The sequence below is a fragment of the Microcaecilia unicolor genome, chromosome 6, assembly GCF_901765095.1.
Source record: "Microcaecilia unicolor chromosome 6, aMicUni1.1, whole genome shotgun sequence".
NCBI lineage: Eukaryota > Metazoa > Chordata > Amphibia > Gymnophiona > Siphonopidae > Microcaecilia > Microcaecilia unicolor.
In genome coordinates, this window is record NC_044036.1 from 304,594,054 (window position 1) to 304,738,232 (window position 144,179).

The following is a 144,179-nucleotide window of genomic DNA, read 5'->3' on the forward strand; positions in this document are numbered from 1 at the left end:
TTATTTATGTATCTGCACAGTTATAAAATTACAGTCTACATGAAAATAAGAACAGAAAGGGAAATCTTAATCACTTCTACTAACCATTGAATTGTTTGAAAATTGTTACAGCTTCTTTAGTATAAACTATAGAATACCCCAAAACAGCTTTCACATGCATCCACAGAAATCAAACAAAATAAAACATGGAAAAGAAAATAAGATGATACCTTTTTTATTGGACATAACTTAATACATTTCTTGATTAGCTTTCGAAGGTTGCCCTTCTTCGTCAGATCGGAAATAAGCAAATGTGCTAGCTGACAGTGTATATAAGTGAAAACATTCAAGCATTACTATGACAGTAAAATAGATACCATTGGAGATTCTACATGGAATCTTGCACTATTGGAGATTCTACATGGAATGTTGCTACTATTGAGATTCTGTTGCTACTATTGGAGATTCTACATGGAATGTTGCTATTCCACTAGCAACATTCCATGTAGAAGGCTGCACAGGCTTCTGTTTCTGTGAGTCTGACGTCCTGCACGTACGTGCAGGACGTCAGACTCACAGAAGCAGAAGCCTGCGCGGCCACATTGGTGATCTACAAGGGCTGACTTCTACATGGAATGTTGCTAGTGGAATAGCAACATTCCATGTAGAATCTATAGAAATCAAACAAAATAAAACATGGAAAAGAAAATAAGATGATACCTTTTTTATTGGACATAACTTAATACATTTCTTGATTAGCTTTCGAAGGTTGCCCTTCTTCCTCAGATCGGAAATAAGCAAATGTGCTAGCTGACAGTGTATATAAGTGAAAACTTTCAAGCATTACTAGGACAGTCTGACAGGGTGGGAGGGTAGGGGTGGGTAGGAGGTATGCATGGGGACATCCTCCCACCCTGTCAGACTGTCATAGTAATGCTTGAATGTTTTCACTTATATACACTGTCAGCTAGCACATTTGCTTATTTCCGATCTGAGGAAGAAGGGCGACCTTCGAAAGCTAATCAAGAAATGTATTAAGTTATGTCCAATAAAAAAGGTATCATCTTATTTTCTTTTCCATGTTTTATTTTGTTTGATTTCTATTGATAACCTTAAGAGTGGACTAACACGGCTACCACACTCCTCTACTTAACATGCATCCACACAAACCATTTCTGATTTAGAGTTACCAAGTACATTTCTTGAATCCATGTACTGAGAAAACAAATCTCCGGCAGGTGTTTAAAACCAAGAGGTAAACTAGAGAAAAATACAAAAAGAATACATGGGTTGAAAACATTTCTGTTTTTCATAAAATTGACTGCTAAGGTTCTCTTTCTAAAGCATAATTTATACGCCTAGAAAAAAAAAATTGGTTTCAAGACAGCTTATCCAGCTTTTTCCCACCTCTTTTAAATGTCCATTTTAAATTAATTATAGGTTTTGACTGTTCCATACCAAGTAAATTAGAAACAGCAAATGGAGTTTGTCATGGCAACTTTTCAAAATAAATCTGCAGTTTTCTGAAAAGGAGACTGAGCCCCCTCAGAAGTCCTGATTTGATTTAGCAAATCTGAAAGGCAAAAACATATACATTTGGGCTTTGGGGAGATGGTTTGGGGTTTTCAACTTTAAAAGCAAAAATCATGTGCTAACATCTTATGGTTTGTTTCAGTCTGAGGAGTCCTTTTACAAAGGCACGCTGAAAAATGGCTTGCGGTAGTGTAGGCACGGGTTTTGGGTATGCACCGATCCATTTTTTAGTGCGCCTATATAAAAGGCCTTTTTAACATTTTTGCCGAGAATTGGACGTGCGGCAAAATGAAAATGGCCGTGCATCTATTTTGGGTCTGAGACCTTAACACCAGCCATTGACCTAGCAGTAAAGACTCATGCGGTAACTGGGCGGTAATGACCTACGCACGCCAAATACCACTTGGTATGCGTCCGTTACGTGCGCCCAAAAATAAAAAATATTTTTCAGATGCGCGTATCGCATGTGCACCAAAAATAAAATTACCTAAAGAGCCACACAGTAGTTGGGCAGTAACTCCATTTTGGCACGCATTGGGCGTGCATAGATGCTTACGCGGCTTAGTAAAAAGACCCCTGACTCTGGTCTCTGGGCAAATTTGGCTGAGCAGTGCTTAACATGTGGAAATTAAAACGGATCTGCTCCTCTGGACAGGTGCTGTGCCCCTCACAAAAAATAAAGGGGTCAACATTTAAAATAATTTAACTGGCCGAAATGACTCATAGCTGGTTGAATTCCTTGCTCAGAGCTAAACACTGATATTCTGCAGCACTTTACCGGTTAGTGCCATGGAATATCACCATAGACAGCTAAACTTAAAGCCAGCCAGGGCCACCGAGAGGGGGGGCAGGGGGGACAAAATTCCCTGGGCCTGGGCCTCCAAGGGGGACCTGGCGCCGCAGTCCCCTCCACCCGCCCCCCCTCCATCCACCACCGGGCCAGGCCCCCTTGAATTCAAATCATAGCGCCTCACCTCGACCTCGCTCCATGTGAAAGAAGTACAGCGGCGGCAGTCTGCAGATCGCCTCCCTTCGGACCTTCCCTCCCTGTGTCCCGTCCTCGTCTGACGTAACTTGCGTGAGGGTAGGACACAGGGAGGGAAGGCCCGAAGGGAGGCGATCTGCAGACTGCCGCTGCTGCGCTTCTTTCACATGGAGCGAGGTTGAGGTGAAGCAGTATGATTTGAATTCAGGGGGGCCTGGCCCGGTGGTGGACGGAGGGGGGCGGGTGGAGGGGAGGCAGCTTTGCCCTGGGCCCGGCCCAGTCTCTCAGCAGCCCTGAAGCCAGCCATTTTGTGGGTGGTCCAGGTTAAGTGATGATATTCAGCATTTAACCGCCTACATTTAGCAGTTAAATTGTACTGTATAAAAATGAGTCCTATCTTTGAGGCCCTTTTACAAAAGTGTGGCAAGCCTACCATGGGCTTGCTGCTCGCCAATTCGGCACTACTGCTGGGCTACCACAAGAACCCGGCAGTAGTTCCTGCCCCCACTGTACGCCATTTCCAGCACTTGAAAATTTTAAAAATATTTTAGTGCTGAGCTGCCCGGTTCCTGCCAGGTTAGCACAGGAACCCTTACTGCCTCCTAAATAGGTGGTGCAAAGGGCTCCCTTAGGAAAGGGCCACACGGCTAGTGTTCAACTCACCGCATTGCAATTTTCATTTTTTGTTAAAAGCCTTTTACCTGCTGTGGTAAAAGGGGGCCTTGGTGTGCTGCAAATCCATGCACCAATGGCAGGGCCCCTTTTACCTCTGCTTGGTAAAAGGTAGGGTTACCATATGTCCGGATTTACCCGGGCATGTCCTCTTTTTGAGGACATGTCCGGGCAAGCGGGCGGGTTTTGCCAATCTGCCCATTTGTCCGGGACGTCCCGCCCGCCAGCTTGCCCATTTGTCCAGAAATCCGGACAAACGAGCAGATTGCTAGCCTCCCCTCCCCTTACTTACTATTGCCCTGGTGGTCTAGTGACCTCTTCCGCCTTCGGGGCAGGAAAGAGCCCCCTCTTTCCTGCCCGGAGCACTGCCCTGCATGCTTCCTTCCTGTTGCAGATCTCAGTGCCGATTCAAAATGGCCGACGAGAGTTGAAGTGACCTCGTGAGACTTCAACTCTCGGTGGCCATTTTGAATCGGCGCTGAGACCTGCAACTGGCAGGATGTATGCAGGGCAGTGCTCTGGGCAGGAAAGAGGGGGCTCTTTCCTGCCCCGAAGAGGTCACTAGACCACCAAGGCAGTAGTAAGGTAAGGGGAGGGGGGGGGGGGTGACAGGGTGTGTGAAAGGGGACGGGGTATGTGTCCTCCTTTTTGGGGGACAAATATGGTAACCCTAGCAAAAGGGGCCCTTTATATGGTACCGCTTAGGTGGTTAAGTGATGAATATCGAACCTAACCACATAAAAGATAGACTCATAAATCCAGGTTCCCGGACATGGCCCAGCATTGAATATCCAGGAATAACACCAGTGGAGGCTGTAAAAACACTCACCTCAGCCAGCTGAATATAGACCCCCCCAAAAAAACAATTGACACATACTTCTAACGATTTATATTGGCAAATTCAAAGCAAGGTAATCAAATCTGAAAGACTTCTAATAGACTTTAAAACAATTCGGAGAATTTTCAATAGCTAAGTCTTGATGTAGCAAAATAAATAAATAGTTTTAATAGTTTTAAAGAAGTTTTTGCACCAAATAAACTGCAGCTTGCAGAAGCCCAGGACTTATTGCTCTTTCATGCCTTTCATGAGGGACTAGCATTAATTCTAGAAACAGAAATGTTTTGCACTAGGTAAAGGGCTATGATGATGTCACAATAAGATAAACTTTATTAGTAAGCTAGTTCCAGTCTGTTTCTGTGTTGGATGCACTCAAATCTGACCATTACATTAAAGCAATGACCACACTAGTAAAGGACTCGAGCTCACTAAAGTCACTAAAGTAGATGTAGTTTGAAACATGCCTGATTGTACCAATAGCACATACCAAGCCTTGAATTTAACCCTTTAATCTCAAATATGTAAGGCACTACAGCAGGGGCGTAGCTACGGGTGGGCCCGGGTGGGCCCAAGCCCACCCAATTTCAGCCCAGGCCTGCCCACCCAGCGCACACACAACTGCAGCAGCAGCCTGGCTGCCTAGCGTGACGGCAGAGAGACAGCACCCGACCCGCGGTGCTCTGGCAGCTGATCTCAGGCTCCGTCCGATTCCGTCCTCAGGCCCACCCACCACCCAAGCGCAGACACACACACCGCATGCAGCAGCTGAGCCTAGCGCCCTAGCGTACATCATGGGCACCCGCGCTCAGGGCAGGCTCAGAAGACATCATCAGCCCACGCCCCCCCCCTACCTTCGGGCTTAGAGAGAGGCAGTGCATCGGTGGCGTCATTGTTGTTGGTCGCACTGCATTCGCATGATCGCGGTAGCGGTATGACCTGTCCCGGACGTGGCTGTGCGCAGCGGCGTGCCTCAGCCTCGCTTTCGCTCGGCTCCGCTCGCTCGACGTGACGTGGCATCTGAGGGAGGGCAGGGTAAGGCTAAAGCTGCACATGGCCACATGCACGTACGAAAGGTTCAGCCTGGCCCTGCCCTCCCTGGCCTGGAAATGTGGAAATTGGATTTGGGAAAGGAAAGAAACAGAAGAAAGGTCTGGTCGAAGTCGAGTTCCTGTCTCCCGGCCCCAGGTAACTTACTGCTAAGCAGCAGCTGTCAGCCCAGCCCAGCAGCAGGTAATAAAATGCTTTTTGGGTTTTTTTGCATCTTATTTTTAACATTATCATGGTAATTTGTTTTTAAAATTAAGCTAGCTGGAGCCTGGTGGGCACTATTAAAATTTATTGTTGTGGAATTTCTGGGTGGGGTAAACACTTCACTGCCTAGGGCAAAAAATGTATATATTTAATGATTAAAATATACCTTTTTTTGCCCTGCAGTGAAGAGCCCATCCCCACCCAGAAGCCTACCTATATATATATATATATATATATATATATATATATATATATATATATATATATATATATTTGTGCCCGCCCATATTAGCTCGGCCCAGTCAAAATGTCAGGTCTGGCTACGCCACTGAACTACAGTGTAGTTGAAGCATGTTAAAATCTATGAGGTCCTTTTACTAAGCTGCGGTAAAAAGTGACCTGCGGTAGTGTAGGCGTGTGTATTGGGCATGCACCAGGCCAGTTTTTACCACATCTACAAAAAAATGGCTTTTTTTAATGGGACGGGAAAAGGCCCTGCGGTAAAAATGAAACCAGTGCGTGCCCAAAACCGGCCTGAGCCCTTAATGCCACCCATTGATCATGCGGTAAAGATTCACACGCTACACACGCGGTGACTGATCAGCACAAGCCAAATGCCGATTGCCAGTGATGCTGGATTGTGGGCAGTGGGAGGAGGTCAGGATTTGCCGTGGCACCCCTGAGAGTTCGCTGTGGCACACCAAGGTGTCATGGCGCACAGTTTGGGAACCACTTTCTAAGCAATGTAGAACAGGGTCAATTAATCTTTTTCTGCTGTCAGCTGTTATGTTACTTTTCTCATGGCAATATCGTCCTCCTGGTGAAGAGCAAGTCCAAAAAAAACAGGAAGAACCTCCACGGAAAATCAAAACAAAGCAGCAAAAATAGAAGCTGACAAATGTACAAACCAATAGAGAGATTTAGTCAGAATATTCATATCAAGGACCCGACACGGTCCGTGTTTCAGCGCCAAAGCGCCTGCCTCAGGGGTCACAAACAACTTTCTACAGAAAACACAAAACAAATTTAAAAAATTAAAAAATGATAATAAATTTTTAAAACATAATATAAAGGAATGTCAAATAATATATCTGCTTTTATAAATATATGTTCAAACACAATGAACATTCATCATAGTATTGCACATCTGTAAATGTATAGCAATACATTATCTTCCTCCTTCCATTCAATCACAACATGTCCCCAGTTACAGCTGAAGTTCATGAGCTTACATTGACAGTTGTTAATTCATATTTAATTCCCTCTCACTGTCTTGTTTAACCCAGCTCTTGCAGCAACAGTCCTCTGACTGAGATACATAAACCACAACTCTCTCAAGAGCAGGTGTTCTCGACCCAGTCTTCCGGACACACCCAGATAGTCAGGCATTCAGAATATCCACAATATACATGAGATAAATTCGCATGCAACTCTGTCTCATGCATGTTCATTGCGGATATCCTGAAAACGTGACTGGATAGGTATGTCCCGAGGATGGGGTTGAGATTTGCTCCTGAGCCTGGTGCAAGCGTGTTATGGAGTCAGCCAATAGGTGTCACTCTAGCAATGATCAGGACAGAATGACTGAATACAGCTGTATGTCACATCTCAGTATGAAATGCGTTGCAAAATCCAGTATGGGAAAATTACCAGATCTTCTTCCCCCTTCCCCTACAACTAAACTTTTGGATCAATATTTAACTTCACAGTCAGCATTTCTTTTAAATGTGAGCCACGTTTAATAATATTCCTGGATACTCAGCACCAGCCACTATCCAGACGTTGATCCCGAATATCCAGATAGAATGCCAGCTACTGGAGCAGCTAAACGCTGTGCTAAGTTATTCAGACAGCTATCTGGATTTTGGTGCTGCATGCTGCTGTAATTTGAATAGTTTCATGCTCCGACCTTGTTCTGATCATGCACCGTCCTGATGCTATCTGGATAACAGTCAAGCGGTCTGCGAATCCTGGATAAGGAGTCCTTTTACTATGTCACTGTAAAAGGTGGCCTGCGATAGTGCAAATGAGTCTTTTAGGTGCGCACTATGCCCGTTTTTACCGCATCTGGGAAAAAGGACTTTTTTCAATGGGTCGGGAAAAGGGCCTGGGGTAAAATTGAAACCAGTACACACCTACTTACAGCCTAAGCCCTTAATGCTGCCCATTGATCTAGCAGTAAGGGCTCACGTGCTACACATGTGGTGACCAGTCGGTGCACGCCAACTGCCAATTAACGCCGGAAACACCGCGTGCGGTAGAAAATAAAAAATAATTTGCCTAAGTATTATGGGCATTTTCAACATAATGATGATCCCATTGGCAAAACTTCTATCAAATCATAACCTTAACACATATATATACGCCGACGATGTAACAATATACATCCCTTTCAAACAAGACATCAAAGAAATATCCAATGAAATCAACCAAAGTCTACACATCATGAACACCTGGGCAGATGCATTTCGATTGAAACTAAATGCAGAAAAAACTCAATGTCTAATACTCACCTCCCAATACAACACGAATGAATTTACTGCTTTAAACACAACAAAACTAAACCTTCCAATCTCAGAAACTTTAAAAATCCTTGGAGTCACTATTGATCGCCATCTAACACTCGAAACCCATGCAAACAATACAACCAAAAAGATGTTCTACTGCATGTGGAAACTGAAAAGAATAAGACCATTCTTCCCAAGATCCGTCTTTCGCAACCTAGTGCAATCCCTCGTACTCAGCCATCTGGATTACTGCAATTCACTATACGCAGGTTGTAAAGAGCAAATACTGAGGAAACTTCAAACAGCCCAGAACACAGCAGCCAGACTCATCTTCGGAAAACCAAAATATGAAAGTGCAAAACCCTTACGAGAGAAGCTACACTGGCTCCCACTTAAGGAATGCATTACTTTTAAAGTATGCACATTAGTCCACAAAATTATTCATGGTGAAGCCCCAGCCTACATGTATGACTTAATAGACCTATCTCCCAGAAACGCTAAAAGATCATCTCGAACTTTCCTTAACCTCCACTTCCCTAATTGCAAAGGCTTAAAATACAAGGCGCTGCACGCATCAACCTTTTCTTACATAAGCACATAATTCTGGAATACACTACCACGCAACTTGAAAGCGATCCACGAACTAACCAACTTCCGCAAACTATTGAAGACTCAACTCTTTGATAAAATTTACTGTAAGGATCAAAACACATGAAGCCCACACTCACTGTTCAGAAATACACCAATACATTCTCTTCTGAATTCTCATCCCCCATAATTTTTATCACATTTATACCTTTACTCACAGAAAAATGTGATACCGAATGTTCTCTTGCTAATGTTCTATTACCCTATCAGTTTCCTGTTGTCTCTTTCCACTATTCCATTGTCCTTTTCCTTTGTCCTACTCCCTAACGATAATTTGACTCTGTCTTCACATAACTCTCACAATGTAATCCATAACTGAGTTGTAACAAATTGTACTTCCATCATTTACAATGTATTGTAAGCCACACTGAGCCCGCAAATAGGTGGGAAAATGTGGGATACAAATGCAATAAATAAATAAAATCCAACATTTTCACCAGGGATGCATGCTAGCTTGGTGGTAGTCTCGTTTTGGTGTACACTGCACGTGCCTAGAGCCTATCACGTCTCTGTAAAAGGCCCCTAAGTGTTTTAAAATATTGGACTCCTTGAAAATAAGGAATACAAATTATATATATATATATATATACAGTGGTGGAAATAAGTATTTGATCCCTTGCTGATTTTGTAAGTTTGCCCACTGACAAAGACATGAGCAGCCCATAATTGAAGGGTAGGTTATTGGTAACAGTGAGAGATAGCACATCACAAATTAAATCCGGAAAATCACATTGTGGAAAGTATATGAATTTATTTGCATTCTGCAGAGGGAAATAAGTATTTGATCCCCCACCAACCAGTAAGAGATCTGGCCCCTACAGACCAGGTAGATGCTCCAAATCAACTCGTTACCTGCATGACAGACAGCTGTCGGCAATGGTCACCTGTATGAAAGACACCTGTCCACAGACTCAGTGAATCAGTCAGACTCTAACCTCTACAAAATGGCCAAGAGCAAGGAGCTGTCTAAGGATGTCAGGGACAAGATCATACACCTGCACAAGGCTGGAATGGGCTACAAAACCATCAGTAAGACGCTGGGCGAGAAGGAGACAACTGTTGGTGCCATAGTAAGAAAATGGAAGAAGTACAAAATGACTGTCAATCGACAAAGATCTGGGGCTCCACGCAAAATCTCACCTCGTGGGGTATCCTTGATCATGAGGAAGGTTAGAAATCAGCCTACAACTACAAGGGGGGAACTTGTCAATGATCTCAAGGCAGCTGGGACCACTGTCACCACGAAAACCATTGGTAACACATTACGACATAACGGATTGCAATCCTGCAGTGCCCGCAAGGTCCCCCTGCTCCGGAAGGCACATGTGACGGCCCGTCTGAAGTTTGCCAGTGAACACCTGGATGATGCCGAGAGTGATTGGGAGAAGGTGCTGTGGTCAGATGAGACAAAAATTGAGCTCTTTGGCATGAACTCAACTCGCCGTGTTTGGAGGAAGAGAAATGCTGCCTATGACCCAAAGAACACCGTCCCCACTGTCAAGCATGGAGGTGGAAATGTTATGTTTTGGGGGTGTTTCTCTGCTAAGGGCACAGGACTACTTCACCGCATCAATGGGAGAATGGATGGGGCCATGTACCGTACAATTCTGAGTGACAACCTCCTTCCCTCCGCCAGGGCCTTAAAAATGGGTCGTGGCTGGGTCTTCCAGCACGACAATGACCCAAAACATACAGCCAAGGCAACAAAGGAGTGGCTCAGGAAGAAGCACATTAGGGTCATGGAGTGGCCTAGCCAGTCACCAGACCTTAATCCCATTGAAAACTTATGGAGGGAGCTGAAGCTGCGAGTTGCCAAGCGACAGCCCAGAACTCTTAATGATTTAGAGATGATCTGCAAAGAGGAGTGGACCAAAATTCCTCCTGACATGTGTGCAAACCTCATCATCAACTACAGAAGACGTCTGACCGCTGTGCTTGCCAACAAGGGTTTTGCCACCAAGTATTAGGTCTTGTTTGCCAGAGGGATTAAATACTTATTTCCCTCTGCAGAATGCAAATAAATTCATATACTTTCCACAATGTGATTTTCCGGATTTAATTTGTGATGTGCTATCTCTCACTGTTACCAATAACCTACCCTTCAATTATGGGCTGCTCATGTCTTTGTCAGTGGGCAAACTTACAAAATCAGCAAGGGATCAAATACTTATTTCCACCACTGTATATATATAATTGGCCAGATTCAGTCAATGGCACCCATAATTAGGCATCGTTATGATCCAGGCTAAGACAGTATTCTGTAAAGGGTGTTTTGTGCAGAGGTCCCTTTACAGAATAGAACCTTGGTATATTTATTGCACCTAACTTTGGGGTTGAGCACTTCCACCTGCCAAAAGTAACGCAGTAGATGACGGCACAGAAAGACCTGCACAGTTCATCCAGTCTGCTCAGCAAATAACTCATATGTGCTACTTTTTGTGTATACCTGACCTTGATTAGTATCTGCCATTTTCACGGCACAGACCGTAGAAGTCTGCCCAGCACCATGGAGGGCGAGCCCAGGAACAACAGACTCACGGAGAAGGGAGAAGCAATTGGCAATCAGATGTTCTATCCCATGCAGCACCTTCGCATACAGGTGAGAGGCGCTGCACGGGACGGTAATGCGGAGGGGGGGTCCGGTGGAGGGTGGGAGCGGCGGCGACGATCCCAGGGGTTGGGGCACCGGGGCGGAGGCGGAGGATGGCGGGAGGTGGAGCCCTGGAGCAATGGACAGGAAACACAGGAAGGGAGGGGGACCGGGGATGAGAAAATTTGGAGATTTGTTTTTATTAAAACCGGCTGAAGCAGGGAACAGCGGCGATCTTGGGGGGAGGGCAAGGGCGCCCATACAGGACGCTCCTGACGAGCGCCTTTGCCCCCTCCCGATCTATTTGGATTTTTTTAATGTTTTGGTTAGTGCAGGGGGAAGTGGGGAGCCACATGTTTGTGTTGTGGTTTTTTTTGGACGTTTGTGGCATGCGCAGAGCAGCCAGCATAACGCTTGGCTGCTCTGCGCATGATTTAGGGGCCAATTACGATGGGGATTACGATTCAGTGATAGATTGTACTTCTGGATACCACAACGAACATGTTTGACCTGTTTTTTTGGTGCATGCTTCGGTTTTTCAAAATCGTTAAGGACTTTAACGATTTAGATTTTGTTACGTTTGTTTGATGCATCTGGGCCTAAGTGCTTTCTCTGCTGAATGCTCCAAAGATAATTAGTGGATTATTTAACCCCTGACAACAGAAACTTATGATTAGAACCATTCAGATTTATTTATTGGGATTTATTAACCGCCTTTATGAAGAAATTCACCCAAGGTGGTATACAGCAGATACAGTGTTACATAAAACTTACAATTTTGTTAACAGCATAACAATAGTAAAATAATCAAGAATAAACATAAATACAATAAATGAGGTAATCTTGGAAACAGTAAATTGAAACCTAATAATAGAACTACCATGAAACAGTATAAAAAATATACACATTTAACAGCACTGGAATTCTAATACCAGATATTTAATAGTGGTAGCATAATACTAATGATAAACCCAGTAAGCATGCATTAGAACATTCAACTAACACAGATATGATGCTAAAAATTTTCTACAATATGGCTTACCATGGAGCTGAGGGACCAAGAGCAGATATATGATGGGAACAAGATGTGTTGTAAGAGTCAGTTGGGATAATTTGATGGTTAGTTAAACTCAAGACAAGTTCTTTGTATGGTTAAGCAAGGAAGTGATCTAAGTTACAGTGTGTGTAGCAAGCTAGTCCAGGTGCAGAATGAGTGTATAGTCAGACACCTTTGAATTAAATGCTTGGGAGAAGAGCCAGGCTTTCAAACTGCAAGTCATTCTGAAGAGAGCTGTAGAAGGGAGAATTACTTTAAGTGTTGATGGAAACCTAACCTTAAAATTTGCATTTTTGGTGACACTGGGGCCCTTTTACTAAGCCACATAAGCATCTATGCATGCCCAATGCGTTCCAGTTTGGAGTTACCACCCGGCTACCATGTGGCTCTTGCGGTAATTTCATTTTTGATGCGTGTCCGAAAAATAATTTTTATTTTTTGGTGTGCATCCACTATGCGCTTCAAGTGGCATTGGGTACATGTAGGTCATTACTGCCCGGTTAACGTGTGAGACCTTACTGCTCAGTCAATGGCTGGCGGTAAGGTCTCAGACCCAAAATGGATGCGGGCCAATTTTTATTTTGCCGCATGTCCATTTTCAGCAAAAAAAAGAGAGTATTTTTTGCAGGCACACTGAAAATGGGTTTGCGTGCGCCCAAAACATGCACCTACACTACCGCAGGCTATTTTTCAGTGCACCTTAGTAAAAGGACCCCACTCTTCCCTCTAAGTTGAGTGGGGGTCCTCCACCTTCAGTCTTGTCAGTAGACGGTGCTGTGTCACTTTCACAATGGCAATAGCGGGGGACAGGCAAGTTCTGCAGGACTCCTGTTAACTGCCTGTCCCTTTTGAAAACACAATGTGGAAGCACCAACCCCTACTGGTAGCTATGTAGTTGGAGGGTTCATGCTTAGCTTAGAGGGAACAATGGAACAGAGTAGAGGGAGCAGCAGTAACCCTAGTGGGTAAAATATTTGAGTAATGACTGCAGATACTCTACAGGCTGCAGAGATCCCTTTTCTTTTCCTGCGGGGAAGGAACATTTTCTGGCTTTTGCTGCTGTTATTAAACATTCACTTCTCCCTTACTGGGGCACAGAAAAGCAAAAGCAGACTAAAAGGGACCATTGGAGGTTTACAGTCTCTCCAGACTTCATTGCACCTTCAGATTCACTTCAAAGTGCCCAAGAAAAACTTGCAAATCTTTCAAATGCAGATCTGTTCTGCAGTAGAACAAAACCTTCAGCGTCAGGGGATGCCTGCTCCGTGCTGCCCTCATTCCACATACAAATTGCAACGGGTGCTACAAATTATCAAAGCAAATTTCCCGCAAACCACCAGAAATAGCTGCTAAAAATGAACCATCGTTAAAGATAGGCAGCCCCTGGCGTATTTATTTTTTTCAAATTATGGTAACTTAATGGAAGTGAGCAAGCACGATGGAAGCTGTTGATCACAAGAAGAATCCAAACTTCAGGTCCTTGTTGTTTTGAGAAGGAAACAGGATTTATAGAGACAAGTTTACAAGTACAGTAAGCCTTTAATGGCTGATTTTTTTTAAAGCACTGGTTTGAAAGGAGATCCCTTCTAGTTCTCTTTGGAAACTTTCGATGGGACCTTGAGTACCATTGAAACTGCAATCACGGCTTTCAAGGCTTACTACCCCCCGTCTTTTTACAATCGGTTTTTTAGTTTCAAAAGTGGGTTTAATTGAGCTAAGCTCAAGAAGGCATTGTAAAGATATTGGCTCTAAAGTGGGGGCAGGGACCAATGCAAGATAAAGGCTGCAATGGGTAAAGCTGCGTGATGACGTAGGTCTTCTTAATTGCCTTAATGACCTTTTTGTTGGTTTTATGATATCAATAAAAACTTCTTAATTGATACTGGCCTTCCTCTATTTTATGTTTTTTTTTTTTTTTAAATTTGGACGTAAAACTCGCATCTTTTTCAGTAGAAGCTCAAGATGAGTTATATTCAAGTACAGGTTATCCCCGGAGGGTTTATAGTCTAATGTTCGTACATGAGGCTACAGTGGCTGACAGCAGCAGAACTTGAATCCGACCCGGATTCACTAGTTGTCAATTCAGTACTCTGACCACTAGGCTACTATTTTACAGTAGGTAAGAAGAATTTTCATCTGTCCTCTGCCCTCTAGATAGAGGTTTTGTCTGCCAAAAATCAGAGGTAAGTGATTGGGATCAATGAGTAAAAGTGACAATCGAACTTCAAAAAGTTTTCCTGGGCAACTTTTTTTTTTCCTGCCAAACTTCTGCGAACTTTTATTGTTATTTATTTATTTATTTATTAGGATCATTGCAGAGAACAACAACAAAGTTAAGAGTTTTTGTATACTAAAATGCACTCGAGCATCAAAGGTTACTTTTAAATTAGTTGTTGAGAAATAGTTTACGAAATTAAACCTTAGTGTGAAAATAGTTTTTGTAGCTATAATCAAGTGCACAAAATCCAAATCAATATAAACATTTTTTTTAAGAAAAATCATGGAAGCTATTTTTATTCGAATAAATACTCATGCTCTTTTCCGTAATAGAATATTTGTTAAAGCATTGTGTTAATAACAATATTGAAAATTTGATGCTTTGGAAGGAAAATTCATAGTTGTGAGAAGAAAAAAAATTAGAGACCAGATATAGGTACAGAATTATTTTTTAAAATTCATAACCTTAATACTTTTTTCCTTCTGTTAATATGAAAATACGTCATATCATCACAGTAACTACTAGAGTGACGAAAGATGTTTATATAAAAAAAATCAGTGAAGAGACAAAAATGCAGTTTTTAGTTCTTTCATTCCACGTTGGTGATAAATATAACACAGATTTAAGTAACTTAAAAGGAAGGAACCCCCTAACTATCTTTAAAGTGTGCAGTCTTATTGATGCACCTGTTCTTCTAGGTACTGGGCGGTTCTTCGAGTTCTCTTGCATGGTTTTTTTTTCACGTTCTGATTTCCTATTTTATTTTAAACCCCCTCAAACTGCTTGCGGTTCCCGAACTTATTTATTTATTTTTCTAATGTATTTATTTGTTTGTTTGTTTGACATTTATAGTCCACATTATCCCAAACAAGTTCGAGTTCAATGTGGCTTACAATAAACAGTATAGGATACATAACAAAGAATAATGAATAAGAAAGTAATTTGTTGTAAGAATCCAACTTCTGTATGTTCTCCTTGTGCTTCAGCATACAATCTGCATTTCCCTTTTAAGTAACATACTGAGGCATGGATTTTTCCAATAAGAAGTTATGTTTGAGACATAAGTGCATGTTAATTTACCCCCAACCTTGGAAGTTTCTGGTTTAATATCGCCTTCCCACATGCCATGCAAGCATGTTATTAATAACCTGCAAATGTCGTATTTATAATAATTCTTCTTCCTTGTTTCACCTTGGGAGTCTCAGTATCCTTTGGCACTGATATACACTTAACCTAGAACAATACTATATAATTTATATTTGTGATATTAACGTTTCCTGTGCGACTTCACTTTTATATTTCTCTTTAAAGAGAAGTAGGGGAAGTTGATTTTCTTTAGGAGTCCATGTTTTATGTTGACTGCTACTGTTCCATTTCATATCTCAACTTTCTTAACGGAAACGTCTTTTTTATTTATGATTCTAATGAGCTAAGTCCAAAGGGCGCCTTAGATTGTCTTATTGTTGTAGTGTCATAAAAAAAAAAAGAAGAAGACAGAAAAGGGTGGATAACAGGCAAATAGGACTAAAGCATCTCTCCAAACTTTGCTACAAAGTGGAAGGAAAATACTCAATGATCTACTTCAGAAAAAAAGTTTCATAGAAAGAGAGTATATGAGAAACAAAACAAGTAGAAAATGGAACAATGGCAGTGTTAATCTTCTATATTGACGGGAAAAGATCATCTTTCATGAGTTTACTGAAAGATTTTGGCTTCCCCTTACAAGGAGAAAGTAGATCCTTACTAAACAAAGTTTAATAATCCTGTTAAAAAGTGGTACATGTAAGATTTAACCGACGTCCGAATTCAACTTGTAGCTTCCAATAAAAATTAACTCTGCAGAAAAGACAGACTAAATTTAAAATATGCTCAGCTTTTCGTTCTGAAGGGATTTTTTTTGTTTAACATTATCCAGAACAAATCAGTATGGTTTATTTTAATAGATGCAATGTTAACACTATAGATTTCCCAATTGACCGTATTTTAAATGCTCACACTTTCAGAAACGTATAAATCTAAGGCAGGTCATAACTTACAAAACAGGGCGATGCGGGTTGCATTTTAAAAGAAAATCTCAAGCTCATGATGATGAAGACTAGAGAAAAAAAAAGCACATTCTGCTAAATTAATATATATATTTTTTTTCGAAACGTTTTTGGCTGGCTTAATTTACAACATAGTCACTTTTCACTCTGGGAGCTCCTCTTAGCCCGTTATCTCTAGGGATGTCGTTCTCTTAAGTTGAACGCCCGGCGGAGCTCAGGTTCAATGGAAGTGGCACTGCAGGAAGTTGGTGAATGGGACCGGCCACACGCGGCACCACCGCAGCTCCTCCGGCTGCAGCAACCACACAGCCAGCCCCAGCTCAGACTGCAGCAGCTTCCCGCAGCTGCAAGAGCTCTTTAACGGCTCATTAGCCAATGAGAAACACTAATGACCTCCAGCAGCTAGAACCTCCCGCCCCTGCCGCCTATTGGTCCCCTTTGATCAACAAATGGCTAATTATCATAGAGGGGCCTTTCTCCTACGTATCTCTCTGCCTGTCACTTATTCGACTGTGCCTGCCTCCTGTTAGGAGCTGGCTGGAAGCGAGAGGCTCGGGACAGACAGCATCTCTGCCGGTTGTTTGGCATCCAGGGGGAGGCTTTTGAGGAAGGAAAATATTTTCTCCCCTTGCGTGCCTGGTTAGCAGAAAGTTTCTTTGCTCTGCTCGCAAGAATGGACACAGACCGGGGATCGGTAGTATTATGCTCATTTATCCGGGTAATTTCCTAGTGGGGGATGTTTGCTCGCTCTCTGGGGGAGTCTGGAGATACTGGCTATTTTATTCAAGGGGGAGGTAGAGGGAGGCTGCAGAACTTTGCCCCCCTCATCATGTACTGAGTGAATCATGGTTCTGCAAGAAGCCACATGGAACATAACGTGATCTGCTACTGCGTGGATGTCAGCCCCTTCCACCCGGTGAGACGGAAGCTGCTGCTCGTCTTCATCATGCTCTTCCTCTGGCTCTACCTTTTCTACTGCTGCGCCGGCTCGTGTGCCGCCGCCGTCCCCAGCGCGGTCCTGCTGGGCTCCCCCAGCCTCGCGGACAGCCAGCCGGGAGCCGAGAAGCCGCGGCAGAGCGGAGCGGGGCTGCTGTCCAAGCTGCTGCTACTCCGGGCTGTGCAGCCGGGCACAGCGCCCCGATCCGCCTCCCCGGAGCCGCCGGAGGCCGAGGAGTCTGAGCCGGCGGCGGCGCTGGAGCCCAGCCCGATCTCCAGCTTCTTCAACGGTTCGGGCAGTAAGAAGCTGCCCCAAGCCATCATCATCGGGGTGAAGAAGGGAGGTACCCGGGCGCTGCTGGAGTTTCTCCGGGTGCATCCGGACATCAGGGCGGTGGGCGCAGAGCCGCATTTCTTCGACAGGAACTACGAGAAGGGCTTCGACTGGTACAGGTACGAACTGCTGGTTGATTTGATTTATTAAAAGGGAAGAGCGCCCAGCAGCTCTTCGAGATGCCGTTTCTTTGGCAATAAAAATAAAAACGCACCGATTAATACCTCTTAGTTCATTTGTCTTCTTTTTGTCTTGGTGCTTGAGCGGTCAAATGCCTAGCTCTTCTTTCAAAATATATTAATACTTGACGGGGATCGTGGCTTTGTTTTGACGTGAATGATTCATTTTTTTTCTCTCTGAGAGTGATGTTTTTGCTGCCATGAGAATCCTAATTGTATCCACTGAACGTTTGATTTTTTTTTTTTTTTTTTTGTATTTTCCTTTCTTCACCCACATTGTCAAAGTCTGGTGCCCTTATGCACCATTATTTAGATTTATAGGCAATAATTTATTTGATTCAACTTAATCATGTATGTTTCTTTTTTTGGGGGGGTAGGGGGAAGGGGCATTGGGCAGAACGTAGGTTATATTGGTACTGAAATTACTAACACTTCAGATGTGTCCTACAAAATCCTACGTTTAAGAATGGGTTTTTTGGGATCCCTAAAGACTTTCTGGCAGCTGGGTATATTTTACACCTCCGATAAATTCGCGGGGGACAACTTTTGCTCTTTGATGATCCATATTAAATCAAACAATTTATTTAAGGTTAGGATATATAAACTAATATTTTTAATACGTGAATAATGAAAGTTATAAGGGTCTCTGGTAACACTGTCCACACAACTTTTAAATGTAAACAAAAATTATAATCGTACAGTATAACTTCTCTTATTTTAGGTTCCCCTTATGGGAACCTTTAGAGAGATGCACAACAGTATAGAAAAATCATACCAGGCAGAATATTTCTAGGGTTTATTGACTGGCATGTGTATTGCGTTAACTGGGACAGTTTCATTCCTCAATACATTTTTATAATTAATTCTTAAAATATTCAGATCCAAGGTTCAGGTTTGCGGAGGGGAGCTCTCTCCCTCTCGGGGTAGTTTGAGGCTTTCTTTAGTGGCTGATTTTTTTTTTTCCCAAACAGAGCCTTATCGATAAGGCTTATCATCAAATCCGTATAAAAAGTCAGGCGAAAGACGGATGTGTTAGTGGAGGAGCAGTGATCTCTGCCGAGGAAAAGCGAATACTGCATCTCCTGCTCCACGGCAGCTTCAAGTAGAAATCGACTTGTTTTGAATTAACTCTGTGGCTGAAATTAATACTTCGAACGCATTTATCTTTAAAGTGTCAACGTCATAAGACCGATCCTTTGAAAAGAGGTAGCCAGTGGTTTAGGTCAAATTAATTACACTAGTGGCCTCAGTGCAGAGAAAGAGAAAAAAAATAAATAGCAAAACCCTATTAAACTCGAATTGCTAATCCCAGGGTTCAGAGAGAGAGATTTCAGCAAGAGCAAGTTCCTTGAATTGCTAGACAGAAAGGTCCATCTCAAGCAGCAGAATGAGTTTGGTTTGAGTATTTGTAGATTTCGGAAAGGAAAGCTGAAATATTAACTCCCCCCCCCCCCAAAAAAAAAAAGAAGAAGACACTTAGCACGCTCCCTTTACCGCTTGTATTGCTATAGTGTTCAAAAACATGCGACCTGTTTTCCTGCTGATACAGAAATGCAATCTGTCTGGTTAATACTTTACTAGCCAGCTTTAGTATTGCACAGCTTTATTTTTAAAGATAAAACTTGCTCTTACATTTTCTAGCCTCCCGTTACCCCATTTTTAATGGGTAAACATTAGGAACGCTGGTTTTGCCTTATCTGTTGGATCGTTTCCTTTGTCAAGAATATCTTAAGTGTCTCATCAATTTTATTTTTTCTTTAAACGCTGCTGCCAGTTGGTAGGTTCTAAAAGTATTTTTTTTTAAATTATCAACACACAAAAAAGGGAACCAGGGGGTGGAAATAGAAGATTCTGTAATCACGGGGTATCCAAAGTTGTTCCACCTTTTTTTTCTTATTGTAAATTTAAAAAAAAAAAAAAAAGAAAAAAAATTACTGAAAGGTGCAGAAATATCGATTTTTGCCTCTGACCAAAAGAACCTGCTCACAAACACTTTTTTGTTACAGGGGGAAAACAAGTGTTTGGGAGATTGAGATAAAAAAAAAATAGAAAAGGGGAGGGGGGGGGGGAGGAAATATGTGAACATAAACTTTTTGGACACTGAAACAGTTGTGAAAAGGTTGAGGGTTTGGAAAGGAGAGCCTGCAGAAAAAGTTTCAAATTGGTGAATGATTGCTTGTCAGATTATTCTGGCAACTTTTTGGTAAACGTCTTAAATGCCTAGATCACTTTTTCAAAAAAAAAATATATATTCAACTTTTCCTCAATGGACTTTACCGTTGCCTTCCAGAAACTGACCCAGCAATTAGCCACAGTTTTCCGAAGCAGTGCATAATGTATTACAATGTGTTGTGTGATTCATTAGGGACTATGATTAATTCAATTAAGTAGTCTATTTTTGAGTTTGCTGTAGTTCAGTAGTAATTGCACTAAAACAAACTGAAGATAGCTCTTGTCCAATTTCTATTTTTTATTTTGTAGTTTAGTCCAGACTAAAAGTACATAATGAGAATTTGTGCTGATTTTTGATAACAAAATAGTTTACAGCGTTAGAACCTGAGAAAACATAGGTTTTAACAGTGGAGGCAGTGGTGTCTAAGAAACTGGGATATTACTTTTTATTATTAAACAGCCTTTTTAATAAAACTATATATCTGAGATATCTGCTCGAGCTATTTCTCTTTTCATGATTGCTCTGCAGTATATCAGGCTTGTAACTGGTCTGTACAGTTCTCACTGTATGCCAAAACTATATTTACACTTTGTATAATTAATCATAAAGCAAACTAAAAAAATAATAATTTACCATTTGGAAAAATGGTATACAACAATAAACCCCCTTTAAGACAGAAAAATATGCCCTTCTTCTGAAATAGAAAATTGACCTGCTACGTGTGTGCATGATTTTTAAGTGGCTTGAAATTTTGGGGGCAATAAATATTTAATGCCTTCTATTAATATGTTGCATAGCAGGATTGTGTGTGTTAGCGGTTCTCCACTGTTCTCATTTTGCTTAGTAAGGGCCACATATGTGTTAACCTTGGAAATAATGACTATAGGTTTCAAGTAAGCTGCAGGAAAGAGTAAAGCCAGTCCTATACCCCTCCCAAATCTACATAGGGAGCAAGGCTGTCAGAGTGATGGGAAGCATTAACTGCCATGCTAATCTCTGCTGAAAGAGCAGCCTAAGAACAAAAATGTTGTTGGAGTAAGGTAATTGTATGGAAAAAAAATGTAAACTTTTTATTAAAACTCGGTTCCAAACATCTCAGCTTAATTTATCCTCTACTTCCATCCTTACTGCCTGCCTGTAGGCCACAAGGATGCAATTTAAAAACCAAAACATGAGAACTCTGCTAATTATACCTATTTACATAAAACTTCCGAACTCTCAGCTCTACTTGGAAGAGAGAATGTTCCTTATCCTGTGTTTTTATTCAAAGTTCAGTGTTGGCACTGTTCACTATTGTTTTTAGAGCACTGACTTACACAAATCCACATATTTAGTTACAGAGGCCTCAAGGTTTGTAACAGTTATTAAATTGAAGGGGTTTTTTTCACTGCCCATAGTTCTTCTACATCTGTGATAGAGCACCAGATTTTATATAGAAAATATTTCATACCTACTACTCCTAAAGGGTCATGGTTTTATTTATAACGAGTTAAGATAACAGCAAGGTCACAACATAAAACTTAGTGTCTGTTGTGACTGAAGTGTAAGATGCAAGAAACGACTTTCTCTTATTTATCCTGGTACAGTGTTGTGCATACTATATTCTATAAAATGACTCATAATTGTATAGATGGAAAATTCTAGATTACTTCACTGTACACATCAGCTTCTGTGGTCAGCTGAAGGATAATGAGGGTAGGGAAAATGAGAGCACTGGGTGTAGAACGTAACTAATGGAAATGGAAGAACTTGTCATTGAAAAAAATATTACTTTAAAATGTACTTTTATCTGTGAATGATCTATACCTTTTTTTTGTAACTACCATTAGGGCTTATTCTCTCCCCCCCCCCCTTCCAAAAAGTGAAGCAAGGGGCTTTTCTGTGTATGGGGAAAAGGGGCAATTTTTGTTTGAACGTTTTGCTGTGACACCGCCTTTAGGTGAAGTTCTACAACTATTGACATTGCATTCTGTAGCAATTTCTTCTACAGCTGCAGGGAGGAATTGTTAGGTTTTCTTGTGGGCATTAAGTGTCTCCTGGATCAGTTTCTGCACAATTTGTGGAGCTGGTGGTGATATACTGGCCACTCTTCATATTTGTCTGCTCACCATTTTGATTATGCCACGTTTTCAAAACTTGTATAAACTGAATCAAGGCGAAAACCCTTACTCATATGAATAATGGTTCTATACTGCCCCACACCACCTTCCAGGGAAACAGCAACACTGGAACGGTTGAGTAGCTCATGGTTTTATTAAGTTAGTTTAGTTTGATAGAATAGTTTTGCCACTGGGAAGATCCAGAGACAAAGCAGTTAAATTCTTGACGCTGAGCGCAATTAGAGTTTGTAATAGAATAAGAGCCTCTTAGTATTGACCCCTTTCTGTTGGGTTATGCAGACTCTAATGTCTGTGTGTGTTTGGTTTTTTTTTTTCCCCTCCCCACAAAAAAAAAGTTGACTGATGGCTCGAGATTAATACAGGAAAAGAAACAGACCCCATCTGCTATGGATTCTTGCAAGATTATGACACCAAAAGTTCTATTCAGTTTCCGGATGATCTGATTCCGTATCAGTTCTGCAGTTTCACCTAAGTTAACATATCACATGTGCCATAAAATGTGTCTTATTGTTCTTTTAAGTTGATATGATTTAAAAGGTTTTGCATGCCACTGTTCAGTCAAGAAATGTTCAGTACAAAGGCGTTGCCTCAATTTTTTTTTCTTTTTATTTTCATGCTCCATAACAAACCTTAGCTACAATTTTTCTGTCACTTCTGCAAACAAATCTTACTGAACACCGATGTTTTTCTAAAGTTGTCTTTTCAACAAGTAGATGTTGGGACACGTCTACTGTTTTTAATATCTGCTGATACTCATCTGTTGTAGCTTGTCCATCTGTTCATGGTCTGGCTGAGGTTATAGTGGGGGAAAAACATTTTAGATTGCAAGTGGAGTCCAAGGTATTGAGGATTGGTGATACCTAATGGTCAGATTTCAGGTGCCTGTGTACCAGGCATGGAGAGAACTGTGGCTGCTGATCAAAGAATTGTCATTATAGTGTTTATTACATGAGAAAAGATTAAAACAGATATAGGGAACATGAGTAATTATATATCATGGTGGCAGTTCTATAAATTGGAGCCTCAGTTTAGATCCTGAATGCCATGTGCTGAGTACGAATTCTATAACAGCATCTTGGCGCTAAGAGTCTACTAGTGTAAGTTTGCAGTGACATACCTATGTATAGGCGTGCCCTCTTATGCCATGTACACCAAGTGACATACCATGCTCCACCCATGTGTATGTCCTCCTTGCAGTTAGGCTTATAGAAGAGTACCTAGTGCACATAAAGGCATATTTTCAAAGCACTTAGCCTTCCAAACTTCCATAGAAACCTATGGAACTTTAAAAGGCTAAGTGCTTTGAAAATATGCTAAATAGTGGCCCTTTTATTAAGCCATGTGGCAAGTTACCACCTGGCTACCGTATATGGCTCTTGCGGTAATTTCATTTTTGGCGCATGTCTGATACACGCGACCAAAAAATAATTTATTGTTTCGGACATGCGTATCAAACACACGCCAAGTGGCATTTGATGCGCGTAGGTCATACCACCCGGTTACCACGTGAGACTTTACTGCTAGGGCAATGGCTGGCGGTAAGGTCACAGACCCAAAATGGACGTGTGGCAATTTTGATTTTGCCACATGTCCATTTTTGGCAAAAAATGTTTTTAAAAAGGCCTTTTTTTACTGGCGCTCTGAAAAATGGATCGGTGTACACCCAAAACCCGTGCCTACACTGGCCATTTTTAGCGCACCTTATTAAAAGGACCCCATAGGTGCCTAACTGTCGATTCATGGTGCCTCTGGCATGCGTTAAGTGGTGTAACTCTAGACACCATTTGTCTTCTATATTTACGTTTCGTTATTTCCTGTGTTACCTTTCCCTTAATATCTCCAGGATAGAAGCCTGCAAGAAAACTACTGAGACAAAAAATGAAAAAAGAAAAACCCTAAATACTGTTTAACATCCATTATCTTCCACACCTACCCTAGCTGTGATCAAGTGCATAAACCCTTTTCCTTAAGTTAGTCACCCTCATCTATAACTCCTGTTACCCTGTCTGATCTATTTGTTAATATGTTCCACTTCAGTTTTTACTCTTTGCTGCCTATTAAGATGTTTTAACATGCACTGTGTTGACATTCTAAGTAGCCTGCTATAATGTGTAATGAAATTGCCTGTGTCCCAGTTATATTTGCCGTACACTGCCTTGAGTGAATGTCTTCAAAAGGGTGGTAAAGCCAAATAAAAGCATAATTGCCCCCACTAGAAGGTACCCACAAGTATGAACAGTTCACTGTGTGTGGATAGTTAAGTGAAAACATTAGGAATACACCTCCAGTTTAGTAAAATATTTTCAAAGCACTTAGCCTTCCAAAGTTCCATAGGTTTCTATGGAACTTTGGAAGGCTAAGTGCTTTGAAAATATGCCTCCTTTTAAGGGGTCCTTTTACAAAAGCTCACTAGCATTTTCGGCATGCGCTAAAAATAAGCATGTTCTAAACACTTGAGACACCCATATATTCCTATGGGCATCTCTAGCATTTAGCATGTGCTAATCATTAGCGCAAGCTAAAAACGCTAGCACACCTTTGTAAAAGACCCCTTCAGGGCATGAAATGTGCCAGTGAATTTTGAAAAATGAAGTTCCAAGGATTCTTGGATCTGGCAGTATAGAATATATTTATGTATGTGTCTTTATCCAGGGGTGTGTGCACAAATTCATTTTATCCAGAGATGTGTCCTTGTTAGAATCTTTGAAAATTTGGTATGTGTAGGGGGGCATTTTCAATATGACGTCTAAGTCAGACTTTGCATATGTTGCACTAAGCATCCCAAATGCAAATAGGAAATATAGCCATTTTCAAAACTGCAAAACATCTTTTTTTTTTTCTTCCTTCCTAAAAATACCGTTTGTAACAAGGTTTTGTGCTCTATGCATTTATTTTTTTCAGGCCATTTTTGGAAAAAAAATGTACAAGTGAAAAATATAGAAAATCAAACCATTGGGATGTAGGAGGGGCCAACATATTTTTAGCAGACTGGTCCTCCAGACATCCTAGGAGAGCAATGGGGCACCCTAGGGGGCACTAATGTGGACTTCATATAAAGGCTCCCAGGTTCACATCTACTACTACTACTACTACTATTTAGCATTTCTATAGCGCTACAAGGCATACGCAGCGCTGCACAAACATAGAAGAAAGACAGTCCCTGCTCAAAGAGCTTACAATCTAATAGACAAAAAATAAATAAAGTAAGCAAATCAAATCAATTAATGTGAATGTCTGCTGAGCCTTCCAAAACCCACTACTCCCCACTGTACACCACTACAATAGCCCTTATGGGTTAAGGGGGGTACCTATATGTGGGCACAGTGAGTTTCTGGTGAGTTTTGGAGGGCTCACAGTTTCTACCACCAATGTTACAGGTTGGGGAGGTATGGGCTTGGCTCAGCCTGTCTTCGTTGTACTGCAGCCACCACTATACTATTCCAGGGACCTGCTTGCTGGTCTAATGGACCTGGTTATAACATCTGAGGCTGTTGTAGAGGCTTTTGAGTACTATTTTTATTCATCTTTTTTGGGGTGGGAGGAGAGTCAGTGACCACTAGGGGGAGCATGTGGGTCATCCCTGATTCCCTCCAGTGGTCATCTGGTCATTTAGGGCACCTTTTTGTGTCTTTTATTTGTTATAAAAACAGGTATAGACCAAAATGGTGAAGTTTTCACCCTAGACATTTTCATTTTGTTCCATTATAAGTGTAAGGCATGTCCCCTTGTGATTTGGACACACTGCAGACAAAATGCATAGATAAATGTCTGCAAACTAGCTTTTAAAAATACCGATTTGGGTGTTTTGAGAAGAAATCTGTCCAAATGGTGCTTTATGACACTTTTTTTTTGGATGTTTTTCTTTTTCGAAAATGAGCCCCATAAGGCACCAAATAGTGAAACAGTTGCAGGTGAAACACCACAAATAGCCATCTCAGTTTATATTTATTAGATAGAGGAGTGTGGTAGCCGTATTAGTCCACTCTTAAGGGCAACCTTCGAAAGCTAATCAAAAAATGTATTAAGTTATGTCCAATAAAAAAGGTATCATCTTATTTTCCTTTCCTTGTTTTATTTTGTTTGATTTCTATTGATATTTATTAGATGAAATCGTCTTTTTTTTTTTACAACGTAAATCGAGGCAGTGTACAAATAAAAGTTAAGAATGTTTGTTGTATGTAATTCCCATCATAAAAACCAAGTATACTGTGAAGACGGTCAAGGGTAGGGAAAGAAGTGGGGTGAGGAGGGGTCAATTGAAGGAACACATCAAAAATCATAACAACGGGAATCATGTCATTGACTGCAATCTGTCTCCCTGAGCAGGTGGAAGGAAATGTTCCAAGTATTTACGTTAAAGTCCTGTCAAAGTAGGCAAAAAATATTAAATGAAGACATGGTCGTAAATAGTGTCACTGAGTTAGTCTAGGTTTTTTTTTTTCCCATTAAAAGGAACTCCTCCAACTTTAATTTGTATAAACAAGAAGGACTCTCCCTTGTTGTAAAAAACAAAACAAAACTGAATTGTCCTTGCAGATGTCATAGTACTTTGTTTCACAATGGGTGCAACCGAGAAGAGGCACCAGAGGAGGACTCCAGGATTTCTACCCTCTTTTACGGAATTAAGTGATTTAAGTCTTCCTTGCAAATTTGCCTGCACAGTCTGCTCACTGTCCTTCATGATGAAGCACTAGTTGTAAAGTTTTAGTACTATATGCAAATCGTGTTTGTTTCCTATTTTGTAGTCTTACTTCTAATACCGAGATGAATGTCAGTATTTACCTTCTTAATGTTCTCCAGGTGTTGTAATTCTGACATAAAATCCCACTACCAAAAACATTATTACCATGTCTTTCAGTTTCATAGTCCTGTAACAGGGTAAATGTGTTCAGTCTTGTGTAGACGTACAGTAGGTGTTGGTTGAGTCTGCCCTTGCTGTGTATGAATGTTTGATCTGTATTAGTTTCTCTCGGACTCTTTTCGTGTTCAGGCCTCGAGTGTCTCCTGTGCCTCTCTTGCGCTTACACTGATCTGCTAGTTTTATAATTTACCACATTGTATGTGTGACCCGTTCACTGTAAATGAGTGATTAAACCCTGAATAGATTTCCACTTTCACTATTTTCCGTGCAGAGAATTTCTGTTGTCCATTGATGATTTTGTAGAACAGACCTTTTTCCTCCCTCTACTTTTAATGGCCTATAGAATAAGAACTCAGATTGCAAAGTTTTCTGTATTTTTTTTTCTATTTAGAAAACGTTTGCAAACCTTCAGTAAATGTAATCCCGAATGAGAGCGACACAGATGGTAACAGTTGCAGGAACTTGTCCATCTCGTTCAACTGGGGCCTTTTTTTTTTTGTTTGTTTCAATGTTAAACCACATTTTAGACTGTGTTCGTGAAGTGACAGTAACTAAGGAACACACTCCCCCATGGGCAGAATTTTAAGATTAGTGTTCTGTCAGTGTGATGGGAGTACCTAGATTTTGCTGAAATGTTATTGCACGTACTACACAAAGCATATTTCAAGCATAAGATTATAGCTTTGTTTATAATTATACCTTGCATCTCAGTTGACTATTTTACCATGTTACAACAGCAGTTTAATTTCCAAGCTACACCCACAATTGTCTGCAGATCATTTTTTTTAAATATCTTTTTCCAAGATGGATCCATCTTCAAATTAATAGAACTTTATATAATATGCATGTTTGCAATGTAATATTTATGAGTTAAGAAAACCCTGCGTCATTAAGAACCAGGGTCACACTCTAAAACTGGAGAAAAGTTAAAGGAGCAGTTTTCATAAAATAGAAGAATACTATCCACGTTAATAGGATGTTAGTGTTTTTTAAAATTTCTGTTTTATTTCTATACTGTGTCTAAATCCCCCCACCCCTGGCAAAAAAAAAAGTTTGAATTGCATTGTAAGTAGTTTGGGGGGTGATTCTTAGGAACTGACAAGACCAAATATTAAGTATGAAATTAAACCTCACATTTAAGCAAGCATCCAGTGTGTATGCTTTAAGGGCCCTTTTTACTAAGCCACGCTTGTGATTCCCGGTGCAGCAATTCCTATGGGCTTCCTCTCATTTGCCATGCAGGAATCGCTAGCGCGACTTTGTGTGGCATTTGGTTCAAGAAATTGTTAAGATCACTCACAGTCCTTTTTGTGATGTCATAGATAGTTCTTGTGACATCAGCCACATATGATTGGTCAAAGGTGGTTTGTGGCATTCCATGTTAAAAACTGCTTTAAAGTGGTAAGAAAAAGCAGCCTCAGCAGTGGAATAGCCAGGGGGGGCGGGGCGCCAGGGGAGCGGCCACTCCCCCAAATGGAGTTCTGCCAGCGCTGGCACCTATTTTTTTTCAATGTCTTGGCACCGGCGGAAGTCCGCTCTCGCGCCACTCTCGCTCCCCCCGCGCTGTCAACGTGGCTTAGCTTCTGAGCCTCAGCCAGGCTTTCCAAATGAGATGTGTTTAGTCGACCCGTATTTATTTATTATTGGGATTTTATTAACTACCTTTATGACGAGAGTAGCAAATTGGAGACTCTTTTACTAAGATGCGCTAAGAAATGGGCTGGGCTTAGTACATACTAACCATTCACTAAGCCCATTTCCAGTGCATCCTTAAAATATGGCATTTTTTATTGTACAGGTCCTGCACTAATTTTTTAATTGGCATGAAGGACTTACAAAAATATGCTGGAGCACTTACCAACTCCTATGCAGGAGGCACTAACCCCAAATTCTACAAATGGCGCTTAAAATTGTGCATGCAAATTTGGGCATGTGCCCAATTTGCATGTGCAATTTAATTAAATGAACTAATTAGTGCTGATAATTGGGACCTAACAATCAATTATTGGCTCTAGTTGGTATTAATTTAAAGTTATGGGCACATATTTACACGCCCGGATCTGTGCGTAAATTTTACATGTGTTCCAAGAAGGGATCAGGGGCGTTCCTGCAGTTTATGTGTGTTTTACAATTAAGGAGATCTGTGCCTAATGTAGGTCTGAGAATTTGCACCAGAGTTCAGTTGATGTAAATGCTTGTACCTAAAAGTAGTTGTGGATCCTGGCGCTATAAGTGCCACCTAACTTTGGGGCCCTTTTACTAAAGGGTTGTTGAGCGGCAATGGATCCCCGTGGTAGTTCCCACCCGCTAGCATGCACCTTTTCTGGCACTACAAAAATATAGTTTCTAACATTTTGTAGTGTCTGTGCTTAGCCAGTGGTAATGGTTTCCCGCTGCACCTTATGCTTGGAATAGACTTCCTGAGCCGGTACGTCAAGCTCCATCTCTGGCCGTCTTCAAATCTAAGCTAAAAGCCCACCTTTTTGATGCTGTTTTTAACTTCTAATCCTTATTCACTTGTTCAGAACCCTTATTTTATCATCCTCACTTTTAATATTCCCTTATCTCTTGTTTGTCCTGTTTGTCCTAATTAGATTGTAAGCTCTGTTGAGCAGGGACAGTCTCTTCATGTTCAAGCGTATGGCGCTATGTACGTCTAGTAGCGCTATAGAAATGATAAGTAGTAGTAGTAGTAGGGTTATTGCAGGAGCCCTTTCCAGCTAATCACAAAGATATCATCGCCTTCCTTTCAAATCTACCTCTTCAAAAACTCTATGAATAACCACATTGTACAACACTATTGTAACTCCACCAAAATATAAATAGTACGCCAATTTGAACCAAAACCTGTTTTGGGATAATAGTGGGATACAAGAATACATAAATCTTAAGCAAAAACAATCCCTGATCAGGTTTACGCTTGGTGAGGGGCAAAGAGAAGATGTTCATAATTCGTCTGATAAGGACAATGACATTTTTCAACAGGATCCATTGAAAAGTGCTGGAAAATGAGTGCATAAGCTATGTTTCCACTGTGTTCTTCAGTTTTTACAGTTTTTTTTTATCTGTCGTAGGCTTCCTCAGTCTCTGCCTTTGCTTGTCACTTTGCTAAGAGGTTCATAGGGGCTGTGCCAGACTTTACTCTCCTGAACCCTGTCTTCAGGAAGCTAAGCCTTCAGCTGAGTTATGTGCTGTAGGGACTTAATCCAGAGTTAGTGGACATCAGCTTGACTTGTGTTGATAGTGCAACAAGTAGGTTCATCTGCCAGTCAAGACCTGATTTTGGACTCCTTACTTTCTCTTCTTCTTGCTTTCTTTTCCCTGAAATAGGGAAAGGGAAATGGGACTTGATATACCGCCTATTTCAGATTCTAAATGGAATGTTGCTACTATTTGAGATTCTGTTGCTACTGTTTGAGATTCTACATGGAATGTTGCTATTCCACTAGCACCATTCCATGTAGAAGCCTGCCCTTGCAGATCAGCAACGCGGCCGCGCAGGCTTCTGTTTCTGTGAGTCTGACGTCCTGCACGTACATGCAGGATTTCAGACTCACAGAAACAGAAGCCTGCACAGCTGCATTGCTGATCTGCAAGGACAGGCTTCTACATGGAATGGTGCTAGTGGAGGAGTAGCCTAGTGGTTAGTGCAGTGGACTTTGATCCTGGGGAACTGAGTTCAATTCCCACTGCAGCTCTTCCTGACTCTGGGCAAGTCACTTAACCCTCCATTGCCCTGGTACAAAAATAAGTACCTGAATATATGTAAACCACTTTGAATGGAGTTGCAAAAACCTCAGAAAGGCAGTATATCAAGTCCCATTTCCATTTCCCTTTCCCTAAGAACACTAACATGTCTACAGCACACTTAGTAAACAGGGTCCCTAGTGATGAAACTTCAAACTTTTTTTCTGTTTCATATTTTCAAAGGGTTCAGATGTGTTTGTTTTAGAGGAAATATGTATTATAATAGAAATGCATCTCTTTTGAGGTCCTTTTACTAAGCTGTAGTAAAAATGGCTTATTTGTATTAATGACCATGTGCTACTGTGGTGTTCATTTGCCGGTACACAAGATATTTATTCAGAGCGGAAAGAACTTTCAAAGTCCACTTTTGTTCCCGTGCTGTTTGTTTGGCATCATTCAATGAAGATTTATCTTTCTCAAGACACGGTTGTTTGACATCACTGGATGATTGACTACCTTGGATTTAGATACCATCATTAGACCACTGATGAAGACATTTCTCGCCGAAACACGGACCGTGTTGGGTCTGATTAATAAAGTAAAGTTGAGATGCTTCTATTCACGAAGGCTCCTTGTGCTTTTTCTTAGCTCTTTGCTTCTCCTTTTGCGCCTTTGGTTTCCCTCTCTGTCGTGCCATGCGTTTAAAAAAAATTATCGTATGTGCAGTTACTATCACCCATTTTGTAGACAGTAAGGGCTCATAAGGTATCCAAGTGCTAACCTGTTAGCTCAGCTACATTACCACACGTTAACTGGTTAACACAGGAATGACCACTCTCTGCCCCTGACACACCCCATGCCAAAGCTTTTTTTAGCCCATGGTTAATGCACTGATATGGCAGTTACTGCAGGATGCTTGCACGCACCTCGTGATACACCATTTTACGATTGCATTAGCTGTGTATTAGCTCAATGCAGCTTAGTAAAAGTGCCTTTTTATTAGTTGTAAGTTAATGTTGTGAGAAACAGTGACCACACAGAGAGAAAAACTGGGAAGTGAGTTGTGTCCTTAATTACATCTTCAAAGGCAACCTAGTCGATGTTAGGATATTGCTTCTCAATATAACTTTTTGCAGCATTTTCTTCAAATGCCCTCCGTTGAAAGCCTATAACTCTGGAAGGGCTCCAGATAGGGTGTCCCGGCGCTGTCGATTACATCTCAGCTTGAGTGGTTTACTAATATTCCTATGCAAGTCCTACTGAAAAGATTTAAACAACCAAATCACAAGACCCACTATAGAATGAAGTTTTTTTTTTTTGCTTTAAAAAGATAATTAGGAGATGCATTCCAGAGTTTCCTGTTTTTTGTTTATTTTTTTGTGCTTCTGTTCAGTTTATATTATTAAAAAAAAAAACAAGTTTCTGGGTGTAGGGGGAGAATAGACAATCCAGTTTTCTTGTTCAGTAGCTATCAGTAATTTTTTTTAATGTCAGGCTGCTCTTCCTCTTTCTTACCTGTCCCAGTTTGGGGCTATTTTTACAAACTCCTCTTCTTTCTTTCCCCTTCTCTGCCGAAGTGTCCCATAGATAGAGTGAAGTTGGGGGAAACCCTAATGAGGCTTTTGTGGATCTCACCTTGCATAAGATTTAAAAACCTTTCATGCATTGCTTACTAGGCAGTGGGCAGCAGAAGGATGTATGCGTGTGTGTGTGTGGTGTGAGGTCCTGGTCTGTTACCTGCTTATACCGGTTGCAAATTAAGGGCCTTTTTTATCCAACCGCGATTCCCAGCGTGGCAATGCCGACAAAGCCCATTCACTTTGAATGGGCTTTATCGGCAATGCTACGTGGGGGAATCGCTAGTGTGGTTTGGTAAGAGGCCCTAAGTTATAACATGGTACATTAGAGTATTTTGCATATTTTAAGATTAAAACATTACTGAGTATTTTTTTTTTTTTGAAAGAGCACAGACGCTTCTGGTCAACATTTAATGCCAGACTTTCAGAATTTAGATTTGAAAAATATAATGCATATTTCACAATGAAACGTCTTTACTACAGCAAGCAATATTTAAAATTTAGGGGCCCTTTTTACTAAAGCATGTTAGAGTTTGCAGTTACCGTATCTTAATGTAGTAAATTAATGTACAGGAAGTGCAACTTTTGGGGGGTATGCCCAGCATGTCCTTTGCAGGTCCGTCACTAAAATGCCCATTAGCATATGATACGCTGGTTATAATTAGCATAGAGGTGCTAAGTGGACCCACGCTAACTGCACAATTGTCATTCAGCTGTCCTTTTACCAAGCTGCAGTAAAAAGGGCCCTGTGGTAGTGGCAGGGGCCATTTTTCCTGCATGCCAGGGCCCTTTTTACTACAGTGGGTAAAAAGACCCCCCCCCCCAAAAGGCCATGCGGTAAGGGCTCCCGCAATAACCCAACATTAACCGTGCAGTGCGCTTCCCAATTACTGGTGCGTTAGCGCCACTGCAAAAATTCTAAAAATATTTTCCGGCATGCTGGAAATGGCATGTATTCGGGCCAGAACTACTGCCGGAGGCCGTGTTGGGTCAGTGGTAGTTCTGGGTTGCTGAGCGGCAACCTTTTCATAAAAGGGTCCCTCAGAGCACAGTAAATGCTGTGTGGTTACTGCAGTATACTCGCAACACTCATGATCTGCCTAGTTACCACTTCCGAACACAAAATGCCCTTAACACATGAATTTTTATGTGCTAGCTATTGAAATAATGCAAAAACTGGTTACTGCGCTTGCAGGAAGCACTTCACGCTAATTCATGTGTTAACTGCCTAACATGCTTTAGTAAAAGGGCCTCTTTGTTGAAAATACTTGAATATCAGTTTTATCTTTGGTGTAGCCATAGACAGTGATAAAATATTAATTGTGTTTTCATGGGCCGAGTGAGTATTGCTATTGAAATGAAGATTTGTGGACCATATTTAAACATAGCAGGGACCTCAGCCGATGCCAGTAGGGTAGAGTTGAATTGTGCATTTTTTTTTTTTACTTCAGGGGAAACTATGGCGCTCATAACCTTGCATTTACTCCAGGCTTGCTTTTTATGCTTTCCTCTGCATTATGGATATTTGCACGTTACACCATTTGAAGAACTGACCTTCAGGTTTCTCCCCCGCCCCCCCCCCCCCCCAGCGGTCCCAGTATGGCTCATCTTACCCATTTTCTGTCATGTACACCAGGGCAAGGTCACAGACTTTCAGTTTGTTTTGGTTAATTGTGATAAAACAAACGGTCGCCCCATTTGTGCATTCCTTGATTGGTGTAACAGCGTGTGACTGACAGTCACAAAAACTGATTTTTCAATGTAAGAGCTTAAATATTGGTCAGAAATGGAAACAAGCCTTAAGTATCTTGTCTAAAACATTAAAACCCTTTGATTTATATTTAGCATATGTAGAACTTTATTTCAAAAGAGAATCTATATAATGCACCCAAATGTAAATGTTTTCACAGATTCCTTGTAATCCTGCTTTGGCATAAATTTTAAAAAAATGTTTGCATTAAAGTTGTGCTAGAATTAGCAAACAAATTAGCTGAAAGCAGTTAACTTTTAGCAAACTTGTCACAAAGATTCTAGGACATGATTCTACCTGGACACCATATTCTGTGAATCTTAAATTATGTTCCTGTCCCATTGTCTTCATGATAAGTGTACCTATTGAATTTTTGTTAAGAGGATAAAACAAAATAACTGCTTTAACATGTAAATCATTTTCCTGGGCTCGGAAGAAGGGAAGGGACCCTGAACAAGAAGCGGAGCTTTTCACATGAGTAATCTGCCCCAGACACTCTGACCATTCACAGCATAGACGTTGCAGCAGCATGTTTGTGAATGAAAATGTGTGTTTGGGCCAATAGATCGGCAACACATTTTGGAACTCAGCGAAAAAGTTTTAACATGCAAATTGTGTGGAAGGAAAAGATATTCAGCCATGCAGGAGCCAGGGAGTGGGAAAGGTTGCAGGGAAATTAATCCATGTAAGCATACTGGCTAACTTTTTTTTTTTTTGGGGGGGGGGGGGGAGTAATGAAACCAGCATGTTAACCACTTCACATGAAAATATTTCTGATGACAGAACAGAAATCAGATACTTGCATTACTGAAAACTAATTATAAGTCACACATGGAATTAGTGACATTTTAATAAGTTTCACATTCAGGACTTTTTAAACTCTTTGCCAAGCATCCAGAAGTAAAGAATAGACTGTAAACCACTTGAGCTTTGAACTACGTGAACTAGGTTTAAAGATCCGTTCATATTTATGCATATCTTTTCTCTAGTCAGTTGTAGGACAAGATCTTGCAACTTTGGCTGGAAGTTCATATTTTGTTATTGGTAGCAGTGGAACTGTGTTCACTTGAATATGCAACCTTAACATTGCTTAAAACGTCATTCAAATGCCTGCTGCTATATTGTAGAGCACGGGTTTCTGGACACACCTAGTTGGTCATGATTTCCACAATGAATAGGTATGCGCTAGATTTGCATACAGTGGAGACAGAAATCTGTCTTGCATATTCATTGTGCACATCCTGAAAACCTGACTGACGGGTGTGTGTCTTATAGACTGGGTTGGGATTGGGAATCCCTGCTGTATTCCTGAATAATGTTTTCAGGTGTACAGAATGTTTTGGTTTGGATTTTATTTTTAAATGTTTTTTTCCCCCGTTTTGGGGACAGTGCTGTAAATTGTGCGCCCTATTTGAGCAATACGGCATGCTATTGATATGCAGGGGGAAAAAAGAAATTTCAGGATTATCCCCCTCTTATTGATATACCATGTTGCTTCAAATAAATGCTCATCCTGAGACTCTTGAAAAATCCAGGTTTCTTTGGGGTGGGGGTGGGGTGGGGTTGAACCTTCTCCAAGCCTTTGGACTCTTAGCTCATTTTATTCACCTGTACCTAAATCCTAAATGTTATTTAATGGAGTGGGTCAGGGCTTCTGCAACTGCCCAGCACATTCCTCTGGCAGAGGGACATTGGATTAAGGGTGTTTCTGAAGCCTGATCCTTTTAATCCATGAGTTGGTACTCTTACGTGATATGCAGTTCTGAGTTCCACAGCTCTTACAGTTGTCCTAGTTTCTGGTGACCCTGTGAATTAATACTTAGTAATCACATATGCATTATACCTGAACGTGAGTTACACCTAAAAGTAACCAAGGATCTTGAGAGCAATTCTATAATTGGGCACCTATCCTATCTTCTATAGAATATTAGCCAAATTGGATAGATACATTCTTAAGAATTAGGTATGAGCACTTAATGCTGGTGTGTTACTGACTAGATGTTGCAAGTATACATGTAACTTATGCTTATAAGCAGTAGCGTTCCTGGGGGGGGGCTGACACCTGAGGCGGATCGCCGATGCGCCCCGCCCCCGGGTGCTGCGCCCCCCCCACCCCGGTGCAGCGCAACACCCCCCACCCCGGCGAAAGAACCCCCCCAGGTGCACGCCGCTGGGGGGGTGCCGCGCGCCGGTCAGCTTCCTTCGTTTCCATGCTCCCTCTGCCCCGGAACAGGAAGTAACCTGTTCCAGGGAAGAGGGAGCATAGAAACGAAGGAAGCTGACCGGCGCACGGCATCCCCCTGGCAGCGTGCACCCGGGGCGGACCGCCACCACCGCCCCCCCTTGATACGCCAGTGCTTGTAAGTATGAGTCCTGCCCAGGCTGTGCCCATATGTGTACCCCTTGGCAATTATGTACTGTGTGGGTATTTACAGACTAGCATGTAGGTGGAATTTTGTCAGATAATGGGTATACCTAGCGTGCTCGAAAGTAAGTCATGTTGAGCCACTATTGAAAATAAGTAAAATAAATAAATGTACAAATAGATGAAATTATTCTAAACATTTATGCACATAATTGGCATATAAATGTTAGTCCCTGCTATAGAATTACCCCTGCAATGTAATAAAACAATAAACAGCACTCGTCTACCTACTGGCATAATTAATCAGCAGGAGGTGCATTGGTTCTTACTGATTAAAGACCTGTTTAATCAGCCAGGTCTATAGTTTCTTACAGAATAGCATATAGTTATTTTCCAACCACATGTTAAGAGGGGTATAATTGCTAAATAACACTACTACTAATTATTTATGTAGCACTACTAGATATACGCAGTGCCATACACATTATTATATATGCAGTTACTTTCTCTGTCCCTAGAGGGCTCACGATCTAAGTTTTTGTACCTGGGGCAATGGAGGGTTAAGTGACGTGCCCAATGTCACAAGGAGCTGCAGTAGGTTGCCAGGATAAAAGCCTACTGCACTAACCATTAGACCACTCCATTCCCTACCCTAGTTCAACAGAAACCAGAGAGAGAATATTTTATTTCACATACTTGATATACTACCCTTTTCACTATAGCAGCAAAGCAGTTTACAAATAGAGCCAGTGGAGAAGAGAGAGAAGGAAAAAAAAACTATGCCAACTAACTAGTAAAATACATGCTGAAATAGCCAAGTCTTGAAAGTCTTTTGAAGGTAGTGTGAGATGATTCCAGCTTTATTTCAAGAAGCAACAAGTTCCAGAGCTTAGGTGTAGCATAAGCAAAAGTAGTTTCTCAGGTAGTGTCTTGACGTATAACAGATGGAGGGGGAAGGTACAGGAGGGACCATTGAGGAGAACGGAGAGAGTGAGAAGGCTGATATGGTGGTAGTAAGTAGCGATATAATCAGGAGCTAAAGCTGTAAACCTTTATGGACTAGTCAGGAGCTTGTATTGTATATGTGCCAAAATAGGCAACCAGTACTCTTGCTTTAATAAAGGCGTTACATGATCAAATTTACACGTGCTATGGAGAAGTTTAACAGCTTTTGATTGTACAAGTTGAAGATGTTTCAACATTGTGAGAGGACGCCCGGAAAACAAAGCATTGCAATAGTCTATATGTGTAATGACAAGATGAGTGCACATATACTGTAAGGCAAAAAAGAAGGAAGCTTAAACTTTATCAATATGTACCTTGAATGTCAACTTAGATTCAAAGACAACTTCTAGAACTCACGTTTTCTTTGAAAGTCAATGTATGCCCTTGAAGTAAAGGGAGAAGAAAGGGTACAAAAAGGATTATAAAATAGATTCAGATTGTATAATATTAAGAAAGAGCTTTTGGGTTTGTAACCAGCTGGAAGCAAGTTCAAGACAGGAGTTGAGTGAACTGATATCAGGGGAATCTGATGAAGGGGCAAAGAGAATTTGTCATCAACATAGCAGTATGGATTACAGCCACCGGTTTGAATAAGAGTATAAGAGGAGTAATAAAAAGATAGGAGCTAAAATAGATCCCTGAGCAACACCCGAAATGCAAGGATATTTTTTTGAATAAATCTGGTAGAAGCATTGAGTAAGATAAGAAGAGAACCAATTAAGAACTGGATCAGAAATTCCAGTGGAAGATTGGTTATAACCTACTGCTTAATCTATCATGTCAAAAGCTGATGTGAGATCCAAAGATACAATGATAACTGATGATTTTATATCAAAAGACGTGTGAATTTCATTATAGAAAGCTGTCAGTAAAGTCTCAACACTGGATTTTCCAGCTTGTCTGGGATGTAATGCAAAAACTTTATCTGAAAAGGAAGCAAGTTGAAAAAGTACTACTTTTCCCAAAAGTTTAGGAAAGAGCAGAAGATTAGAGACAGGCCTATAATTTAAAGGCATGATAGGATCAAGAATAGTTTCTTGTATATAGGAATGACAATTGCAGATTACCATACTTCCGGAAAAGTGCCGGACTCAAGACTCTTTGTAACAAAGGGGAATCGGCATAAGATGGAAGACTTAACAGGTCGGGCTGGCCATGATCTATAGGAGAAGTGACTAGATATCACAAATATAAGTGTAATGTGGTAAATAAATTTATAAGATCTTGCTGAGAAGAAATATTAAAGGGGTGCCAATGACTAGTAAAAAAAAGGTGGGACCAGGAGGAACCAATATCATCCTCAGATTAGGTTGATTCCTTACATTACCATTTGAGTAATTGAACCTGCATTGCATTATTTGCCAGTCCGATAACACAAGGTGAAGAACTCTTTGTGTTAACTAACAAAATATTGAGCATATCCAAAAGTGAATACACAGGCTTTGTAGTTAGTGCATGTTACTTTTGACTGTTAACTCACAAACAGAACTATCTCACCTCAATTCAGAGGTTCCTAAGGGGAGTAATTTAATAACAGGGACGCCTAAATGGACATCCACATCTAACGTACAAACCTGGATGTCCTTTTTAAAATGCCATTACACATGAACCTATTTTATTTTTGAATGGGATTTGCTGACATGCAGCCTGTTATATATGAGAAATGGATGTCCCAAGTGATGACAACATCCAACATGAACATCCATTTTACAAAGCTGAAATAACTAAACGGGGCAAAACAAGGGATGTGGACATTTTTGTGGCAGCATAGGAATGTCTATACCATAAAATGTCCGCACAGATGTCCACGTGGAGGGGTAGCTTAATGGTTACAGCAGTAAACGGAGAACCCAGGCAAAGAACCAGAGGATGCTGGTTCATATCCCCCTTCAGCCCTTTGTAATTTTCTTTCCTTTTTCTTTTTTGAATTGTGATTTCTCCAGGGACAGAAAAATACCTACTGTGACTTCTTCCAGTGGAGAACTGCTCAGTCAGAGCATCATTCTGTAGCCTGGACATGCTACGTACTGAGTCTAAATATAGATGTCCATCTTTTTGGATATGGATGTCCCTTCCTTTGACCCCAAACACACCAGACCATGACCTCTTGTCAGCACTTTTAGACATCCATATCCTGGCTTTATAAAATCAGGATTTGAACATCCATGCAACATGGATGTCTAAATGCTGGTTTTCAAATGTCCAAAACACAGGGGGGGGGGGGGGGGTCTCTTACTAAAGCCTAACTCGAGTAATCTGCAGCAGGGCCCATAGGAATAAATGGGCCCTGCTGCAACTCGAGCTAAGCTTTAGTAAAAGACCCCCCGAGTTTCTAAAATAAGGGCCATAGTAACACCTAGTGGTGTACAAATATACACATTTTTCCAGAGGTATAAATGTGTGCATATACATGTGTACACTGTAGCCCTACCCAGACTACACCCTTGGGAATGCATACACCCAGATCACGTAAAAGGCACATGCAGTCTTCTGGTACACTTTGCTGTTTTTGATTATAAAATATACTTTATATGTTTAAAACACTTTATAAAATTATTTTCTACCTCAACCACTTGGGGGGGGGGGGGGGTAAATGTTACAATAAATAAAATTACAGGATAGAGAGAGGACAAGGACAAGTCTCAGGTCTTTGTGCTGCTGCACATTGTACATTTCTTGTGAGGCGACTGAGATTGACACATTTTACTGCTCCAGCTATGTCTCCCATTTCCCCCTAGGATTACACAAGTTTTCTCACTCACTCTTTCATAGGAAGTCTCTCTCTTCACTTTTTTCTTCACTCTAGGTACCTTGCAGTAGTACAGCCCTTAAATACTTCCCTTTCCCCTGCTCAAATGCAATCTGATCCCCTTTTGCCTTGTAGTCACTAAATTATAAATTTAAATGAAGGCTAATGAGCAGAATATCAAAATGTTTTAATACTGCATTAATCACTTTGTGTTTACCTGAAGAGGCACTTCTCTGAACAGGTTACCTCTTAACTCCATAAGAATTTTCTTTGGCGATGGCCTTGGCTAAGCAGGATGCCTATGAAAACAACGTTCAGTGAATTTTGTATTGTTTCCTTTCATATCTCGGTTAAAGAATAGCTACATCTTTCTTTGGATTTCTGATTATTCTTCCAGGCAGAACAGTCTATTTTCATATGTAAGCAATGATATAGTTACTATTTTCCTTCTATTTACTCCATGCATGGAAACAGGGGTTTGGTTTGGGGGGGCAGCAATCTTGTTGAATGCCAGCGTGTGCATGTTAAATATTGTAATCGGTGCACTGTTTCAGAGTTGTTGCCTTTATTTTTACTTGTATTTCCAGATGGATACAATTCATAAAGCTTATGGGGGCCTATGTCATAGTATCCTTCCATTTTGCTGCATGATATGGCTCTATGATTACGTTCCTTGAGAATCCAAATGATTCCAGGATTTTAGGAATTTTTTGAGGGAGGAGATGTGGAGAAGGACTATGGTCCACCAAGTAAGGCCTTAATTTGTGCATGGATTGGTTTGGTTGATCTCAAAGGGTGTGGGGTTGGGGGGGTGGGGTGCGATTTGAGTTCTTCAGACAGATGGCAGAGATTATGCCTGTGTGGCTGGGCATTCTGTGGACTGCTCATGTAGTCCGATATGATGCACATAATGAATCCCCCCGGCACGGCGCAGAGCAGCCCTGCAGGGTTTGTCGTGATCAGGTTTCCCAGCCTCACCTGTTGAGCTCTTGAACTAGTCTAGCATAGTCATGCATTTTGGGCAATGGATGGGCCTTGCTAATCTGGTCCTGTCTGGTATCCAGGACTACACTTCTGGTTGGCTGAAAATACATTCCATTCCATGGGGCAATCAAGGAACTTTGTTCAATTATTTCAGCTTATCTAATTATATCTTAATTGGAGTTTTTTTTTTTAATGCTGTTTCTTCTCTCTCCTCCCTTTGGGCATCTCCACCTCCTATATGAATCATTTTTCTACCGGTTCTGGGGTTCTATAAGCCTTTATTTTTAAATACACAAGAATTTTCTTCCATTTTGATCACCTCACCACTTCTTGGTGTTTTCAGCACGCTTAAGGACAAGATCAGGGCTTAATTTCTGGGGGAACAGCCAAGCGGTCCACCACTACTTTTCAGATTCCTAGCCCCTCCCTTCCAGGCAGCCTGCAGGGAAAAGGATGGGAGGGGTAAATGGGGGCAGAGAACAGCCACTCTGATCCCCTATACAGCCCCCTTCCTCTAGTGTTCTTGCCCCTGGACTGCCTGCAGACTCTCCCTTGGCTCCACAGTTACACTTCTTTTTTTGTCCATGAAGTCAGCCCCGGACAAGATGCACCAGGGATCTGAAGTAGGACTTGTTAGAACTTGAGACAGGGAATAAAGTAGCATCCCTTCTACGGAAGATCAGCCTAAGAATAGGAACAGAAAGCAATGCACACAATACTGTGGACACGCATTAACGTTTCTTCCCTTCCCCCATCCCATTTTTATTTGATCCATTTAGAGCAGTACCAACTAGTAGCCTTATGATTGTAGACTTTCACTTATACATATCAAAACATTTTCATTCCTTTCTTGCTCAACTTTTGTGATATCAAATATATCAGAGAGGAGCCGCAGAACATGGCTCACTCTGGAACCTGCTGTGTGTATGTCCTGAGTATCAAATGTCGCCATTGTGCAGTAACTGAGGCTTTTTCTCCTTCGGGGGCTGGAAATCTGCATCCTTGGCTCCAGCTGGCCCAAGGAGCAGAAGCTTGTGGAATTTGAACCCTTGTACTTCTTCGGGGGAGTGCATAGTACTGTCACCAGACTATCTGGCTGGTCCCAAAACAAATATTTCTTTTGAACTGCCTGCCGAGAAATAGAATTATCAAGACATTTGAGAAAGTAGATTTTAAATAGGCCAGGTTTAAATTAGTCTGAGATTTTTGCATTTCTGTTTTCATTTTCTTTGAAACATTAACTTGTCAGTGTGAAGTGAAATGGCCGGTGTCCCTATGCTCACTACTAGGAAGGAAACCATCTTTCACTACAGACTCTCATCTCCCCTGTTGGGGAAAATGTCATTGATCAATGAGTGAAGAGAGATTAATTAATAGACCAGTGCTGTGCTGGACAGTTAACATATGGTCCCTGAAGAATAACAAATACTAGTTCACCTTATTTCAGCACCTCAATTAAAGGGTCAGGAGATTATTATTGCCGTTTGTCTGCTACCTGTTGTCACATTGTTGGAAGTTTCCATTTAAGTTTTTGTTATTATTATTATTTTAATGGGCTTATGGTTGGTGCCTGTTTGGAGAATAGAGTTGGGACTGGGGGAAGCTTTCAGTGAACTGTAGTTTGGGAGGCAGATTTTTCTAGGCTTTACAGCTCTATTATGTAATTTAAGTTATCTGTTTTCTCAGTGATGCTTGCACCTCATTAAGGATACACAGCTTCCAAATGCTAGTATTAAAATTAAGTTACTCCAATAAATGTGTTTACACTATCAAAAGGTGGCTGAAATGTAAGCACCTATTGCAGTAACTGAAGGGGGCGTGCCCCATATCTGCCCTACGTTTAGTGCGTAGTGCCTACAGCTGGGCCCAGAGCACAAGCCCTCTGCACTTTTGACCCAGGTATGTAGCATGTGGCCATGCATTACCCACATTGTGGTACCAGTTCATGGTGGTCCCCCCCCCAACAGAAACTCAATTCTGAGACAAACCTTATATATCCCTGACAAATCCCAGAACCGATCCCCCATAACAGTCTTGACACCCCCTTCTAGAAACTAGGCCCTGGCCCAACTAACCTGCCCCATCCCTAATCCTCGCCCCTCCAAGCTGAAAACTCTGCTGCCCCCAGGGGTTTGTATTGGTAGCCCAGTGGACCCAGGCGGCAGTGGAGGATTGCCGTTGCCTGGCTCAGCGACCATTTCTAAAATGATGCCAATGACCCCTAGTGGTAACTTCATGGGACCATCATGGGAGGAGGATTGCTGCTGCCTTGGTCCATGGGATCACCAATGCAGTCCCCCAGTAAGTGCCATGGGGGAGGGGGTAGAGGGTAGAGTTTTCAACTCAGAGAGGCAGGGTTTAGGGAAGGGGCAGGATAGATATGCCAGGGTCTTTCTTCTAAAAGGGGGTGTTGTGGCTGTCATGAGGGAGGGGTTCTGGGGTTGTCAGGGGAGGGGATTCAGGATTTGTCTCAGGGTTGGGTCACTCTTGGGGGAATTGGAACTTGGGATCAAGGGTTCAGGCCTCTGGAGGAGTCAGGGTTTGGTATTCGGAGGGGGAACTGACATTCAGGTGGTGGGAATTAGGAGTACGTGCTTGACATTATTTGATAAGTCGCACTATTGGACTGCCAGTAGTGCGGCCTACACTTACTGCATCCTCTCAGGTTGTAGTAAGTTTGGCTGTTCTGTCGGCAGTTGGGATGGCCAGCGCATGATAATGACCTGTGTGCTAGCTATCACAGTCAGTCACACCCCCACCCTACTCTATCATGCCCAGACTCAGCCTTCTTCGCATTAGGTGGCGAATGCAACATTTTTAATGCACAGGCTCCTGTTTTAGTGCAATCGACAGTAGGGTGGGTCTGTGTTATTTCTACCACTCTGAAAACTCCACATTAGCTGCTTAACACAGCTCAAGGGTCCTGTGGAGGGGCATAATCGAAAGGGATGCCCAAGTTTTGTTGAGGACGTCCTCGCAAAACATCCTGATGGAGGGGTGGGAAAACCCGTATTATTGAAACAAGATGAACGTCCATCTTTCATTTCGATAATACGGTCAGGGACACCCAAATTTTGAAATTTTGGTTGTCCTTAGAGATGGTTGTCCCTAGACTTGGTCATTTCTGATTTTTGGCGATAATGGAAACCAAGGACGCACATCTCAGAAACGACCAAATGCAAGCCCTTTGGTCATGCATTTGTAGTGCACTGGTCCCCCTCACAAGCCAGGACACCAACCGGGCACCCTAGGGGGCACTGCAGAGGACTTCATAAAATGCTCCCAGGAACACAGCTCCCTTACCTTGCCTGCTGAGCCCCCCCAAACCCCCCCTAAAACCCACTATCCACAACTGTACACCACTACCATAGCCCATATGGGTGAATGGGGGCACCTAGATGTGGGTACAGTGGGTTTCTGGTGGGTTTTGGAGGGCTCGCTGTTTCTTCCACAAACGTAACAGGTAGGGAGGGGGGTGGGCCTGGGTCCGCCTGCCTGAAGTGTACTGCACCCACTAAAACTGCTCCAGGTACCTGCATACTGCTGTGATGGAGCTAAGTATGACATCTGAGGATGGCAGGACATATTTTTAAAGATGTTTTTTGAGGGTGGGAGGGGGTTAGTGACCACTGGGGGAGTAAGGGGAGGTCATCCCCAACTCTCTCCGGTGTTCATCTGGTCATTTCGGCCACCTTTTTGTGCCTTGGTCGTAAGAAAAACAGGACCAAGTAAAGTCGTCCAAGTGTTCATCAGGGACGCCCTTTTTTTTCTATTATGGGTCGAGGACGTCCATGTGTTAGGCACGCCCAAGTCCCGCCTTCGTTACGCCTCCGATACTCCCCCTTGAACTTTGGCCGTCCCTGCGACGGAAAGCAGTTGGGGACGTCCAAAATCGGCTTTCGATTATACCGATTTGGACGACCCCGGGAGAAGGATGCCCATCTGCGTCTTTCTCTTTCGAAAATGAGCCTGTTAGTGACCCTGAGGTCACATTGATAATATAATCCGTATTCTTGTTTAGTTTATTTTTTTGTCTTTTGCATATACATAATTTAACATTTTAAAAATCTTTTGAAGGGAAAATAAGGATCGAAGTCTTAGGCAGCAGAGCAAGTAGGCCACTGAAGCTATGACCCAACTGACTTTGCACCCCGTGCAGCACCAGCAAGTAATGATCGTTGAGGGTGCAGCAGTCAGTTGACTTGATCCAGAGCTGGTGTAAGGGTATTGGGTGTGCCCTAGGTGAACTTTCAGCTTTATACTCCACCCTCTTAACTTTCCAGCCTCTAATCTGCCCTGCCTCCAAGACAGCATGCTAATATATCACATGGACACAAATAACAATGGCAGTTTCCAAATGCTATTTATCCACATAAATAAGCCATTTTTGAAAATTGCTCACCCTTCCTGCAGGTAAAAGTCAGTGGCGTAGCCACAGGTGGGCCTGGGTGGGCTGGGGCCCATCCACTTAAGGCTCAGGCCCACCCATTTAGTGCTAGCTAGTGGGGATCCCAACTCCGCCAGCTGAAGACCTCCCCCTGATGGTGCTGAAAACACTGCTCTCCACTTCAGCAGTCTAAGCTTCCTAAGCTGCTGATACTGGCCTCATCACATGTGTGTGTGTGTGTGGGGGGGGGGGGGGGGGGAGAGAACACTTGATGCCCACCCATTTCTTGACTACGCCCACCCAAAATCTGCTGTCTGGCTACACCCCTGGTAAAAGTGCTCATTGATTTGAGTTTTTATGGCTGTCAGTATCTGTTCTGGGTTGAATGCAGCTGTCCTTTGATGCCCTCTAGAAGCTACTGCTCTAGGTAGCTGCCTAATCATGCCTAGTGGTTGCGCTGGCCCTAGCTTGATCGCCACCCCCCCCCCCCCCCCCCCAATTCAAAAAGATGTCTTGCTACCTCTGGATGAAATGTCAACAAGGGACTGGTTTAGAATTTGTTTGCTGAACATTTCAGAACAGGCCTTCATCTGTTAACCTGTGATGTGAAAGAGATTTAAGTAGACTTCACAGTGCGATATTGGGTAGCAGGCTCTAATCTTTTGACTTGATTGATCTGTGTATCTGGACATTGCAGTTTATATAGTAACTTATGATGGTCATCAAACATTGTGCAAGATGAAGTCAATAAGTAAGGTAAATTTTAAACTATTTTGATGCTATGTTTAAGTTAACCTTATTGATTTCTCCCTTGTATATTTATCATTACATTCAGTTCAGAACAGTGGTGGTGCGTTTGGGTTGCTCCCCTCAGGCAGTGGCTATGCCACCTATGGAAAAAACGAGTGGGACACAAGGACACAATATATGTTGCTGCTAGTCTGATATAATAAGCTGTCCAGTGGCTGTGTCATGCAAGGTTTGGCATGCCTCATCAGTTGGGCTTCCCTTTCTTCTTTCTCCAAGCACTCTCTCTACCCCTAGCCCATCTGAAATCCATCACTTGACTGTATACCAGAACTATTGCCTGGGATGGATAATATTTGCATGTTGCGTGATTTGTTTCATAATTTTGTTTCCTTACCTTTTTAAAAATAGCAAAAAAATATTTTTCAAACTGAATCAGGTTCTGGCTCATTATCTTTGATTTGTCAGGGCAATTCTATTTGGAGATGGGAGTTTTGACATCTGTAGAGCTATCCACTTGCTATGTGGTCTGTGTTCGTTGACCTGAATACCCACTGCATGGCCAAAATAATATGGGTCTGTCCCTGGCTTCAATCCATTGCACGCCTGGAAATGTCATTCTCCTGAAAACTGAACTTGGGTCTTGGTGAGGTGGCAACCAAGGTCGTAAATACTCGTTGAAAACAGACTTGGAAATGTGTGGCTTTTAAAATTTTTGCTTAAAGAAATGGATAATTAACAGATGCTCTAGTACAGCACTTTAAGGATTAATAACCTTTCGTATATCTTGTTGCATATTGAGGCAGAACTTAAGGACTTAACTTTTCCTCTATTTACAAAATTTGCAGTACACAGACACATTTTTAAAAGTCACCCTTGACATATATGGTGCATTTTTATATAAACTGTGAAAATGAAAGAGCGCTTGAGAGGCTTCCTCTCTGCACCACCTACGGTCTGTTCCTTTTGGGTACAGGACCCGCGCTAGCTACAAAGCCTGCTTGCTCCTATTCAGGAGTGGAAAAGTTCAGCCTTGAGAATCCTTAGCTCTGACAGTGCAATTAAGCCCAGTTTTCAGGAAGCCCTGTTGGATAAATAAAATGGTTTCTTTCTGCAAATTAAAAGATTACTTTCTCCTAGGTATTCAGTAGTGAGCCTTATCCTTCTCACACAGCACCTAACCACCATAAAGAACACAGTGGGAAGCAGCCCCATCACATGGCTACCATGTACTGGCCAATCCTGTTCCAGCTTCTTAACCTTGCACAATGTCTGAAGTGGCCTTTTCACAGCAGTGTCCCTATTTGTATAGCACAGAGGCCTTTCATGAAGTCTACGGGAGGAGGAGGGGAATTGTTTTCATTCTGAATTACAGAGACTAATTGTGTAGAGGGGTGGAGGGAAGTGGGAGGAGGTGGATGGCTTGGGGAACTAGCGGTGGCCCGCTCCAGCCCATGAATATAGCCCACTACAGTTGAGAAAACATGACTTGGGGAGACGGGAATCTCTGCTGAATGCTGGAACAAAAGCAGGTCTGCACAACGGGAGCTTCATGGCAGCTACTCATGTTCCCTAAAGCCTCTCCACACAGTGTACTGTGCATTATTGTTCTTGACCAGTCATGCTGCTCCTTCAGGAACTTGCCCTCTTTTGCATATTTCTTGTTCCTTGTTCAAGGTTTACTTTTCCCCTGAGCTGAAGTCAACTAACTTTAAAAAGAACCCCAACAGGCATCAAGAGGAAGGCAGAGAGTCCAGTAATCTATTGTTTTTATCTGCAGTGCATTGGGCTTGTTTGACTTGATAATTAGGGTGTTGGACACTTGTTTTAACAAAGTAAAGGCCCCAGTTAATGTTTATTCATAGGCCTAAAATAACATTTCCCCAGGGTAATGCAGAAAAGTAGTTATGCTGAACACATTTGGTCTGTAATTAACTGGGCCACTAATGCTGAGGCACATCCATGCCCTTGACATGAAGGGATTATAGCTTCTCAGGAAGTGCAATTTCCTTGTGGTATTTAAGGAATCATACTAGCCTTCCTGATTCAGGATTTGGTGAAGTGAAAAATGCTTGGCTTCTAACTTTTTTTTTTTTTGTCTAGGTATTGCCATGAATGAACTTAGCTTTGCAGTTTTAGTTTCTGGAGACTATAGGGGCCCTTTTACTAAGCAGCATTAGTCGTTAATGAGTGCTTAATGCAGCTTAAAATGGCGTACCGCAAGACTTGCTCAGTTGTATCAAATGTGCATGTTCTAACTGCACGCTAAAATAATATTTTGAATTGTTATTTTGAGGGGGCATGTTGGAGGGTGGACAGTGGACTTTCCTGCACTAATCAGTTAGTGCAACTACATTACTATGCACTTAAGGGGCCCTTGTACATAAGTATTGCCATACTGGGAAAGACCAAAGGTCCATCGAGCCCAGCATCCTGTTTCCAACAGTGGCAAATCCAGGTCACAAATGCCCGGCAAGATCCCAAAAATGTACAAAACATTTTATACTGCTTATCCCAGAAATAGTGGATTTTCCCCAAGTCCATTTAATAACGGTCTATGGACTTTTCCTTTAGGAAGCCGTCCAAACCTTTTTAAACTCTGCTAAGCTAACCGCCTTTACCACATTCTCTGGCAATGAATTCCAGAGTTCAATTACCAAGCTGTGGTAAAAAGGGCCCTGTGGTTAGTGGCGGGGGCATTTTTGCCGTGTGCTGAGGTCCTTTTTACTGCAGAGGGTTAAAAAAATGCTAAAAATAGCCATGGCCACGCGGTAAGATTGCTCTTACCATGTGGATATGCAAAGGGGAGCACTTACAGCCACCCATTCAGGTAGCGGAAAGAGCTCCAGTGCTAACCGGGTAGCGCGTGGCACTGCCTGATTACTGCCGGGTTAGCACCACGCTAAAAAATACGGGCCAGTTTTCTCTAACGCAGGAAATGGTGCACGCTGGGGCTGGAACTACTGCCGGCTTTGCGCTGAGCTTGCACAATTGATTAGCACAGGAATAGTGTGGGAGCCCTTACTGCCTACAAAATGAATGGTGGTAAATTCATATGCAGTAACTTTTTTTTTAAATGGCAACATTAGGACATGGCCATTAATGCAAAAAATAGGCCATTTTTTCAGCTGCAGTAAAAATGGCCTTAGCACATGGCAGAAACCCGCGCAAGGGGGTGCTAAGTCTACTTTTTACCACAGCTTAGTAAAAGGATCCCTAGAGTTTTGTCAAAGTGTAAGGACAGCTAACATAATCAAAGAGAAATATTCAGGGGGTCTTTTACTTGAGCGCGCTGGCATTTTTAGCGTGCATTAAAAATAGGCATGCTCTAAACGCTAAAGATGCCTATAGGAATACATTGGCGTCATTAGCATTTAGCGCACACCCCCTCAGTTACAAGACAACCAACTTTTTAAAAGTTGAATAGAAAACATTTTTTGTTCAGTGAAAATGCTTAGATGCATTGGGAGCATTTTGTGATCCAGGCTATTTAGTTTCTCTTTTACAATTTTTGTTTAGCTCACATCTGTCTCTATAGTTAAGCTGAGTTGCATTCAGGTATAGTAGGTAGCAGCGGCGTCCCAAGGGCGGGGCGGTGGGGGCAGTCTGCCCCGGGTACACGCTACTGGAGGGGTGCCACATGCCTGTTGGCTCCGCTGGTTCCCTGCTCCCTCTGCCCCGGAACAGGTTACTTCCTTTTCCGGGGCAGAGGGAGCAGGGAGCCAGCGGAGCCAAGAGCAGCGCGGGTGCTCCCCGCAGGTAAAGAGGCACCTGGTGGTGGTGGTGGTGGTGGTGGGGGGGGGGGGTTTGATGCGCTGGGGGGGGTGTCATTTCACCAGGGGGGGGGGTCGTGCTGCACCCGGGTGGGGGGTGCGCATTGGCGATCCGCCCCGGGTGTCAGCCGACCTAGGATCGTCACTGGTAGGTAGTTTCCTGGCCCTAGCGGGCTTGCAAAGTTTCTGCTTGAGGCCACGGAGGGTTAATTGACTTTCCCAACATAGCAAGGAATATCAGTGGGGTTTGAGGGGTCCTTTTTATAAAGGCGCACTGAAAAATGGCTTGTGGTAGTGTAGGCGGGGGTTTTGGGTGCGCGCCGATCCATTTTTAGCGCGCCTGTAAAAAAAGGCCCTTTTAAAAGTTTTTGCCAAAAAAAGACTCACACTGTAACTGGGCAGTAATGACCTACGTGCGCCAAATGCCGCTTGGTGCGCGTCCGTTACACGCACCCAAAAATAAAAAATATTTTTCAGATGCACGTATCGGATGCGTGTCAAAAAAAATGAGCCACGTGATAATCGGGCGGTAACTCCGTTTTGGCGTGCGCTGGGCACTCATAGACGCTTATGAGGCTTAGTAAAAGGGCCATTGAACTAGGTGAACTTCCATGGTTCTCGCCCCATTGCGCTAACCATTAGGCTGCTACTCTAGTCTAAAAACTGACTGAAACTGACACTACAGCAGTTTTCAGGACATGGTTTAAACAGTAAACCTACCATCCTTTTTCAGTATTTTTGTTGTGTGCTTGAACTTTTTGGCAGGGATAGCTTGGCACTTGTAAAAACAAATTGTTGCCCTTCATCTGTCTCAGAAACTTCGTGGAGAATACACTGAAATCTTTTGCCCAGTGTGCAGCGGCAGCCAAAAAAGCAAACAGGATGCTAAGAATTATTAAAAGAATGCAGAATAAGACCAAAAATATTGTAATGCCTCTATATTGCTCCATGGTGCTAACTCACCTTGAATATTGTGTTCAATTTTGGTCACCATATAGCGGAATTAGAAAAGGTTCAAAGAAGTGCAACCAAAATGATACAGGGGATGGAACTGCTCCCATATGAGGAAAGGCTAAAGAGGTTAGGGCTCTTCAGCTTGGAAAAGTGACGGCTGAGGGGGGGATATGATTGAGGTATACAAAATCCTGAGTGGTGTGGAGCAGGTGGCAGTAGATGGATTTTTCATTCATTCAAAAAGTACAAAGACCACGGGACACTCAATGCAATTGCATGGAAATACTTTTACAACAAATAGGAGGAAATATTTTTTCACTCAAAGAATAGGTAAGCTCTGGAACTCATTGCCCGAGGATGTGGTAATGGCAGTTTAAAAAAGGTTTAGACAAGTTCCTGGAGGAAAAGTCCGTAGTCTGTTATTGAGGTGGACATAGGGGAAGCCACTGCTTGTGCTGAAATTGGTAGCATGGATTGGTGCTACTAATTGGGTTTCTGCTAGGTACTTGTGTCTGCTAGGTACTTGCTGGAAGCAGGATACTGGGCTAGATGGACTATTGGTCTGACCCAGTATGACTATTCCTTTTTTCTTATGTTTGAGCATGCACATACATTGCACATAGACACAGAGTCAGATTTCCCCGTGAGGCACAGTAAGGAGGCTTCTAGGGGCATCTGTGCCATAGAGAAAAGGTTGTTTTTTTTTTGTTTTTTTTTTTTTTTTGGGGGGGGGGGGGGGGGGTCCCTGACTGTCAACTTCATTCTGAAATCTGAACCATGTAGGGCAGTGGAGAGACCTAGGAACCTTCATGTTTTGTAACTGGTTTAGGGGGGAAGTTATGAACATGGGCTACCATTAAAAAGTGTTATTTTACCGTTAACCTGAGTTATTAGCAACCCTGGTTATTATTAGGTCTCATTGCATAAAATGGGATAGTATGTGTTAATGGTAAAATAACATGTCTTAACCCACATTGATACAGTAACTTTCTTAGTGTGAAGAGTTTCAGTCTCTGGTAACCAGAGCAGATATTGTGATGTCATAATGCCTCATTCCACCAATGCCTAAGAGCCATCTTCATCAGTGATGTCACAATGGCTTTATGCCTCATTCCACCAATTCCTAAGACCCAGACTCATTGGTGATATCACGATTTACCCTATATATGGCTCACTTTAATTACTTATAGGCACAGTGTTTTTGTTGTTTTTTAGCACCGTCATTATAAAATGCCCTCCCACTTTCAATACATTCTAAGAACTCTTTTATACCCAATTTAGATCAGGTTTAAATTTTTTCAACTAGCATTTCCCAATGAATTCAGAAGAAGAATTGTTAAAGTGGTTAGACATGTTGTTGACTAGTTGAGCCCAGAATCTAAACTGAGAGTGTCTGAACTGATTGCTGCATTCTATATTACAATCTTTCCTATTCATTTACGGAGCTCCTTTTATTCCTTTAAATTTATTTTATAGATTGTAAACTGACTTGACATGCCTGCATACTAGACGGTATATTAAGCCTGAATAAACAATTAAACTATTTTGATTTCTAAAGAAATTTCTTTTTTCTTTAATTAAGGAGGAAGTTAATCAACAAGATCCATTAACGTATGTTATTTTACTGTTAACTCCAGTTATCAGTAACTAGGACTTCTTGCATAAAATGGAACCTGTGCTAAAATAACATTAGCGAGTGGTAAAATAACATGTCTTAATGATAACCCACACTGTTAACTATGCCCCTTAGATTGTAGTGGATCAGGCTTGCCCAACCTTTTTCTATCGGGGGCCACATTTTATATTTTGTAACATTCAGAGGGCCAAAATACACATTACACGCATTCATACTCCCTTTTTGAGGATTATACACTCACACACTCTCTGAAAACACTGTCTTTCTCATGTGCTCCCCCAGCCTTCACCCAGTCTCTTTCTCTGTTGTCCTCTGTCTGTCCTTTACAGAGGTTTCTGAGAACAAGGTATCTACTATATTAAAGGAGGTTAGCAGTTTCTATTTGTGCTTTAGATAAACATCCAGCATTGCTCTTCTAAGAACCTCCAGCCTTTATTTTTCACTGGTTGGTGGATTTGGTGAACGTAGGGCTACTTTTCTGTGTCACTTGGAAATATTGTATTAACTCCTATCTCTAAAGCTACTGGTCTTGAGCTTTCCTTACCAACTAGCTTTAGGTCCATTGCAAGCATACACTTATCGACTAAGTTAATAGAATTTTTGGTCACTTTTCAACTATCAAATTATATATTGCAATTTGACCTATTAAGCTCTTCCCAACATGGATTCCAATGTTTTTATAGTGCCAAAACTTTACTAATAGATTTAGCATCAGAAATCGGGCAATTATTGGGTAAAGGGTTCCAAGCAGTTTTGCTGCAATATGACATCTCAGCAGCATTTGACACTCTAAATCATGAAATATTGCTTTGTAAACTTTCTGAGTTAGGGTTCTCAGGTTGAGTTTTGAAGTGGTTTGAAGGTTTTTTTGAAAAATAGACACTACCAGGTTCTTAAGGATGGTGCTTTTTCTCAGGCCTGCCATTCCGCAATGATCTCCAGTTTCTCCACTTTCTTATCGTCATCTTTTTATGAGTACTTTGGAAATGGTCATTTTTAATAATGGAGAATTAATTCTTTCCTATGCTGATGACATTTTTGTTTTAGTTCCTATTGAATTTAATTCATCTTTCTCTTTTCCAGTTATTAGTAATTCCATTGAGAAGACAAGAAATTGGTTTCTATGGGGTCCTTTCACTAAGGTTTGCTAATGATTAATGCACGCTAAAGAAGAAGCCCAAAGGAATATAATGGGCATCTTATCATTTAGTGCATGCTAATCATTAGCGCAGCTTAGTGAAAGGACTCCTAAGTGTTCATCTTAAACTAAATACAGATTAAACTAAACTTCTGAAAACAGTGACCTTCACAAATGGAATATCTTTCAAGGTTGAAACTAGGGTTCTAGGGATGCTTCTCAATTCCTGCCTGAGCATGGAACCTCCAATCAATATCATATTACAAATGAGTTTCTTTAAACTTAGACAATTGAAATCAGTTTGTTCTTATTTTCTTCAAGACCATTTTAGGCTGATGGGGCGGATTATTTCAACTCCTTATATTTAGGAATCTCGCTTGCAAAGGAGACTATGCTTAATTCAGAATATGGCTGCAAAATTGATATTCGGTAGGACAGAATTTGATCACGCTATGCCTCTGTTGATAAAGCTTCATTGACTTCCTGTGGTACCATGAGTTCAATTTAAGATTTGTTGCTTGGTATATAAATCTCTGTTTGGCCAGGCTCCTGAGTTTTTGGCTATCTATGATCCTCATTTACCAGCAGAAATTCTGCCTGGTTGCTTTTGACTTTTCCTACTATTAAAGGTCTAAGATACAGGTCAATTTATGAGCAATCTTTTCACTTTTATGCAGTGAAAATTTGGAATTGTTTACTATTAAATGTTTGTCTTGTTTCTACCTATATTAGTTTCCAGAAGTTATTGAAACATTATCAGGCTCATTTTTGAAAGAGATGGACGTTCATCTTTCGACATAAATCAGAACATGGATGTCCATCTCCCAGGGACATCCAAATCAGTATAATCGAAACCCAATTTTGGACGTCTCCAACTGCAGTCTGTCAGAAGAACGTCCAGCTCTCAAGGGGGCATGTTCAAGGTGGGACTTGGATGTTCCTAAGACATGGACATCTTTCAGTGATAATGGAACAAAACAAAGATGTCCAAGACTAAAAAGACGTTTTGAGCTAGACCTGTTTTTATAACAAATAGCCCAGGATCAAAGTCTGCTGCACTAATCACTAGGCTACTCCTCTACTCCACACAAGAGGTGCCCCAAATGACCAGATGACCACTGGAGGGACTCGGGGATCACCTCCCCTTACTCCCCCAAATCACAAAACATTTTTCCAGACAGCACTTTCAAAAGGAAAAGATAGACTTTTTTTTTGTAGAAAATGACCTTTCCAGTTCTGATTTTGGACATTTTACAAAAAACATCCAAATTCAGACTGATGTCATATCCAAAAATGCCATTTCTGTATTTGACTTGCCCAAAGTCTAAAGGAGCAGCAGTGGGAATTGACCCCTTGTTGCCAGGATCAAAGCCCGCTGCACTAACCATTAAGCCACTCCTCCTGTTTTGGACGTCTTGCATTTGGACATTTTTTTGTTCAAAAATGGACCAAAAACAAGGACGTCCAAATCACAGGATGTCCTTGGTATTTTCAAAACAAAAGATCTTTTTCCCAAAATGACCTTCTCCCCGTTTCCGAATTTGGACGTCTTTGTAAAACGTCCAAATTCCAACTTAGACGTTTCTTTTGAAAATGTCCCTCTGTCTGTTTAAGAAATTTTGTAGAATGATAGTTCTTGGGGTTTTTATTTTAATACTAGTAAAAAAGGCCCGTTTCTGGAACAAATGAAACGGGCGCTAGCAAGGTTTTCCTGGGAGTGTGTATGTTTGAGAGAGGGTGTGTGAGAGTGACTGTGTGAGAGAGAGAGAGCCAGAGTGAACGTGCGCGTGTGTGACATAGAGTGAGACTGTCTATGTGTCAGTGTGTGTGTGAGAATGAGAGTGTGCAGCAGGGCCCCCCTCCCCTGTTCATTACGCCCCTCACCCCCTTCCCTCCTCCTTCCTCCCCTCCTTTTCCTCCTCCTCCCTTCCCAGTTCCAGCGTGGCCCCCCTCCCTCCGCCTTTCAGGTTCGTGCCCCTCCCTCCCTCCCACCTTCAGGGTCCCTCCCTCTCTCCCTCCTTCTTGCCCGTTTCTGTTTGAAAGGAAACGGGCGCTAGCAGACCACCTCCAAGCCGAGGGAGCCACGGTCCCAGGCACATTAGAACGTTGGTGTGTGTGTGTGAGAGAGTGTGTGTGACAGTGAGACTGAGAGAGTGAAAGACTGGTTGCGTGTGAGAGAGAGAGAGCGTGTGTGTGTGTGTGACACAGAGATAGTGTGTGACAGAGTATGTGTGTGGGTGTGTGTGTGTCTCCATATCCTTCTCCTTCCAGCAAGCCGTTGCAGGAGCACAGGGGTGGGCAGTGAAAGAGTGTATGTGTGTGTGTGAGACAGACAGACAGACAGAGTGAGTGTGTGTTTGAGAGAGTGTGTGTCATAGTGACACACAAAGAGTGAAAGACTATGTGTGTGAGAGTGTGTGTCTGTGTCTGTGCATGACCCCTTCCTTCTGTCCAAGGTGCAGGGTCATCCCCCCCTCCCCCCCCCCCGTTCCTTTTTTTAATCCAGCAATTGTGCTCTTTTTCCCATGCCCTCCATTCATCCATGTGCAAAATTTGTCCTCTCCCCTTCCCTCCTGTTCTGTACTCTCCCCCCCTTCTCCATGTGTCTTTGTCTGCCATGTCTCCCCTTCAAGTTCCAGGCCCTCCCTCCCCTCCTCTCCCTCAAGTTCCTGCCCCCTCCCTCCCTCCCTCCCTTAAGTTTACTTGCTGTTAGCCAAGTTTTTCCGTTAGCTTTGTGCAGAGAAGTCTGCAGTTTGCTGTAGCTTCGGGCGCAGCCTGCTTAAAGGTTGCATTATGGTCGACGTGCCCTGCTGATGCACCGGGAGGGCGGCTATCTCTTCACGTGTTTTTTTTTTTGTTATTGCGGTAGGGCGGTTTGGGGTGGCGGTATTCGGGTCAGCCGGGCGGCAGGTTCGGGAGGGCGGCGATATTCTTGTTAGCTGGGCGGCAAGGCATGATGGCTCACTCCGTCGTTCAGGCAGGCTGGCTCCCTCGTCCCGTCTGGTCAGCGGTTTTGTTGTGTTTCTTTGAGGGCGTTTAGTGTGCGCGCGGGAGGATCCGTTATGCAGAGGGGGCGGAGTGTTGAACTCGGTGGGAGGGGCGCGAGGTGGGACGTCACTGATGGTGCCTAACAGACCACGGAGCCACGGTCCCTGGCACAGAACGTTGGAGGTGAGAATTATATATATAGATATCTGCAATATTAGTTATCCACTTTGAACATACTATGATGAGGATAAGGCGGGCTAGAAGCATCCTATATAATAAAACACACCTCCAACATTCTGAAGCCGAGAAAATAAAGCCTTCAAGCCTTGAAGCATTCCTGCAATGTTCCGGAACTACATGTCGTCAGTTGAGGAGATGGAGCCTTACAGAGCGCACAAATGCATCAAGGCTTGAAGGCTTCACTTTCTCACACACACACACTCTCTCTGTCTCTCACATACACTCTCTCTCACACACACAGACTCACACACACACTATAGAGGCATATTTTCAAAGCACTTTGGGAGGCTAAGTTCCATAGGTTTCTATGGAACTTTGGGAGGCTAAGTGCTTTGAAAATGAGCCTCTAAGTCTCTCATACACTCTCTCTCTCTCTCTCTCTCTCTGACACAAACACACACACACACTCTGTCTCTCTCTCACTCATTCTCTCTCACATACACACTCCATCTCTTACCCACACACTCTCTCTCAAACATACACACTTGAGGAAAGGGGGGAATGGAACACGCTGGGGAGGAGAGGGAGGGGGCGTGGAACTGAGAGAAGGGGGGCCCAGAGAGGGAGGAGAGGAGAGAGAAGTGGAGGAGAGGGAGGGAGGGGGGGCCTGCACCTCGGACGGAAGGGGGGCCTGGAATTCAGAGGGAAGGAGGGGGTCATGGAACTCGGAGCCCCACACACACACACACTCACTCTCTCTGTCTCTCACATACACACTCTCTCTCACACATTCTATCTATCTCTCACACACACTCACTCTCACACACACATACACTATGTCTCTCACACACTCTCTCTGACACAAACACACACACTCTGTCTGTCTCTCTCTCACTCATTCTCTCTCTCTCACTCACACACACTCCATCTCTCACACACTCTTTCTTTCTCTCAAACATACACACTCCGAGGAAAACCTTGCTAGCGCCCATTTCATTTGTGTCAGAAACGGGCCTGTTTTACTAGTTTTCATATAGTATAGTATGTACCTGCCTTCAACCCATCTGTCTCTTGGATACTCCTCCCCCATAATGCAGTTTTGCTCAGTTTATTTTCTACTGCTTTACACCTTGACAGTGGTAAAAAAAAATTTAAACAAAAGTAAAAGGAGTCAGGGAAGCTCAAGTTGTGCTATTACAGGTAGTTGAGCTATTTCACTGAAAAAAAATCAGTTTATTCCAGGCTTGGCGATCCTGATTTTCTGTCTCATGTTGCCCCCCCCCCCCAATTCTTCATCCAGCCTCTCTCTCATGTCTCCCCCCACCAGCTTTCACCACATCTCTTTCTCTTGCCCCCTACCCCAGCCATCACCTATTCTCTTTCCCCTCGGATGTTCAGTGGGATTCCTGCTTTCCCAGCCATGACTCAGCTGTGAGCAAACCTGAGCCACATGGTGTTTGTGTTGGTCTTGTGGTTTCAAGTCTCAATTCTTGAAACCGCAATAACAACCTGAACTTCCAGCACCGTGCAGCTCAAGCTTGTAGACAGCCGAATCATGGTGGGGGAAGCACTTGCTTCCGATGGCCAGGCAAAATCTCTTGGCGGGCCAGGTTTTGGCCCACACGTCATAGGTTGGATAAGCTTGTTGTAGAGCTTGTGCTCAAGATGTGAGTATACTTTGAACTGTGAAATCTCTAGGCCTGCTTTCATGTTCCTGCAGGCTGCCTGAAAGGAGTTCCTCTGCTCTGTCCATTGTAACATTACCATATCACTTCCTGGTCCCTGCAGAAAAAGAGAAAGGAGAGGCTGTATTGTGGAGCGGAGTTGCTCCCTGCTTGCTTCAACTTGAGCCTCCTCCACCACCACACCTCCCTCACTTCCTTAAGGGTTTGTGGGAGAGGCTAGAGCAGGAATCATAGGGATGTGTTCTGAGAGAAATCATGGCCACTGGCTTCAAAGAATGAAAATCTGAATGCTTATGAATAATCAAGGTGTGAGTGTTGTGTTCGGGGGAGGGGAGAGTGCTAGGGGCATCCCTGGAGGACAATTTCCTCCCCCACCCTTGTTAATTCACACTTGGAGGCCGATTCTCAAAACTTAATGCCAACAATAGAAGCGATTAGTGTGCTGCAAATGCTGTAATGGTTTTGGTGCCATGTACTGGGCGGGGGCCTAAGTACCATATAAGGAAATAAATTCCTTATAGTACTTAGGCTCTACCCATACATTCCAGGATGCAATATGCATGGGCGGGGTGCCGTCATTTTGAAGAGGGCCGGCCTAGAGGCAGGAAGAGAGTAGGCATCCCTCCTGCCACCTACTTGTGGAGGGGTCTGGGAGGTGGGGTTGTAGAACCTGGTGGTCTAGTAGGTCAGTACTGACAAGGGAGGGGGGCTGGGTTGGTGGGCCTGCTGGACCACAAGGCTATTTTTTTGTGAGGAAGGGGGTCACTGGACCACAGGGGATTTTTTTCAGAGGAGGGGAGGCTCGGGCTTTTTTTCTAAATGGAAGGGGTTGGGGGTAAGAGGCTATGTATGACATGCTGCAGCATGCTTCTTTTTTTGTTGCTGTTTTTAACTTTTCTGTCAGTGCTTCAGCTAGTCAGCACTCAGGCACTGACAAGAAAGTTAGCCTAGATTAATAAGCAGCAAATTACTGCTGTGATTTTAACATGGCATGAATTTTCATAATGATAACTCTGAGCATGCCGTGTTGATTTTTCTGCAATGGATTCGTGGTAGAGTTCCCTCTACAATGAACCTTTTGAGCATCTAGCACTAAGTTTTAAGGTGACCATAAAAATTCTCAGATATGGACATGGAAGGTTTGTGGGGAGACAAGGAGTTAGAGTTAAACAAGATATCTTGTATGCTCTTCTACCCAGGGTAGCAGAGAACCAGTGAGAAAAACAAAATGGATTTGGATAAGATGTGAGATCTTAGAAGCAGCCATTCTTCTACAGCTGGTAGCTGGAACACAGCCTTGCACCAGATGGCTCTGTGCTTTTTCCTGTTATCTATCATTTTTACTATAGTTTTGTGAGACATTCAACATCGCTTATTCAGACATCGTAATGAAACTGGCATTGGAGGTGAAGGCAGATGTAGGTAAGAACTGTTGCTCTCCTACCAGTGGAAAGGAGAAAGGGCAGAGGACTGTACCAGGAGGGATGTGGTTTGGTGGGGGAGGGGGTGCATAGTATAAAAATCGACCCCCCCCCCCAAAACCCTGTCTCAGTAGGGGCAGGCTGGGGGAGGTCTTCCTGAGTCAGGTGGTGGGAGAGAGGTATTTGTTTGTAGGCCGGTGGGGGTGGGGGAAGGATGGGGAGGATGTTTGGGGGGGGGGGCTTGGAGGGCTGAAAAGGAATGCTAGTCCTGGCCAGTATTCAACCAGGGCCCGCATAACCAGGAAAATGAATTTATTACCTCCTAACAATGTTAAGTGACCGCAGATGATTTGCTGTTGTATCGCTCCATGGTGCGACCGCACCTGGAGTATTGTGTTCAGTACTGGTCTCTGTATCTCAAAAAAGATATAGTAGAATTGGAAAAGGTACAGCGAAGGGCGACGAAAATGATAGTGGGGATGGGACGACTTTCCTATGAAGAGAGGCTGAGAAGGCTAGGGCTTTTCAGCTTGGAGAAGAGACGGCTGAGGGGAGATATGATAGAAGTGTATAAAATAATGAGTGGAATGGATCGGGTGGATGTGAAGCGACTGTTCACGCTATCCAAAAATACTAGGACTAGAGGGCATGAGTTGAAGCTACAGTGTGGTAAATTTAAAACGAATCGGAGAAAATTTTTCTTCACCCAACGTGTAATTAGACTCTGGAATTCGTTGCCGGAGAACGTGGTACGGGCGGTTAGCTTGACGGAGTTTAAAAAGGGGTTAGATAGATTCCTAAAGGACAAGTCCATAGACCGCTATTAAATGGACTTGGAAAAATTCCGCATTTTTAGGTATAACTTGTCTGGAATGTTTTTACGTTTGGGGAGCGTGCCAGGTGCCCTTGACCTGGATTGGCCACTGTCGGTGACAGGATGCTGGGCTAGATGGACCTTTGGTCTTTCCCAGTATGGCACTACTTATGTACTTATGTTGCTTTATATTGAAAGTTGGTGCATTTGAAACCATGAATAGCGTGGCTCTGATGTATTCCTAGAAGAGGTTCTAGAGCCGGTGTGCTCAGTGTCGGTTCTCAACCCAGTCAGGTTTTCAGGATTTCCACAATGACTCTGTATGAGATCTATTAGCATACAATGGAGGCAGTGCATGCATATAGATCTCATGCATATTCATTGGGGAAATCCTTAAAACCCTACTGGGTTCTGCCCCTCAAGGATCGACATTTGAGCCCCCCTGTTCTAGGACCAGATTAAATGGAAGAGAAGATAGATGGCACCCCTGCTCAATCTCCACCTGAGTTGAGGGGGCCCAACAAAACATTTACTATGGTTTTGGAGGAATAGTTGCACCAATATCCTATAAAATAAAAAGCACCCGCAACGTTCTGAAGCTGACTCCGTGGCTTCAGTGAAGGGTTTGAAGCTTCTGAAGCTCAGGCTCCATCTCAGTAAGCTCCGCCCTCACGTCCAAACGTCATGACGTCAAGGGCGGGTAAATTGTAATAAAAGAATCGCGCCGCTCAAGCTTCCAACTCAGTAAGCACTGCCCTCGCGTCAAAACTTCATGACGTTGAGGGCGGGTAAATCGGAATAAAAGAATTGCGAAAAGGCTTAAAAAAAGAAAACTACACTCGCAAACCCACAACAACCGCGCCAGCGCAACACATATCCTGTCTCTCGCACAAAACGACTCACGTTCACAAAACAAACCTGCCTCTCGCTGTCAACGTCTCGCGTGCCCACACCAAACGCGCATGCGCATCCACTATGCACAGTGTTTCTCGCCGTTCGCGCAAAGCACCAGCTGTCATTTCAAACACTGACAGCCGATACTCAGCCATTACTTTTAAAAGAAACAGGGAAGAACGGTGTGGTGCAGAAAAACGGACAAAATTCTTTCAGCAGACAAAATGTTTATACAAGTGAGTGCCCTACACTCCCCACACCCCCAAACATCATACACAAACCATAACAACCTCCACACACACCACCCCCTACCATCACCACCCACTCACATCATACAAAAAATCACCAAAGGAGGGAGGAAGAGGGGGGGGGGGGGGCAAAGGGAAAGAGAAGAGAAGGAGAGGGGAAACGCACTCTATCTCTGTCAAACACACTCTCTCTCTCACACAATCACACTCTCTCCCACACACGCACTCGCACACAGTCATTCAGAAGCACACACACTCACTCACAGATACACAAGCACCCAGTCTCAATCTCTCTCACACACACAGTCACTCAAACATACACACTACGAGGAACACCTGGCTAGCGCCCGTTTCATTGGTTTCAGAAATGGGCCTTTTTTACTAGTTAGATTCAAATTCAAGTCCAACAGCCTGTGCACTGAGGGAAACTTGCCATCCAGTAGTTCACTATACCCAAAAGCTTTCTAGATGTAATTGGCACCAGAGAGATTTACAGTTATACCCCAGTACATGGGTGATGTGTGCCCTCTAGGAGTAGACAAGCAAAAATGAACTCAAACATTAGTCCTCCATTGTACTGTTTGCCAACATCTTGGCCATCCAGCACCAAGGCCAAGCCAAGATAAAAGAATTATACTGGTTCTTGACATCCTCCTGGCTTCAGCCACCTCATAACAACAGGGGGCCATGAGTCTCAATGTTCAAACTTGTAACTGCAGTGTTATGTTACCTTTATAATGTGACCCCATTAAAAGTAGGGGTCATAAACTTGAAACAATAAGCATGTTGCCATGACACAATTCCAGGCAAGTGACTCCCGGCTGATGCTAACTTATGGCCAAACACAGAGAAAAGTACATAAAACATTTTATGCACATCCAACAGCTTCTGTAGCTTCACAGGGTCAGAGTAAGTAACAACCTTGTTAAAGGTTATCATCATACCTGTAGGATAAATGGAGGGGCATAATCGAACGCGAACGCCCATCTCCATGGGCGTCTATCTCCAAGGACGGGTACGTGAAGGGGCGGGCCAGACCGTATTCTCGAAAAAGATGGGTGTCCATCTTTTTTTTTCGATAATACGGTTTGTGCCGGGCAAATGCATCGCATTTGGGTGGATTTGAGCTGGGCGGTATCGTTTTTCAGTGATAATGGAAACCGAAGGCGCCCAGCTCAAAAACGAACAAATCCAAGGCATTTGGTCATGGGAGGGGCCAGGATTCGTAGTGCACTGGTCCCCCTCACATGCCAGGACACCAACCGGGCACCCTAGGGGGCACTTGTAACAATTAAAAAAAAATTAAAATACCTCCCAAGTCCATAGCTCCCTTGGGTGCTGAGCCCCCCAAATCCCCCCCAAAACCCACTGCCCAGAACTCTACACCATTACCATAGCACTTATGGCTAAAGGGGGGCACCTAGATGTGGGTACAGTGGGTTTTGGGGGCAGTTTGGAGCACTCCCATTTACCACCACAAGTGTAACAGGTAGGGAGGGGGATGGGTCTGGGTCCACCTGCCTGAAGTGCACTGCACCCACTAACAACTGCTCCAGGGATCTGCATACTGCTGTGATGGAGCTGCGTATGACATTTGAGGCTGGCATACAGGCTGGAAAAAAAAAGTTTTTAAAGTTCTTTTTTTGGGGGTGGGAGGGGTTTAGTGATCACTGGGGGAGTCAGGGGAGGTCATCTCCAATTCCCTTCGGTGGTCATCTGGGCAGTTGGGGCACTTTTGGGGGACTTGTTTGTGAAAAAAAAAGGGTCCAGAAAAAGTGATCCAAATTCTCGCTTCTGGCGCCCTTCTTTTTTCCATTATCGGCCGAGCGCACCCATCTCTCCTTGGCCGATAAACACGCCCCAGTCCCGCCTTCACCACGCCTCTGACACGCCCCCATCAACTTTGTCCATTACCACGACATATTGCAATTGAAGATGCCCAAAATCGGCTTTTGATTATACCGATTTGGGCGCCCACGGGAGAAAGGCACCCATCTCCAGATTTGGGTCGAAATATGGGCGTCTTTCTCTTTCGAATATAAGCTGGATGGTCCCCTACCACATAGCAACCAAAAAGTGAGGTAAAGAACAGCAATACAGTATACATGACTGGTCTTTCCCGGAGTTGCACAAGCAAAAACACCACGAGTGCCTCATTTTAACACGGGCATTGCATCTATTTAACATTGGACCAGATTCTTTCAACATACGTTTATTTGTATTTATACTGATATATGCTCACAGGTTTTTTGACCTCTGAGGCAGGCTCACACGCTGAAACGTGGCTGTGTCGGGTCTCAGATGTGTTGAATTTGTGACTACATTAAAAGTCCTTAAACTTGGAAATCCTCATTCCCTATCATCAAGCCAATCAATCCATAGACTGGTGGGTTGTGTCCATCTACCAGCAGGTGGAGATAGAGAGCAATCTTTTGCCTCCCTATATGTGGTCGTGTGCTGCCGGAAATTCCCCAGTATGTTCTCTATCTAGCAGGTGTGTGGTCACATAGCAGCAGCTCTGGCTAGGTCTCCAAGCCTAATTGTTTAGGTTTTGTTGAGTACCTGGGGTTGAGGGCTCTTCGTGAGCAAGTGCAAACCTGGTGGTGCCAGGTCCCTCCTTTTCTCCCCCCTCCCACTGGCTCTGTTTAAAAAAAAAAAAACAGAAAAACAGATGTCCTTGAGAGAAAGACGTCCTTGGTTGCAGCTACTCACTGGGACTCCAAATCGTTGCAGCTCAGAGCGAGAAGCAGGTAATTTTACCTTTTCCTAGCGGGCAGGGGGTTCCCCGAACGGTCTCCACGTGGCTATGGCGTCGGATGGCAAGGGCGCAAAAAGACGCGGACTTAATCAGACTCTCGGTGGACGGCCCTCTGCGGCTGCCAGCGGAGCGGGGCCTCTTGCATCAGGGTCCCGTGATGATGGAGGATCCCTCCCCCTTTGGTCTTATGGCCTGGCTCTTGAACGGAAGCGGCTGAGGAAGAAGGGCTTCTCAGACAAGGTCATTGCCACTATGCTGAGAGCGAGGAAGCGCTCTACTTCTACCACTTATGCCAGGGTTTGGCGTACCTTTGCGTCGTGGTGCGAGGCAGGCTCTGTATCGCCCTTCACTGCTCCAATATCTTCAGTGTTGGCGTTCCTGCAAGAGGGACTGGAGAAAGGCCTGTCGCTCAGTTCGCTGAAAGTCCAGGTGGTGGCTCTAGCTTGCTTCAGGAGTCATCTGAAGGGGGCTTCCCTGGCCTCACAGCCAGATGTGGTGCGCTTTCTTAAAGGAGTTAATCACCTGCGCCCTCCGCTGCACTTGATAGTGCCTACATGGAATCTGTCTGGTGCTATGGACCTTGCAGAAGCCGCCCTTCGAGCCCTTGCCAAGGGCATCGCTGAAGGACCTGACGTTGAAAGCGGTCTTCCTGGTGGCTATTACCTCAGCCAGAAGAGTTTCCGAGCTCCAGGCGCTCTCATGTAGAGAGCCGTTCCTGCGATTCACTGAGGCAGGAGTGTCGATTTGCCCAGTGCCTTCCTTCCTGCCCAAGATTGTTTCTCAATTCCATGTGAATCAGCAGCTTTGCCTACCCTCCTTTCGTAGGGAGGATTACCCAGAGGAGTACCCTGCTCTCAAATACCTGGATGTTCAACGGGTCATCCTCAGATACTTGGAAGTGACCAATGATTTCCGGAAGTCGGATCACCTGTTCGTGCTGTTCGCAGGCCCTCGTAAGGGTCTGCAGGCATCTAAGCCTACGGTGGCACGTTGGGTCAAGGAGACGATCGCGGCAGCTTATGTGGCGGCAGGGAAGATTCCGCCTATTCAGCTCAAGGTACACTCTACTAGAGCACAAGCAGCCTCAATGGCGGAATCCAGATCTGTCTCCTTGGAAGAGATTTGCAGAGCGGCTACTTGGTTGTCAGCTCATACCTTCTCACGACATTACCGCTTGGATGTGGCTGCTCGGGCTGAGGCCCAGTTTGGGGCTTCAGTGTTGCGTTCAGGGATTTCCATGTCCCGCCCTGGGTGAGTACTACTCCGGTACATCCCACCAGTCTATGGATTGATCGGCTTGATGATAGGGAAGGTAAAATTATGTATCATATCTGATAATTTTCTTTCCCTTAATCATAGCCGATCAATCCATAGCCCCTCCCAGATATCTGTATTGTTGTGTTCTGGTTATATTTCAGGTTATATTTCAGTTCCTGTTCACGAGGACTTCGTGTTCAAGTTCTTCCCATTGAAGTTTCTTCGAGTTGAGACGATTTTGTGTTACAGTGAGCTGCTGCTTCCTCTCCCCCCGTTTCGGCACTGGCTGGATTGATAACTAAATTATGCCGGCGCTCCCTCCCGCTTCGTGCGGCTGTAGGGTAGCTTTGTATCCCTCCCGCTTTGGCGGTGTTAGGGTAAGCCAGCTCCTCCCGCAGTTGCGGTAGCAGGATAAGCCAGTTCCCGCCGCGTCGGCGGGTGTGGTTTCCCGCCCACGCCCCGGCGGTGGTGCGCTGGAATATTTTCCCTCCCCCGCTTCGGCGGTGGTGAGCTGGGCAGAGTGTCCCTTTGTGGGTGTAATTCTCTAAGTGCTGAGTCCTGCGGATGGAGCTTTGATATCGACATACTGGGGAATTTCCGGCAGCACATGACCACATATAGGGAGGCAAAAGATTGCTCTCTATCTCTACCTGCTGGTAGACGGACACAACCCACCAGTCTATGGATTGATCGGCTATGATTAAGGGAAAGAAAATTATCAGGTATGATACATAATTTTACCTTGTTCTTTACCCAGTGGTGTGCTGGTAAATGTTTAACAACAGGCTCTCTCCCCGGTCCCCCTCTGCGCCCCCCCCAAATTGCAGAGCTGGCTATAGTCGGGGAGAGAGCCTGGGGGTGGGGGGGGGGGTGGGGTGGCAATGCATTCCTCCAGGAAAAAAAAATTAAATGACCCCAGGTTTCAATCTAATTCATATTTAATGTGCAATAAAATGCCATGAATAAGTAAATAAATATAAACTTTTAATGCTGAGCACCTGATTCTCAAAGTGAACATATTCCAAACACTATAATGAAAATAAAATGATTTTTTTTCTACCTTTGTTGTCTGGTGACTGTTTTTCTGATCATGCTGGCCCAGTATCCGATTCTGCTGCTATCTGTCCTCTTAACTCCATTTCCAGGGCTTCCTTTCCATTTATTTCTTTCCTTTCCTCCTTTCTTCTTCATTTCTGGTCCTCAGCTTCTGCCTATTTTCTTCATCCATGTGCTGTTTATCTCCTCTCTTCCTTTCCCCTCGTCTCATCTCCTTCCTCACTCTTCCCTCCCCTCCATCCATGTCCAACATTTCTTCTCTCTCCCCTCCTCTGCCCTCCATCCACCCATGTCCAGCAGTGACTCTCCTCTCCTCTCCCCTGCCCTCCATCCACCCATGTCCAGCAGTGACCCTCCTCTCCCCTGCCCTGCATGCACCCATACCCAGTGACCCTCTTTTCCCCTGCCCTCCCATCCATCCATGTCCAGCAGTGACCCTCCTCTCCCCTGCCCTCCATCCACCCATGTCCAGCAGTGACCCTCCTCTCCTCTCTCCTGCCCTGCATGCACCCATACCCAGCGTGACCCTTAGTTCTCTCCCCTCCATCCACCCATGCCCAGCGACTCCCTTCTGTCCCCTGCCACCCCCCTCCCGAGTTGTTCAGCGAATTCTCCTCCCTCCCTCCCTCCCTCCCTCCCTCACCCCCTCCCTCCAGATCCGGTCCCTCACCGACTCCTTGTCCTTCTAATTCTTCGGGGCAGGCAGTCATGCCTGCCCGCTGCCAGGACTGACTCTCCCCCGCTGCCGATTTGCGCTTCAAAATGGCCGCCGAGACTTCAGCAGTCTCGGCAGCCATTTTTAAAGCGCGAATCGGCAGCAGGGGAGAGTCTGCCCAAATTTATAATTGCAGAAAAGTTCACCTGGAGTGTCTGGTAAAAATGGCAGTTTACAGTGTTTTGCTGTTTTTCAGATGGTGGTGGATGGAAGAGAGCAGATTTTGCCAGTTGTTTTGTGTTTGAAACATATTCCCGTGGGATTCTGTGGTGAAAGATTTTATTTAATTTTGTTGCATAAAAAATGTTTGCTGCAACCTCCCACATACGTCTGCAGGTTTGTCCCTGAAAGGAGACATTTCTTCCCTTTATTGTGGAAGACAGCATCTCGATTGGCTTTGGGGTGGGGGAGGTGGAGGGTTCACGCAGACTTATTCAGTGGAAGTGTTCTGCTTTTATTTTATAAAGAATCCTATCGGAAATGTAATCCTGGGGTGAAAGTATTTATCTTTTTTAAATGTTGCATTAGAGAGGCTGGGATTAACTGTAACTAGTTACCTAAGAATGAGGTGTCAGACTGTGTTTGCTACAGTGCTAATAAGGTTGAGGCATGCTGTTTTGCAACAATTGCAGAAAAGCTGGCTGGAGGTGATGTTCTTAACTCCTTTCAGGAATGTTCTTGAGGAAAACCAGAGAATGCTGTATGCCTCCCCACAGGAGACCGGAGTTCAATTTATGGCTCTCTAATTTAGGACAGATAGGCAGAGGGAGGGGAGTAGTGGAATAGCCATGGGGGGCCTCTGAGGCCTGGGCCCCCTCTGCTTTAATGACTGGTGGGGATTCCAAGCCCTACCAGCCGAAGAAGTCTCCTCCGTGAATCCTGCCTGTGCTGCCAGAGCAGCACTTAAGTCAGCAGGTGCTCTTTGGCCTCCAATGCTGGCTCCAAGGCCACCGAGAGGGGGGGCAGGGGGGCCAAAATTCCCCAGGCCCGGACCTCCAAGGGGGGGGGGGGGCCTGGCGCCGGGGTCAGGCCACCGGCGCTGCAGTCCCTGGTCTCACCTGCCTGCCCTCATCTCCGTCTGTCACCGGGCCCCTGCATTAAAATCGGCGGTGCCTCAGCTGAGCTTCGTTTGGAAAGGAACAGTGTCCCGCCCTCATCTGATGTAACTTCCGGTTTCCACGAGGGCGGGACACAGGGAGGGCCCGAAGGGAGGCGATCTGCCTTTCCAAACGGAGCTCAGCTGAGGTGCTGCCGATTTTAATGCAGGGGGCCCGGTGGCGGACAGAATCGAGGCAGGCAGGTGAGACCGGGGACTACAGCAGCAACGGCGACGGAGAGGGTGATGGCGGGGAGGGGGGGCACGGGTGTCAGCGGGAGGGCGTCGGCAGGGGGGCAGCCTTGTCCCGGGCCCGGCTTAGTCTCTCAGCGGCCCTGGCTGGCTCTCTAGCGCATGCTTAGTTCAGCAACTGAACTTAGCATGCATGGGAGTGCCAATGGTTGCTGATATGTGCTGCTGACTTGAGCGCTACACTACTCTGTCAGCAAAGGTGGGACTCGTGGAGGAGACCCTTTTTGCTGGTTGGACTTGGCATCCCCGCCAGCAAAGGTATGCTTCAATGTTGCAGGGGAGGGGGAAGGAGAGAATAGCTGGCCCCCTCAATCCACTCCCCCCCCCCCCCCCCCCCAATGCACTTCTGGCTACACCCCTGAAGGGGAGGACGGTAACTGAAGAAGTTACAGTTGGGGTCCTGGACCCTGATGCTCAGAACCTAATGCTAGTACTAAAGGCAATTCGCACCAAACAATATGCATGCCAAAGATGGTTGCAAACTATATTTAAATGTAGTTAAATGGATGTTAATGAGGTAACTTGGTATTCCCTCCCAATACTTAGAGAACACAAACAAATGGTGGCTTAACATTGGAAACTTACTACTAGTTTAGAGGTGGCTTTGAGAGAGAGAATGATTTCTTCTGGATTTTCTGTTTGAAATTTGAATCTTTCAGAAATGCTCTCTTCTATTCACAGAAAAGATAAAGATTCTGCTCCAAAGGTTTCTTCTGTTTCAACAAGGAGTGAGATGTTGGTCTGCTCTTTCTTTCCAACAGGAGGTGCTGGCAAGTTAGAATATCCTTCCACTAAAAGGAATTTATAGAGCACTTGTCTACTGGTCCAAAATCTTTTTTTTTTTTTTTTTTTGTTTTGTTCAAGTAGTCTAGCTTAGCAGTCCCCTTTTCTTTTAGGGTGAGCGGATCTCAGTCAATCCTTTGAACTCATTTTCTCAACCGGCGTAACAGCATAGTTACTTTAATAGGTTCTTTACTTTTTATTCTTGGAAAAGGAAGAACAACAGTCTCGAAGTTTGTGAAAAAGGAAAATAAAGCTGTATGCAAATTAGTTTCAAAAGGTCAATGACTTCTAACCCTTCCTCTTCCCAGCTCAGTCCCAATTTATACCAGCTGGTTCCAAGCAGTATTAGCAAAGTCTTTCAGCAGTTCATCAAACAAAACTCTTAGCAAAGTCTTTCAACAGTTCAGCAAAGAAAACTCTTATGGTTTTTCTTTCTTCTTTAACACAGTCACACATTTTAAAGAACCAAAACAAAATACTTTAAACAAAATGCCTCCCCTTCCCATTTTGAGTTGAGCCCTCTTTCTCACCAAACCTAGGGCTCAGCAACTGGCAGACCCAACCCTTTTTCACACCACAGAAGGCTTAGACTGCAATGTGACCCACCCCATTTCTGCCAGTAACAGGGATTTCGCATAAGGAAGGGAAAAAGAAAGGTGTCCTATTTCTTCATAGGTTAATCATTCACTTCTTGTTTAAAGAGACTGCTGACTGCTACTTTCTCCAGTTGTTAAAGGTACTGAACTTACATCTGTTCCCTGAGATCTCTAGGCTCAGACATATCTTCATCATAAGTTCTGTTTTCCTCAGTTAGGGGATAATCCTCCACCTTCATGAGATCTCACTGGGAGATTTTATACCATCTAGCTCCTCCATTAGGAATCTTTCCCTTTTGAATTGGCCCCAGTCAGTCCTTGCACTATCTCCCCTCCTCCTCCTCCTCCCGTAATCTGCATCCTCGCTCAGTTTATGTACATCCCAGTGCCCTCTACTGGGAAAGTCCTTTATTACACCAAATTTCTCCCTTTTATTTTTCTGCCTTGAAATAAGAGGGACAACTGATGGAGCTTTTGAGAATTTCTTCCTCAATTCCAGGTTCCCTCTTACAGTGCAAACTACACTGGTAGTGAGAAACAATTGTGTGTGAGTTCGAACAAAACCAAAAATGAAAGCTTGTATTGGCACTCTTAAATATAAGCCTTTCAAATGAAAATGTTTTTTGGAAAAGTTTGCATTTAAAGGCACAAAAGAACAGTGCTAATGTGTGCTTCACTTCTAGGTTTGCCTGGGCATGTGCACAAGAGCTGCACTAACTGTGAAATTCTTGTGTGCATGTGCCAAGCACTTTCCTCCCTCTTACTAATTGGTCTTGCAGTCTGCATATAATTTGCATGCCATTAGCACTGAGTATTGGGAAGATACGTTTCTGTGTTGTTCCTGCGGTATAAGGTGAGCACTGTTCAGTTTAGCGCTGGAGTTCTCAGCCAAAATCCAGGCCAAAGTATCTGCCTGCCTGTCTGACATTGCTGCCTGGATGTCTCAACGCCATCTGAAACTAAACATGACAAAGACTGAGCTTCATATCTTTCCCCCTGAACCAACCTCTCCTCTTCCCCCATTCTCTATCTTTGTGGATAACACTCTCATCCTCCCTGTGTCATCAGCTCGTAACCTTAGGGTCATCTTCAACTCCTCTATCTCCTTCTCTGCACATATTCAACAGACTGCTAAAACCTGTTGTTTCTTTCTCTATGATATCACCAAAAGTTCATCCTTTCCTTTCTGAGCACACTACCAGAACCCTTATCCACACTCTTATCACCTCTTGCTTAGACTGTTGCAACTTGCTTCTCACAGGTCTCCCCAAATGTTTGTATGTTTGGGAAGCTTGCCAGGTGCCCTTGGCCTGGATTGCCCGCTGTCGTGGACAAGATGCTGGGCTCGATGGACCCTTGGTCTTTTCCCAGTATGGCATTACTTATGTACTTAGCCATCTCTCTCCTCTTCAATCTGTTCAAAATTCTGCTGCACGACTTATATTCCGCCAATGTCACTATGCTCATATTAGCCCGCTCCTCAAGTCACTTCATTGGCTTCATATCCATTTCAGCATACAGTTCAAACTCCTCTTATTGACTTACAAGTGCATTCACTCTGCATTTCCTCAGTACCTCTCCACTCTTATCTCTCCCTACACTCCTCCTGGGAACTCCGTTCACTGGGTAAATCTCCCTTATCTGCACCCTTCTCTTCCACTGCTAACTCCAGGCGCCGTTCCTTTTATCTTGTTGCACCATATGCCTGGAATAGACTTCCTGAACCGGTATGTCAATCTCCATCTCTGGCCGTCTTCAAATCTAGGCTAAAAGCCCACCTTTTTGATGCTGCTTTTAACTCGTAACCCTTACTCACTTTTTCAGTACCCATGTTTTATCATTCCCACCTTAGTAATTCCCTTATCCCTTATTTGTACTGTTTGTCTGTCCTAATTAGATTGTAAGCTCTGTTGAGTAGGGACTGTGTATTTATTTCTAGTGTACAGCGCTGCGTACATCTAGTAGCGTTATAGAAATGATAAGTAGTAGTATGATCCTGGGGGTGGGAGAGGCGATTGTAATTTTGTGGGGGGGGGGGGGGGATGTGGGGGGTCAGGACATGCCTGCATACCCTTATGTGGGTCCTGCCAGTAGTCAAGTTTAGACCTGCATAAGTGTCTTATTTGGGTCCTGGCTGACTATCGGCGGGACCCAAATAAGATGCAGCAGCTAGCACATGCCAAATTAGCCCCAGATGTTCAATGCTGGTGCCCAGATAGGCCTGGCATTGAATATCCAATGCCAATTCTGCCCTCAGTGGTAAGTGTTTAAAAAAATGCTGACCACTGCAGGTTGAATATTGACTAGTAGATATATAGCGATAGAGATAGATATATCCTCCAATATTTAGTACTTGGCAGTCGGTAAATTTAAAGGTGCTTACCGCTGCAGGCTGAATCTGATCCAGATATTCAATGGCAGGCCACATCTGGGCACCATCATTGAGTATGTGTTTCTTTGGCAGATCTGGAAGTTATGCAGGTTCCGGCCAGTATTTACTGCTGGTACCCACATACCTACATACCTAACTGGGCAAAGGTAGGACTGCTTTTTATGTGGTCCTGTCTGCCCAGTTAGCTTTGTGAGCACCGAAACTAAATATCACAGGTATCATAGATATCTGGATCCATCCTGACTCTGCCCTTAAATTGCCTCGGCATCATGTGGATTGCGCCAGGGTGGTTGGAACCCATATTCAGTGGCTATACCCAGTTTAGTGCTGCTAAATATTGATGGCCAACATGCTCAACATGGTTTAAGCATGCTAGAACAACTTAGACCATTCTGAATATTGATCTCATGGTAAGGGGTGATGAATTGTTGATGTTGGTTTTGTTCAGTATTGCACCTATACGTCAACCTTGACACCAGGGTGCTGGGGTTTTTTTTTTTTTGGGGGGGGGGGGGAAGGGGAAAGGAAGCAATAGTTTGGTGGATAACCTATGGTGAAACTAGTTATTGCCAGAGTTTGTTCCATAAGATACCAGCCTAAGTAAGGAAAGAGTATATATGAAATAAGGCCAATCGAGGAAGGAACTGTGCCAAAAAAAATGCACACATTCTGGAAATATTAACTTAACTGTTAATGTAATAAGTGTTTTTCAGTGTAAGAATTCAGCAAAAGGCTATCAAGGTGCCAGTGAAGACAAGATCAGCAATTGCTCTGCTGCTGTTGCCTCTCCATGGAGTCATTCTCGCGCACTAATGTGGGTTGTGATCTGGGTTACCATCGCTCTTGTAAACAGTAACAGCCCAAATTCCTCATTTGGGATTAACAAGGAGTGAAATGCTGGCAGGAGCTGTGCCAGCAGGCATGGAATTAAATTGTGCGAGACCCAATGCCTAGCACATATAATCTACTCACTTGACCTCAGAGTCCTATTATGGACACTGTCTTCCCTTTCATAAATGTTTTTGCGGAAGAACATTTCTCTTAAATGCTTTTTAAGTAAGGAGCTGGTAACATGTGGAATGTGCGTTAATATATAATGTCCGTGTGGCATGCAAGAAGCCCTGCAGAGAAATGAATACTTTGCAGGATGTGATATTTCTTTTATTGGTCCAACATAAGCTTAATCAAAAGATGGACATGGATGTATACACAGTCTTTCTAGACCACACCAGTCCCTTCTGGAGATGTGACCTATTAGAACTGTCAAAACTGTATCGTAGATCTGGATTTTTCCAGTTAAGGGGGTCTTTTACTAAGACGCACTGGCGTTTTTAGCGTACGCTAAACGCTCAAGATGCCAATGTATTCCTATGGGCATCTTTAGCTTGCGCCTATTTTTAATGTGCAGGACTCATATAATCATTAATCTACTTCATTTGTGAGATGCTGTGTGTATTATACAATGAAGTAGATTAATGATTATATGAGTCCTGCAAGTTTTGATCATTGATTAATATGAGACTATTTGTAAAATGATTCACCCTTGTTATAGTTGCAAAGTATTTTTAATGTGCGCTAAAAACGCCAGCGCGCCTAAGTAAAAGACCCCCTAAACTATTCCCTGTTCTGTTGGGGGGAGGGGCGCTTGGTTTTGGTAGAATAAGTATCTGCCTCTCATTCTGTTTGTACTGAATAAAATTCCTCTTGTAATGCTTCCTGGAAATGCTTTTCAAACTATGTACTAAATTTAGTGTGAGATGATGGCAGCTCATATTTTAGTTTGAAATAATTTGCAACAGATTTAAATAATTTGAAGGATAATTGCAGACTTGCTGGTAGAAGGTCTTTTTCCTTTTCCAACTCGGTGAATTTCACAAGCCACACAAGGGACAAATTGCTTAGAAACAAAGCACTCTAACTATACAGTAGAAAACAAAGCACAAATCCTATAACATGAAACAAATTTTATTTTATTTTTTTAAATGCAAGTCAACCGTAGCCCTCAGTTCTAAAATTAGAACAAAAAGGGCAAAGAAGGCCTAGTGCCTAAAAAAATTCTTTTAGATACACATATCCTCCCATTGATAAGGGTATAAACAGTGATCATCAAGAGCCCTGTTTACTAAGCAATGCTAAAGGCGTGCTAGCGGTTTTAGTGTGTTCTAAACACTAGTGCGTACTAAATGCTAAAGACACCCCTAGGAATATATGGGTGTCCCTAGCGTTTAGCGTGTGCTAATTTGAGCAGCACGTTAAAAACGCTAGTGTGTCTTAGTAAACAGGGCCCCAAATTTGGAAATGTCTATTACAGTTATTTGTTGCTTCAAGTGATTTACCTCGCAAAAATTCTCCAAATGAAATGGATCCTAAAATATGTAGGTGTTACCCACCCACCACACTTCAACAAAACATTTGCAAGGAAATTTGAACTAGGAACTGAGCTCCCAAAGACACAGTATGTTGACACAAAATGAAATGTATTGCATCATGTTTGAATAATTGTTCAAATATGTACTTTTCTATTGCTGAAAATAAGAGTTGCCAGTTAAGATTTCAATCTTAATGAATGCATTTACTATGGGCTCCTTTTACTAAGCGGCGGTAAGCCCAATGCGGGCTTACCACTCGCTAAACAGGAAGTACTGCTGGGCTACCGCAGCAGCCTGGTGGTATTTTCCTCCCCTAGCGCGCCATCATATCCAGTGCTGTAGCGCCGGCGTGTACCTGGCAGTAATCGGGCAGTGCTGCTCGGTTACCGCTGGGTTAGCGCGGGAGCCCTTACCGCCACCTGCAGTAAAAGGGGGCCTCAGCAAGCATGAAAACACACGCTGACGTCAGCGCAGGTGCCCTATCTGTCTCAGGCAAAGTATGCCATCAAAGTATCCTATTCCAAAATGAATTTCCCACCAAGATTCCAGGAATTGGGGAGGTTTTCAATGTGATATACCACCCATGGGAATAGCCCTGAGCGGTTTATAAAACACAAAAGGAAAGAAAAATAACTCCAGATAAAAATAGGAAAGAGAAAAAAGTTAAGTGTAAAACATAGTGCTAACCTATAGCGTATCATATCACATCCTATCTGATGCTGACAAATCTGGTCCCAATCAAAGACCAGCGAACAAAGGAGAGAGAAGGAAAAATCATCATAATTAAATCTCAAGCTTCTTAAAACAAATAAAATTTTGAGTCGTTTAAACATATGAAAGATTCTTCTAACTGCAAATAAGTCGACATGGCATTCCAGTAAGTGGTCCAACTCTGTTGACCATCTTACAGCGCACAGTTTCCAAACAAAAAGTCCAGCTGGAACTATCAAGCTATTTTGGGAACTAGATCTCAAAGATTGCACTGGAACAAAGGGAAGTAACAAACCAGCAAGATTTGATGGGATACCCTTACGATCTGAGTGTGAAAAGAAATCCTACCCCTCTTCTGAGGATCAATCTTTGTATTTCACTGAGGGTAGATCATTTTAGCAAAAAGCGGAATGGCAGCCTTAGGGATTTTGCAGGTTATCTCTTCAATGTGGTTAATGGTGCGGTACTGGATAATCATGGAAAATGAGGGAGATGCAGGTTATTCTTAGACTGCATTCTTGATCATTTCTATTTTACTAAGCAGTATGGGACTTTTTTTTCCAGCAAGTGTAGCAACCAGAATAGCTTTAACGTTGGCCTCTGCATTTAAATTATTCCAGATATGCAGTAGCACCGAATCTACATAAACATTAGGCATGGGCAGCAAATAATTGTTTAGCTTCCTGTGCCGTTATCAGGAATTTGTGTTACTATATTGCCCTGAAAAAGAAAAAAAGAGTAAAGAGGGCATCCTATCTATGACACACTGGAAATAAAAAACTAAATATTGTTCTTTTCCTGTTTCTGGCAAAAAAACAAAACAAAACATGGAAAATGTAATAAATGTTATTCATATTTTCCATGTTAAATGAATGTACAACTCCGATAAATACTATGGCTGTACCGAATATTCGTATTTGATTTGATTTGGCCCCAAATATGTTATTTGTATTCTGCTGCATAGTGATTTTTATATTTGAATATGAATAATCCATAAGACCATAAGTGTTGCCATACTAGGACAGACCAAAGGTGTATTGGATGCATACAGGCCCATTTTTCAGCGCACCTGCAAAAAAGGCCTTTTTTTTTTTTTGGCCGAAAATGGACGTTCAGCAAACTAAAAACTGGCTCGCATCTATTTTGGGCCTGAGACCTTACCGCCACCCATTGACCTAATGGTAAAGTCTCACGCATTATTCGGGTAGTAACAGTCTATGCACATACAATGTCGATTACTGCCCGGTTAGATAATTTCCAGCATGCTTAATGGACGCGCGTAATAAAAAATAAAATTACTGGCCAGGCCATGTGGTAGCCGGGCAGTAGTTCAAAATTGATGTGTGTAGGACATGCGTACATACCTACGCAGCTTAGTAAAAAGGTCTCTGAGTAACTTGTGGCTTCAGAGATAAAAAAAAGAATCCAAAGGGGCCCCTAAATTCTGGGTTGTATTAATAATAGGAACTAAGTCCTTTATAAGAAAACTAGTAAAAAAGCCCCGTTTCTGATGCAAATGAAACGGGGGCTAGCAATGTTTTCTTCTGTGTGCATGTGGGAGTGTGTGTGTCCCTGCCCTCTGGCCTCTCTCCCCTCCCCCCTCTGAGACCTTCACTGTTACAGAGCCAGCGATTTGATTTCGTGCTCTGCTGTTTTCCTTCACTGACTGTGTTACAGAGAGGGTGGGGCAGACACTCATAGGGAAACCAGATATCTCGCCCCCTTCACACTTCCGGCTGGAGGCTTCATAGAACGTTGGTGTTGCCTTTTATATAGAGAGATATCCAGCTACATCATCACATGGATAACTAGTCAATAAACGTATTTGTGTTTTTTGCAGTGTTGAGTTATAAGTGATTTTTCGTGTAGCCATTGATTCACTGCATTCAAGCAAAGTCTTAGCATTTGAAACACATCCTCTGCAGATTTTAATCTCGATTTCAATCTCAATTTCAGCCCTAGACAATTCAATAGGAGTGGCCTAGTGGTTAGAGCTCCGGTCTTGCAATCCAGAGGTGACCGGTTCAAATCCCACTGCTGCTCCTTGTGATCTTGGGCAAGTCACTTAACCCTCCATTGCCTCAGGTACAAACTTAGATTGTGAGCTCTCCTGGGACAGAGAAATATCCAGAGTACCTGAATGTAACTCACCTTGAGCTACTACTGAAAAAGGTGTGAGCAAAATCTAAAATAAATAAATAATCTGCAGAGTGGTAATAAAAAGATATATTAAACATCATTGCTGATACAGAAGAACCTTGAGGAACTCCTGACATACACTCTACTTCAGTGGATTTAACCTGGTCCTTTAAAACAAAAAATGTCTCCCTGTTAGTGTTGGCATAGTTTTCATTATTTCTAATGCACTCAAACATAGATTTCAAATGATTAAGCAGAATATTATGATCAATGGTGTCGAATGCTGCAGAAACGTCCATGTTCACTAGAAAAAAGCATTTTCCCTTATGAGAACCCTCGATTTTATCAACGATTGAAATCAACAAAATCTTTGTGTCATGTAGAGAACGGAAGCCAAATTGATGCATGTCTAATACCGTGTTTCCCCGAAAATAAGACACTGTCTTATATTAATTTTTGCCCCCCAAAATGCGCTAGGTCTTATTTTCAGGGGCTGTCTTATTTTTGGGGGAAACATCGGGGTTGGATCGGGGTTGGCCCGCCCGCCCTCCCGGAACTAACCTTAAATGCCTCCTTTCACCTTCGCAGCAAGCAGCAGCAGGGCAGGCCACTCCTTCCTTCCGTGTCCCGCCCTCGCCTGACGTAATGTCCGTGAGGGCGGGGCACGGAAGGAAGGAGAGGTCTGCCCTGCTGCTGCTTGCTGCGAAGGTGAAAGGAGGCGTTTAAGGTTAGTTCCGGGAGCGACGGAGGGTGGGTGGAGGGGGGGCCCGGCGACCTCGGGTGGGGGGGGGGGCGGCCTTGGGGCGGCCTTGTCCGGCTCTCGGCGGCCCTGCTTTCAAACAAAAATTTGCTAGGCCTTATATCTACCAATTCAGGAAAACCTCTACTAGGTCTTATTTTCGGGGGATGTCTTACTTTCGGGGAAACAGGGTATGTTATGATGTTTAAAGAACATCTAATAGTTGTTCATAAAGAAGCTTTTTGAAGTTTAGCAAGGAAGGGTATGACTTCAGTAGTGATTAAGCAATTGCAATTTTTAAAGAATCAGGTAAACAACCCAATTGAAAGGAAAGATTAATGATATTAGTGGAAACTTTCCCAACTAAAAGTTTTAAAGGTTTAATGATAGATGGATGACAATGATCTAGAGGACAAAAAGAATTAGTAATTGTACTTAATTGTTTTCATCACTTGATCCTCACTAACGAAAGATTCTTCCAGATGTCATCCTCTTGCAATGGACAAATCATCTCAATAAGTACCGTTTCTTTGTCAAATTGGGCATTAATCTTAAGCTATTTTATATTAAATTCCCATTGCAAAAGCTTGACTAAGTTGGTCTCTGGATGTGGTATATTAATTCCAGGGTTGGCTGTGAGGTGTCTTACTACAGAAAACAACTGCTTGGATTCTGAAGGGGCAGCTTCTGTTGTAGAGGTTAAATAATATTTTTTAGCCTCTAAGCAGGCTGTACTGTATGACTGTTTGTTTTTCTAAATTCTTACCTCGTATGTCCTGCAATTCTGTCACATTAATACTTTTTTAAACATATTACACCATTTCATCCTTTCTTTCTTCCCTGCCCTTCCTGAATATATTATAGCTTGGTTACCATATGGCTCCAGAAAAAGGAGGACGGATTGAGCCAGCCGGGTTTTACTTCCATTGCTTTCCATTGAAAGCAATGGAAGTAAAACCCGGCTGCCTCAATTACTTCCATTGAAAACAATGGAAGTAAAACCCGGCTGGCTCAATCCGTCCTCCTTTTTCTGGAGCCATATGGTAACACTAGTTAACTGTATCCCAGTCATGGTTCTGTATGAACCACATTTTTATGACCCATCACTAAATTCAAGACAGCCTCTAGATCCAGAACCTTATTTCCCATACTATGGGCATTTAGTATACACAGATTTCCAAATGTTGCCCTTTTTGCCCTATTTCTATGGAGGTATTTAACATTTTACATACCTTGAGACTTTGTTCACCCATCTTCCCAATTATTCTACTTTAAAGCCCTCTTCAGCAGGTTAGCCAGTCTGCTGCAGAAGACACTCCATTATCTCTTCTTTGATAGATGGACACCATCTCCGCTCAAGTCCCTGAAATCAAATAGGCTGCTGAGTTTTGGATTAACTGTATTATTTTCAGCTGAGGTTTTGGGAGGCCTACCTGCAGTAAGTTACAATAGACCAGCATTTAACTAAAGTTAAATGTTAGTTATGCCAAAGGTGCAAAGGAGGTGTTCAACTTAATAATGTACCCTTATATTGAGATTAAAAGTAGCTGTTAAGAAATTAAGGGGTGTGTTTACTAAAGTACGTTAGTGTTTCTAACTTGCCTTTAAAGTTAAGGCACGTTAAACGCTAATGCGCCTATACATTTCTATGGGCGTGCTAGCATTTAATGTGTGTAAACCATTTACGCGCATTATAAATGCTAACACACCTATAGCACACCTTAGTAAATTTAGGTGTAAGTCTTCTTGGAAACATTAAAAACCCATTTATTCAAGCAAGCCTACCCTAAAGACCCTGATTAAACTTATGAACCGATCTACCTAACGAACACCGAAGAAGCAACGACAATGACATTGACCCAGACTACTTCTCCCTCATCACCCCCCCCCCCCCACATCACCTATCCCTACCAACCCATCCATTCTTCCACTTATCCATCCAATCACTACCCCATATTGCCTATATTTATCGACCCATCCAAGTTACTCCTATGCTACATTTAATTTTCCTACCTATCTAACAAAATTCTGTATAACCTAATATTATGTAAGCCGCATTGAACCTGCTTTTAGTGGGAAAGCGTGGGACACAAATGTATTAAATAAATAAAAATAAATAGGCAAACTAGTAAAAGCTGATAGTTGTGGTACCAAGGAAGTAAGATAGGGTGTGTACCAGTAATTAGAAAACCAGTTCATTGAAACAAATATTTACAGTGTTGAGACGTATACTTCAGAAAGAAGAGGAAGCAGCTGTATTTGCAGTTTTAGAAGGCCATCAATGAGATTCTGAATGCTTTCAGTCCTTGTAACCTACTATTATGCTTCTTTTGAGTTTGGCATTTTGTTTTCTCAGTAGTGCTTCTGGAGCTCTGATAAGATATGGATACTGACAGCTTGAGTAGTGGAAGTATTAATCCTGATAACCAAGAAACCTATTCTCTTTCAAGAGTCTGTGATAAAACGCTTTGTAAGAATGAGCCTTTCAATTACCGGTGTGTGACAGCCTGATGTCGCATTGACCCTTTGTTCCTTGTACTGCTTATAGCTGCTGTTTATACTAAGGATGTTAATGTTAAAAGATGATTATAGTTTTACCATTTTTTGAGCTCCTTTTCATAATTGCTGGTGATAACTGCAGGAAGAATGGGCTAAAGTATATTTTGAGCATCTTTCCCAGCACTATGCATTGCTTCCTGTGTCTCAGGCTGTCATTATTTGCTAGCTCAGTAAGCATAGGGGAAGGTCTTGAGGATAAGGAATGCACTAGTCTAAGTATCATTTAAATTGGGAATAGGCAAACTCCCCCCCCCCCCCCCCCCCCTATGACTTTATCTATAGCTTTTGTCTGCTCCAGGGCTCAGGAGGTCATCCTTGTACACAAAATTTTCCAGGCATCCTGCTTCAGTCTTTAAAGATGGCAGCACCCACAGGTGTGACCCCATAGGATGGGCGGGGGGGACAAAAGCACTAAAAATAAAAGCCTCTTCCTGGCTTCTAGTTTCTACCCCCTTCCTCCATATCTTCTAACACAAGTCCTTCCTTAGCATGTGGTTCTGCCCATATCATCTGATGCTCAGTGCACAGCTTAGAGCATCTTTCCAGATTATCTGCCATCCCTGCCTCCTGATGACTAAGGTTGAATGCTGTTTTGAACCACATGGGACATCATATTTCTATGTGGCTCAGAACAGCAGTTGAGCAGCAAGAGGGCATAGCTGAAACCCTGTTCTGTTCTCCTCTTTCTAGCTGCCAAATTGTTGTGGGTAACTGTGAATGCATGGCAAGATCACCACTGCCTTCTCAATCCAGTTTTAGGAATTGGAATAGAGTTTCCATGCAGTTCCTGTTTATCTCCTCCCCCCTAACCAACCAAAATTCTCAACAAAGGCCAGCATGATATTGGGCCTTTGCCAGAATGGATGGCCTTGTAGCTACAGTGTTGATAGACTGATAAGGTATTAAATCACATGCATAGTAACATTGTAAATGACGGCAGAAAAAGACTTGCACGGTCCATCCAGTCTGCCCAACAAGATAACTCATATTTGCTGCTTTTTGTGTATACCCTACTTTGATTTGTACCTGTGCTCTTCAGGTCACAGACCGTATAAGTCTGCCCCGCCTCCGGATCTTGACTAAGCTCCTGAGGATCCATTCCTTCGGCACAGGATTCCTTTATGCTTATCCCACGCATGTTTGAATTCTGTTACCGTTTTCATTTCCACCACCTCCCGCGGTGAGAAATTGTAGAGGACCTTATGAGTCTGTGAGAAATTGTAGAGGACCTTATGAGACTACAACTTGTTTCAGAGACACCGTTGGGCTCATTTTCGAAGGAGAAGGACGTCTATCTTTCGACATAAATCGAAAGATGGACGTCCTTCTTCCAGGGACGTCCAAATCGGAATAATCGAAACCCGATTTTGGACGTCTCCAACTGCAGTCCGTTGCAAGGACGTCCAAAGTTCAAGGGGGCATGTCGGAGGCATAGCGAAGACGGGACTTGGATGTCTTTGACCCATAATCGAAAAAAACAAGGACGCCCCTGACGAACACTTGGACGTTGTCACCTGGACGTGTTTTTATTATGAACAAGGCACAAAAAAAGTGCCCGAAATGACCACATGACCACCGGAGAGAATTGGGGATGACCTCCCGTTACTCCCCCAGTGGTCACTAAACCCCTCCCACCCTCAAAAAACATCTTTAAAAATATGTCGTGCTAACCTCTATGCTAGACTCAGATGTCATACTCAGGTCCATGACAACATATTCAGGTCCCTGGAGCAGTTTTAGTGGGTACTGCAGTGCACTTCTGACAGGCGGGCCCAGGCCCATACCCCTCCTACATGTTACATTTGTGGAGGAAACAGCGAGCTCTCAAACCCACTGTACCCATATATAGGTGCTCCCCTTCACCCATAAGGGCTGTGGTAGTGGTGTACAGTTGTGGGTAGTGAGTTTTGGGGGGTGGGGGGGGCGCAGCACACAAGGTAAGGGAGCTATGTTTCTGGGAGCATTTTATGAAGTCCACAGCAGTGCCTCCTAGGGTGCCCGGTTGGTGTCCTGGAATGTCAGGGGGACCAGTGCACTACAAGTGCTGGCTCCTCCCATGCCCAAATGGCTTGCATTTGAATCTTTTTTTGACATGGACGTCTTTGGTTTCGAAAATCGCTGAAACTCAGAAACATCCATGTCTAGGGACGTCCAAATTTAAGGATTTGGACATCTCTGACGGTATTTTTGAAACGAAAAATGGATGTCCATCTTGTTTTGAAAATACGGGTTTCCACGCCCCTGAATTTCGCTGTTTTGCAAGGACGTCCAAATCGCAACTTGGACGTTTCTTTCAAAAATACCGCTCCATATCACGTAAACAGAATGATCCCATTTGCATGTTGTGAACCACTTTAACTGATAATGTTTTTGATGTACAGATTTTTTTGAATTTCTTAAGCTGCATAGTGATGTTGCATGTTTTACATGGTAGACATTTATACAGTCTCACAACTGTATGAGTTTTGTTATCAATTTTCAAAGATAATGTAGAAGGACTTAAAAGTTCCTTCAAATGTATTTCTCAAGAAAAGGCAATTCTTAAATCAGTGTCCTTTAAAACATGGATGTTGGTATATAACATTTTAACAATCTTAGAAAACTGGTTAGAAAATCTCTTAACCTTGGCAATCACATTAGCTTTCGTACCCACTCATAACAAATAATTTAAACTAAATGACAACTTAGATGGACAAAAAACTTGGTTGCTGCTTTATTTACATCAACATTAAATATTGTATATTAAGAACATAACTTCTTTACTGTTTTCACATCGACCTTCAATGATCGTATACCACTTTAAATGAATAGTCGCTACCAAGTTAGGCGCTCATTTTCATTTTTTAATACACTAATACTTTAATCCCATATCTATTCAAGTGAGACCTGAGGCATCAAGGCCTCACCTCCGCTTATGGCAGTTTCACACACAAACAGATACTCCTTTCAATAATACAAACCATTGTATTCATTGCTTTTTGCCATCAGTGAAGGTAGTCTATGAATTCATAAGAACATAACATAAGAATAGCCATACTGGGTCAGACCAATGCTCCATCAAGCCCAGTATCCTGTTTCCAACAGTAGTCAATCCAGGTCACAAGTACCCAGCAGAAATCCAAATAGTAGCAACATACCATGCTATGCTTCCCCATGTCTTATCTCAATAGCAGATTATGGACATTTCCTCCAGGAACTTGTCCAAATCTTCTTTTAAACCCAGGTGCGCCAACCGTCGTTACCACATCCTCTGGCAACAAGTTCCAGAGCTTAGCTATTCGCTGAGTGAAAAAATATTTCCTCCTGTTTGTTTTAAAATATTTCCATGTAACTTCATTGAGTGTCTCCTAGTCCTTGTACTTTTTTAAAGAGTAAAAAATCAATTCACTTCTACTCATTCTACACCACTCAGGATTTTGTAGACCTCGATCATTTCTCCCCTCAGCCATCTCTTTTCCAAGCCCCTAACCTCTTTAGCCTTTCCTCATATGAGAGGAATTCCATCCCCTTTATCAATTCTGCCATATGTTTTTTGAGATACAGCGACCAGAAGTGAGGTCGCAGCATGGAGCGATAGAGGCATTATAATATTTTTGCCGCCTGATAGTTAGCACTATTTAACCAGTCAGAACTGATATTCAGCAGGGGATAACTGGCTATCCTCCTCCGAATATCTGTGGTTAGCGGCTGGTAGATAACCAGTTATATCGCACAATATAATCAGCTATCCGCCAATGTTTTTTTTTAAAGCGGGTTCGATGGTCATATTTGTCTGCATCAAAACCTAGTATATCTTTGGCCGGTTTAACTGGCTATTTCTGAATATCGATATAATTGGATATCTTCAAACTGGCTGACACCCCCCCCCCCCCCCCCCCCGATATTCAATCCCAGTCACCAGAAATGGCTCGGCTATCTCCCACGATCTGAATATTGGGGCCTTGGTCTTATTTACCATCCCTTTCCTAATAGTACCTAGCATCCTGTTTGCTTTTTTGCAGTCGCTGATCACTGGGCAGAAGATTTCAGTGTATTGTCCACAATGACACCTAGATCTTTTTTGGTTGATAACTCTCAATGTGGACCCTAGCAACATGTAACTATGATTCAGATTATTCCTTCCACTGTGTATCATTTTGCATTTGTCCACATTATATTTTCATCTGCCATTTGGATGCCCAGTCGTCCAATTTCCTAAGGTCTTCCTGTAATTTTTCACAGTCCACATGTGTTTTAATAACTTTGAATAGTCTTGTGTCTTCTGTGAATTTAATCACCTCACTTGTTGTTCTGACTTCCAGATCATTTATAAATATGTTAAATAGCACCAGATCCCTGTAGCACTCCACTACTCACCATCCTCTATTGAGAAAAATGGCCATTTATCCTTACCCTCTCTTTTCTTCCAATAACCAATTCCTAATCCACAATAGAACATTACCTCCTATCCCATGATTTTTTAATTTTCTCAGGAGTCTTCCATGAGAAACTTTGACAAAACCTTTCTGAAAATCTAGATATACTACTACATCAACTGTCACACCTTTATCGACATGCTTATTCACGCCTACAAAGAAATGAAGCAAATTAGTGAGGCAAATTGCTTTGACATGTTACCGTAGCTGTGACATCCAAACACACCCCACCACCAATCTAAATGAATTTAGCATAGCAGCGAAACCAATGTTATGCCCATAGTTAACCTATGGGCTCTCTTAGCATGTGTTTGGATCTTATCACCCCTGGTTAGACCTTTAATTTTCAATAACAGTTCTATATTTTTATGTTTAACTTGGTAGATGCTCCTTCTGTAACACAACAACTGAGAAAAAGGTAAATTGTTTTTCAAATTAGCAGGATGGCAACTATCATACTGTAACACAAAAATTAATTGGATTCTCACATGAAAAGTAAGCTATCCAGAAGGGTGTAAATATGGAAGGAGGAAAAAGCCTCAAGAAGCTCCCAGCTGTAGATTATACACTGCAGGAGCAGGACTTCCTCATCATCGGCAAAAAACCTCCTATCTTCTCAAAAATCAGTGAAAAACAACTTTATATTTTTATAACAAGAAGCAGTGGAAAATAGCTTTAGCTGCAAATCTCTTCTCTTATTGCTAACAAGGTCTTCAACCCGACCGTGACCAACGATGGCCAGCGTTTCGAGAGGCTGCATCAGGATCACAGGTCCAGGGAATTTAAATTCCGTTCAGAAAAAGCCGACGGTAGCTGCTCATACGGTAGCTAAAGCTAAGTCATTTTTAACACCCTTCTGGAGAGCTTACTCTTCATGTGAGAATCCCATTACTTTTTGTGTTATATTGATATCTGGGGTGTCTCTTCCTCTCAATACTGTTTAGTTCACAACTATCATACTATAACATAGTGTTCCTGTTAGTATTTTTAATATATACATTGAGAATGCTTGATTGTTTTCAACAACTTCCATAACTGTATGTAATTCCCACATACAGTTCATATGTGAACTGTATGTGGGAATTACAGGAATTCAACCATCAAACAAAATTTACAAGATTATTACATCACTAGCATCATGCATGCATCTTTTCTCGAAATGGAGAACAGTAAATAAGTTCTCTACTTGACTTTAGGATAGCAAGAAAAGACCGAAACCTCTCTACTTTTTCGTTGTCCAGCGACAAGCTAGTATCTGAAACTCTGCTTCTTCAGTAGCCTACTCGTCCTCTTGTCAGTTGGCAGAAAGAATGCAGAATGCAAAGACACTTTTTCCTCAAACGTATCCCTTCATAATTTAAAATACATCAGATTCTTCCCATGGCCATTCCCAGTGGGGGACACCAATTAGGTAATCAGCTACCATGCAAGAGGTGCCCCTATAGCATAGGAACACATTACCATACCTTCAGGAGTATTGGGTCTCAAAGTTCAGGCCAGTGTTCCTGGGCTGCATATTAATGGAGCTGTAGTATTATCCTTCCCCTCCCCCCCTCCCCCCCCCCCCCAGGTAGCATCCACTCCTCAAAGCCCTCCATCCTAAGAAACTCCCATCCGCAAAAGGATCCCCCTAAACTTCAGGGGGCCTATCTGCCATTACTTAGTGGTCTACTGGTTTCAGGGGCAGGAGCAAGCCCCAGTTATGTTAGTACCGCTATGGGCCATGTTTTTGTAGTGTAGTAACATGAGCTACCACTAGGGACACTAATTTCAGTTACAATGCAGGAAAGGGCATGAGTGACTGGATTGTTCCTGTCCAAGAAACCACTAGACCACCAAGTAAGGGCTGGTAGGCCCTACGGGTTTGTGAGGATCATTTAGAAGTTTCTTCAGGGAGGGGGAGATCTTAGGTTAGGGGTAGGAGTTTCTTTTTTAACATTTTATTTTATTTGTACACACTATACAAACAAAAAGGTACTATACATACACAGTAGAACCAGGAAAAAAAACAAGTCAATAATAATCAGTGGAGTAACAGCCTGATAGGTGAGAGTCTCTTTGGAGGGAGGTCTTAGATTGGAAGTGGGGGCTTTGATCAGGGGGAATGCTCATCTGGGGGGCTCTGATCAGGGGGAGTTAATGCTTATTAGGAGGGTTGGTTCTGATCAGGGTGGGGTTTTGATCATGCAGGGGGTTTTGATGGGGGGCAGCCCCACATTTCCTTAGCCCCTTTTAAATGCTCCCAGGCTACTCAGGGAAGGGGTAGGGAGTGGGATAGGGATAAGGGAAGGAGTTGCTGTCTTGCCGTCGATAGCCTAGGGGGGTCATAAGAAACCAGGCCACCTGAAGGGTCGATGGGAAAAAGTTGATACATATATAATGCAATGGACAAGGGTACTCCATGTGAAGGGAGGGTATAGGGTGGAAAAGGGGGAAATAGGGGTTATCTTATTCAATGTGATATACAAGTTATACTGTTTTGTGTTTATGGGTTATGGCTAACATGCTGGAAGGTTAATAACATTCACTGAAAGTTGAAGGGGAGGGAGGGATAATAAGATGAAGAGGAGTATAAGCTGAGAGGGGTTTCTCACATACAATGTTTTCTTTTTGCACTGTATTGTCTTAGTGTATTTGGACTCACTCCTGATAGAGAGATGCTATATCATAGAGGGTCGGAGGGGGACACAATGGAAAATGTGATGACAAACCTCATTGTATTGATGGTGTAAAAGTTTGGTGAATCCGGCACTTTGTACAGCTGGACTCACAGATGTATATGTGGCTATAAATGTTGGAATGTAAATGCTCCCAGGCTACCAGATTAACGTTGCCTGTGAGATGACTCTCGGGTAGTGTTAATCTTTTGCCACAGAAGTCAGCAATCTGTCAGAGATATCACAGGTTTGTAACTCCTGTGGTAAATCAAGGTGCAGTAAAAGTTTTTTCCTTTTACCACACCTTAATAACTTCCCCTTTTAGTAACCTGTGTCGCACTGTCATACATTGTGTCTGATCGTTTGAATTTCGCAATGGTTAGGTTTTAGGGCTCAGAGATTCTAGAGATTTGATGCCTGCATGCCATGAGGGGTGAGGGTTTCACACTTAGTGGAACAGTGCTTTGGCTTTTTTTGAACTAGAGATCTTGACAACTTGGATCTACAACTTTAATACTGAGTTAGGAACTACTGTCCTGAAAGGGCTATCCTGCTGACTGACCAAGTGGATCTTGGTGTACTTGCAATTGATTTGCTCTGAGCCTTCACCCTATTGCCCTTTGACATGCTTTTTGCTCCTATACATCTATATACTTGCTGTCTTTCATCAATTGTTTCCATAAGTCCTCAGATAATCTAGGCCATGCTGATTTCAAATACAGTGACTTCACACAGTCTATTTTTGAAAAGAATATTTTTGTATTTAACACTTCATAAGCACTTTTCTTCTCTGGAAGTGATAATCTTTTGACTTAAAAGGTGTCATTTCCTCTCTTTATTTGGACAGCAGGCATCTGTTATGAGCTTAAAAAATACAAGACAGTTTACTTGCTTGCTTTGTGAGTCTTAATTAAGTTCTCCTCTGGCCTTATATCTAGATACAAGTGAGTCTATAAAGTTTAAAGAGTGACATCAAGCCCCTAACATTATCCCCACAAGAAGGCCTTTCCAGTTCCTCTCCCAAAGTAAAAAAAACACAAATAAACAAAAAAACTCCGAACAGCTGGAAAAATAAAAAAACAAGGAGTCATTGAGGATAGAAGGATATTTGCAGGGAATTCAATTCTCAGGTTCCTGGAGCAAGCCTGACGAAAAGATGGCTGGTACTTAGGTGACACAAATTCCTTTAAAAGCATCTTCCTTGTCTAGACTAATGAGATACTGGTTTTGGATGGATGCCTTTATGTACATAAGCTCCCTCATCTTGCTTAGTGTGCAAACATACACACACAGGTTATAGAACACTGCCAATTATGCACATAACAATTTCCTAATAGACTAACAACCAATAATCGGCAGTTAATTAGCACTAAGTGGCCCTAATTTATAGTTACACATGTAACTACACTTGGCAGTAATCTGTAATATTAGTGTCTAAATTCTTAAGTGCCTAACTTGCAAGAGGGGTGTGGATGTGAGAGGGGCATGAGCGGGGCAGAGACGTGCCAAACAGTTATGCACTAACCCTCGGATTCTATATAGTGTGCTTAGGTTTAGGTGCCAAAATCGGCACAGATTCTATAATTCCGCATGTAACTTAATTGGCTTAAGCTAATGAGCGCTGATATCAGCACTTAACAAGCAATAATGAGCACTAATTGGAACTGATTAGAATTTAGGCATACAACTCGCTAAGCGTATTCTGTAATCTGCGCTGAACTTCTAACATGCGCAGGCAAAAAGGGGCATGGTTATGGGCGGAAAAATGGGTGTTTCGTGGACGTTCTGAAATTTAGGCACCTAGTTATATGGCCCAGTGCACTGAAATCTATGCGCCAAGTTTTACAACATGTTTTAGTTGGTGTAAATGGATGCGCACAGATTCTGGGTTTCTCAATAAATTAACCAGTTATTTGCTCTTAATAGCCAGGAGTATATGCTCTGTGATATGACACTTAGGGCAAGATTCTAGATGTGGCGCCTGAAAAATCCGCATGGAACAAATTTTCAACTAAATGTATATGCTTAGTTGATATCCCAGTGCCTAGAACTACATGCATCCATTTACACCAAGAAAAACGTGGCATAAATACCGGCGTGTTCATTTAGGGTCAGAGGGGCATATTCTAAACAGTGCATGCAAATTTTGGAATGCCCACGAAATGCCCATTTCCCTGCCCATAACCACTCCTCTTTTTGGCTGTGTGCATTAGAATATAAGTGCTCTGCATTACAGAATATGCTTAGTGAGCTGTGCACATAAATTATAATTATTGCCAATTAGTGCACATTAGTGCTTAAATGCTGCTATCAACGCTGATTAGCTTCTTAAGCCAATTAAGTTACACACATCATTATAGAATATGCTTGGATTTCACTGCAGAATACTAGGCATGATATATAGAATCCGGGAGTTATCCCCTAATTCTATAAACCTGTGTGCACAATTTTCGCTTACCATGCAAGTTATAGAATAGTGTCAGTTGCACGTCTAACATAATATAATTGGTGTTGACTATCAGTTAGTGACTATAATTGCTGCTAATTGGCACTAAATTATGCATGTAACTGCTCTTAGGTCGTGATTGCTCAGAAGCGGACACTGGAGGCCATTAGTGGAATGGAGGAGTGGCCTATTGGTTAGAGCACCGGTCTTGCAATCCAGAGGTGGCCAGTTCAAATCCCACTGCTGCTCCTTGTGATCTTGAGCAAGTCACTTAATCCTCCATTGCCTCAGGTACAAACTTAGATTGTGAGCCCTCCTGGGACAGAGAAATATCCAGAGTACCTGAATGTAACTCACCTTGAGCTACTACTGAAAAAGGTGTGAGCAAAATCTAAATAAATAGTGTTTGACTAGTGCCCGCATTTGCTAGCGCAGAATGCTTATAAGGTTCTAGCATGAGGAACAGTGATTTCACAAAGAAGAACCAGCAGAAATCATATGCTAATGAGAGAGGTCATTTCCTATTCCCCGCCCCCCCCCCCCCCCCCCCCCCCATGCTCAGAGAACAGTACGGTTTACTAGGGCACCCTTACCATGGGAAATCCTAAGCCAGCTCAGGGCTAGTTCAGCAGACCTATTGTAAACACCAGAACCCAAAATACAGCTTCCTCATATGCCTAAATCTCCTCTTTTGCTTTCGCCACCATCTGAAACAGTACTTACTGTCCCATTGGTAAGAGTTCTGTACACAGCCCTGGGGAAGAGGCAGAAAGGCACCAGAGGCAAAGGGTCTGTACGGGAGAAGAAAGACTGTTCCAGCGACCGGCAAGAGAGAGAGACCAGTTTGATTGGGCATGCGCCCAAGAGCTGTGTTTGATGCACAACTCTTGAGCGCATGCAACAGGCACTATCCTCCCACCAGACTTTCTAATAATGCTCATCATTGAGCATTAGGGATTTGCTCTGACGTGCTGTTCCGATGCTGTGTCTTCAGCACTGTTCAGCACAGCGTCGGAGTTTTGAGCATCAGGGCCTTAGTCAAGAGTCTGAAAATTGTGCACACAAAATCCATAGCATGCGACTGCAAGGGGGCGTGGTCAGCACCTATGCACACGTGTTATAAAATGCTAACTGCCTACAGTTACATCAGCCATTGAATCTAATGTAGGTGCTTGTCCCTAAAGTTAGGCCTGTATTTGTGGGCTTACACTAGTATTTCACAACAGCAAGGGAATACATAAGCACGCTCAAGCCATGCCCCCAATTTGTACTTGTAAATCTCAGCTCTATATAATCAGTGTTTCTACAATTTACATGTTAAAATCTTGATTGACGGTTTTAAAATAACCACCTTACTCTCTTTATAATGTCTCCTTGACTTAAGTGCTATCCTTATATAAATATTAACCAAAGGTCCAATCTGCTCTCTTTTTAAATGGTTAAATGACTGACTTGCTCTTTAATAAGGGGCAAGTTGCACTGAGACAGAAATGTTGTTAATATGTTATCTTAAGTGACTAATAAGGAAAGTGGGTCAATCCATCTTTAGGCTAAGCTGATCATGTCTCCTGATGTGATAGCAAGTAGCCTGATTTGATTGAAGAAATCTTCATCAAAGGTCAAGTCTTAGATTCTTAGTATTCCTGGACATGCTGAATGGTTTGGAAATGAGGGGACTGCAAGTCTTGTAGCCTTTTTTCTTACTGATTTTAGGGTGAATGTGAATGACATCCAAATTTCTTTCCCAGTGGGTGATGCGTTTTGCATTAGGAGTAGAGAATCCAAAATATTATTTAGGGGTGATACAGAAATGGATGTCTGTAAAATACAGCAGTGTTTCTTCAATGTTTACTAAAGTTACACTGCCTTCTTGTTAAGGGTGGAATTAATTTTAAAGTAGCATGCTTGCATTTTCAGATACTGTATGGATTTACTTCTGAAATACTTATTAAAACACTGTCCGTTGCTTTGTTTCGCTTTTCATCCCAGTTAAGAGACAAGTTGACTTTTACAATCACCTTGTCTTAAGACCGTGTGATTCTTAAGAATAGCTAATTTTACTTTTGCATTTATGGCAATTCAACTTTGGAATTTATTTTCCTAAATATATTAAATTAGAAAGATACTTACTATTTAGGGAAAAGATTAAAATGTTTCCTGTTAATGCTAGTAAATAGATTGATGAGAGGGATAACTTTTGTTTGGTTTTATATTGTTTTGATTTATGGTTTGATTTATGGCTTGTGTATTTTATTAGTGAATTAAACTATTGTACTCTGCATTGAACCCTGAATAAACTTGTTTTGAATATTTCAGACAGAAGTGATGATTATAAAAAGACATGCCACCAATGTTCAATGTGAGACAGTACAATGTCTTGGAGCATTTTTACCTATAAAAGATCAACTAGTGAGTGTCCGGTCTTCGTTTTATCACCTTTGGGTGCTATGTAAATTAAAATTTATGCTTTCTTTGGTTGATTTTCAAATTGTGGTGCAGAGTTTGGTGCTGTCCAAATTGGATTATTGCAACGCCTTATATATAACTAGCCGTTGAGCCCGTGAAAACGGGCTACTTTTGGAATGGGGGGGGGTTCTGAGCCCCCCCCCCCCCCGGAGTCGCTGCCGCCGCCCCTCTACCCGGCCCGAGCAGCACTGTAAACTTACATCAGCACGTGACGCAGCAGCAGGCACATCAGCAAAGCTGCCGTCGGGACGAGCCTCTTTCTCTGCCTGTGTCCCGCCCTCTTGTGACGTAACGTTGGCGAGGGCGGGACAAAGGCAGAGAAGGAAGCCCAACGGCAGCTTTGCTGATGTGCCTGCTGCTGCGTGCTGATGTAAGTTCACAGTGCTCGGGCCAGATGGAGGGGCGGCGGCGACTCCGGGGGAGGGGGAGCGGTTCCGACGTCTGCAGCATGCCAGTAGAGGCTTCCCTCTCTGTCCCGCCCCCATCATCACGTACTGAAGCGGGGGCGGGGCAGAGAGGGAAGTCTCTACTGCGCATTTGCGAGTGAGTACAGTCACTCGCCGTTTATATGTTTGATATGCAGTGTAATCTCTAACAACTGTTAAATGTAAGCCACATTGAACCGAAACTCATTTTTGGATAATTGTGTGATACAAGTATGAATGAATGAATACATAAATATGTTGGGCTATAAAGCCTTGCAAATTTTACAGAATGCAGCAGTAAAGTTGGTAGGGGTAGGTTATTTTGATCATATTACCCCAGTGTTTAAATCGTTACATTGGCTCCCAGTATACTACAGAATTGGTTCATATTTTCAAGACCCTGACTGGGTTAGTGCTATAGAAATTTATCGTCCGTTGCAGGCATTGAGATCTGATAGGACAAAATTGCTTTCATTGGCCTGTTTATCTAAGCACCTTATATAATTACAAGAGAGGCTCCTTTCTCTATTGTAGATTCTCTTATGGAATAAGTTACCAGAGAAATTGTTTATGATTACTGAATTGTCTGCATTTAAGAAGCAGCTGAAAACATGTTTGTTTGTTTTTTCTGGTATTTTTATCTTAAATGTTGATATGTAGAGTATGGAACAAATTGTGTATGTTTGTTTTAATTATGTGTGTTATACTGTAACTCGCCTGGGTAATAGGCAGGCAAGAGAAGATGGTGAAAGCATGGCACTGAAACAGGGGAACTTGAGCTGGGAAGCTACTAGACCAGCTCTGTCAGCAGCCAACTCCATAGGACATCTTGAGATTCCTCTGGATTCTATATATGGCGCCCAAAATTGATGCCGAGCCAAGATGTGCGCCCAACTAAACTGCCTAACCAGCCAATTAGTTCCAGCAATTGGGTGCTAACTGGCACTAATTTGGAGTTGCACGCACATCTTGCTACGTGCTATTCTTTAACAATGCGCGCCCGAATTCCATAATTTCCAACCCCAAAGGGGGTGTGGTCATGGGAGGTGCATGGGCAGGTCAGAAACTTTCCTAAAATTTATGCGCAGTGTTATAGAATACCTGGGAAGTATGCCCAAATTGGGCACCAGGAATTACACCTGGGTTCATCAGGCCCAAATTTGGGTCCAAAAATCAGCACTGGGCATTATAGAATAACATAGTAACATAGAAGATGACGGCAGAAAAAGACCTGCACGGTCCATCCAGTCTGCCCAGCAAGATAAACTCATATGTGCTACTTTTTCTGTATACCTTACCTTGATTTGTATCTGTCATTTTCAGGGCACAGACCGTATAAGTCTGCCCAGCACTATCCCCGCCTCCCAACCACCAGCCCCGCCTCCCACCACCAGCTCTGCCACCCAGTCTCAGCTAAGCTTCTGAGGATCCATTGAGCCATTTACTGAATCTAGCCCATTGCGCTTCTGTGATTTCAGTTTGTAGGACCTGATTATCAGCCTAGCACAGGGGCTTTCAACTCAGTCCTCGGGCACAACTAGCCAGTCAGGTTTTCAGGAAACCCACAATGAATATGTAAAGATGTACAGTCAAAAAGGGGTGTGGTTATAGGCAGGGAATGGGTGTTTTATGGGTGTTGTGAAATCTAGGCACCTAGTTATAGAATATGGCCCAGTGCTCCTAAATCTATGCGCCAGGATTTACACCATGTTTTAGCTGGTGTAAATGGATGCATGAAGATTTAGGTGCTGAAATATCAACTAAGTGTATTCTATAATCGTCGCCAAAATCTAGGTGCTGATTATAGAATACGCTTAGTTGGCACTGATTTCAGCGCCAATTTTTTTTTAGGCACCATATATAGAATCTCCTCCATAGGGGTGAATTCTATATATGGCGCCAAAACCCCCCCCAGTATTTTGTAAGCCGTACTTAATGTTAGGTGTGGTTTATAGAATAGTGCTTACACCCGGGAATCATGCCTAACTGTAGGAGTGACCATTTGCAGCAACTGAAACATGGTGCAAGTCTTTGCAACTAAATTAGGTGCATTTTCCCCTAATTCTAGAACTATGTGCATTAATTTTAGGAATGCCCTCATTCCGCCCATGACCCTCCCATTTCTACACCCCTTTTTTGAACTTGCGTGTAAAATTTAGGTACATATATTCAAATTAAATCTAATTAGTACCAATAATTGCTTGTTAAGCCAATTAGCATTAATTAGGTAGTTCAATTAATTTGCATGCAAAAATTGGCACATACTTAAATTTGCACATGCAATTTTAGTGGCTTTTTTAGAATTAAGGGGATAGGTCCAGATTCAGGAAAGAGCACCAAACGTTAGGCACTGGGATAATGTGTGCTTAGTACAAATTCGAATACTAGTGTAAGTCTACCATTTCATGCTTAACTTTAGGCTCGAGTACTTACACCATGTCAAAGGCTGATGTAAGTGGTCATCCCTAACTGTTTACAGTTAGGCACCCAACCCCTAGTATTCTATAACCTGTGAACCTAAGTCTTAGGCACGTCCATGACCCAGCCACACCCATCCCATGTCCATGCCCTCATAGAAATTGTACGTAATGAAAATGGAGCACACAAGTTCTAGAATAGTGACTAAGGGCAGTTGCTTGTGCAACTAATTGGTGCCAAATACCACCAGTTAACAGCCAATTATTAAATTGTGCATAACTTTGTGCGCTCAGCTTAAAGTTGAGCATCCAATTTTATAGAATTAGAGGGACATTTTCCACAGTGCCAGTCACTCCCCTGTGTTTAACACTTCATTTCCCATAGTGCAATCACTCCTGAGGTTATCAAGACTCTGAGAGGCCTTTTTATAAAGCGGTGGTAAGGGCTTACCACATGCTAATCTATCTGGAGCTACTGCCTGCCCAACAGGGGCACCATTGGTAGTTCCAGTTCCAGCATGCACCATTTCCCATGCTAGGGAAAATTGGCCTGTATTTTTTAGCATGGCACTAACCTTCCGGTAATTGGGCAGCGCCGCTCACTACCCAGTTAGCATGGAAGTCCCCCACATGGTCACATGGTAAGAGCAATCTTACAGCATGACCTTCAGCCTTATTTTCGAAAGTCATGGGCGCCCATATTTCGACCCAAATCGGGAGATGGGTGCCCATCTCGCAAAATTGCCCAAATCGGTATAATCAAAAGCCGATTTTGGACGTCTTCAACTGCACTCCATCGCGGGAACGGACAAAGTTGATGGGGGCGTGTCGGAGGCGTGGTGAAGACAGGACTGGGGCGTGTTTATCGGCCGAGGAGAGATGGATGCCTTTGGCCGATAATCGAAAAAAAAAGGGCGGCAGAAGCAAGAATTTGGGTCGCTTTTGCTGGACCCTTTTTTTTTCACGACCCAAGTCCCACAAAAGTGCTCCAACTGGCCAGATGACCACAGGAGGGAATCGGGGATGACCTCCCCTGTCTCCCCCAGTGGTCACTAACCCCCTCCCACCACAAAAAAATGAACTTTAAAAACTTTTTTTGACAGCCTGTATGCGAGCCTCAAATGTCATACCCAGCTCCATAACAGCAGTATGCAGGTCCCTTGGAGCAGTTGTTGGTGGGTGCAGTAGACGTCAGGCAGGCGGACCCAGGCCCATCCCCCACTACCTGTTCCACTTGCGCTGGTTAATGTTGAGCCCTCCAAACCCCCCCAAAACCCACTGTACCCACATGTAGGTGCCCCCCTGCACCCTTAGGGCTATGGTAATGGTGTAGACTTGTGGGCAGTGGGTTTTTTGGGGGGGGGGGACTTGGGGGGCTCAGCACACAAGGGAAGGGCGCTATGCACCTGGGAGCTATTTTAATTTTTTTTTAATTTGTAAAAGTGCCCCCTAGGGTGCCCAGTTGGTGTCCTGGCATGTGAGGGGGACTAGTGCACTATGAATCCTGGCCCCTCCAACGACCCAACGCCTTGGATTTGTTCGTTTTTCAGCTGGGCGCCTTCAGTTTCCATTATCGCTGAAAACCGATAGTGCCAAGCTCAAAAATGCCCAAATCCTAGGCATTTGCCCCGCACAACCCGTATTATCAAAAATATGATGGGCGCCCATCTTTTTTCGAAAATACGGTTTGTCCCGCCCCTTCGCATGGCCGCCCATGGAAATGGGCACCCACTTTTGATTATGCCCCTCCACTTCTCTCTCTCTCTTTTTTTTTTAGCTTTTTTACCTGCTGCAGTAAAAAGGACTTCAGCGCGTGGCAGAAATGACCCCCCACTGCTAGCGCAGGGCCCTTTTTACCAGAGCTTGGTAAAAGGACCCCTTAGTTTCCTCTTGCTGTTTGCTATTGGTTGCCTGTGTCTTATGGACAAAAGAATATTACTGCTGCAGACTTCTGTCGTTGTGCAAAATATATGTCATCTGTACCCCCTGATGTACCACATCCCTAAAGAGTGGCCTTTATTTCCCTTTGGAAGCTCAACTTCTTGAGGGCTTTGCATGACAGACATGCTATGTCTGTAAAGCATGTTGAGCCATAGTATTTTTTTGAATATGAAAGAAAATTGGGCATACTGGATAAACAGAACTGCTCTCTGCTCTTTCATTCTTTGAAAGCATTTTCTTATGTCAGGAACTACTTATTATGATGTAAAGGAAATAATTTATGTACTTTGTGCGACATGATTGCAAACCTAAGTGCTTTTAGTTGCCCAAATACTACAAAATGGTTTTTTTTTAAATGGCATCTATTGAAAACACCTTAATCTTGCATTGTATCTACAGAGTTTATTTGCACTATAAAAATGTAAGAATTTTAGAAAATATTATATTATCACTAGATTTTTTTAAAGCATTTTGAATATTCATATTTAACTTGTAATGATTTGAAAGTCTGTGATATAACTAGCAGCTGTATGTGTATATGAACAACAGAAGTACATTGTTCTCTACTGACCATTGTGTTCCTTCATATTCAGGGACTTGATGCCAAGAACCCTGGATGGACAGATTACTATGGAGAAAACGCCCAGCTACTTTGTAACCAAGGAAGCACCTGCTCGTATCTCTGCAATGTCCAAAGATATGAAGCTTATTGTCGTCGTCAGGGACCCTGTGACAAGAGCAATATCCGATTACACACAGACTTTATCTAAAAGGCCAGACATACCCACCTTTGAAAGTCTGACCTTCAAAAATAGGACTACAGGTCTTATTGACACATCGTGGAGCGCTATCCAAATTGGCATCTATGCCAAACATCTAGAAAACTGGCTTCAGTATTTCCCAGTGTCTCAAATACTCTTTGTGAGTGGGGAAAGGTTGATCACCGATCCTGCTGGAGAACTAGGGAGGGTTCAGGACTTTCTGGGCCTCAAGAGAATTATCACAGATAAACATTTCTATTTTAACCAGACTAAGGGTTTCCCTTGTTTGAAGAAGGCAGAAGGCAGCAGTAAGCCCCATTGTTTGGGCAAAACGAAAGGTAGAACCCATCCTAACATAGACCAGGAAGTAGTACAGAGACTCCGGGAGTTCTACAGGCCTTTCAACATGAAATTCTACCAGATGACGGGACTCAACTTCGGTTGGGATTAAGACTAACAGTGTGTTAGAATTACCATGTGAACTTAATACTTTATATATATATAGATATATATATGTATGTAAAATGTACAGAAATCTATTTTATAATAATTTATTTTTAATTTCTGAGCAATTCACTAAGCTGCCTAACCACACCGTAGAATTTTAGTTCATAATGTGTTAATGTAACATTCCACAATGTTTGATTCTAATTCGTTTTTTTTTTTTCAATTTTCAGTGCTTCCATTTTCCTAGATAACACTTTATTTAAAAGAAAAGCACAATTTTGTTTTGAGTTTGACTTTTATTACGGGTATTGAGCCTTTCTAAATGCTTACAAGGTTTTGAATTCAAATTTTTGATGAGGTTTGGTGTGGTGATTGTCATTTTTAGCTCTATATTAGAGAGCTATGGTCTGATTTTCTCCTGCCACATAGAATAATTTGATATTGGATCAGTGGTTGGAGGTGGGTTTTCAAGATGGATAACCAGTGAGGCCTTTAGTTTCCTAATTGTTTGCTGAATGCACTTTCTAGGCTATGTGTCCTTCCAAATCTCAGAAGTATAGAGAGGGGCCATGACCCACTGTCCTTCATAGGGAGAATTAAAGTTTGGGATCTTTATTTAGTGCAGTATTATCCTCTAGAGGCAAATTGTTCCCCCCCCCCCCCCTTACCCCTACTACCTTGCCACCAGCTTTGAATCAATCTTTTTAGGCTAATTCTGGTGATTGGAGTGGAAGAGGGGTGTGTTTCTAGTTATAAGCAGCAATCTGCCGCTCCTTTGGGTACTATGTGAAATCGTGTTACATATACATCTGCCCCATAGAGTGTATGATAACCCATGTCTACTTGCCCTGTTCATTATATTTGACCGCTCTCCACCTCCCCTCCCAAAAGATTCCTTTAAAAAAAAAAAAAGACTTTTATGAATTACCAATCCTTATTAGACCTATAGCAGCGTAAGCTTTCATTTGCAGCTGCTCACACGGAAAAGAGATTTCCCCCATTTTTAACCCTTTCCTCTCTCATGTAGTCCAATGAATGCAGCAACAATCTTTAACTAGACGCCGCAAACCGTGGAACATTTATGTGCTGAAAATGGTTTATAAGTATTACTGTAATGCAATGGCTGGACATCTCTCTGTCCCAGGGGTTCCTTTTCCTTAACTCTTGGTACAAATGTTGCGGTTTTATTCTTGATTTTCAAACACAGGACGTCAGGTATTTGAATTCCAAGAAGAGGGTTAATTCCAACCAGGATGCACATGGAAGCTATACTGGATAGAGTTTATTCACTGCAGAAAGTGTGCAAAACAGATATGGAGGGATGACATGGCTGGATTAAACCTAGGGTGTGTGTGTGTGTGTGTGTGTGTTTTGAAATATATTATGCAATTAGTCCTCTGGTTTCACGTTTTTGGTCAAGAAAAATGAGCCATCATGTTTTTAGACTGTAATGAAAATGCATGCTGTTCCTAGGAACTTTCTGGGTATTAACCTAAGCATGTGTCATAGGTGATTTAAGTAAGGCTTAACTCATTGCCTTTAATTGTGTGAGGTTGTTGCTTTTGACTGGTTAAACCTCCCTTGCCCAGAGTGGGTGGCATAATGTGAGTGAGGCAGGGGCTTAGCCAGACACCCAATTTTGGATGGGGCTGGGTCCAAAATGGGTGGGCAGAAGAGCTCTGCCTTGTCCCACAAGTGAGTTGGTCTCTCCTCTCTCAAACATCCCATCTCCCCACACATACCTTTCAAGTAGTAGATTTCCACTGGCAGCGAGCAGAAACTAATACACACTGCTCATGACCTCACAGCCTTCCCTCTGATGCATCTTCCTGTTTCTGCATAGGCGGGAATACATCAGAGGCAAGGCTGGGGGGGCCAGTGTGAGCAGTATATATAAGTCGCTGCTCGCTGCAGGTAAAGATGTTATTTACAAGGTATACAGAAGGGACAGTTGTTGGGGAGTTTTCAGCTGTTGGGGCTTGGGGACCCCTGCCAGCCACATCATAGCTGTGCTGCTATTGGGTGGGCATGGGCCCACCCTTGGCTATGCCACTGGAGTGAGGTGTGGGTAAATAACACATGACAAACTGCAAATTGTAAAATTGAGATTATTAGCTCTATCATGCCAATACCAGTGTGACTCTTATGGGGTCCGGCAATAGTAAGAGTCCACAGCCTGGTGTAATATAAGCTACCAAGTTAGCACACAGCAATGTCTAATATGTATCATGGGTCCCATTGTACAAAATGGGACCCACAATATCTACCACGCAATAGCTCATGTTGTCACATCAGCTGCTAAAGTGCCTGTAGAAAGTTAAGAATTTTTTGCCATTTATCTGGGCGCCAACAAGGTTGTTGCTTTCCCTGAAGCTCAGATATTGCAGATGCGATTGCCTGCATCACTCTATAGACACTGCAAAGTTGTTGGTCAGATCCCTACTTATAAGCTTACATGTGGACCTGTGTTGGGAATTGTCCTACTTTTCCCCTGTGGTGACATATAATCTGTAAATTATTCTGTGTTGCTCAGAATCCTTCAGTATTGGATGAGTGCAGGCTCTTGATGGATGGAAAAATGCCCCTAGGTTTTCAGCCTTTGCATCTCAATTTGCAGAGTGGCTTGTAGTGGTCGAAAGAGGTTTATTTCAGTAAACGTAAATGAAGCTGAAATGTCTATATAACTAAAACACTTTTAAGTAGCAGATTTGAGCACTTGATGCTGCAGAGAGCAATGTGCTTACAAATACCAAAGAAACCCGCTGAATGGAAGGGGATTAATGCCCACCTGCAGTAAAACACTTCAGTAAGCATTACAGTGGGAAATGTGCAAAGTGTTACTTAAGAGAATGTCTGTTACACATGCATTTCATTATGGATTCCTGGGAAGGGGGGGATGAGGAGTCCAAAATGTCCTTCCTTTACTCTGTCATTTGTAAAGACCAAAATCTCATTTGGTGACACGTGGCCAAACTGCGGAGTTGCAGTACCTCCTTCTTTAGGACACTTTAATTTTGCCCAACATTTTGCCATTCAAGTAGTGTGTTTCCCCCCCCCCCCCCCCCCCCCCCCACAGATAAGATTTATGGGAAAGCATAGTCTTCAGAAGTAAGTATCTATAACATGTGATTCCCAGAACTATTCGAACCCCTTCTCCACTCCCTCCCTCAACATTCAACCAAGCTGCATTTTGCCTAGTTTTTAAAGTGGAGGCTGGGTCTTAATTTTTCTGGTACGTTAATTGCACATGTCTCTCAGGACTCCTAAAAACAAATTGCTGAGATGGGCAAGGACACATGGATTTATAGCTTTTTCTGCAACACAATACCAATGTAACACATACTTAGTTCTCAAACTAATGCCAGTTGACATTGACATTAATGACAACAGCATATTGTAGAAAGATGGGTTTTTTCCCCACTTTTCGCAGCACGTAAGCTGTAGAATCTGTTGCTGGAGGATGTGGTCAAGGTAACTAACATAAGGGGATTTAAAAGAGGTTTGTACAACTTCCTGGAAAAAAAAGTCCATTGGTCATTAGCCAGGTAGACTTGGGAGAGTCTCTGTTTATTCCCTAGAAAGCAGCCAAGAGAAATAGACCTACTAATTGGGATGTGCTAGTTAATTGTAACTCAGACTGACCACTGTCAGAAACCGGGTATGGGTCTTGGTGGACCCTGGTCTAGCTCAGCATAACTTTTCCTATGTTCCTAAGGTGCTGATCTTGTACAATTGGTTGTATTTTATGCAAGACCCCATATGGAGTTCAGATTGGCACACTTGCTGCAGAAAAGGCTCAATGTAATTCTTGATTCATTTTCTAGGCCATTAGGGTTTTGACATTTCTTGAAATTCAAGCTTTAAAGCCATGTAAAAGCTGTTGGGCAGAAAACAAAGATGGAAAACCTCATGCCCACATGAGTTAAAGGGTTGGTGTGGTGTTGCACATACTCTGAATATAGAGACCTGGGAAGTTGTGCTTACCCGTAATAAAAATCCTGGAGCTCTAGGAGAGCTTTAGACCTATTATAAGGTCTGGCAGTACTAAAGCATAAGCATATTTTCTTGTTCCCTTACAACTCAGACAAACCTATCAGACTGACTAGGCACTGCAAGATTATTTAGGTTGGATACTCATGTTTTCAGGGTAATATTCACACTTGCATAAATCTTACAGATGTTACTTTTCTTTCTGGCATTAAAAGAAAGCAAAATTTACCCTCCATCTCACTTTCATCAAAAGTAAGAATAAGTGAAAAATTTTTTTTGAAGGATTTAATCTACAGTATGTAGTCCCCAACTTGAGTTGAGAGATTGAGAGTTCTGCTCTGCTGATTCAGATCAGTTAGATCCAAAATGAACTTGGATTTAGAGGTGTTTTTTTTTTTAATACCAATAATAGCCAGGGAGCTAAACTCCTGCCCATAGACATCTTAGGGGGTCTTAAGCATTGGTAAACCCAATGTGGACTTACTGAACCTTAAATCGGGACTATCGCTGGCCCAACATGGCCACCGGTGGTAGTTCCACCCCGAACAAGTGCCATTTCCAGAGGAAAAAGAACCCCCCCCCCCCCTGGAAATGGCTTGCACAACAGTAACCTGGTAATAATCAGGCATCACTGCGCACTCTCCAGTTACTTCCGGATTACCGTGGGATTCCTTATCGCCACCTCAATGGATGGAGGTAAGTGCTCCCCTCTACAAGGCCACGTGATAAGAGTTCTGTTACCACATGGCCATGTTTGTCTGGGGGCTTTTTACATGCTGTGGTAAAAAGGGCCAAGGTGAGTGGGAAACCCCCCCCCCCCCAGTGCAGGGCCCTTTTTCTCACAGCTTGGTAAAAGGACCCCTTAATTCTGTTAGTATCAGTCTTCCTTCCCATATTTTAATCAAAATGGGTGACACCAAATTGAGAATTGTAAATCCTTGCCTAAGATGCAGCCAATGGGGTCAGAATCAGGAGTGTGACTGTCAGCCAGTAGTGTAGCTAGACTTGACATTTTGGGTGGGCACTAAGCATCTCTCTCATTCTCTTCGCCCTGCCCCACTCTGCCTCCAGGCAGGTCCGATATCTCTCCCTTGCCCTTCAAACTTGTATAATTTTGAGGGCAATAACGAAGCTAGACTTCCTCTGGCCAGCCTGGGGGCCTTCCCTCTGCTGCAACCCACCCACAGAGAAAATGAAGCTGCATCAGAGAAGGTATGTCATGGCAGAGGGAAGGCCTCCAGGCTGGCCAGAGGCAGTCTGCCTTCTTCAGTGCCAGTGAAAAGCATGCAGGTTTTGAAGGATGAGGGAGAAATATTGGACGTGTGGTGTGTGTGTGTGTGAACAGATATGCCTGACCCATATGAGGGGGAGGGAAAGATACCGGACCCGGGGGGGGGGGGAGTGTAGGGGAAGGAAGGAAGAAGTGCCTAAGGGAAAAAAAAAAACAGCACCTGATTGGCTGCCAGACTGGGTGGGCATGAGCCAAAAATGGGTGGGCCTGTGCCTATCAAAGCCCACATGTAGCTACACCCCTCAGCTCACCTTGATTAAATCACAACCACTTGGTGGCACCTTGTTTCTCTTCTGCTTTGTTAAAGCCCATTTTGTGTAAATATTTTAGACACTGTTCTAGGTTTAATTTGGTCATGCATTAATGTGATTTAATTGTTTTAATTAGCCCTAATAATTAAAAAAATACCTTCAAGTGTAAATTCGTCTGTTTAGGACTTTAGAAAAGTGCAATTGAGTTTTGCTGCTGAGTATTTGATTGCTACGTTTGATAAAGAAAACTACATTTGTATGACTCACCGTTAAGATGAGATTCATTTATGTGTATTTGTCATCCTTGTATGGTCTTCACAGTCACACCCTCAGTTACACAAGGTGACCAGAAGCCAACTTGGTTTCGAGATAAATTTATGGAGAGCCCATAGGTGGCTTTATTGTCCCAATGGGCTTGTCAATCAATATGATGTGGAGGTTAAGGCGTTTTTGTACAATGTCTTGAATTTGTAATGATAAATATTTCAGTCTGTTTCCCCCACAACCTCCTCCCCCCATTCCATGAAAGGTACATTTAATAGGATTTAGTGGTGTGGTTAGATTTACTCACATTGCTGCCACTTTCTAATTCAACCACTGTATCCATAAGTTATATCTATTATTATTCTTTGCAACATGTTACTTTAGAATAGCTAATTTGTAAAATTAAATCTATGTAAATTGAGTATTTTGTGCTATGTATCATACAAATTAATTTTACACAGAGAAAGATGTTTCTAGGGAAATGAAGTTCTGATCATTCATACTATTTCTTTGTATGAAGAAATAAAATATATTTTACCAAATTTCAGACTTTTTTTTAAAAATCTTATAACCATTTAAATTATGTCTTTTCTCAAGCCCAGCAAAAATGTCCTCCAAAAGACGTTATTATCATTATCATTATTTGTTTTCTTCAACCACTACCTGCCTATAGAGTTGGTCATCTTTGAGTCTTCTGGAAGTTGATTGCTGTGTGCAGTGATTTATTTTATTTGGTGGCCCAGAATGAAGTGGCAACCCTACAACCCTTTAGCTACTCAGTCTCCTTCTCGTTCTCCAGTACAAGAGGTGATCAGAGGAAAATCATGGGAAATCCTCTCTTCAAACACCATAATGCTAGCATTAGGTTTCCAGTGGTAAGGGTGGCTTTCTTTTGAGCATTGTTCTCTCAGCATTGGAGAGGTAATAGGAAATGACCTCATTAACATCTGTTTGATTATATTTGAACACAATCCAGCTTATAATTGAAAAAGAAAAACGCCTATATTGCGACCCAAATCGGGAGATAGATGTTTATCTCCCAAAAACGAATAAAGCGGTATAATCGAAAGCCAAATTTGGACGTTTTCAACTGCACTCCATCGCGGATGCGGACAAAGTTGATGGGGGCGTGTGAAAGGCGTGGTGAAGGCGGAACTGGGGCGTGGATATCGGCCGATCAGAGATAGGCGCCTTTCGCCGATAATGGAAAAACAATATGCGTTTTTAGCGAGAATTTAGGGCATTTTCCTGGACCCTGTTTTTCCACGAATAGGGCCCCAAAAAGTGCCCTAAACGACCAGATGACCACTGGAGGGAGTCGGGGATGACCTCCCCTGACTCCCCCAGTGGTCACAAACCCCCTCCCACCACAAAATATGCCGTTTTACAACTTTTTATGTTCACCCTCAAATGTCATACCCACCTCCCTGGCAGCAGTATGCAGGTCACTGGAGCAGTTATTAGGGGGTGCAGTGGACGTCTGGCAGGTAGACCCAGGCCCATCCCCCCCCCCACCTGTTACACTTGTGCTGGTAAATGGGAGCCCGCCACACCGCCCCCCCAAACCCACTGTACCCACATGTAGGTGCCCCCCTTCACCCCTTAGGGCTATAGTAATGGTGTAGACTTGTGGGTGGTGGGTTTTGAGGGGGATTTGGGGGGCTCAACACACAAGGGAAGGGTGCTATGCACCTGGGAGCTCTTTTACCTTTTTTTTTTTTTTTTTTGTAAAAGTGCCCCCTAGGGTGCCCGGTTGGGGTCCTGGCATGTGAGGGGGACCAGTGCACTATGACTCCTGGTCCCTCCCATGAACAAATGCCTTGGATTTATTCGTTTTTGAGCTGCGCGCTTTCATTTTCCATTATCGCTGAAAAACAAAAACGCCCAGCTCACAAATTGTCGAATAAAACATGGACGTCTATTTTTTCCCAAAATACGGTTCGGTCAGCCCCTTCACGGACCCGTTCTTGGAGATAAACGCCCGTGGAGATAGACGTTTTCGTTCGATTATGCCCCTCAATTTGTGCTAATCTTGTTTCCTATGCTAGTGCCCTCTGAACATTCTGTGTAGATTAATGCTGGTGCTAGTCCAGTACTAATCGGCTTTTGCACTGGTGGTAGGTTCTGAGCATTGGCCCATGGATGCACTAATTTAGTTTTTCTCAGTTGCTAAGTTGTTTTTTTACAAACTTGTGTTAGGCACGAACCCGAGCCTAACACGGCAAAAAATAGAGTACTGTGGGATGTGCTCAAGTTTCTTGTGAACCTTGAGAGCAAGACTGAGAACCACTGACATTTATTTTGGACTTAGTTTGCCCTTATATGGGTCTTTCCTGTATGCTAAACCATTTTTATCTATTTTTTCATTAATGGCCATGCGCTAATGTTGCCATACACCAGGGATATGTCAGACTTCGGCAGGAGGGGGTTGCAGAGCCCGAGGTGAGGGGGCACATTTTAGCCCCCCCCCCCCAGTGCCGCCGACCCCCCTGCCACTTTTGACCCACCCCGGCGCCGCCACCCCTCCCCCATCCCTTTTGACCCCCCTCCTGCCACCACCAACCCTCCCCCACCACCGCCAGGTACCTTTGTTGGCAGGGGTCTCCAACCCCCGCCAGTCGAAGTCCCCTTCAGTATTGGTCTCCGAGTCCGGCGCGTTCATTGATCTGGATTCTGTTTCTGTGAGTCCTGGCGTCCTGTAGTGATTCATTCTTGCTGCTTGTGCCAGCCCCACAGGCTTCCATCTGCCATGTTCCAACAGACAGGAAACAGGCAATGACGTCAGTGAGGCGAGACATGGGCATGCGGCAGATGGAAGCCTGCAGGACCAACACAAGCATTGAGAATGAATTGCTACAGGTGCCAAGGATGCCTGTATGGTACACCAGGGAAGAACAGGGGTTCAGAGACAGAAACACAGATGCCAGGACACTGCGAAGAAGAGAAGGGGAGATGGCGGGGTAGGTGCAAAAATATATATCTTGGAAGATATTTGGGGGAGGGGTCTGGATGGGTCTATCGAAAATACTGAGTTTGGCCACGCCTCTGCCCAGGACACACCCTCTCAACAAAATTAGAAAACTTTAGCTCTCTGTTACTGCATGGAAATTTCCAAATTACCCCAGAGCAACAAAAATACATATGAGAAATTGTGTTTGTTAGATCTCTAATGTATGCAAACAGATTGGATACCATAAAAAACTAGATCTTTAGGTGTTCTTCTAGGATACAGCTGAGAACGGCTGAATGGATTCTCAACTCCTGAAGTTACCTGACTTGTCTGCATGAGATTAATTTGCATATATTGATATTGTACATTAGTATATTTCAGGAATATTCATTGTGAATATCCTGAATACCAGAATGACTCAGGTGGTCCCCAAGAACTGGGTTGAGAAACCACTGCTGGGGGATGACTGAATTGAAAAGGTCTGGTAAGGTGGTTGGGTGTGTTATTCTCAATAGCAACAAAACTGACTTATTCTCCAAATTTTATTGTGTTAAAATAACATATCTATCCTTGGGTTGGGTCACTGAATACCTCTTGTCTTCGTTTGTTTTTTTCCTGTAGGGACTGTGTCAAATATATTTGGAATGCAATGTTTAGTGACAGAACATTGTGTCTTTGCAGAATGGATACACTTGACAGTACTGTTTTTGTTCTAAGAGCAAAGTACAATTTTTCTTCCTTAAAAAGGGATGCAGCATTAATTGTTCCCACTCAAGATATGTGAGAGGTGATACGTGTGTATGTGAGTATTCTCCAATTGGAATAATGTATGTTGAAAAAAAAAAGAAATAGATATAGTAATTATGTGGTGTCCAGTTGATGAAAGCACAACAAATGGGGAATTTATGCAGAGCATGGGTCTCGGAATTCTTTCCAAGCCTTCTGGATATTTGTCTGAGTATCTGTGTTGCGTCTGACTTAGAATAATACAAAGTGTGATAATATATCTAACCACTGGATGTCGCTGTCAACAGTTGTCCCTGGATGCATTTTCAAATTTTTACTACAGGGTACCACTGTCGCAAGGCAATAGGTATTGACAAGCCTTTATTTATTTCTAGGATAAGCAGCATAAAATGTATTGGACAGTTTTAGGATCTTTGGCCACTGTTGGAAACAGGATGCTGGCCTTGATGGACCTTTGGTCTGTCCCAGTATGGTAATGCTTATTTCTCAAGCCAGTCTTGGAGTAGCCTCCTAACTAGACTGGTTTCCAAGATAATCTCTCTTAAGCATAGTCATCATTATTTGCATACAATGAAGGCAATGCTACATTTTGCCATGATTTTCATTGGCAGGCTTGGGATAGCTACGGTAAGTAGAGTGTATTTGTAGAATAAAATCACCTCACCTTGTTTAATGCTTCAGACTTCAGCAGGGGGTACACAGCAGACCTTCCTTGCCTCACTCCTGCTGCTGCTTCAGACCAGCAGCAGCATTTGCAAAACAACCTGAAGAAGTCTTGGGGCAGTGCTGGATCTGCCAATCCTCTCTGTCAACTTCCTGTTTCAGGGCAGGGGACCAGAAGAGCTGACAGCATGTGCATGGAGACTTACTACTACTACTACTATTTAGCATTTCTATAGCGCTACAAGGCATACGCACAAACTTCTTCGGGTTGTTTTGCCGCCACCACTGCTGGTGGTCTGGAGAAGCAGCAGCTAGGGGAAACAAAGGTTCAAGGGTAGATATGGGAGAGAGGGGGGATGCTGGATGTAAGGGGGCAAGGAGAGTTAATGAAAAACTGGGGACTAAAATGGTGAAAGAAACGGAAGGAAATATGTAGGTAGATGCAGTAAAAAGAGTGAAATTAAAATAAACTGCTGAACAGAAAAGGAGGTTAAAAAAACAAAAATAGCATGAGTTAAGAGAAAATGGAAGAAAGCAGAAACCAGAGCTCAGAACAACACAATAAGAAACACAAAATGACCAGACAACAAAGATAGAAAAAGTAGTTTTATTTTCTATTTGTGATTAAAATATGTCAGTTTTTGGAATGCCCATTTCAAAATATCTGCTGATCAGGTCTTAGTCGTACTTGGTTGAAATTTGTTTGACTTAGGGGTACATGACTTGAAGAAATTGAGAAACGTGGTCATACTTAGCTATTATCATCTTTCCTTTTAGAGGCCGACCCAAACTGTTTTTTTAAATTCTCCTTCAGTTTTGCTGGGAACTGAAACTGACACTGAAACTTGTCTGAAAGCTTGTGGCCAAAACCAAAACAGCAGCTGCATCTCATCACTTGATTTTGTCTGAAGCTGAAATCGAAACTGAAAATTCAAGTTTGGTTGTGTGAATGTGAAACAGTGAGGGCTGCTGGGGATTGTCAGAACTTTGCATCCCTTTGCAAAACCCACAGTATGCAAGCCAGAATATAATTTAAATAATGAAAGACTGTTTTTTTTTCTACTTCCAAGCAAAATAGCCTCCACACACATGGACCGCAGCTAATGAAAACTGAAACTAAAAGCCACAATGGTTTTACAGTGGCTGACTATGCTACATTCAGCGTGACAGCTGCCATCATAACTAAAGAGCTTAACCCAAATTTACAGACTTAAATTCCTGCTAACATTTTGTATCGAAAGTATTTATTTGGAACACTCTATTTACTATATAAACTTGTGCAAGATCATAACTGCATTACACGCAATCATCGTATAAAATAAAAAGAATACACTCAGTGAGGCATATTTTCAAAGCACTTAGCCTCCCAAAGTTCCATAGAGAACTATGGAACTTAGCCTCCCAAAGTGCTTTGAAAATATGCCTCGGGTAGTCCTCCATTTTGGGGACCTTTTACCAAGTCGCAGTAGGGGCTACCATGGGCTTGGCATGTGGCGATTTGGCCCTGCCACCAGTGCCGACTCCCATTGCATTAAATAAACAATGTCCCAAACATTTATGTCATACGCAGGATATATCAACATACCAGTTGATACCCGGGGAAAATCAGATCAGCTGCTTCTCACAACCATATGAACATTCTTGTTCTTTCGCACAGGCGAAATGGTGTGGAGCAAATCCTCATATATTCCCCTTATTTCTTTTATAGTAAATCTTATCTTATCTTGTTCCTTAATTCTCCAAAGCTGTGCAAATATGCATAAAGCCTTATATTCATAATTCTTCTTTCATAATTATTCTTTTCAAACATTTACTTATCTGTAAGGCAGCAATCTAAAAGCAACAGGGAACCCCCGCCGACATGGCCAAGTTTCGCATAAAGCTTTATCAAGGAAGAGGCTCTCTGTAACAGAAACCATGTAAATAGTATTATTTGCACATAACCCGAATCACCATCTATTTTCTTACATTCAATATCAATAAAATAACATCATTACCTTTGCATCCTGCTTGTAACCCTGTCTACCAGAAAATGGCCGCGGCGTTTCAGCGCGAACCCAGCTTATAAATGAGCTACAGCTGATCGAAAAGCAAGCTATATGATTGGATATTCACCCCCAACCAAGCAGCCAATGAAATTGCCTCCCATACGATTACATCATAGACCACCAATCAATTTCTGAATTAAGCCCGTCCGGAACTAAAGTTTGTAGCTTAAATATCCATCTCTGCTCCCTGAAGTTTAAAAGTTGAGCAACATTTCCACCCTCCCATCCCATGCTAATTTGATCAATAATTCTCCATCTAACATCAGAGAGTAAATGCCCTTTCTCCAGCCAATGCTGTACCAGAGGTGCTGACAAGATAGAATTTTTTATACGAGATTTATGTTCATTCAACCTCGTTTTGATCGGTCTACTCGATCTACCTACATATAATTTGTTACAAGGGCAAACTATCATGTAAACCACATTCTGTGAGAGACAATTAGTGTTAGAATGGGCAGATATAGGTCTGGACCTCTCTGAATATCTCCAAGTCACCCCCTCTATAGTAGTTTCACACCATTGGCAAGATCCACATTTTGTATGACCCGTAAGAACAACACTATTGCTCTTACCCTCAATGTTTCTATAAGATAGTAATTCCCCCAAAGTTTTACCACGAGTATAAGCTCCAATGGGGTGTTGTGTAAAACATTCAAAAATTTGAAGAACATGCCAATGATGATGAATACTTGCCATAACTTGTAAACTTAAGGATGAGTAAGGGAGAACAGCAGTTAATCTATCCTCCTGCTCCTGGGATTGATACTGCAATAATAGATCCCTATTCGCAAATCTTGCTCTCAAGTATGCCTTTCTAATCACTGATCTAGGATAGCCCCTTTCCATAAATTTATTTGTCATCTTTTTAGCCTGCTCCTCAAACATGCATAGATCAGAGCAGATTCTCCTAATCCTTAAAAATTGACTGATGGGCAAACTCTTCTTTAGATGGTAAGGGTGAAAACTCGAAAAGTGTAGCAAGGTATTTCTAGAAGTGGGTTTTTGATACAAAGTCGTATGTACCCCAGTAGGGGTTCTAAATACCCATACATCTAAAAATTCAAGACCTTGACAGTGATGATGAAAAGTAAATTTCAAATTCCCTTGCAAGGAGTTCAATTTAGACATAAATTGTAAAAGAGATTCCTCCGAGCCCTCCCATATTAAAAATATATCATCCAAATATCTCTTCCAATACGCGATATTTCTGAATTCCTCCAAGGAATAAACCAGGCGCTCTTCAAATTTAGCTAAATACAATGTTGCAACCGAGGGAGCTAAAGCAGCCCCCATCGCTATACCTATTTTTTGTTCATAAAATTGCTGTTGAAACAAAAAATAATTATTTTCAATCACTAAGTGAGCCAATTTCATGAGGAATTCAGTGGACATACGGGAGGAACCCGGTCTTTGATCCAGAGTCTCTTTAATGATCTTTAATGATCTTTAATGCATAGCACTTCTGGCACCAAAAATGATTTTTAATTTTTTAGCACAGGGGCTTACCTAGTGGTAATCGGCGCTGCCCGGTTACCTCCAGGTTAGGGCTGGAGTCCTTACTGCATCCTAAATAGGAGGCGGTATGGAGTCTCCTTGGAAATGACCATGCAGCAAGTGTTACACTTACTGAACTGCCATTTTCATTAAAAAAAGGTCTTTTGACTGGCGGCAGTAAAAGCAGGCCTCAACGCACAGCAAACCCATGTGCTGATGCCATTGTAGGGGTCCTTTTACTGCCATTTAGTGAAAGGATCCCTTTGAGAGCAGAGCCAGGATAGGCAGGAGTAACTGGGGATGGCTCCTGCTCCAACTATACCCCTAGACCACCAGAGATTGTAAAATAGGCCCAGGGGGACCTACAACCGGGGGGGGGGGGGGGGAGGGAGGCACGTGGTGGGGTAGGGGTGGTCTGGGAGGAGGTGAAAGGGAGAGGAGGAGGGGGAGACAAATGGAACAAAGCACAATTTTATGGCCTCCACAGAAAACATGGTCATTTTTGACTGAAACCAAAATATGGACAAAAATTAAAATAACCTTTTTGCTGAAACTGCAACTGGGCAGAAAAAGGATTTTGTACTGATTTTGGCAGCATAACCAAAATTGAAATTTGGTCGGCCTCTCTTTCCTACACTATCTGATCTAACCCTGTCTTACCAGGAGCCATTGTATCCAAATCCTCATTCTATCTCATACTTACCCTGTACCACCACCCCCTCCCCTCTCTGTGTGTGAGAACAAAGTTATTCACTACCTATTGCTAAATATATGAGAAGACCACAAAGCTATTCCTTCAGGAAGTCTGCAAAACAGGCTATGTTTCTCTAAATTTTAAAGCAGGCTCCTGTATTTAATTGAGGTACTACAATATTCCCCCTCTCTTATACCTCCTGTAAACAAGATTTATTGTATTTCTTCCTTAAAAAAAAAAGTCATGGGGAATTGAAGGAAGGATCTCAAGCTGAAGGTGGATATAATCTACAGGATATATCAACATTTCTTGAGCAATCTTTTTCAGTCATATCCCAGCGACAAACATTATTAATATCTTTTGTTTTTGAACAAGATATGACTTCATTGTTTAAATTATACTTCAAGAATTCCACGAAGACCTTTTGTGGGTCAAGACTTTGGATATATCCTGACGTGGGATAAACATAAAGGAATCCTGTGCAGAAGGAATGGATCCTCAGAAGCTTAGCTGAGATTGGGAGGTGGGGCTAGTTCTGGGCAAGACTTCTACGGTCTGTGTCCTGAAAATGGCAGATACAAATCAAGGTAAGGTATACACAAGAAGTAGCACATATGAGTTTATCTTGTTGGGCAGACTAGATGGACCGTACAGGTCTTTTTCTGCCGTCATCTACTATGTTACTATGTCACAAAATCTACTCAAGACAGAAGGAAATTATTTCTATCTATGAGAGAGGAAACCAGGGCAGTCGGAGCCACTTTTTTGTTGTCTTACCCATGCAAATGTTTAGTTAAATATTTGAATGTTAAATATGTTTTTTTTTAAACCACAACAGAAAAAGCTCTCCAATGTGAATCCAGCTTAAGATAATAACGGTTAACATGGAAAGTATAATTGGGTAGATTAAATGAGTCAGGCCATTTTCTTTTATTTGTAATTTATTCTTTAAGATCTCTCTATCTAAAGGTCTAACCCCCATATTATTGTGGTCTAAGGAAGAGTAGCATAATTTGATTTATAAACTTTGAGAGTGGAAAATTTTCACTCTTATTTTTGAATTTCTATCTCTGTTTTTCTTTATACAAGATGTTGATGCTTGTACAATGTTTAATAAATAAATAAATAAAAATTTTAAAACAGGCTCCTCAACCTCCCTACATCTCTTATTTAAGAGGCAAATGGACTTCAATGACTGTATCTTCCACCCTTCCAACATTTCACCTCCGAAGCCTGCACATTGCTGTGTCCTATAATTGGTGCATTCATTGGCATAAAGGCTGTCCTAAGTTCATCAGATAGCTATCTGGGTATCACTACTGAATATTGGTGGCACCCAGGTAACTCCTAGTACCACCCCAGACCCAGATAGGGGTTGGAACTGAATAGCCAGGTCTATTTTAGCCAGCAGTGGCCAGTACGTAAAGAATCTCAGACTGCAACATTGCCCCCAGTATTCCTGAATCAAGTGTACCAAACATATTTCAGATCCCAGAAACTAAGCACAATACTATTCACCCATCAACAACTTACTAACTCCTAAATTCTGTTCTGCCAATTTACCCGGTAGGGTAGCAATAATAATTTTGTTGATCTTCTCTGTTGCTACTTCTTTTTTTACTTTCTTGATCTTTTCATGGCTGGTGCAAGGTCAGGGGTGGTCAGCCACAGTCCTCGAGGGCCAGAACCCAATTGGGTTTTCAAGATTTCCACAATGAATATGCATGAGATTTGATTTCTGTGTACTGCTTCCAGAGTGTACAAATAGATCTCATGCATATTCATTGTGGAAATCTTGAAAACCCAACTGGGTTCTGGCCCTCGAGGACCATGGTTGCCAAGTATTAGATTCTTTTTCACACACATATGCACATAATAAGAACAATTTCCAAGCATTGTTTATAAGGGGAAATGGACTGAGAGCTATCCATCCTCCCTATCCAAAAAAAATCAAATGCTGATGGGTCTTTGGTGTGACTGTCAAGATCCATTGTATTGCGTTGGATGCAATACAATAGATCCTTCAGAGGTACATTGCTGCCCTTCAGAAGCTATCACTCTAAGGTGACTACCTAGTCTTGCATTATGGTTAAGCCAGCCCTGCCCTTGCCCATCCCCCTTCACAAAATAGTATGGACAATGTATATGGGTATTTTTGTATTAAAGTACCATTATAAGTGGGAAAATGTGGGATACAAATGCAATAAATAAATACATTTAGTAAATTTACCAAGAAGTGCAATAAACGCAGTCTGTCATTTAATGCCACCTGCAGTCATGTACCATAAACCACCTTACTCATGGCCTTGCCATCTTAGCTGAAAGTTTTTTTTGTGTGTTTTTCCTGTGCCTTCTGTCTTGGCTAGATTGTAAGTCTCATAATACAAGGACATGTGGCGTATATGCCATTCCCCAAAGCACTCATATGTGTTCCTCTTTGGGAATTTTGCTACAGGTATGTGAGTAAAAAAAAAGTAGAGATGCAGTATGCAGAAAACTAGCCCTCTCAAATGGTACAGCACAGTCTATCAATGGGCTAGGCAAAAGATCTACTGCAGTGGGATAGACCGACAATCACATTCCCATTGAGAACTGTTATGATCACATAAAAATTGCCTCAACCTTTGCAGAATCATCCCAAAAGCAGCAGCTTATTTTTGCGGAGGAAATGGTCTCCTCTTTTAAATAGGTTGAAGGATTTGGACTTTGCAGTAGAATGGTACAAGCCTCAGTATCATGGTTCAAATCAATACTGTAAATTAAGTTGTCAAGACTTTGGATATATCCTGACGTGGGATAAACATAAAGGAATCCTGTGCAGAAGGAATGGATCCTCAGAAGCTTAGCTGAGATTGGGAGGTGGGGCTAGTTCTGGGCAAGACTTCTACGGTCTGTGTCCTGAAAATGGCAGATACAAATCAAGGTAAGGTATACACAAGAAGTAGCACATATGAGTTTATCTTGTTGGGCAGACTAGATGGACCGTGCAGGTCTTTTTCTGCCGTCATCTACTATGTTACTATGTTATGTAAGTTGCCGACATTCATTAGATTAAATGACTGACGGGAGAAGACACCTTCTGTTCAGAGGTGCAAGGGATTGGTTGAGAGCTGTTACCAAGCAGAACAGCTGCCTGCTTGGTGTTTTAGGTGCAAGGGTTTTGTTGCTGTAGCTCTGCCTCCTTTATTTCAAACTGCCGCTGAAGTGCAGGCTGGAAGTGGCATTGTGTGTGTGCGTGTGCAAGTGCAGCTGTGAAAATACAGAACAAAAAATAAACACCACCTCCACACTCCCCTCCCCCCAAAAGTCTTAATTAGGTAAATCAGAGTTTTAGAAGGGATTATGAATGTACTTAGCATTTCTGGAGAAGGACACACTTGCTGTTGAGAATGTGACACCCCTGTCCCCAGGCAGCAGGGCTCAGTTACTCTGCAGTGATGAGCACACCTGTGCCCCGATGATCAGAAGCCCTGCGCTGTTCCAAACAGCGTTCTAAAATTAGAGCTGGAACAGAGTGGGGCTTTAACGCCCCTATGATCCAAGCTAATAACATGCAAATTTAAGCACACTATGAGCTCTGATCATAGGGGTACTTCTGCCGGAGGATTGTGTCTTGGTATGTGCCCAAGTCACAATCCTCCTGCAGAAGTTATTTGGCAGGTCCAGGCTGTCAAAAGCCCGGACCTGTCAAACAGCAGAAGAGGTTTGACCAGTTCGGGATTTTCTCCTGGACCGGTCAAACCTAAGACCACCCTATGCCCCCAAAACTCTTGGTGGTCCAGTAGGACCGCTAACTCCCCCCCCCCACATTGAACAAAAATGTCCTGGTGGTCCAGTGGGACCACTAGCTTCCTCCCCCTTCCACCCTGCCACATTGAACAAAAATGCCCTGGTGGTCCAGTGGGACTGCTATCGCTCCCTCCCGCCCTCCCCTGCGGCCTACCTCACAGTGGTTGGAGGAGGGAGGAGGTAGCAACCTCTCCCTCCTCTTCGGGCACCTCCTCAAAAGGGCAGCATCACTTCCAGGTTAAGCCCCGCCAGTGCCTCCCAGGATGCATCATGCAGGGCTTGTGTTTGGGAGGGGGCGGGCTTAGGTTTGACAGGGCTGGGAGAAAATCCGGACCTGTCAAACCTCTTCAGTGGGTCTCCCTCATTCCTCCCATGCTGGCAAACCCCAACACCAGCTCAGAGCTGGCGCAGGATTTGCACTGATAGCAGCACCCTTGTTTGGTGCTCTGCCCACTGATCATTAGGGAGGAATGTGGGAGATCCTCATTTGCATGCATTTGCATGCAATTAGCGATCAGAGACAGGGAGCGTGTTCTTTCACATGCTGGCCAGCTCTGATCAACAGGCAGAAGCAAACGTGGGCGCTAGTAGGGCACTATTGACCTCTAGCATTCGTGTTTGCTTTTGATCATCTGCCTGCTGATTTGGAGATTTCCTGTTGTTTCTAGTGCACAACATACAGGACCTCGGTAGAGACCTTGTTAATCCTGCAGTGAATTCCAAAGCCCCTAGCAGTAGCATTATAATTTAGACTTTACTGAACATCACTAGTTGCAGGGAAACAATGGGCATTGGACTTTTAACCGGAGGTAGAAGTGTCCTTGTTTCCAGCAGCAGTGTACCTATTTTATATGAAACCTGGAGCGGGGTGGAGCAAGCACGCACCCCACGGACAGTGCACACCCCCCTCCTCCAAGCAAAGGGGTGCAAGGAGCAGGTGCATGCTGTCGGCTCTGCCGGTTCCCTGTCCCATCAGATATCAACTTCCTGTTTCGGGGAGACCGGCAGAGCAAACAGTGTGCACCTGCTCTGCATATCCCCTCACTGCCGGCACTTGGGGCGGATCCTCCCACCATCCCGGCCTAGGTACGCTAGAGGTGTCCAGTACTCTAATCAGGAAGGAGATCATTATTCGAGGGAACTGCTGAGGAGTACAAAAGCCCAGCATGTGCACTCTGTCTCCCCGTCCCTGCACTCCTCTGTCTTCGCTTCCTCCTGCACTTCTACTCTGGGGCTTGTACTCTTTTCTCTTCCCACCCCCTACCCCCCTCATGGTCCAGTACCCCTCATGGTCCAGTATTACTCCTTCTTGGGTCTCCAATGTATCTCTTACTGTCTTCCACTCCTTCAGTCTGATCTCTCTCTCTCTTCCCCCCCCCCCCCCCAGCAGCATCTATTCATCTTTTTCCCAGGTCCAGCATCTCTCTCTCTCCCTCCCTCCTTCCCTGCATAAGTCCAGCATTTCTTCACTTCCCTTCTACCCAACCTCACAGTTCCAGCAACTCTGAGTCTTCCTTTCCTCCCTGTGGTCCGATGGTACTATGAATTTGCTTTGATCACTGCTAGTAGAGACACCACAGCGATTGGGGTCTGGGCCTTCCCAGTGATGCCTCTCACCCATGCATGCGGAACAGGAAGTTGTATCAGAGGAGGGCGGGAAGCATCACTGCAAAGACTGAATCACTACAGTGTCGTTTCTGGCAGTGATCAAGGTAAATTAGTAGCGCCATCGGACCGCAGGGAGGAGAGGGAGAGATGCCGGTACCTGAAGAAAGCAACAGCCTGGAGTAGTGCTTGGAGGTCATAAGGGGAAGGGGGACACCAATCACTGCAGTGAGAGCACGGCAGGTCCATGAGATCAGCTTGCTGAGGTAGGCTGGGTTTTAAATAACTTTTTTTTGTGGTTTTTTTTTTCAGTAACCAGAAAAAATGCTGTAACTTGAAAAGACAGATGGGAGGTTATCAGCCCATGTGGTCCGAACCAAAATGAAAGTGCCAGCAGCCATCTGTGCTGTCTGTTGTGTGCATAAATGTCACATCCTTGCACACATGTTGTGTGAACATAATATTTATGTGTAGAGTGGCAGGCGCAGATGTGTGCCGGGGCTTTCAATTTGTTCAGACATGCTAACAGTGAGTCACCCTCATCTGTCTGGCAGGCTTCCCCTGATTAGTTCGCAAGTTTTACATGCTTGAAATTAGCATCTCATTAGCTTACTACATCACGTGATTTTAATTTTGCTGTGGAATCCATGTGCTCAGCCATCAGTGCGTGGCTCTGCGATGTGGTTTTCTGCATCGACCCTTGAGTCTTCTTGCATGGCTACCAACAAAGACTGAAAGAGACAACTAACTTTCATACTACCAGATACTACTTGGTACACACTATTCTAAAGAGAGTCATACAGAGAGTATCCACAGAGGAGGGAGGAAATAACAGAGACGAGGAGATTAAGGACTTTGCAAATAGTTTTGCCTTATGTGTCTGCAAAAATAACCTACTGCTGGTGTTATTGTGTTTCATTTTTTTAAATTAAAGCTTCCAAAATTAAAAAAAAAAACTGCTTCAGGACACATCTATTAGCACGGTCTTGCTTACTGACTGATTAAAGAGAGCAGTGTGTGTGGTAATTGCCTACGGCCTCTTGGTGTATGCCGGTCCTGGTCCTCGTCACAACAAACCAAATTGCTGTTTATGTACAGGGGTTACACTGATTCCAGGTACATAGTTGGCAGCCACCTAGGCAAAATATAAAACCCCAGCTACACCTTATAGGTCATATTGGTGATTAACATGCTGACAATGTGCTGTGGTCCTCAGGATTAGCCCTAATTCACTCTTTCTATTTGTTTGTCTCCTGTTATGATTTGGTAAATATTCTACTCTGCCTGACCCCTCCCTAGATTTTCTTTCAGCCAATTAAAAAGAGATAAGGGGCAGAGCTACTCAGTAGAAGCTGGACAAGGGCTTCACTTCTAAATCCCCTCTCCCCTCCCCATTTTCAGAAGTGTGCAAAGGCCATAGGTGAGCGAGAGGATGATATCTGAGCAGGCTGCACTGCCTTACCTGAGGGGTAGAGCCAATCTCTGAGGTGCCCTTCCTTCTCCACCCATGTGCTGTTATATAGAAACATTACTTTTAGGAGTCGTAATGTGCGCCTAATGCTAGGCGTTACCAATTCCATTTTGGATCTTGGTGTCAGCAAGGGCAGGAGCAACTGGGGATTGCATCTGCCCCATCCACTAGACACCAGGGAATATGTAAAGTATGCCTGGGAGGGCCTTGGGGGTGGGGCTTCCAGGTAGGCTCACACCTTGAGGGGCCCTTCATGATGAGAGTAGGGTTTTATTGGGGACAGTATTGGAGGGGCCACAAGAGGGCCTTTCTGTTGGGAGGCGGCGCTCTGGAGCCAGCAGTTTTCTCACAGCGCTTCTGGGCCCTTTAAGAGATGACCCAGAAACATCAGGCTGTGTCTTGGCAGCCTAATGCTCGTGAGTGATTTATGTTACAGGTTATACCGTGGCTTGTGGTGTACACCTGGTACACACCACAAGCAGTTTTCTCACAGTGCTTCTGGGCCTTTAAGAGATGACCCAGAAGCATCAGGCTGTGTCTTGGCAGCCTAATGCTCGTGAGTGATATATGTTACAGGTTATACCGTGGCTTGTGGTGTACACCTGGTACACACCACAAGCAGTTTTCTCACAGTGCTTCTGGGCCTTTAAGAGATGACCCAGAAGCATCAGGCTGTGTCTTGGCAGCCTAATGCTCGTGAGTGATTTATGTTACAGGTTATACCGTGGCTTGTGGTGTACACCTGGTACACACCACAAGCTGCAGTACAGTATTTCAGCTTTATTGTTTAATGTGTACATGTCCTCCTTAGGGTCAATTTTTCAGCAGCTAGGGGTTAGTTATTGTGTGTGTGCTGACGATATCCAATTTTTTCCCCTATTACTGTATGGGGAGTTTGTTTGGAATCTCAGGTACAGTTTTACGTAGATGTGTGAACATGACTTGTGTTTGAATATTGAGAAGTCAGAAGTGATTTTGGGAAGAACTAATGAAGATTATTGGCCTCAATCTTTGATATGGAATGGGTGAGTTTATCAGTAAAAAGGGTGGTGAAATTGCTAGGGGTATCTTCGGAATCAGGTTTGACCATGAAACATCAAGTGGTGAATGTCATTCAGTCTTGTTTTGCTCAGTTTCGCCCATTGTATAGTTTGAAACCCATGTTACCTTTACGTGATTTTTGTGGTGTTATACGGATTATGGTTTTGTCACGGCTGGATTACTGCAACGCCCTTTATCTTGGAATGTGTAAATCCAGGATTAGAGCGTTGCAGCTGGTACAAAATGCAGCTGCGAGGTTGGTTACTAGAGCATCTAGGATGACACACTTTACCCCCATTTTTAAACAACTACATTGGTTACCAGTTCATTTTTTGATACACTTTAAAGTGCTCTGTTTTGTTCATGCTAGTAATTTATTTGCCAGTTCCACAATATTTGAAAGATTTTTTCTGTGTATCATCTGTGTAGGAATTTGAGATCTGAGACAGCAATTCGGCTTTCACTTGATTCATCTGTTGATGTGAGATACCGTGATACGAGGTCTTCAGCTTTTTCTATAGCTGGAATTTTCTTTTTTTTTTAAATTTTAATCTTTATTGAATTTTAATTTTTACAAAGAGTAAACTTTGAACAGATATACCAACATATCCACACCAATATTCACAAAAAAAAATATATATTTTAAATAGACAAAATAAAAATTGTCCATTAAAGATAATGTCTTTATATTGGATTATAGTCCACAATATAGCTGGTGGAAGCAAAAATTATAAGTGCCATTGGAAGATGGCTTATGTACAGAAAAAATCAAGAAGAATAATCGAGTAGGGATTAACCGCTATCTACAAAATAAACCTCTTAGCCTATGACTGCTCTTCAATACTCTGCACATTAAGAAATTCTCGCAGCTGTTCAGGTTCATAGAAAATATATTTCTTTTCTTTGAAAAAAAGCAAACATTTACACGGAAATCTCAGCTGAAAAATTGCTTTTTTGTCCATGGATTCTTTTTTCATTTCCAAGAATTTTTTCCTTCTGATTTGCGACCATTTAGATATGTCCGGAAATATAGATATTTTTCCACCTTTAAACTCTGGCTGTATTTTTTAAAAATATAATTTCAACAAATTATCTTTGTCCTGCAAAAACACAAATGATACCACCAGAGTTGATCGAGTCTCAATATTATCCAATGATTTTTCCAATAGATCTGTTACATTCATTATATCTTCTCCTTCACCTTGCTGTTCCACATTGGTTTGTTGTTGCTTCATTTTCTGTTTCAAATAATATATGCTCTGTAGTGGAGGCAAGACTTGTTCTGAATAGTTATATATTTCAGTTAAAAATTTCACAACCATATCTCTAGCTGGAATTTTCTTATGAAATTCTTTAAAGGGGAAACTATGTTTGTGTCCAGAGGCTTCACAGTTTAAATGATTTCTGAAAACTACTTTATTTGTTGAGGCATTTCTGTAACTGTTGGATTGGAGCAGAGATAAATGAAGTGGTATTATAACAACATGTTATGTTATTAGCAGACAATGTTTTCAATTTTAATTTTTTTTGTGTCTACTTGTAATTTTTATTTGCTTTATGTTTGTATTTTGTAAACTGCTTAGATTTAAGTGGTATAGAAGTTTGGAAAATAAATAAAATGTGCATGTTTTGCATATTATTACTATAAGTGGAGTGGCCTATTGGTTAGAGCACCAGTCTTGAAATCCAGAGGTGGCCGGTTCAAATCCCACTGCTGCTCCTTGTGATCTTGGGTAAGTCACTTAACCCTCCATTGCCTCAGGTACAAACTTAGATTGTGAGCCCTCCTGGGACAGAGAAATACTCAGTGTACCTGAATGTAACTGACCTTAAGCTACTACTGAAAAAGATGTGAGCAAAATCCAAAATAAATAACACAGGGTGACCTATTTAATGCAGCATTAGGGCATCACACCCAGCTTTACAGCATTTTAACATGCATTAAGGGGCAATAATGCAAGTTAATATCCTGATGTAGCTTTATAACCAGATAAACCAAAAAGGATAAATCCAAATAGTCAATCACACATCTTGTTTCTTAAATAAACACATCATTAATATCTAACCCTTCCATATTCTCAGCAGGTAAACTAACTAATGAAATCTTCTGAGTTGACTTCTCCACATGCTCTTCCTGACTTTTACTAAGTTCTTACAAGTGGACAGGTTCTATAAAATATACTCCTTACACTTATATTAAAATAAAACATTTTCTTCTATAACCCTTGTTTGTCCAGTGAGCATCAGAGCGGATTATTTTTAGTAAATTTTATAGGGTGTAAGGAGGTCAAGGTGGAGCCAACTTGAGCTGGGATGCTGATTAGCGCAATAATCCACTCATTCAGCACAATCCTTTCATCTATTCTGTCAGTCCATTCCAGGGTTTAACCATCCAATATTCAGCTTTATTTAAATGGCCAGAACGGCTGCTGAGCAGTTAAATAGTGCTTAACCGGTTATCCGCCAATATTCAGAGGAGGATGTCCAGCTATTCCCTACTGAATATCTTCTATTAGCGGCTAGCAGATATCTGGTTATAGCACCCAATATAACCGGCTATCTGCCTATTTTTAAAGCTGGTTTAGCAGCCATATTTGGCCTTGTGAAAAGGTGGGATACCTTTGGCTGGTTTAAAGATAACCGACTAACCCAGAATATTAACTTAGCTGGTTATCTTTAAACCACCCAAAAATAAACTGGATATTCAACACCAGTCACCGGAAACAGCCCAGCATTGAATATCTGGGCTCAGTGCCAACCGTAAGAGTTAGCTAGTCTAACTCCTGTGGTCTGGCCCCCAAGACTTTAATCAAAAGGTTTACCTAACTTAACTGTAGTGGAGGAGTGGCCTAATGGTTAGTGCAGTGGGTTAAGAACCTGGGGAATTGGGTTCAATTTGCATTGCAGCCCCTTGTGACTTGGGCAACTCACTTAACCCTCCATTCCCCAGGCACAAAAACTGATTGTGAGACTACTAGGGACAGAGATAGTACCTGCATATAATAAATATAAACTACTTTGATTTTACTACAGAAAGGCAGTATATCAAATCCATGATCCTTTACCCTTTTCAAGACCAAACATGGGACAACTTCAGCATAAATCTAGAGGTAGAAGAAAAAATAGTGTCCAACACTTACACTCATTAATAGGTTTTATTGGGAACCCTCTATTTGGGTAGAGGTTCCTGGTCAAATCCTTCACTCTCTCTGGTCCCCTCTCCCAGAAAGCAACTGCTCTGTAAGTCTCTTTCCGTTAAGTAGGGCTCTATGAGCCTTCTGTTGGCAAAATCCTTAGTAGGTGGTCCTTTCCTTGACATGAGCTCAGCTACTGAGGCTTCTTTGTACTGGTAGATGTTATGGGACTCTCCTTTGAATCTCTCCTTTTCTTCAGGCTAGTTCTTTCAGCACATCTCCTATTTCTTCATAGAAAGATCTGGTGGGGGGTGGGGAGCTGGTCCCCCATTCCACCTATCACCAGTGACCAGTGTAGCAGCTTTATAGGCTCTGTTTCTGCTCTCCTCATTACAGCTGCAGCAGCTGTTTTAGCCACAGGCCTCTTCTTATCATGTGGTGAATAGCCAGGGAAGCTAGACGCCCAAAACAAGGAAACTCCCATTGAGCTTGGTATATATACCATTACAGTTTTGCTCCAAAAGGTATCTCCTCCTACCATTGTCAATCACAAGCAGTATAGCCAGTCCCCTATTTCAGAAGCTGTGAGGGTATTCTAAAGTCAAAAGATCACAAGACACATTACTTAGGTATAGCCACTAGAGGTTTCTGTGAATTCGTAATGAAGCTCTAGGTTGGATCATATACACATTCTTTTCTGCCTTTTGCTTCTTCCTCACATAGCCTTCCATTCCTTTCTCCATATCATCTTCTTGCCTTCTCAGCATACTCCATCCTCCTCCTCCTCCTTCTCCTCTTTCCCCCATCCTCATACACTGTTCCACTCCTTTCTCCACATTTCATTTTCTCCTTCTCCTCATCCTTCACCCTCCACCTCTTCCCTTTCCTGGATAGCCAACAGCACAGTCCTGCCAGCCTCTTCCGACTTTGTGCTATGCGCTTCCTTTTGAAACAGAAAGCATTGTAGGTAGAGAGAGGAAGATTGCCGTGGCACTGGAAGCATTCTGAGTCCTCCTTTTGGCTCGTACCACTGAGACCATGGACAAGTCTAAACAGAAGGCAGCATGAAGAAGTCAGGCCAGTGGCGGTCTCGAGTCTCAAATCTGATGGGAGTTTCCTGCTCCCAGATGAGGGAGCAGGACTCTCAATGACTTGACAAGAATGAATTATTGGTGGTGCACCAGCATTCACCGAACTGGCACTTATGAAGAGAAACATTCTGTGCAAAAAAAAAAGTCAATAGGTGTCACTTTTGCTATCTCTTATGGTTTAATTTATGGATAATAAAAAGACCAGTATGTTTTGCAAGTATATTCTCATTCCAGTTGTGATGAGGGTCTGCCACACCTAAAAAAAAAGATTAGTAGGTTGACTGCGTTATTTAATATGGCTCATTTGAGGTTTTCACCTTTATAACTCAGTACAAGTCTCTTGTCATGTTGCATTAAGAAAAGGTTGGGTCCCTAGATTATTTCAGATACTGTAGTATTAAAATATTTACTCCATGTGCTCTTTTGTCTATTAAGTGCAAGTGGAAACATGACTTACTCAACCCGATCTGCACAGTCTACAGTTAGAATAGGAAAGAGGTAATGAAACAGACGTACACCCTGCTGCTTTAAGTTAAGGAGCATGGTGCATACTTATTTGTATTGTATTATAAAGGTATGTACAAAGAAAAAAAGGGGGGGAACCTCGCTCAAAATGAACCTCAATGGTAATACAAAACAAGTGAGTAAAGACTATGAATGTGTCTAACACCACTCAAGCAAAATAGAAAAAAGAACCCTGGGGGAAAAGACCTCATGACTTGCTATTGCAAGCCTAAAGCAATCATCATGGTCATATATGTGCACTTTATAATCATTGGTCAGAAAACCTCCAACCAACCACAAAATGCTCAATACTTTTTTTGGTTTTGGTTTGAAAACTTTTTTTATATTAATTTAAATTGCATCATTCATCAATTTGAAACAAACAAAAATCAAAAAAGAAATTGTAACTGTAACTTTATAACCACTGCCAAACAATGGAAAGAAAATAAAGGTCCACCTTGACTTAACTGGCTGAGCTTGACTGTATGCAATTCTCCTGAATAGAATCCGAACCTGACGGACCCGTTTTATATTCAGGTGTTTGAGTTTGAACAGGGCAAACCTGAGCTGTCACTCTAGCAGGTCATGGTATATTCACAGTCTTTTTCAAAGCAATGGCACTAGGTCATAGTAAGATTATTTTTTTTAACAGAAAAGGACCATTTGGTCCACCTAATCTACCCTTTTGCGCCTGTCTGTGGTGCTATTAGGTTTTAGTCAATCTGTGCTCATCTCCCTCCCTCAGCAGCTAAGGTTTTTATTATCCCAAACTTGGATTCTGCCCCTGAAACTATCTAAATGCTTTCAGACAAAACTGAAATCTATTGTTTGGTTGTGTGAATTTGAACGAATGAGGTCTACTGGGGTATTGTTATAGCTTGCAGCCTACAGCCCCTGCTAACCACAGGAGCTGATTACCCTCCAGTCCCAGGAACTGCAAACACAGACTGACAACTGGGAGAGTCATTTTAACAAGGACTTCTCAACAAGTCTGGCACATTTAGTTTCCCAAGTCAGTGCAAATGTAGTTGCATGTCTTCTGAGAAAGGAACTGTGAGAAAGTGTGAAAAAAAAAATCATTATTACCAGCTTTATATGCTTACCCAACCTATGCACGAATAACAAGAGAAAGTGACATTGTGATGTTTCCCATTTTGTGTTTAGTTATAAAACCGATTAAGGACAAACAGTGATATAGATTATTCTTTCTAAAATAGGGTAAAGGAGTATGGACAGTGGTCTACACTGCAGGTGTTATATCAGCCTGATGCATAATCCAGAATAAAGAAAAAGCAGATTGATGTTACTTAATATGAGGACAGTATGTTTGCAAAATTACAATCGAGGGTACTCTTCTCAACGTCTCGATTTATTTTCTAACATGTAAACTTCATTTCATTGTAATACCATTGCTCTACTAATACTGTAAGCTGAACAGTACTTGTGCATGAAAACAATGACTGCAGGTTCCTCTGTCACAGGAGTTTGACAAAAGTGCTGAATCTTCCTCATGTCCAACAGAGCCTGGGAATTGTTTACAATTACCCAATTAGCATCCAAGACAGAATTAATGTAATAACTGAAACTATGAAAGACCCTATCCTTCTTCCAAGCAAAACCCTATCCTTCCTCCAAGCACAATAGCCACCGCACTCACGGACAGCGACTAATGAAAACTGAAACTAAAAGCCGCAGAGATTTTACAATGGCTGACTTTGCATCGCATTCAGAGTGACAGCTGGCGTCATAACTCCACAGAGAAGCCAGTTCCTAAGGAGCTTATCTCAAATTTTCAGACTTCAATTCCCATTTAACTTTTGGATCAAACGAATTTATTTGGAGCACCCTATTTATCATATAAAGTACTATGCAAGATCATAACTGAATTACTTGCAATCATTACAAAAAAAGGAGTAATGCAAAGGGTAGCCCCCCCCCCCCCCGCACTACCTTATAATCCCTGGTGGTCTAGAGGTGTAGTTAGGACCACTACAGGTCATGGTAGCCATTTTGAGAGCAGAGCCAGTGTGAGCAAGACTGAATATTTTATTTTATTTACTACATTTATATCCCGGCTTTATCCAAGGCAGGTCACAATATCCACCTATATAGTCTTGAACACGTAACAATCGACAAGTATAATAGCAGCATCCATGTACATAGTCTTGAACATATAACAGTCACTAGGTATATTAAGCTAAAATGAGACCATCAACCTGGTTTTAGCATACAACAAACAAGGAAAAGGCAAAGTGAGAGGAAAGAGAAAAAATAAAGAAGAAAAAAAAATCCTGTAATAGTCAATCCAGTGAGTTTTTATGTAGTCAAGAAGACTTTGACAAATAGATGCGGTTTTAGCAGCCGCTTGAATTTCTGAATGTCTTCACATGATCTCAGGTATCCGGATAAAGTGTTCCATAAGGATGGGGCAGTGATGGAGAAGGCTCGCAGTTTTGCCTCTACGTATTTATATGATTTTGCAGGGGTTAAACAGAGCTGATGGCACTTGTAACCACTCGCCTCCACCTACCCTCCTCTCTTCCTTCCCGTTCACATTAATTGATTTGATTTGCTTACTTTATTTATTTATTTTTTGTCTATTAGATTGTAAGCTCTTTGAGCAGGGACTGTCTTTCTTCTATGTTTGTGCAGCGCTGCGTACGCCTTGTAGCGCTATAGAAATGCTAAATAGTAGTAGTAGTAGTAGTCTCAGATCTTAGTGCTCGTTTTGGTTTGTATGAGTGCAGGGTATTTCAAAAATAGGCTGGAATATTCCCAAATATGCGTTGATGAGTCAGAACATGACCATGCAGTGGGGAGCCCTTACCGCCACCCATTGCGGTGGTGATAAGGGGTTCCTGCAGTAACCCAGTGGTAACTGGGCAGTGTGTGGCAATGCCCGAATACTGCCGAGTTACCACCATGCAAGCCATTTCTGGGGGTTTCCTTTTTCCCTCAGAAATGGCACGCGCTCAGGGCAGAACTATTGCTGGTGGCCACTTTGGGTTGGCGGTAGCCCTGATTTAGCATTTAGTAAGTCCACGTTGGGTTTACTGACGCTTTGTAAAAGACCCCCTTGATTTGGCTCAGTTAAGTGGGAGATAACCTGATTGGAGCCTTTCCTCCTACCTGGTTCTTCCTTTCAATATCAGCTCCTAAACTGAGAGCATTTCATAAGAGGTAGCCAGTAAAGAGTGGATAGAATAGGCGAGGTCTTATTCCTGAAGCCAGCATTAACTACATCTTTAGCAGTTACATTTTGGATGCACTGTAATTCTTCAGCAGCCTAACATAGAGCACAGTCCAGGTGGGATAATAAGTAATGCCCATAACAACCTCGGCCACAAACCACTGTTGAATTTGCTTCAGCCTGTCAAATATAACAAAAGCAAGTCTTAACCTCATTAGTGATCTAAGAGGTTAAACTACTGTCCAAGAGCACTCCCAAAGTGTGTACTTCATCTCTGGGCACCAGAAGCCACACTTTCCAATCTAAAGGCTAAGGCCTGTCACTTTACTCTCCATGAACCAAGAAGATTCAAAAAGAACTTATAAATCCTCATTCACTCTGACTCTACCATGTCTCAAACGCAAAGCAAGAGCTTCTCCATCTGGGCAGATGAAGACCTGTACGGTCCATCCAGTTTGCCCAAAAAGAGAAACTCATTTTATATGGTATACGATACTTTATATGAATACCTGAGTTTGATTTGTCCTTGCCATTCTCAGGGCACAGACCCTAGAAGTCTGCCCAGCACTCTTCTTGTACTAAAAAGTTCTGAAGCTAACAAAAAAAGTCCCTTAAAATTTACACTCCAGCCCATCCATATGTAGTCAGTCACAATCAGGGCACAGACCGTAGAAGTCTGCCCAGCACTGGTTTTCCTTTCCAGTTACCGGCGTTGCCACCCAATCTCCACTAAGATTCCGTAGATCCATTCCTTCTAAACAGGATTCCTTTGTGTTTATCCCACGCATGTTTGAATTCAATTACCATTTTTATCTCTACCACCTCCCACTCATCTGTTAGCATGTACACTTCTGTTATAAGGGTCGGAAGGGCAATGAACGTGGCAAAGCTGATGGCCTCGCCAAAAAGGAAGAGCCAGAACCACCCTGACACTGGACTATCGAGACCCGATCAGCAGTCTGTAGAGGCCGCAGCACGGGGTCTCTCTCTCCTAGGGGGAGAGGTGTGAAAAAACTGTGTGTTCCAAGCCCACAAAATGGAATGGATAGTCTCCTGCCCCAACTATGTCCCGAAGTGTATCCTGTTCTACTTGGTTCTTATATAGCAAAATAAGATTCTCAGTGGTTTACAATACCTCAATAGAAAGAGAGAAATTGCAATCAAAAATTCAGTGTGAACACAGAATTAACATCCATATAAATAAGTCTTAAGCAACTTCCTAAAGTGAATGTATGACAGTTATGTTTTCAGGATCAAAGGCAGCGCAGTCCATTGACGTGCTCCCTGAAAAGGAAATGATTTCTCAAAGGTGGATTTGAATCTGACATTTTTTTTAATAGAAGGATAACTCAGTCTTAAAGTCTGATAACGGAGATTTGTCTCAGAAAAGGAGATCTCCAATAATTCCACCAAGCCTTCAGCATTAGACTCAAAGAGGGCCCTGTATATCATACACATCAGTTTAAAATTAATATGCTGTGCAATCATGTCAATGGCTGGAGTAAATGACCATGACTACATGTTGCAGTTGCACATGTAACTGTCATGTTTTAGTACCTTAGCGCATATGTGCTGGGTTTGGTCCTGACCCACTCATGCCTCTCCCATGTCCACACCCCCTTGCAGTTACATGTTAAAGAATTTCCATACTAACCGCTCAATATTTAAAACTAGTAAAAAAGGCCCGTTTCCGACACAAATGAAACGGGCACTAGCAAGGTTTTCATCGAAGTGTGTATGTTTGAGAGAGTGTATGTGAGAGTGACTGTGTGTGAGAGAGAGAGTGAATGTGCGAGTGTGTGTGTGTGTGTGTGAGAGAAAGAGTGAGTCTCTGGGTGCGAGTGTGTCTGTGAGAGAGTGTGTGTGTGTGAGAATGAGAGTGTGTGCAAGTGCGTATGTGAGACAGTGTGAGAGAGAGAGAGATTGTGTTTCACACAGATACAGTGTGTACGAGAGAGAGTGTGTGTGAGACACAGACTCTCTTTGAGACTGAGTGAATGAGACCAAGAGAGTGTGTGAATGACTGTGTGACACATAGAGAGGGAATGTGATACAGTGTGAGACACAGAGTGTGTGAGAGTGAGAAAGACATTGACTGTGAGAGAGAGAGAGAGAGAGAGAGAGAGAGAGAGAGAGAGAGAGAGTGTGACAGAGATACCTCCCCCCCTCCTCTCTGGTGTCAGGCTCCCCCTCTCTCTCTCTGGTGTCTGAGCGTTACTGTGAAGGACACTGAGCTCTGGCTGTGCTTCAAAGAACTGACCAATCCTATTTAATAGAATGCACCTCCAACATTCTGAAGTCGAGAAACCTCGTGTGGTTGGTCACTTCTGCTTGTGATGAACCCGGAAGTACGTGATGTCAATTCAGGAGATGGATACAGAGAGCAGGAATGCCTCAGCCATGCAGTCAGCTTCAGAATGTTGGAGGTGCATTTTATTATATAGGATGGTTTGACTGCTGAAACGGCGGATAGTGGCTTAAAGATAACTGGTTATATCGTGCGATATAACCAGCTATCCAGTGATTTTTACAGTGGATTTGGCTAAATTTGGAGGTCATATTTGGCCACCACAATAGGTGGAATAACTTAGGCCGGCTCCAACTTGACTGGCTAGCATAGGCGTAGTTTGACTGTTTCATTTGGGGGGGGCAAAGAATGGGCGGAGCATATTAGCATATCATTTGCATATATAAATATGCAAATGAATATGCTAATATGGAGGAAGGAAATGAAATTTACAGGCAAAATATCACAGATGCACATTTCAAAAAGCTGACACATTTCAATTAATAAATTATGAATAAAATACTTTTATTTACCTTTGTTGTCTGATCATTTAGTTTTTCTATTCGCTTTGATCCCAGTGTCTTCTGTTTTATGCAGTGTCTTCTTTCCAGTAGGCTTCCCTCTGCTCCCCACCCTCCCAGTCCCATCCATCTCTTGCTCCTTCCCTCTGCTCCCCAACCCTCCCAGTTCCATCCATCTTCTGTTCCTTCCCTCTGCTCACCATCCCTCCGTCCCATCCATCTTCTGCTCCTTCCCTCTGCTGTGCCTGACCTCTCCCAATCCCATCCATCTCCTGGTCCATCCCTCTGCTCCCCACCCCTCGCAGTCCCATCCATCTCTTGCTCCTTCCCTCTGCTTCCCACCCCTCCCAGTCCCATTCATCTCCTGCTCCTTCCCTCTGCTTCCCACCCCTCCCAGTCCCATCCATCTCTTGCTCCTTCCCTCTGCTTCCCACCCCTCCCAGTCCCATTCATCTCCTGCTCCTTCCCTCTGCTTCCCACCCCTCCCAGGCCCATTCATTTCTTGCTCCTTCCCTCTGCTTCCCACCCCTCCCAGTCCCATTCATTTCTTGCTCCTTCCCTCTGCTTCCCACCCCTCCCAGTCCCATTCATCTCCTGCTCCTTCCCTCTGCTTCCAAATCCCTCCCAGTCCCATCCATCTCTTGCTCCTTCCCTCTGCTTCCCACCCCTCCCAGTCCCATCCATCTTCTACTGCCCCCCCCCCTCCCCGCGAGGTCCAAGATCGTGACTCCGTTTACCCCCTCTCTTCCTCCCTCCCTCCGGCGCAGGCAACAGTCTTCAGCTTTTCCAGCGTTCCTGGCAGCGGTAGCGTTGTACACGCTGCCTTCGGTCTTCACCGGAAGCCTTCTCTTCAAGTTCCTGTTCCCACCTATGCGGGAACAGGAACTTGAAGAGAAGGCTTTGGGGCAGAGCCGAAGGCAGCGTGTACAACGCTACCACTGCCAGGAACGCTGGAAGACTGCTGCCTGCGCCGGAGGGAGGGAGGAAGAGAGAGGGTAGACGGACACGCTCCTCTCGGTCCGCTTGGCTTCCCTGCCCTCTCTGTCTGCATCCCGCCCGAAAGGAAATGACGTCAGAGGAAGGCGGGACGCAGATAGAGAGGGCAGGGAAGCCAAGCGGACCGAGAGGAGCGCGTGCCTGCCTGCATGTGATTTGTTTTTTTTGTTTTTTTTAAACTAATGGCGCGGCGGCGCCTCGCGTCGTTTGGGGGGGCATTGCCCCCCCTCGCCCCCCCCCAGTCTACGCCTATGCTGGCTAGCACTGAAAACTAGCATGGCTGGTTAAGTTGGAACTGGCCATATTCAAATTGATATTCCAATGCCAGTCACCGGAAACAACCTGACATTACGGCTATCTCCCGCGGTCCGAATATTGGGACATAGATTATAGAATTATGACTATGTGCAGCTATGTGTGTGCTAATTAGTGACAATTAACTCCAATTAGAGCTGATTATTATTAGTGGTTAGTGCCAATTGGTATTGAGCCACACGGATTATTGCAAAGGAATATATGCAGGTTGTAAAGTACAGCTTATGAAAAAACTCCAGACAGCCCAAAACACAGTGGCCAGACTGATATTCAACAAAACAAGATTTGATAGCGCTAAACTTCTTCGATTGAAACTACACTGGCTCCCTATCAAGGACCGCATTACCTTCAAAATTTGCTCTCTGGTCCACAAGATAATCTACGGTGATGCCCCAGGATATATGATTGATTAAATAGATCTTCCAGCCAGAAACATAATCAGTTCATCACGTACTTATCTGAACCTTCACTATCCAAGCTGCATTGGATACAAATCAACCTATGCATCCAATTTTTCTTACTTAGGTACGCAAATGTGGAATGCATTACCAAAAAGTGTGAAAACGGTGCACGACCATCTTTAAAGACCTATCTGTTTTGCAAGGCCTATCCTACTAATTCTACTTAAATGCCTCAACTCTACAATGCATTCATACATACAATGCAATGGACATTTTTTATTTCTTATTTCCTTGATCCTTATTGTACCCATTTACCCTTACTTTACTTGACCCTTTTTCTAATTGTATTTGTTTAACACCTACCGTACTTGGCGTTCACTATTACGGTATTTTGTAAGCCACATTGAGCCTGCTAATATGTAGGAAAATGTGGGATACAAATGTTACAAATAAATAAATAAATTAGCATTTAATTTATCAATTATGTTATGCACTTAATTGACACTATTCTATAATCTGTACACTATGGGAAAAATGAGCACACAAAATTATAGAATGGGGGGTGGGCTTAGTGAAAATGCACTTTTTGACCCTATATGGATATAATTGGGAAATAATGGTGCCTCTATTTCCTGGCCTAGTCTTCCTCTGGGTAGACTTGCTCAGACGGGGGATTACTTCAAAGAATGGATGGGAATATCTGGAAAAAGTTAGAAAGCAGTGGGCAAAACTGAAAGGAGCTGTTGTAAGGCCAACAACCCTTTTTGTTAGGGAAGTAAATAAAAGTATGAAGAAAAGGAGGGCCTCTTTGGTTCTTAAAAGTAGTAGCTGAAAAGGTAACTACAAGAGATCACAGAAAGAGGAAGACAGGAGACAATATCTGGAAAAGCTAAGAGAAGATGGTAGAGTAGTGAGGAAAGCAAATATGCAAATGGAAGAAAAAATAGCCAATATGGTAAAATGAGGGACAGTGTTAGATATGTTTGTGATAGGAGGAAGAGCAAAAGTGGCATTGTGAGACTGAAAGGTGACGGGAAGGAATATGTAGAAGCTTATAAAAATAAGGCGGAATGGCTTAACAAATATTTCTGTTCTGTGTTCATAGTTGAAGGGACAGGAGCAGGATCGCAGAAGACAAACACAAATAGGAAAGGAAGAGTAGTAGTCCCTGAACGATTTTCAAAGGACTGTGTTCGTAAATAGCTGACTAAGCGATGGGGCCAGATGATATACATCCGAGGGTACTGAAGGAACTTAGGGAAGTTCTAGCAACTCCACTGGCTGACCTTCTCAATGCTTCTCTAGACTTAGGAGTGGTCCTGGAGGCCTGGAGAAGAGATGTCCTCTCCACAAAAGCAAAATTGAAGAGGTTGGAAACTACAGGCTGGTAAGTCTGACTTCTGTGGTAAGTAAATTAATGGGAACAATTTTAAAACAGAGAAAAGTAAAGTTTTTGAAATCAATGGATTACAGGACCCGAGACAACATGGTTTCACTAGGGGCAAATCTGATTAATGTCTTTGACTGGGAGACCAGAGACTTGGTTTGACGGAAAACGCTAGATATGATGTGTTTATATTTTGGCAAAGCCTTTGATACAGTTCCGCATAGATAACTAATAAATAAACTGAGTGCCCTTGGTATGGGCCCTACAGTGACCGACTGACTGGTTTAGGAACTGGTTGAGTAGAAGGCAACAGAGGGTATGGTAAATGGGGCTCATTTTGAGGAAAAGGATGTTACCAGTGGAGTGCCACAAGGTTCGGTTCTTGGGCAGGTTCTTTAAAAAAGTTTTTGTAAGCGATATTGCTGAAGGTTTGTCTGGTAAGGTTTGCCTCTTTGTGTATGATACCAAACCAGACGTCAGAAGGCGGGACTAAGGGCACGAACAAACTCATCGAAGCAAACAGGGAAGGCTGGAGATGGGCAGCAGGGCTTTAAATAACGCACGCTTCAACGGAGAGGCAATAAAAAAGATGGATGGGAGCGGGAGGGGACGGTGGGGGCGAAGGACATTTGATGGACATGTTTGGGAGCGGGAGGGGAGGGCAGGGGAGGGAGGAGAATTGCTGGGCATGGATGGGTAGAGGGGGGCAGGGGAGAGAAGACAGTTGCTGGGCAGGGATGGGTAGAGGGGGCAGGGGAGAGAAGACAATTGTTGGGCAGGGATGGGTAGAGGGGGGCAGGGGAGAGAAGACAATTGCTGGGCAGGGATGGGTAGAGGGGGCAGGGGAGAGAAGACAATTGCTGGGCATGGAGGGCAGCGGAGAGAAGACAATTGCTGGGCATGAATGGATAGAGGGGGGCAGGGGAGAGAAGAGAATTGCTGGGCATGGATGGGTAGGGGGGGCAGGGGAGAGAAGACAATTGCTGGGTGTGGATGGATAGAGGGGGGCAGGGGAGAGAGGAGAGTTTCAGGACATGGATGGAGGGGAGGGAAGAGAGAGAGAAGAAATGATGGACATGGAGGGAAGATAGAGGAAGGAGATTAGATGAGGGAAAAGGAAGTGAGGAGAGAAGCTGCACATGGATGGAGAAAATAGGCAGAAGCTGGATCCACTGTACAGTCAAGTCTGTGGAGGACCAGAAATGAAGAAGAAAGGAGGAAAGAAAAGAAATAAATGGAAAGGAAGCCCTGGAAACGGAGTCAAGGGAACAAATAGAGAGCAGCAGAATCAGATACTGGGCCAGCATGATCAGAGAAACAAAGTCACCAGACAACAAAGGTAGAAAAAAAATAATTTTATTTTCATTATAGTGTTTGGAATATGTCCACTTTGAGAATCAGGTGCTGAACGTTAAAAGTTTATATTTATTTACTTATTTATGGCATTTTATCCCATATTAAACATGAATTAGATTGGAACCTGAGATCATTTAATTTTTTTTTTCCTGGAGATAGTAACACATTGCCCTCCCCCCCAGCTACAGCCAGCTCTGCAATTTGGGGGGGGGGGGTGGCGCAGAGGTGGACAGGGGGGCACAGAGGTGGATGGGGGGCGCAGAGGTGGACCGGGGAGAGAGCCTGTTGTTAAAAATTTACCAGCACACCACTGTCTAAGGGAGTGATAGGGAGAGTAGATGGCATGGATGGGCAGACTGGATAGGCTATATGGTCTTTATCTGCCTACATTTTTCTATGTTTCTATGAAGAAAATCTGTTATTTGCGCATTTTCTTTATGCAGCAGTTTTTCTTCTGGGCCTCTAGCTCATTTTACACTATCTCTTCCTAAAATCTCCCATGGTATTTATTGGGTAAGTAACTTACCCAATGGAACTTATTGGGTAAGTTCACTCACAGTCTACAGGATAGTGCAAATATTCAAAAAAAAAAAAAAAGTAAGCATTCACTTTGGATGTTCTGTGCTTACATCACTATCGATTTATGTATGACCACAAGCTATTTGATATAGAAAGCAGTTTTTTTTATCTTTTCTTTGTTGTTTTTGAAATAGATTTGTCTGTGTCTAGTGCAGATGGTTAAAATTCAACAGGATGAAACATGCTAGAGTGACAGAACCAAAGGTTCAGGAGCAGTATTGTGCAAAGAGCCAGCTTTTGCTATGAATATATCACCCTGGATTTAAAGGAACACTTAACCTCTCTGCAGATTCCTTGCTATTTCATAGCAAAGACGTTACCAGAATACTTGACCTTTTTTTTAAGCCTTTACAGTTTCAAACCAGTCTTGTCTAAAAAAAAATACTCAACAATTCTACAAAGTCATTTTGGTGACTAAGGTCAGGTGTTATAGAAATGCTCGACAAGAAAAATAGTCACTGGAGGAAATGACGTCACGCACCAAAGTGGAGGTCTAACTGAGGAGCTCCGCCGGAGCGGATAAGAAACGGCGCTTTAAAAACTTACCCTGACACCGAGTGGAAGATCGAGAGGGAGGGAGAGCGTCTCCCTGGGTTATGCCACCTAAAAAGACGCTGGAGCGTTTTCGCTTCACCCCGGAACGCCGCGAAAAAGCAGGAGAAGTGAAAGCGGGGCCGGAGCTGCGAGGAGCCAAGATGGCGGCGAAGCGCTCCTTGCCGGAGACAGCGGTAGGGAGCGACGAGGAGGCGGCAGCTAGCAGCATGTTGCAGTCGGATGTTGCGGGGATATTACAGGATTTAAAAGCGGACTTTGCTGGGATCAGATTGGATGTCCAAAACGCGCTTAAAGAAATAAGAGCAGAGATTCATGAACTAGGGTCCCGCGTGGGAGAGGTGGAGGAGGGGCTGGTAGCCCTGCAATCCGAGGTGGATACTATGAGAAGGAAGGGGTCGGAAGATCATGGCGAATTAAACCAACTCAGAGATCAAGTCGAAGACCTGGAGAACAGGTCCAGGCGTAATAATCTCAGATTCAAGGGCATTCCTGAACTGGATATCTTTGCTAACAGTGAAGTGGTAATAAAGGAGCTCTGTCAACATATACTGGCGCTTGGCTCGGAGGCCCAACCCCCTGAAATACAGTTACAACGGGCGCATAGAGCATTGGGGCCACATAAAGACCATCAGCCCCGAGACATTGTGGCATGTTTCCTTGATTATCCTATAAAGGAACGGATTTTGCGTCAGGCCAGAGCGAGCAAGGAAATTATTTGGAAAAACTATAAAATAGAAGTCTTTCAAGATTTGGCCCGCGCTACATTGCTGAAACGTGGAACTTTTAAAGATGTTACCAGGTTTATGCGCTCCAAGGAGATTCGTTATAGATGGATGTTCCCCTTCGCGGTGTGGATTACAGTGGATGGGAAGTCACGGAAGGTTGTAACACCTGAGGAAGTGTGGTCGGTTTTGAGAGCTTTGGGCTGCAAAGATGTCCCACCACAGAATCTGGACCAGCGGGATCCGGCTGCTCCTAGACGGGACTCTGCCTGGCAGGTGGCGGTCGGGAGAGGAAAGAATAAAGATAAACAGGCGTCTTGAACTATTTCATGTTGCGGACCCAGTGCCTGCCTGGGGAGTTCAGTTTGGCAGCATGGGGAGGAGGAACCAGCTTGGTCCGCTAACACATGAGGAATGATAAACATGTGACGGAGATGGAGACTTCTCATCAGACTACTATTTGAGTTAACTGTTAAAGACTAGAATTGGAGCCAATGGATGGAGAGGTGCTTGGAGAGGAGGTTGTTAGAGATCTGGGGTATCCAGGCTTAATGTGTGGTCTGATACAGTGAAGACCGCCAAGTTGGGCCTGAGCCCCAGATTGAGATAATAGACCTTAAAGACTGTTTAATGTTGTTGTAAGCAAGAGGGCAGGAGGTGGGAGGGTAGAAGTGCGCCTCTCTCTTAGTGGAGGAGGAAGCTAAAATGAGGATTTGGGAAAATGGGAGGACAAACGGGAGGGTATGTGACCCGGGAGGGATGGGGAATAAGGGGAGTTTTTGGAAGGATTTAGGAGACCAAAGCTCTGGTTTAGTGCGTTTAATTTCCTACCATGGCTGGTCTTTCGATTCAGGGATCAGCAAAGGGAGGGGGGGAAGGGAGGGTGGATCGGGAGAGGGCAGGATTAACAGTGGGGTCGTGGAACATAAATGGTCTCAACCATCAAGGGAAGAGATGTCGAGTATTTAAAGAGCTGAACAGGCTAAAGTGGGATGTGATACTGTTACAAGAGACGCATCTAAGACCGAGAGATGTGCATTTGTTGAGGCATAGATCCTATAGGATCACTTTGACACACCAGGGACGGGAACCTAGAAGGGCTGGAGGGGTGGCTATTTTGGTGCGGCACACCTGTGGGTTGCGCATACAGGAGGAGTTTCGAGACTCAAGTGGTCGTTGTGTGGGCTTTAGGGGGCTCCTACAGGACAAAGAAGTTACAGTTGTCAATATTTATGCCCCAAATGACGGTCAGAAGCAGTTTTTTGATTTGCTGAAAGAAGAAATCCATGGTTTTCTTAAAGGTCAAGTAATAATAGGCGGTGATTTTAATATAGCCCCAGATGCGGACTTGGATCACTCCAAGGGGAGGAGTGGGGCAGGGAGATCGGGGCGCAAAGCATTACTATCTTTCTTGAAGGGGTGTGAAGTGGTAGATGGATGGAGATTGTTGCATGGAACTCAAAGAAATTATACACATTATTCGCATGCCGCCCAATCATATGCCCGATTAGATAGCATTTGGGTACATCGCAATAATTGGCATCTGTTAGAAGTGGCAGAGATAGAGCCATGTCAGATCTCCGACCATGCGGCGGTCTGGATAAGGCTGAAGGGGTTGGAGGGTAGAAGGAGGGGAGGACATTGGAAATTAAATGAAACATTATTGGGAGACGAAATAGTGAGAGAAGAGGTAAGGGGAGCTATAAAGGAATTTTATCAGTTTAATGATAATGGGGAGGTAACAGATGGGTGCCTATGGGATGCTATGAAAGCTGTGGTGAGGAAAGTCTTCATTAAATGGGGGGCTCGGAAAAAAAGGGAGAGGGGACGAAAATCCCTGGAATTACTTACACGCCTTGGGCAGCTGGAGAAGCAACATAAAAGACGACCCACCAATAAGTTGGGGGAGGAGCTCAAAAAGGTGCGGGGAGATCTGGCACAACTGCAAATGATAGATATGGAGTACATGCTAACTAAGTTAAAGCAGAGAACTTTCGAATTTGCGAATAAATCAAGTGGGCTCCTGGTGCGTAGGTTGCGAGCTAGGAGGGTCAAGGCACTTATCCAAAAATTGAAAGATGGTAAAGGTGGGTGGTATTATGATGATAAAGATATAGCAGAAAGCTTCAGACTGTTTTATGAACAATTGTATACAGCAGAGAGGGAAATAGATAAGGGAGGAGTGGGGGCATTTCTGGATCAGATACAGTTGGGCCATCTAGATACAGCGGTACAAGCGCGATTGGAGGAGCCGATCCGATGGGGGGAGGTGAAGGGGGTAATTAAGAACCTTCCTAATGGTAAGGCTCCGGGGTTGGACGGCTTCACTGCGCGGTTCTTTAAATGTTATGTAGAAGAACTAGGGCCACAGCTGGTTCGCCTAGGGAATGGGGTAATGGAGGGAGGAGAGCTGGCGACCTCAATGATGGCGGCAGGGATCTCTCTGATATTGAAACCAGGTAAGGATCCCACTAATTGCGGGTCATATCGTCCTATTTCTCTGCTGAATGTGGACGCCAAGATAGTGGCTAAGGTGCTGGCAAACAGATTGGGGCGGGTCTTGCCGGGTCTCATAGGGGAGGATCAGTCGGGGTTTATACCGGGCCGACAAGTGGGGGATAATGTACGACGTACCCTGCATTTACAGTGGGAAGCACAACAGCGGCACCCGGGAGCCCTGATGCTGGCGATAGACGCTGAAAAAGCGTTCGACAGGGTGGAGTGGGAATTTTTGAGGGAAGTGATGCGGCGTATGGGTATCGGAGAAAACTTTAGTAGGTGGATAGCAGCTCTCTATAGAGCCCCAGTGGCCTGTGTGCAGGTCAATGGCCGGTGTACACCATTTTTCAAGATAGAAAGGGGAACCAGGCAGGGCTGCCCCCTGTCGCCACTACTGTTTGCTATTTATGTAGAACCTTTGGCCGAGATGATACGCACCCATCCTGAGTTTAGGGGCATTAGAGCGGGAAAGAAGGAGCATCGCTTGGCTTTATACGCTGACGATCTGTTACTTTATGTGACGCATCCAGGAAGGACACTTGAGGTGGTGGAGGAGATGCTGAGGGAGTTTGGAAGGTATGCTGGTTTGCGGGTTAACATGGACAAATGTGAAGTCTTGGGGATCTCGGTATCACAGGAAGAGGAAAATAGTTTGCTAAGTAAGTTTGCCTTTAAATGGTCAAGAAATTACATTAGATACTTGGGGGTTCTTATTCCCAAAGATTTAAACCAACTTTTTGCTCTTAATTATGGGAAACTATTCGACCGCATTCAAACGGAATTATCTCACTGGAAGGGAATTTGGCTGTCCTGGTGGGGGCGGATGGCGGTCATTAAAATGAATACCCTACCAAAGCTATTGTTTTTGTTCCAGTGCCTGCCGGTGGCAGTGCCCAAGGGGACGCTGCGGCGGCTACAACGTCAGATTCTGCAGTTCGTTTGGGAGGGGAAGCACCCCCGGTTAGCAGGGAAAGTATTGTGGGGGGAAGTAGACAGAGGGGGAAGAGCAGTACCGAAGCTAGAATGGTACTATCAGGCGGCGCAGGTTAAAATGATATTGGAGTGGGAACGGGATCATTTAAAACCAGTGGCCCAGGTGGAGCAGGAGTATTTTCCAGGGCGGCGGTTAAACTCACTACTATGGACTACAGAAGGAATGGGGGACAGGCTGAAGGGGGTGGATAACCCATTCTTTAAGCACCTACTGCAGGTCTGGGAAGAGTTTAGGCGCCAATGGGGACAAGGAGAGGGGGTATCTACTAGAGCGGGTATTTGTTGGGAGCCGAGATTTGGAGCAGGGAGGGATAATAGGGTCTTTCGGAGGTGGGACCGCTCGGGTCTCTCGAACTTTCAGGACCTGATGAGGGGGGATAGGATCAAAAACTTTGAGGAATTGCAACAACAGTATGGACTCCCGGAGGGAGATTTTTTTTGCTTATGCGCAGGTTAAGTTATTCATGGGTGCAATGGGTTGGAGAGGGAGTGGAACACAGGAAAAGGAGAGTCTGGAGAATTTATGGGGAATACTACAGAGGGTGCCCAGATCTATTTCCGTACTTTATAGATTTATCAGAGGGAGTGATCCAACACCATTTCGTTTTCAGGGGGCGTGGGAATCAGATCTAAATTGTAAATTCAATGATCAGGAATGGGAAAAGATATGCAGAGAGGTGCAACAGGCCTCAACATGTGCATTAGTGCAGGAAAATGCGTATAAGGTACTCTCACGGTGGTATTACACCCCTGAGAGGATTAAGAAAATGTACCCCACTGCTTCTGACAGATGCTGGAGGTGTGGACAGGATAGGGGTACCTTTCTGCATATTTGGTGGTCCTGTGTAAGACTGCTGCCTTTCTGGGTAGCGGTGATTACAGCGATGGTAAAAATGACCGGAGACTCCATGGTGTGTAGCCCGCAGGTGTGTCTACTTGGATTGCATAATGACAGAGACTCTTGGGAACGGAGTAAACTAGTCCGCTGGGGTCTGGCGGCGGCTAAGTGCCTGGTCGCACGGAAGTGGAGAGACATCAACCCCCCTTCCATGGGCGAGTGGAGGGGGAAGCTTGAACACTTTATAATGATGGAGAGACTCACGGCATATCGTAGGGATGGTGAGCTGAGGCGCAGGAGGGGATGGGCTCAGCTAAAAATGTGGGTAGAGACAATACAATCATAATGGGAGGTGGGGGGTGGGTAGGGGGGAAGGGGGGAAGGGAGGGAAGGGGGACGGGGAGGGAGGGATGGGAGGGAAGGGAGGGGAGGGAAGGGATATAAGGAGCTGCAAAGGTCTGGATAGGAGCATCATATGTAAAGGGAAGGAGGGGAGGAGGATTGCCCTTTCCAGTTTGCAGAGGACACGAGGATTTGAGTTTGCTTGTATGGTTAGTTATTGTGTTACTGTTGGTGCAATAGTGTGGATTAGGTGGGATGACTTTGTGTTAAATCCTGAACAGCAGTTGATGTTTCCATATACTATGATGTGTATGTTTTTCAAGCTTACTTAATAAAAATATTTAAAGTGAAAAAAAAAAAAAATAGTCACTTCTGTTTCATGGTTAAATATGATGTCTGCAGCAAAAAAGGTTCTGATTTTAGGAGCAGAACCCCAATTACATGCATGGAAATCCATGAAAAGTGGAGGCCAGGCAAATTCATAAAGCATGGAAGTGAGGCTAAAGTCTGACACTGAGTAGGCTCTGTGGTATTACCTTGGCACTATTCTAGCTAGACAAGTCTTCATTGTTCTACTACTACTTGACATTTCTATAGCGCTACTAGGTTTACGCAGCGCTGTATAGTTTAACAAAAAGGACAGTCCCTGCTCAAAGGAGCTTACAATGTAAAGGACGAAATGACAAGTTGGGGCAGTCTAGATTTCTTGAATAGTGGTTAGGTGCCAAAGGCGACATTGAAGAGATGGGCTTTGAGCAAGGATTTGAAGATGGACAAGGAGGGGGCCTGGCGTATGGGCTCAGGGAGTTTATTCCAGGCATGGGGTGAGGCGAGGCAGAAAGGGCGGAGCCTGGAGTTGGCGGTGG

The 144,179-nt window shown here is 43.2% G+C and overlaps 1 protein-coding gene across 1 annotated transcript; it reads left to right on the forward strand.

Moving 5' to 3' along the window:
* The first annotated feature begins 16,890 nt into the window (after positions 1-16,890).
* LOC115472085 (heparan sulfate glucosamine 3-O-sulfotransferase 3B1-like) lies at positions 16,891-101,126 on the forward strand. Its single transcript, XM_030206168.1, has 2 exons — positions 16,891-17,712; positions 98,691-101,126. The coding sequence occupies exons 1-2, from the start codon at positions 17,189-17,191 to the stop codon at positions 99,307-99,309; spliced, it is 1,143 nt and encodes a 380-aa protein (XP_030062028.1). The 5' UTR covers positions 16,891-17,188; the 3' UTR covers positions 99,310-101,126.
* The last annotated feature ends 43,053 nt before the right edge of the window (positions 101,127-144,179 follow it).

What these genes read in the sequence shown, in the direction of transcription:
- LOC115472085 (XM_030206168.1), top strand. Translation starts at nt 17,189, where the DNA reads ATGGAACATAACGTGATCTGCTACTGCGTGGATGTCAGCCCCTTCCAC. An exon ending in AAGGGCTTCGACTGGTACAG is followed by an intron (nt 17,713 to 98,690) that starts GTACGAACTGCT and finishes CTTCATATTCAG; the next exon opens with GGACTTGATGCCAAGAACCC.